Source organism: Esox lucius, chromosome 14 (assembly GCF_011004845.1).
Source record: "Esox lucius isolate fEsoLuc1 chromosome 14, fEsoLuc1.pri, whole genome shotgun sequence".
In the NCBI taxonomy this organism is placed as follows: domain Eukaryota; kingdom Metazoa; phylum Chordata; class Actinopteri; order Esociformes; family Esocidae; genus Esox; species Esox lucius.
Window position 1 is genome coordinate 5,199,245 of NC_047582.1, and position 144,179 is coordinate 5,343,423.

At 42.2% G+C, this 144,179-nt stretch overlaps 4 protein-coding genes across 8 annotated transcripts; 2 read left to right on the forward strand and 2 right to left on the reverse strand.

Annotated features, from left to right (window-relative positions):
• Positions 1 to 8,036: 8,036 nt before the first annotated feature.
• LOC105023545 (uncharacterized protein KIAA2026) lies at positions 8,037 to 22,209 on the forward strand. Of its 4 annotated transcripts, none has more exons than XM_010892840.4 (8): positions 8,037 to 8,166; positions 9,835 to 10,035; positions 10,287 to 11,881; positions 12,105 to 12,175; positions 13,561 to 13,659; positions 17,368 to 17,483; positions 17,583 to 17,755; positions 17,959 to 22,209. In XM_010892840.4, the coding sequence occupies exons 2-8, from the start codon at positions 9,983 to 9,985 to the stop codon at positions 21,432 to 21,434; spliced, it is 5,583 nt and encodes a 1,860-aa protein (XP_010891142.2). In that variant the 5' UTR covers positions 8,037 to 8,166; positions 9,835 to 9,982; the 3' UTR covers positions 21,435 to 22,209. The 4 variants fall into 4 exon arrangements, with proteins under 4 accessions (XP_010891142.2, XP_010891139.2, XP_010891141.2 ...); XM_010892837.4 differs by lacking the exon at positions 8,037 to 8,166 and adding an exon at positions 8,485 to 9,604; XM_010892839.4 differs by lacking the exon at positions 8,037 to 8,166 and adding an exon at positions 8,485 to 9,604 and having other exon boundaries at positions 13,561 to 13,650.
• A 50-nt stretch (positions 22,210 to 22,259) lies between these two features.
• mlana (melan-A) lies at positions 22,260 to 27,058 on the reverse strand. Of its 2 annotated transcripts, XM_034296951.1 has the most exons (5): positions 26,861 to 27,058; positions 26,451 to 26,540; positions 25,762 to 25,858; positions 24,043 to 24,144; positions 22,260 to 23,263 (listed from the first exon to the last, which is right to left on the reverse strand). In XM_034296951.1, the coding sequence occupies exons 2-5, from the start codon at positions 26,513 to 26,515 to the stop codon at positions 23,195 to 23,197; spliced, it is 333 nt and encodes a 110-aa protein (XP_034152842.1). In that variant the 5' UTR covers positions 26,516 to 26,540; positions 26,861 to 27,058; the 3' UTR covers positions 22,260 to 23,194. The 2 variants fall into 2 exon arrangements, with proteins under 2 accessions (XP_034152842.1, XP_010891144.2); XM_010892842.4 differs by lacking the exon at positions 26,861 to 27,058 and having other exon boundaries at positions 25,762 to 25,820.
• Positions 27,059 to 29,361: 2,303 nt separating this feature from the next.
• LOC105023547 (endoplasmic reticulum metallopeptidase 1) lies at positions 29,362 to 73,844 on the forward strand. The gene is made up of 16 exons (XM_010892843.3): positions 29,362 to 29,692; positions 34,013 to 34,317; positions 41,013 to 41,140; positions 41,313 to 41,418; positions 47,580 to 47,726; positions 48,018 to 48,110; positions 54,135 to 54,347; positions 54,734 to 54,857; positions 57,781 to 57,877; positions 59,498 to 59,672; positions 59,886 to 60,076; positions 60,400 to 60,552; positions 61,021 to 61,223; positions 61,483 to 61,598; positions 71,504 to 71,667; positions 71,902 to 73,844. The coding sequence occupies exons 1-16, from the start codon at positions 29,427 to 29,429 to the stop codon at positions 72,076 to 72,078; spliced, it is 2,658 nt and encodes an 885-aa protein (XP_010891145.2). The 5' UTR covers positions 29,362 to 29,426; the 3' UTR covers positions 72,079 to 73,844.
• A 9,482-nt stretch (positions 73,845 to 83,326) lies between these two features.
• On the reverse strand, positions 83,327 to 129,770 carry ric1 (RIC1 homolog, RAB6A GEF complex partner 1). The gene is made up of 27 exons (XM_029125089.2): positions 129,156 to 129,770; positions 121,210 to 121,317; positions 104,209 to 104,288; positions 100,359 to 100,466; positions 98,609 to 98,751; positions 98,182 to 98,318; positions 97,940 to 98,031; positions 97,325 to 97,413; positions 96,531 to 96,675; positions 95,728 to 95,962; positions 95,376 to 95,615; positions 95,232 to 95,270; positions 93,617 to 93,817; positions 93,207 to 93,367; positions 92,822 to 92,960; positions 92,625 to 92,732; positions 92,193 to 92,321; positions 91,890 to 92,054; positions 91,309 to 91,599; positions 90,977 to 91,120; positions 90,574 to 90,732; positions 89,328 to 89,464; positions 88,612 to 88,907; positions 88,274 to 88,489; positions 87,957 to 88,134; positions 87,424 to 87,612; positions 83,327 to 87,035 (listed from the first exon to the last, which is right to left on the reverse strand). The coding sequence occupies exons 1-27, from the start codon at positions 129,294 to 129,296 to the stop codon at positions 86,738 to 86,740; spliced, it is 4,368 nt and encodes a 1,455-aa protein (XP_028980922.2). The 5' UTR covers positions 129,297 to 129,770; the 3' UTR covers positions 83,327 to 86,737.
• Positions 129,771 to 144,179: the final 14,409 nt, after the last annotated feature.

A 144,179-nucleotide genomic window follows, 5' to 3' on the forward strand; every position in this document is an offset into this window, starting at 1 on the left:
CTTGCCAGACATGTCAGCCATTGAGCATATTTGGTTACCTGTGACCAATAGTAAATATCTGTACTCCCAGTAATGTGAAATCCATAATTAATTTATTTAAACTGACGGATTTGCATATATTAACTGAAATTGTTGCATGTTGTGTTTATATTATTGCTCTGTATGCTAATAAATTTGTTGATTTACATGGGCTATGATAGCTCCCATGAAGTCTTTGTAATTTTATTTTAAATTCATCACTACATACCTATTTTGCTAATAAATGAAATGTGTGTTTATTTAATTAAAATAACTTGCAGAGCCTGTGGTCTGGTGGTAACTCTGCTACATTTGACACATATAACCCTTCTTCTCATTAGATTTCAGCTGCCCATTCCAGTATCTCCCCTCTGTCATTTCTTAACTGTCTCAAAGAAATATCAATATACCCCCATATTTAATGATATTGAGGTGTTATATTATCTGACCCATGTCTGAATTGTGTGAAAGTTGACATTTTTTGGAACTGGGCTGCCTCCCATGTGTAAGCTATGCACCCCTGTTCAAAGATCTGGGCCGAAGCTAAAAACAGAAAAATAGTAGGATACTGTGTTTCCATAAGTTACTGCTTAAAAAGAAAAAGCACAATCTATTTTTACAATTAAACAATTTTTTAAATTAAATACTAGATCAATGTTTCTGGACAACATGGATAAGCTGTGCAGATATTAGCAGGGCGCCCCCTCCCTTACTAATTTTACACATTCATGTGACCGCCCATTGCCAAGTTCAAACCGGGTTTGGTTTATAGAACTTCCTCACTGTGGTATGATATGGACCAAAATGCCCATCCCACCTGAATAGATAAGAAATTGTAGACCTTTTTGTCAAACAACTTTTACACAAAATGGGAACTGTTTTATTAAAAAAAAAAAATGAAGTGTGCTTTCAACCTCATTATGTTGAAGTTAAAACAGATAAAATATAGAGTATTTACATAAATATCTGTAAGTATTAACATGTGTCTGTTTGTTCAGGTGAATTAGTGCATATGTGCCCAGTTGAGTATAGTCAATGTAGGTGGTCAGAACAAATATATGGTTCAGCAGTCTAACGGTCTGCAAATTAACAGAGCTTTGCTGGAGTGTGAGGTGTCCTTACTAACGCTGCAGCCTTTTACAGGTGTAATTTCAGATGTCCGGGATGTGTGAAACCACAGGGCCAGTTATGTGTTGGGGCATCTTTACCCCCCTGTTGGAGAGCTTTGCGGTCATGTACAGAGCAATTGCCATACTAGATCATGATAAAGCCTGTCCAAATGCTATCGATGGTGCAGAGATACTGTCTGGATAAAAGCCAGGGTGAGATACCAAATTGCTTTAGCCACCTCAGGGAGTAGAGTCAAATTTGAGCTCTATTGACAACATTTGTGGCATTGATGGTCCATGACAAAACCTTGATTGTGGGAAGACAAAGGAACTTAATTCTGTTTTTGCAGTACTGATACTGGCAATCTGCCGTTGAAGTGGGCCATGACAAGCCTCCCAAAACACTACATGATGACAGGGGTAATGCATCATGATGATATTTATTAGAACATTTTAGTTGGTTTATTCAGGCACTAGGATGCTGGTCTCTTTGAACCATGTGAAAACTACAACCTGGGACAGGGACCAGTTGAGCATGTTCTTAAAGATGGGAGAATCAGAGATGGGGCCTCAGACCTGTTAAGGGAGCCTTTAGGTGAAAGGAAAAATCACAATAAAATACATATTAGATGTATTTTTACTAAATATATAACCTACATATCAATTCAAAAACACCTGATCAGGGCCCGGTTTCCCAAAGCACTAAGGTGATCGTAAGATGCACGATATTTTATCAACGCGTTTCCCGAATGTATCGTAACATCGCTCGTTAATTAACGAGAGCTCCGGACCACTCGTTAGCTCATCTTAACAGGCACTTCACTGTTTTTGTGAAATAGCGCCTCCCTCAACATGAGAGGAGTGATTGCAAACAGTTAATATCAAGGCAATAGAACGAATAAAACTTATCAAAACAGTTTTGATTTAGACACATTTATTTTGACAAATTAGATAAGTGCGTGACTGGATTTAAATGTAACTGAATGCTATTGGTCAACTGAGGATAAAGAAAAGCGTACGTAAAACAAGCAATAGCTAGGCTTATTACGAAAAAGTGTTCAAAATGAACAGTTCCTAAGTCTGAAATCCCGCATCGTACTGCTACTATTATTTGATGAATAGGTGCTGGTGCCTTATTTCGTCAAGAAGAACACTGAAGAACATGTTCCATTTGTATTCCAAACAATTAGAATATATTTTTCTCACTATGCTTTATTCCCGGTTAACCAATCATGTGTTAATTGCTATGTGACTTATATATAGCTACTGGAGGAATTGATAATTGGATGTCACTTGATCGATTTCCGTATTTTTTTATTTTGATTGGCTGAAGTCAACCCCCATTGGTTGCAAATAACAGTTTCGTCCAACATACATTTCTCTACTTCTTCGAATTTTACATTTTCTTATATTTGCAGAAGTAGTATTTTAATACATTGTCAGTAATATTAAATTATTCTGATAAATTAGCAAGCTCTTTCTATATTGCAAAACGTATTCATGGCATAATTCCATTCCAAGCACCAAAGATGGCCTAATTCCATTCCAAACGGACGCAACATGGCACTTAGGATGCACTTTATAAAGAGCGACCTACGAGGTAGTTTGGCAAACGGGTTAAGTCTGTGGTAACAAAGTCCCACTTAAGGTTACGTGTATCATTAAACCATCGTAAGTGCTATGCTAGCGGGAAACCGGACCCATGTTCTCTCAAATTATTGAATTATAATTGGTATATTGACATTTTGTTCCATTAGATACTTAATTAAAAAAAAATAACATTGGTATTATGTTAGGATATATTCATGAGAAAAAATATAAGTTCTCAATGGGATTGAAATCAAGACATTGACTGTGCTACTGTAGCACAGTAGCACAGTCTTTTTTTGTCAGTGTCTGGTTGGTGTGATGCATCTTCCACTTCATGATTATTGATCCAATTTTGTTCACTGGGATACCCAGCACAACTTTACTAACTTATTGTATGTTAAATGCTCTTTGGTCTTCATTTTCCTTCAATCTAATTTCCAGCAAATGCATTTATAAAGCCCTTTTTACATCAGTAGTTGTCACAAAGTGCTTTTACAAAAACCCTGTCCTTAAACCCCAAGGAGCAAACAACAGTAGTGTTGAATTTAAGTGGCTAGGAAAAACTCCCTAAGAAGCCTGAAATTTAGGAAGATGCAGATCCACAGCTACCTTTGTAATACTTTTAGCAAAAAGGAATAATACAATACATGTTGATGATGTTTTGATAGAGTTGCTATTACGTTTGCTGGATTAATATCACCTGCTATGATAAAGGCTATGTCCGGTGAGAGGATTCATGCAGGTTGATATTCTTACGCAGTTCAGAGTGCCGCTGTTAGGAATATATTTTGCTTATCAATTATCACTGTTATTAATGGTTGATTTCTGGATTACTGTTCAGTCAATACTATATCTCATTTTGAATATCTTTCAATTGTTTTAGCTCCCCAATACACACACACATACCGGTAATAAAAGGGTTTTAATGATTATTTAACAAAGGGGTGGTATCACATTAAATGGGTTCAGTACTTTCTAAGCAGAGCAGTGGAATGTGGTGCTTTGATTCTGATTCCCTTTTGATAGGACACTTTGGTGCCATTATAGAGAACACACATGCGTCAATCATATCCATGAAAACAAAAAGAGGGGCATAGCAGCTGGGAGAGGCGCCTCCTGTGCTATACATACCCAGCGTGGCATATACCAGCATCCATTTATATACCAATCTTCACGTTTACGTCCGTGTATGGCCAATCTCAAGTCTGCTTTCTCCCTGGGTTTTGTTGTATTTAGAGCTATCTGAAGGCTAGCTCTGTTCGGGGGAAACTACAACCATAAATTTACTTATTAGATCAGTGCCAAGCTAAATTAGACAAAACTGACAGTTGTCACTCACACAATTTTCAAACAGCAGCTTTAATTTGATTGGATTTTTTTTATTTAAATGTAACAGTAGCCTACAATTTTCTTCCTGCATAATTTCAGCATAACTTTCCGGGTGTTAGGAAATGTACTAATTATTCCAAATCATACTAATCTGAACCATTGGTATAGCCTAAGTATGTTACAAGTGGGATGAACAGTTGTGCAAAATTGCTACTACAACTGGGATAGCAGCTATCAGGTTCCCAAAGTAGAGACATACATGTAACAACTGAAAAACCTCCTTATGCAATTCAGTGTCCGAGGAGATTATCAATGTTATTCGCTTCACCTGTGGGTGGTCAATGTTTTGGTTCATCAGTGTATACTATATTTAAATAAATAGACTGAATATCTAAAACACGCTGGCATTGGTTCTGGTTGGACCAAGGGGCTCCTGTATAGGTTGTGGAGGGACCCTGGTATTGGTAATGGAGGAGGGGTCTTAGTATATCTTGGTATCGGCCATTATTGGGGTGCCTTGTAGCCCGAGGCTCCAAATGGTCAGAGGCCTCTGGGCCCAGGCCCATAATTTGGCCCTGAGTGAAATGTATCTGTCCTGAGAGGCCGGAATGCCCATATTGGTCCATACACAACAGTCAGCTGCCTCGGTTCCAAGAGTTAACCCGGAGGGTCTTAGACCTTAGCAACCTAACACATCATCATTCCCTCCTGTCCTCCTTCCTTTCTGGCCCTCCTTTTGTGTCTGCAGACTGGCAGTATTTCCAGGGTGGACCCTCTATATTGTCTGAACCAAACCAGCTTTTTGTGTCTTGCGGTGCACGCTTGTTAGCTGGCTCTGGAATGTGGAGATTATTTCCATGGCTGATGGAAGTGAGGGTCAGGTGCCGTCTCGTGGTGTGTGCCCTCTGGCCCCCTGTGCCTCAGTGAGGTGTTGTCATAGATGCGCCTTGTCATAGATTCTACAATGTTTTGATGATGGTGGTGGAGAGCACTGCCTAACATGTATGTCCAAAATCTCACAAAGGTTTTCAAGTGGGCTGAAATCTGGTGACTGCGGAGCATATGATTCACATCGTTTTCATACTCATCAATTAGTGACCACTTAGTGACCCATCTTGCACTGCGGTCAAGCTATCAGGTCTACAAAGTTCTCTTGTTGTACACCAAACAAGCACTTGCCCACTTGTTTGTAAAGGATGACTAATCTGACCATATCCCCTTTTCACACTCTATAAACCAGTGTCTATGGTTTTTGCACCACTGAGCTCTCAAATGTGCATTTGTCTATTTACTGAGGGGTTTATGCTCTACAACCCCACTATAATATCCCTGTTTGTGTATTTCTCAGCAGACTGTTCTTGCTGACACAATCTGATCATGTCCTGGGTTGACATTCTCAGTCACCTGGGAAAGAGCTGCTCTTCTGTTTTTCCTTAAATATCACAGTAATGCACAAGCATCACAGTCATCAAATGTGTTTTTCAACAACAATTTCCAACCTTATTTACTGATGTCTTTCAAATAAACCTAATTGCATAAATAACTTCAGTCACAGTACCTATTGAAACACTTGCCAGATGAGCAGCCTTTGTGACTGAAGCTCCTGCCATCTGTGTCCAATGATGAACCCTCTTTTGAGATCATTTAGATCCTTTGCTCATGCCATCTTGATCCTAAATCAAAGTCAACTGGGCTTGCTCAGCATGTTTACACACGCCAAAGAGCATGATGTTAACTGCTTAGTGGTATAATGCCGTGCACCTGTAAGCATCTGCATTCATTATGTTCCTCCACTCATTAAATCAAGTTTTTTCCTTGTCACTCGACTGTACATATTCCAAAGGATTTAAAATCTATGGGGAAAATGAATGCTGGCACAACAATTTAAATAATTTCTGACTGCTAAGTTTCAATATGACTACTGTGACCAATTTAAGGTTTACACAGACAGCCTAAAGTATAATATTGTTTCCATAAACTGGCCAACTACATCAGATATATTTCAGAGCTAATCTGATTAGTTGGACCATACATGATGATTGTTGCATGTGCCTTGCAAATGTATGCACTGTATTTCTGGAACATAATGCCCGTTTTGACATCTCTTAGTGCACAGATTGCACCTCTTCCTTTCGTCTCTGGCGGCCGTAGATCTTGCCTATGGCCTTTGTATATCTCTCACCAATCCAGCAGAGGTTGGAAGTTCGAGGAAGGTGTTGGCGCCATTGAATGAGGGGTGCCACCATGGGTTTCCCCAATTCTTAGAACAATAGTCTTGAAGAATTCCCCCTGCTTCCAGCCTGGATTCACCTCCATCCACACCACCAATGCCTTGTAGGCCGATACATCTAGGATGTTGAAGAACACCACCATGGGCCAACGTGCCGTCATCCTCTTACAAGCGCATGTGCCAGTAACCTGCAAAAGTGCAACACTCAATAAATATAACAATGAGCACATACAAGTGATACTTCATGCCTTGCATAGTAACATGTTGAAAATTGCATCAAAGCATTGTTTTCATTCATCACATCTAAAACATATTTACATATTCAAATGAATAGAATTAACTACATATTGTTCACAAATGGAGAATTTCACCAAAAACAACTTAACTTATTTTTATGGTGCAAATAAACAATCTGGTAATAGAAAAAAGTAACCTTATGAATGTTGTCAACTCCCCCTTTTTTCCTGTTGTAATCCAGGACAGCGTTGGGCTTCTTGTCCTCCCTGGTTCTTACAGAGACATCTCTGTGCAGAGTCATCATTCTTCTTTTTCTTTGGGCAGTAGGACACTAGAGTGTGTTTTGGTGAAGGCAGGTGTGTTTCCGTGGGCGAAAGAATCAATCAGGGAAAGGTTCCTGTGAGGAATGAGGTGTGTGTGCTCTGGGAGAGGAACTGTGTCCATTTGATGAATTGGCATATGCATTTTATACACTAATTGTAGTCTCACCCATTCATTTCTAATGACCGGTCATTTTTGACCCGGAACACCATAAGTGTACAAAAGTTTAATAAAACACCCCGAATTTTATGAAAATCCTACAAATTCATTTTGTATGATCAGATGCCCTGTGTGCGCAAAGTCATAGAACTTGAAGACAATCAGATTAAATGAAAATTTGAGAGAAAACCTTCGATCGGAACACAACAGGAGGATTTAGATGCCGAAAAAGTGATTGGGCTCTACTACAAAATTGGTATCTACCGACACCTAGAGGTTGGATCAAATTGAACACCAGGGTCGCTTTCGCGGAAAGATTCATTCTTGATTTAAAAAAAATCAAGACCTTTATTTTTTAGAGTCACAGACTAGGCTTAATCTGTGTCCGCAAAATCGACCCAAAAATGTTTTAGTTCTGAAGCAGTTACTACAGAACAGTAGTAGTGGTGGCGAGTAATCTGAATTTGTCCAATTGAAACTAATTGACTAAACATTTGTAAACGAACCGTTTTGTTTGTTTATAAAAATGTTCTACATTTACATTATACATAGAGATCAATGTTATGAAACTCAGTAAAGTGACTCACTACTACGTCAGGTTGATGTAGGCCCACACACCGACACGCACTGTTGAGGTTGCGAAGGTAGAACGTTCAGGGAATATTTTGCTAGCGTAGCCTCTCGAGAGTCTAGCACCAATGTAACTGAATCACTAGCTAGTTACGTAACTTTATAGCAGGCAATTCAGTTGGCTGAGTTAGCATGTTTTCTACATTGATACAGCTACTTTCTTAGCTAATTTCATTATATATATATATAAAATGCTCAAGTTCATTTAAATGCATTTAAGCTAGCCAAATAAACTGACGTTGGCTAGCTAGATCCATTGGAGTCTTGCTGAATAGGTATAACTCCTTTCTCGTTATACTTGTTTCGTTTGCTCATGATAGCAAGGGTTCATTGCTTTGTTGCCTGTAAAATCCCAGTATTATTTTCCCTCTTAACGTTGCTGCGGAGAGTGCAGACACAGGCCTGACTGGAAACAATGAGCTTGGATAGGCTGTGTGAAGACAGCATCAGTCCATGTACACCAGCTAGCTAGCTAGCTTAGCTAACAAGTTGCATATATCAGCTTGTTGTATCGGAGGCGAGCTGAAAGATCTGATTGTTGAGGTATGAGTAGCGAATGGCATGTCCTTGTAAGTTAGCTTAGCAAGTAATATTTCTCGAAACTGTGTATTACCGGTTCCATCAGAACTTACGTGAACGGTAACTAAGAAAATGAAGACCATAAGCTCGCTAACGTTAGCTATATTTAGCACATTTTGAACTACAACTCACTGTTTAGCTAACGTTAGCTTATCTTAGGAACTAGGTTACCTAGTTTAGCTAGCGTTACCGATTAGCCACTGAACTTGGCAACTATTTACACTGTAAATTGATAACTAAGTACATTCGTTTTGGTGGATTTTCTAAGCTCCACCAAATTGCTGGACTTATAATCAAGAATAAATATAATTCTGATTTTTTTATTAACCGTAGTTATTTTAAGTAGCTACAGTATGTCTAGCAACTAACTACGGAGTCTCCAGCTGACAGTCAATTGACTAACTAGTTAACACTGTATGGTCAACTCATTTTGCACGTGCCGGTGAATGTTTTAAAGAGTCAAACACAAGGAAGGAGTAATGTTAGATCGCAGAGTTCTGTAGCTATTTGACTTTTATTAATGGGAGGTAGCACTGACAGTTGTGCGAGTTATTTTTGGTGGGTAAAAGATGGCAACAAAGCGTTTGTCCTACAGTATGTTATTGTTGCGGTCAGCTAGCAAGATTACCATATAAAAGTGGTCTGCTGGCTAGTTCAGAGATGGGTACATCCCATTGAAATACAGGGCAGCGAGCAACATGAAAGTGCAAACTGAAAGCTGTAATCCATCCAAGGTGCCACAAAACGACACAGAGGAGGAGCAAGACATGTCAGACAAAAAGGACAGCCACACCAGTAATTTATTTTTTCTCAACCAAGACTGTCAGAAGGAACTGGGTGCAGGATCTCTGCAGAACATTAGCATTGTATCATCAGACTCAAAATCGCATAACACTGATTGCAACAGCCTAGGCACTGAAGAACTCCTCAACGGAACCTCCCTGGAGAATGTTCAAATACTTACCCATGGAAGTTCTACCCATGCTCTTGCACTAACACATGGGGTGCCTGAAATCTCAAATGAACTGTCTTTGCCTGAGGTCTGCATTCCTACCACAGTTACAGTTGAAGAAGACCTTACCTATGAGATACAGCAAGCCTATAGGATATTTCACAGCTTTCTTCTGGAAAAGCACAAAGGCATTACGACTCCCTTCTTGCATCCTATTGGCCTAAAGGACCACACTGACTGGGCCGGGGGTCACCATAAGCAGTCCATGTGTTTCAGAAGGATGGAGGAGAAATTTGTTAGCAGGGCGTATGAAACCATCACAGATTTTGTGGCAGATTTCAGACTGATGCTAGAGAACTGCTACAGGCATCATGGGGTTGACCACTGGATTTCTAAACAGGCACAAAAATTGGAAATAATGCTTGAGCAGAAGCTGACACTGCTGTCGAGGTTAGCAAGCGCCAGCAGTACATGCATATGTACATTCCTACATTTTTTGCTAGTTATGCTATAATATTAAATTATATTGATTCCTTAATCACTTGCTGCTATGGTTGGAAATAACAAAAATTATTATAAAAGTCTGAAAGTCATTGCATAATCAATTTGATATCTCTTTCATCTTTTTTTAAACTGCTTGGATCTTAATCCTCTGACACTGTATCCACCTGCCCGACCAGGACGCTGAGAGAGAAGACCTCGCTGGCCCTAACCTCCAAGGGCCGTTTCGGGACAGAGGATGAAAGGGGGCCTGTGGGCACCTCCACCAGACGAAGATCCGTGCCTCGCAGCCTGGCCACTATAACAGTGGGGGGAAATGAGTCCATCATGGTCCAAGCACTGCGTCTGGAAGAACAGCAGAGAGTCAAGGAGGAGAAGAGGTAAGATGGGGGATAAAATGCACTAGTGTCTGAGGCTAAGGCCCAGCAATGCCCATGTTCGATTTTCTAAAACCATGTTCAGAGTAAACTGGTAAAAGTTCTGTTGACTACTTAATCCAGAGAACAGGGATACATTGCTTACAAGATTACAAATGTTTGATGTGCTAAAAATGTGGCTTTGATTAATATGTGACTCAGTGATGAGTAGTATCTGCTTTATAGACCCATGCTTCATTTTTGTAAAAACTTAGGCAGCGGGAGCTGGAGAAGAAGGAGGCGGAGGAGACATCAGCCAAGGAGGTGGAGGAATGGGAGCGCAGTCTTCTCTCACAGGCTTCCGAGACCCCGGTAAAGACCTTGTGGGAGCTCCCTGCAATTGGCCACTTCCTGTGCCTGGCTCAGGCTGCTCTCAACCTCCCAGAGATTGTGTTCTTTGAACTGGAGAGGTGTCTTCTCATGCCTCGCTGCAGCATCTTCCTCTCAAAGGTCATGAGTTCACTCCTTTGCCAGCCCCAGAGGCGGGGCACGCTCCACCGCCGCCCAGCCCTTTCCTACCGTTGCTGGGAATTCGAGCTTCGTAAGCGGGTGCAGGGTTGGTACTATGCTATGGGTACTGCAGAGGACCAGGGGTGGATGGCTGAGCAGCTGGGCCTCTCCCATCAGTTCTTCAGGACAGTTGGGGAGGTTAGCCCCCTGGAGAACAACCCCTTCCACCTCTTGCCCTTCATCCAGCGCGTGTGGCTCCTCAAAGGCTTGTGTGACAATGTTTATGAGACCCAAAAGGAGGTGCAGGACGCTGTGCTGGGCCAGCCTATTCACGAGTGCAGAGAGTCCATCCTAGGCTACGATGGGAATGAAAACGCCTACATCCACTTCCCACACTTCTGCGGGGCAGATCTGCGCATCTACTGCCAGAGTGCTAGCTTGCCCCCTGAATATCCCTTACCAGTGGTCTGGGTCAAGCGGGTAGAGCCCGATGAGGGAGTCTCGGAGGACTCGGACGAGCAGAAGCACTCTGGGAATCTGGTTTCCATGGGGGATGAGGAGTATGAAGAGAAACCAACTTGTGATAGTAAGTTTAAAGGGGAAAATGGGGGAACGAACAGGGATGGGCAGTGTAACACACAGGGAATAAAGGAGGAAGATGATGACTCTTCTGTTTCTGAAGAAGATGATCATGATCGTAAGAAGGACAGTAAGCATACTGACAACGGAAAGGTTGCCCCCTCTTCTCCCCGGTCAAAGTTCAAAGACTTTGTGGGTAGGGTGAGCGTGAAGAAAGAGACTCATGATGTGGAATTCAATCCCGATAGACTGCGTGCAAAACAGGAAGAGGGGTGTGACTCCTCCTCGTCAGGGTCGTCATCCAAGTCACAGGAGCCGCACCTCAGTGTAGGGGAGCCGCACCTCAGTGTAGGGGAGCACTGCTACAAAGGAAAGTCCCCTGCTCGCTCAGCTACGACAGACCGGCCCAGTGTCACCGAACCAGTGCCACAGACTGACAAACTCTGTAAGAGCCGGGGGACATGTTCAACATGTGTTTCTGTAACAGGGACAAAGTCAGAGAACAATTGGCGATGCTGTTGTGCAAAGGACAAGGCATTAACAGTTACAGTCTCAGGGGCGGGCCACCCATCCAAGGTGAACTCAACTGAGGAGAAAATGGAACGGATACGTGCAAAAAAGAAGAAAAAGAAGAAAAACAGGGAATTCGGGGAACTGCATTCAACAGGTGGACAATGCAGACCAGATAGGAGCCGACTCTGTAAAGCCAAGGCTGCTAAATCCACCCTCAGGAGAGCTGCCACCATCAAGAAAAAAGACAAGAGAAGAAAATGCAAAACGGGTGAGAAAAAGGAATGCCTGTTTTGTAAATCCTTTTTAATGAATGTATATATGAATTGTTGTCATTAATAATTATGTAGTAGAGACACACAAACCGCTAAGAGATTGATATATTGTTTTATGCACATGAGACGTTTAAAATGTAGGTTAATCTCCTGCTTTCAGGTATGAACTGACTTTGAAGTTCTGTTTACACAATACAATAATGAGATGGTCTTCCTCAGCAGGCAAAAAACTTGAGTCTGTGAAGCTGGCTTCAAAGGACCCTCAACTCCCAGTTGAACCTGCTTTTAGGGTAACTTGATGTTTTGTGTGTGTGTAAATGAAAAATACACCTAGTAGCCAGTTTATTAGGTACACCCATTATCACTGTTTCAGAACCCCCCCTGTACCTCCAGAATAGCATGGAGGTCTCAAAAACGTCCCACAGGCATGTTGGTCCATGCTGACAAGGCGTTACTGACTCAAATCAATGAAATCCTTGAAGTATTTGTTATTTTCACTGAATGAATCAAAGGTCTGAGTATGTAAAAAACAACAGGCCATTCCATCTCACCCCAACAATTTTCAGTTGGGATTGAGGTCTTAGTACTGTGCCAGTCACTGAAACTGAACTGGCTGTCATGTTCTGTGTGACGTGGCACATTTTCCTGAATGGGAGAAAGGCTACTGGTCAGTTACATGTTTTGGATGTGCTGTGGAGTTCAACCTTTGCTGAATTTCTGTAGAGACCTAATGTGTTCAAGGAAAACATTCCCAGCACCATTATACCATCAGCCCATAATGTTGACCCCAGTCAGGTGCTTCCCTGGAGTCAGTGCTGCCTAAACCTAATTCTTACTCAGCATCACGCAGCAGGAACCAGGACTGGTTGGACCAGGCAAACGTTTTCAGTCCAACTGTCCAGTGTTTGTATGCTCGCTGGAGGCACTCCTTTGTGTCTTTAGCTAATAGGAGTGAAACCCGGTATGGTGTTCTGCAATTGCCCGTCCTTGACAAGTTGTGCATTCTGAGATGCTTCACACCACTGTTGCACCACAGCATTGTTATTTTTCCAGTATTTTGCCTGGCTCTTAGCTAGCACAATTTATGCTATTCCCTTTGAACTTTCTCATTAACAAGCTGTTTTCGCCCACAGGACTGTCTCTGACTGACTCTGATGTTTCTTGTCACACCATTCTTGGTAAACCATAGGCACTTTTGTGTGTGACAAGGTTGTCCATTTCTAAGATACTGGACCCGACTCTTCTGGCACTGATACCAGGCTCAAAATCACTTAGGTAACCTGGTTTGCCCATTCTAATGTTCAATCAAAGAATAACTGAATGCCTCAATCTAATTTTAGTCAATTAGCTTATGCCTTTATCCAGAGCAACTTACAGTAGTGAGTGCATACAATTCCAAACTGGTCACCTATTGGAATTGAGCCCATAACCTCTGGTAGCACCATGCTTTAACAATTAAGCTACACAGGACCCAATGTCTGTCTGCCCGCTTCATGTAGCAAGCCAAGACCTTGTGTTTGTAGGACATTGTGGGAAAACGGGGTCGTGTACCTAATAAACTGGCCACTGAGTGCATGTTGAAATGTGAAATTGATATGCAGTTTATGTCCAAACATATGTTCTTGTATTACCCGAATAATTAGGCCTGAATATTTCTCTCCATTAATCCATCCAGTTGGTGTGCAGCAGTCTAGAAGAGCTGAGGGAACTAATCAACAAGACAGAGGATGAACTTGATGAGCTGGAGAGCACCAAGAAGAGATCTGTTAGTAAAGTAATGAATACTTTTTAGGGCTCCAGACGGCTACCCAATGGTCATCGCTTACATGTTGAATTGGTTGCATCTGTGCGACTTTCAAAAAAGTTTTATGATATCATAAAATGGTAATGTGAATCATTCTTTTCCAGATATCAAACTCCACTTGTGTCTGTTTCGAAAGTTATGTGAGGTTGCGTGTGTGAGTTAAAATCAGAGATTGTTCTACAAGTAAACTGTCTCTCAATCCAACATGTGCTTAAGACATGTGCGCTCAGTTTATTCGTATCAAAGTGGGCATTATATATTGATATATATTTATCAAGTTGCCTTGACATCCTACATACGGACACACACATCTCTCCTCAAACAAATGTTAGATGTACGGATCATAAAGTAGGGGTAACCTGAAACTGGCTTTATTAGTAAAAAAAACATGCTCTACAGTTAGCAAAAAACCCTCACAGCTGTCAAGCAGAACACTCCAATCTAATCAAAACTAGATCTTGTTTTAAAGGAATTTAGTATTTTTTTGTATAACACTTCGATAAACGTAGGTTTACCTTGTTTAAAGTGGTGATAAGTGTAAAAAACATTAGCCTCCTATTCCAATCGAGAGTCATGACTTGGCAGTGGGTCTTGTGGTGCTCTGGGTGTTACAGATTCAAATCCATGAAATTGTCAAAATATTTGTTATTTTCACTGAATGACTCAAATGTCTGAGTAATTAAAAACAGAAAAAGAGTAGAACTTTCCATCTCTGTGAAGGACATCAGTCTGAACATAAAATATAGAATTACTGAATCAATCTTTCTGTACAATTAAACTGATAAGACAAATACAGGGGGTTGACAAAATAACAGAAACACCTAACAATTTACTGTGCATTCGGAAAGTTTTCAAATCCCTTTACTTTTTCCAAATGTTGTTACGTTACAGCCTTATTCCAATTTAATAAAAACAATACCAAATAATGCAAGCAAAAACAGGTTTTTAGAAAATCTTTGCAAAGGTACAATGCTCAAAAACATGAAGGGAACAGGTAATCGTCCCAGTATAACACAGAGTCAATTAAACTTCATGGATATCAATCTGTCCAGTTAGGAAGCATAAGCAATTGTGAATCTGTTTTGTTGCAAATGAAAGTGACGACAGGTACACTGGAGAAGCAAAAGCAAGACAACTCCCAAAAATTGAATGGTTTTGCAGGTGGTGGCCACAGACAATTGCTCTCTCCTTATTCTTCGTGACTGATTCATTTCTAGTTTTGCATTTTACTAGTGTCTTTGTCACTACTGGTAGCATGCAGCCCATTCAGGTCGCACATGTAGTCCAGCTCCTCCAGGATGGCACATCCATATGTGCCGTCGCAAGAATGTTTGCTGTGTCTCCCAGTACAGTCTCAAGAGTATGAAGGAGATATCAGGAGACGTGCAGTTATATGACAAGAGCTGGACAGGGCCATAGAAGGGCATCAACCCTGGTCAACTGATATCTGCTCCTTTGTGTGAGGAGGAACAAGAGGAGCACTGCCAGAGCCCTACAAAATGACGTCCAGCGGGCTACTGGTGTGCCTGTTCCTGACCAATCTGCCAGAAAGAGAGAGTCCATGAGGGCACAACGTCGTCTAGTGGGACCTGTGCTCACAGCCCAGCACCGTGCAGCTTGATTGGCATTCGCCAGAGAACACCAGAATTGGCGGGTCTGTCATTGGCGCCCCGTTTTCTTCACATATGAGAGCACAAGTTCACACTGAGCACATGGGACAGACGTGAAAGAATCTGGAGACGCCGTGGTGAACGTTATGCTGCCTGCAACATCATCCAGCATGACTGGTTTGGTGGTGGGTCTGTGTTGGTCTGGTGGGGCATATCCTTGGAGGGACGCACAGACCTCCACATGCTAGCCAACAGTACCCTGACTGCTGTTAGGTACTGGGATGAAATCCTCAGACCCATCATCAGACCTTACGCTGGTGCAGTGGGCCCTGGTTCCTCGTAGTGCAGGACAATGCCTGTTTTCATATGGCCAGAGTGTGTAGGCAGTTCCTGGATGAGAAAGGAATTGATGCCATTGACTGGCCCTCACGTTCCCCAGACCAGAATCCAATTGTGAACCTCTGGGACGTTATGTACAGTGGGCAGATCAATTATTTGATACACTGACGATTTTGCAGGTTTTCCTACTTACAAAGCATGTAGATGTCTGTCATTTTTATCATAGGTACACTTCAACTGTGAGAGACGGAATCTAAAACCAAAATCCAGAAAATCACATTGTATGATTTTCTTAATAATTAATTTGCATTTTATTGCATGACATAAGTATTTGATCACATATCAACCAGTAAGAATTCCGGCTCTTACAGACCTGTTTGTTTTTCTTTAAGAAGCCCTCCTGTTCTCCACTCATTACCTGTATTAACTGCACCTGTTTGAACTCGTTACCTGTATAAAAGACACCTGTCCACACAATCAAACAGACTCCAACCTCTCTACAATGGCCAAGACCAGAGAGCTGTGTAAGGACATCAGGGATAAAATTGTAGACCTACAAAAGGCTGGGATGGGCTACAGGACAATAGCAGCTTGGTGAGAAGGCAACAACTGTTGGCGCAATTATTAGAAAATGGAAGAAGTTCAAGATGATGGTCAATCTCCCTCGGTCTGGGGCTCCATATGCAAGATCTCACCTCGTGGGGCATCAATGATCATGAGGAAGGTGAAGGATCAGCCCAGAACTACATGGCAGGACCTGATCAATGACCTGAAGAGAGCTGGGACCACATTCTCAAAGAACCTTTAGTAACACACTACGCCGTCATGGATTAAAATCCTGAAGCGCATCCAAGGTCCCCCTGCTCAAGCCAGCGCATGTCCAGGCCCGTCTGAAGTTTGCCAATGACCATCTGGATGATCCAGATGAGGAATGGGAGAAGGTCATGAGGTCTGATGAGACAAAAATAGAGCTTTTTGGTCTAAACTAAAGAATAAAGATGAGTACAACTGACTGGACCACTTAAGGAAATGTGCAGAGTTGTCCAAAGCCACTCCTGCGCTGTCTTGGCTGCCATAAGTGTCAGCTTTGTGAAGCTCACAATGTACATTTTTTTTCTTGAGATGAGGTCACAGAAGTACAGATTCAGTTTTGTGTTAATTTTTCAGACCTCTAATTGCTGGGCCTCTTTTATAGCTGACACATATACTGCTAATTGGCAATCAATGCAATGTGACCTCTGCAGCTGCATTTGTAATTCAAAATAACTGTCCTTTTCCGTGTGGTGTTTCGATTATTCTGCCCACCCCCTGTATATATTTCAATTTAAAGTGACTTTGAAAAGCTTCACTTCATTCACATTTGTTATAGACTTTACTTATAAATGATTAATTTACTTATTTTCCCATCAATCCACACACAATATCTCAATGACAAAGCAAAAGTACCATTACGATAATGTTTTTGGGGTGCGACTGACTCTTGACTCAGTGGTACCACTTGAAAACATTAGTCTGGAGTCTTTTATAGAGTAAAAGGTATTTAGTTCCTTTAGAATATTGTGAATCGGTAACACAGAATATTTTGCAAAATCAATATTTCCCAGCATTGTCTTTGCTGTACTGAACGTGGATAACATTAATACAGGTTCAGAATGAATTTTTGAGAGAACACGTTTATGGCTCTAATTAAGCTTATTTAGTTTTGACGTTATGTTTGATGAATTTACAGGGAAAGTGGTATGTCCGAAGAGAAGCAGTGAAGGATTTGCACATCACTCTCATAAGACTGCTCAATGAGCTCTCCCCTTGGGAACCAAAACTGGTCAAGGCTTTCCATAGGAACAGGTAAGACATTTGTCTGAAACCAGTTGGATCATTTTAAAGCTGCCCATCAAAACAAATTACTGAATAAATTGCTGTAATTTATATGATCTGTTCCTTTAGGCTACGTTTGAAAAAGGATTATGACGACTTCAGGAAGCACCCTGACTATGACAACTTTGTCAGAGAAGAATGGGTGGCAGAGGATATGGACAGACACCCAGGTGACCAACTGACTGAAGAGGAGGATTACCAGGAGCTGGACAAGACTGATCAGAGGATCCTGTGGACAGGGGGTAAAATGGAACAACAAATCAAGCCAGCATTTACATACTAAAATCAATTGTGTTTAATATCCAGGTGTAGCTGTTGTTGTAGATCTTAATATTTTAAGTAAAATAAAATGTGAAATAAATATATCAATTGAAACCTCAGAATATCCTTTAATTTAGTATTGTCAGTGCATTTAAAATATATATATATATTTTTCTCTTTGCAGAGGACACAGGGCAGCTTGGAGTGGATGCATTGAGAGGCAGCTTCGCCATGGTAACCAGACAGGAGATGTTGACCTTAAATGAGCATAGACCTTCTACTCGAGGATTGAAGCGTCTGCAGAGTGGTATAGCTGAGGAACTAAGCGTCATTAAGAGAGGCAGGATTGGGAGTGAGATTGCAGCATCTCCTGGCAGATTGGAAATGGAAAACCATCCTAGGGATGGAAATCCAGCAGCACATCAGCTTGAAGAGACTGGCGCAGCGGTTGTAACTTCTGTGACTGGTTTACAAAGGCCCTACAAGCCAATTCAGCTACACACACTGCTGGCTAAAAGTGTTGGGAATAAAGTGACCTTAATTCATCATCAGCCCGGTACAAGTGTCATCAGCCATGTCAGTCAGGCGCAAAGCAAGGCCTGTGCTTCTTCCATGCAAGCTAGCAAACCTCAATCTTCTGTACTACAAAGCTCTGAACAGCTACCCCAACCACCAACAACAACAGCCACACGTACACAAACACAGACAGTCAATACTGCTCCCATACCAAAGAGCCCCGTAAAGGTTGTGTACAAGATGCCAGAGGGCCTGGGTCAAGTCCGGAAAGATGGAAGCCCTGTAAAAATCGCAGTACAGCCAGTCCTGGACCAGAAAACTGGGGATGAGATTATGCAGCGAGTGGTCATTCTGCCCTCTAACTTGCTCATTCAGAAGTCTGAGGATAAAATTGTGTCCCAGCATGCAAGGACATCCTCTAAAGCATCCACTCCACTATCAAAGAGCTCTCGAGTCACTGTTCCTCAAAATCAGGACAGCTGTATTTCAATACAACAAGTGGCACCGCTAAAGGGAATGTCACCCTCTCCTACCGTTTCTCCAAGGTTGCAGACATCTTCAACACCAGGCTTTAATGTTGTCCGGCTTCCTGATCCTAAAGCGAGTAGCACTATCCAAAATGTTATACCGAATAGATCCCCATCCAACCCTACCAGTGCTGTGTCTAATGATCCAAGTAAACCTTTGGACCCTAATCAAGAGTTGAAGACTGTGTGCATCAGAGACTCTCAGTCCATTCTTGTCACCACTAGGGGAGGGAACACTGGAGTGGTCAAGGTGCAGACATCCAACCAGGGAACGCCTGGTTCACTACCTGCTAGCCCTGTCATTACTATTTCCCCTCAGTTTAAAGCCTTCCTGGTGTCTAAGACTTCTCCACCTGCTGCCCCTACTGTCCCTGTGTTGACCAGCTCTACATTAGCCCAGGCGCAGTCAATTTCACAGTTATGGTCTTCAACTGGAACAAGTTCAACGACTCCACGTAAGTCCCCAATCACTGCTGGCATTCCTGTGACAGCCGGCTCTAACGTTGCTATAAGCCAGGGCTTCCCTGTCTCATCTAAACTTGCGGTTAACTCACAGCTTCCTGAAAGCAGCATCACTGTTCCTGGAAAACCAGCAGGTGCCACTCAGACATCTTTGGTCCATTGTGTCCCCAAACCCGTTTTGAAAAGGGTCAATCCTGATGAGATGTGCACGTTCACAAAGTTCATCCTTGTCTCTTCCTCCTCGAACATCACAAACAAAGTCACGTCCACCACGGCTACCTCTGCTCTTCCTGGGCAAAGGGTGGTATTTATCAGCCAATCACCTTCCACCGGTTGCATTCCAAAAACAACCACATCAGTGTCTGGAGCCACCACACAGTCCGTGACCACGTCGATGCCCAATGAGGCACTAAAGATCGGAGTCAATATTGGTCAAGCTATTAGCAGCACTAACTTCGGAGCTTTGAACAAGGTTCAGAGTATCAATCTGCTTTCAGGTTCTCAGATGAGGCTACCGCTGCAGGCTAACCTTAGCAAGCCAGTTAGCGCACCTGTACGATCTACTTTAAAGAGCACATCTCCATCTGCCTCAAAGGCAGGTCTTCTTGCGACTACAACGTCTCAAGTTGTCAGTAGCACTGCACATTTGCCCTCCTCTACACTGTTGGTGGGATCTCAAGTACAAGGAAAACCAATTTCTTCTATAATCAAAGGTTTGATCCCCTGTAACTCACAACAAGCTGTGCCAGTCACTACACCGCTAAGCCCTGTCAAAACCTCCCCCCTAACACCATTGGCCCAGGTTTCTCAGTCTCAAAACTCTGTTGGTTTCACCGCACATGCTCAGTCCTTAAGCACTTCACAGTCTCCAGCTGCCCCTAGATCCTGTCAACAGTCCTCTCCAGTGCGGTCGGCTGTTAATACTAATGCTGTTTCCAGCACCACTGTGCAACAGAAGATTGTCATCAACACCAGTGCTCCGCTTGCCGGTGGCACGCAAATTCTGCTCAACAATACCCGTTTTGTTGTTCCTCCTCAAGGTCTTAGGCCTGGCCAGCACATCCTCATTATCTCCAGCCCTGCAGTGCCTGTGATAACTCCTTGTCCTGGAGGGGTGAACCCAACCACTGGTGTCCCACGAAGGTCAGCCTTACCTGGCCTAGCCCCACCTGCGCAAGGCCCCAGGATGGCAGCACCACCAGTGACACACAAAGCTCAACAAGCTGCACTTAAATCCCCAACGCTAGAGTCACTGTCCACAGCAGAAATTAGACCCTCTGTCCCCGTCTCTTTCAATGTCCCTCGTCAAATGATGGCTGTTCGAGGCCAACTCTTGGCCACCAGCACCGCCACCAACAGTTCTCTACAAGTTTCACACCAGCTCACTGGTCCGACTGTTGGCCTTGCAAATGTGGTGGCAGCGCCACCTCTAACTCTTCCTGAAAGAATGGCCACCTTTGCACCCTCTTCTGTTCAAGGAAGTCTTAGCACAGCTCAAACTGCAGTGGTCTCACAGACCGCAACAAAGCAGCTCCCTTTGCACACAGGAATTGGCGTCAATGGAACGCTGAAAACACAGCAGTTAGCCACACTCGTTCAACCTACGAGAGCGGTCTCCACCCAAATGCAGGTGCTGCCGACTGTAGCTGTCCCACCAATAGGGAGCACTGTCTCCAAGATGCAGCCTCTAGCTGTGGTGACTGTACCCCCCATCGGGAGTGCCATCAGTAGCAAACAGGCATCTCCTTTGGCAACTGTGCCTCAATCAAACTGCACTGTAATCATGACACCAGCACAGCCCATCAGGACGATAATGTCGGCTGAGACCATCCGCATGCCCATTGTTTTATCCAATCCCCTGCAGCAGCATACAGTGGGCCCGGGCAAGCCCACTTTGCAGAATTTACAGATACCTGCATTAGCAGCACAAACAACCAGCCCTACCACAAAGCTGCTAGTGAGTCCCGATGGTGCGGTTTTAAATATGGTTAGAGGCCCAATGACCCACACAGGCCTAACAGATGTGACTAAGAAGCCTTTGGCTGCATTGATTGTTACTCCTAGTTCCACTGGCATAGTGCTGCCGCCGCCTACCATAAAAACTGGCAATCCCTCGATGCCTAACCCAACCGACAGTAGTGGACCTATCAGCTGAAAGACTGATATTGAAAACAATTACAGTTGTAATAAAGCAGACATGTTCTACTAGCTCTTCTGGACAGTATCTAGAACATTCTAGACTTTTAGTAAAAAGTAGGGATTTTTGGAGAAACTGGCTGGTTCAGCTGTATTTATACTTTGCACATCTGAGTGTTTAAGCGACGCTAGATATACTCTAGTTGGCTCAAACCTTTATCACCAGAAATGTAGGTGAAAATGTATCTCAGTTTTCTATTGGCGTTGCCTTCTCACAAAGTTTAAAGGTGAATTTTGGCATTTTAGTTGTTTCAAAACACCTTTTCAAGGCCAGTAATATATTGTAAATTGCGAGGTTCCCAGGGTAAACAAAGTGAATTTAAATGTGATTGTAATAATTTTTGACACTGAATATAATTCTGAAATGATATCCTTTTTATTTCTTTGATTGGTACAACACCTTATTTTTTTAAGTTTATTTGGTTTACTAGACTCTTGTGACTTTTCTTCTGACCTGCTGCAGTATGTTTTCCAGATGTATTACCTACTTGAGGCTGGTGTGACAATTGCATTGGTTCTCTTATTTCCTCTTAGCTATTCGTAAGATGAGCATTTTACATAATTGAAGTGAAACTTCTAAATGATTTATATGTTAACTGTTGAAGCCCAGAAAAATGTTTTGAAGTTACATTTATTTATTTTTCTTACCATATAGATTTTTCAAAATATTTAGTGGGTACATTTTCATGGTATGACTATGGACATTTCTGTATGGAAATAAACCGCAACTGTCCACTCTAAGGTTTTTCTGTTCTCTTCATTTAAATAAGAGTTTCCTATGACCTAAATGTAATTTTCTCAAATGATATTTATTGACATTTTACTTCAGAATTGTTGTGGATAAATTGGGGATAACCATTCCATCATTTTCAAATCCTTTCAGAAGTATGTTAAAATAAGTCAACAATTAAGCCTGAATGCTATAATGCTTCTGTATTTAACAGAGGAATTCTCATTGCAGCTATACACATTTCAGTAATCATGGAAATTAACAATTTCTTAAGTACAGTTTTGCTATAAACAATATGCTTTTCAGGGATTGATAGAAAGTTCAGATATTTGAGCAGCCTTCAGAAATAAAAGTGTGCAGCTTAAGGTCAAACAACATTTATACATATAAAGAAAGTTATATAAACAACTGTATTACAGTACTAATGTTTTACAGCTTGATGTGAGATGGCTCTTCATGCAAAAGTAGTTTATGGGCCAAAAGGAACTAACTAATCTATGAATCTTTTTTTCATGCTTTAAATATTTTTATCCAAAAGAAATAAAAGCAGATATGGAATAATATTGTAGTTTTTTTCCTTTTTTTTAATAAATGAAACCTAACAAGAAGACAAAATGAGAATGGCTTATTTTTCTTTAAACATCCATTGCAAACATGGGCTCCCACTAGCTAAACATCAATGAACACAATCGGGTGTGAGCATGTTACTTCCACACATTTTTAGCTAGTGGCTAAAGTTAGCTGAACTTTCAGTCAAAACAACTGAAACATGAATTACAGTTAAGATTACATTAGAGTACATGGAATCCTTTCAGGTTAAGGAAAGGTCTTACACCAAACTGTACAAATTTGAGTACTAGAAAAGGCACTTTTTATGATAGTGAATAGAGAGTAACATTTTTATTATTCACAAGTTGACATGCAAAATGAAGACAAAAAGAAGGTTATGTATTCATCTTTTTGGTTATCCCACTGGCACTGTTGCTTTTTTAGGGTGAGTAGGGGGGAGGTAGGGATCCTATTGAGATCTTCTCATATGCAGGAGGGGCGTTGGGGAGCTGAAACACATCAAAACAAATACATTGGTTAAGAAACTAAACAGAAACTTAACCTTCCTATCTTACAGTTCCTAATTACAGTTTTAGCTAATATTTGTGTTTTTTACTTGGATGCATTGGCCAGCTCATTACAGCTTGGTTTGATTAAATCATGTGAGAAAGAAGTCTAAATATGTTTTTCTTTGAACAAAGAAAAGGCTGATCTTTTCACATGTAATTATTCGTCACACCTCCCAGCCCTCAACCACCCTCCTCACCGCCTCCTCACACCCCTTTTTGGTGGCTTTACAAATTCCAGATCATAATCTCCTCTTGGCGTTTGGTGATAGTATAATCTCTGACTACAAAACTGCATAATGCACTAGGCAGTACACATGCCTGTTTTTCATCAAGAAGCGTATTCAGAAAGGTAATGGAATGTTGAACTATAGGTCTGTTTCTTCTGTTGTTGCATATGGTCAGATGAATGCAGTGTCCTGGTTTGCAGTTGGTCACACCATTGCCTTCCAGCAAATTACTGCCCATGTCTGTGTCATGGGTTTGAAGCCTGATTCCACCTCTTCTCTGCCATAAACAGAAACTCTCTTTACTTCTCTTTGTTTACAGATTTAAATATGTGGGTTTGTTTACACAGTTAGCCGAATAATATTTTTGTAATTATTGGCTAACAAGCGAAACAGAATTGGGGTGTCTGTGTGCCTCAACCGTAGAATAAAATACTTTGTACAAAAGGAAATAAAGAGTCCTGGTCATAGCCCTTAAAGTACAGAGTCTTTTACCACAGGTCGGAGTTCAGCGAGGCCCATCTTGTTTTCTGTTGTAGCACCTCCCTCGCCAAACTGTCCTCCACTAAATCTTGACGGGGACTCCAATCTTGGGCTCTGAGGGAAGACAAACAGCAACATTTCTAAGGGTATTATGAGGGATGAACCCTGTTGGACAGCAACTGATTCACTATTCTTCCTTCACATCTGGGAAAGAAATGGACACCCAGTGAAAAGTTTTTGTTTTTATTACAGATGGATATTGTGGCTATTTCAACACTGTTGATGGATATAAATAACCTAATTCAAAAAAATGATATTTTTTAGGTTACAAATACAGAAAAGCAAAATTCAAAAGTCCAGTCAGAAAATTGGTTTGATTTGGTCTTAACAATACAACTGTGGAGTACCACATCATGCCAAGATCCAAAGAGCTCTCTGTGGCCCTAAAAAGAAAGATTGCTGATGCCGTTACTCTGGGAGGAGTTAAAGAACCATCTCCAAGCAATTTGATTGCAATCAATCTGGGATGTAATCAAGGTACCTATGAGTATCTCTTGTCACAATCTATGTAAGAGTGCATGGATCAACTGTCAGAAAAATACTTTGCAAACTCGGCCTGGAAAGAAGATTCCTCTTCTCTCAAAAAAGTAATATAAATATACAACCACAGTTTGACAGACAACACGAGTGAACAACAAGACTACTGGACAAATGTACTCTGGACAGACAAGTCAAAGCTGGAGTAATTTGGACACAATTCAAAAAGTCATAAATTGGTGAATACAAAACACTTGAGCAAAGGACCCCGTACTAATCATAATGCATACTGGCAAAGACATTATATTTTGGAGACTAAACAGCTTGCCATTATTTATATTTAAGATATTTATTTGTTTTTTAATTATTCATTTGGCCTGACAGTTGGAAGAACAGTCTCAGGAGACAAGTGTGTAGAGGGCGAAAGAGAAGGGCACTGACAGCAGACTGAGACAGGGCTCCAACAACTAACAATAGTGCTTTTGAATTAGGAGTTTAGACCGCTAAACCAGACTCCAGCACATGAAGTGCACTACTTTTGAACAGTGCCCATAACCCCTCGATTTAAAGTAGAACATAAAAGAATTGGGACACAAGCAATATTTTGATTCTCTACAGCATCCTGCAGCAGGTTGTCAGGATTTGGTTGCAAAAATAAAATATTTTTTTAATCCACTTCTTGATAGTCTCTCATAAAATACCAAGACAAAGTCAAGTGACGTACGTGGTTCAGAATTGGGAGCTTAGACTGCTACACCAGACAACAGCACAGACAACCATGAACTTCATATTGTACTGAGAAGAGTATAGCATTTCAACTAAAAAGTGATTCAAAATGGGCTGGCACAATTTACTTGGAGGAAAATATGTTACGAACCCTAGAGCTCATTGAGAGTTGCTGCAGCGAGAGACATAGCGGTACATACAATTGGGTAACACTAAATTGGGAAGGGAAGAAATAAGAGCACAGTCCATTTAAAAAAAAAATCTAAATCTCTGCCAAGTAAAAGAGCATATAAACTCCACAGCGATTGCACAAAAAGAGCAAACTTGCATAGAAAACATTGTATGCTTTTCTTGACTAAGTGAAGTTAAATGTACATATATCCAGGCATTCACAGTTTTTGGGTATGAAATATTTTTTCTTTGAACTATAGACATATTGTTATGCAAGGTACAAAAGGCATTTCTTACCCTAATCATTTTGTACCCACTTCTCCTCCTGAAATACCAGCATCCAAGGATGAGAAGAGCTGCGAGAATCACAATTAACAGAGCTATGCCAGCTGCCCTGTTGCACACAAAATATATGAATGACAATAAATAAATTAACAAAAGGTCACAGTGTAAAAACCTATTAACTATAAATGATAAACTAATGATAAAGCTGTTTTTAATCATGCTAATTATTGATTCGTCTATAGATATTACTAGGAAGTTTTGTGGAAATCCAGACCTAATTTTTCATGGGTTAATTGTCACATTTTATCATTGCTACTTTCAGTTGAATGTTTTATACAGTATTTACACTTTACTTAGATGTGATTTTTGATTGTATGCAAATATTTTTAATATAACACAAATTCTTGTGCCTGGTTCCTCTCTTGGTTCCTTTTAGGGAGTTATTCTTAGCCACTGTGCTTCAACACTGTTGTTGCTTGTTCCTTGGAGTTTCAGGCTGGGTGTTTTGTAAAAGCACTTTGTGAAAACTGCTGATGTAAAAAGGGCTTTAATAATAAAATGTATTACATTTGGTTATGATTATTGTTTCATAATAAACAAACGCCTAAAATTATTACTTTGTTCCCCCGTCCACCCTAATATAAATTATTAGAAAACAGTAATGTAATAATTTTTTTCATTTTTGTTTTAAATCCACTCACTCTTCGGCTCTAACATGGGGTCCCCCTCTGCTTGCAAAATAAACGTTGAAGTTCCCGCGAGGCATTCTCTTTCCATCCACAGACCTTTACCTGATGAACATGTAGGAAACTGTTATTAAATGTTTATTCCAACATTATTGGCATAACAGATAATAATATCATTTGACTGGTCAAGTAAATTGAACATAAACATAGATTGAATTTAGGCTGAAATTTCAACCAGATGACTGCAAACTTTTTAACCACTAATATGTTCTATAGGGCTAAATACAATTTTATTTCAGTAGACAGTGTAACCTCACATTACTAACATATTTGGCAATATTGTAATAAAATGGTCACAGTTCAATGTAATTGACCTATCTGGCGATGGCCTGCGTTGATACAGAAAAAAATAAACATCATCTTACCTAGATAATTAGATTGTAAAGAGACTGTTCCTTCTTAATTTCTTCCCAGCGCTGTTTCCCAAAGCTCTGAGTTTCTCTTTTCTATGCTTCAATCTCAGACTTTTAGAACTGTGAGGGGTGAAAATAAATTCTCATGACGGTCACGGGTTCTGCTGCTCATACTTAAAGCCATTGAACTGGACTAATTGGCGTGAAACCCCTAGAGTCCCAGAGACAGAACACAAACTGTTATGTACTCATGAAACTTTGTCTGCTGACTCCTTCTGACATGGGGCTCAAGCTGAGCAGGCCCCATTTTTCACTTGAATAAACACTTTTTTTATTCTAATGAGAATAAATCTGATATCATATAATTTGAAGTAGGTTACATTTATTTCCGTTAATAATAAATATAACTTCATAACATACAATTTATATTTTGAAAATGTTCTTGCACAACCAAAATAGAACAATTTCCCTTGACTGACGAGCCTCTTGCCCAAACCCAACCCACCCCCAAGCAACAATGCTAAAACCCAAAAGCGACCCCAACACCCAACTTGAATCCCTTTTAACGCCATCTTTCCAAATTCCTGAGATTTAACTTTTTGAACCATGGCCAACTTCGTTAATTTTGTGGGCCCAGTCAATGCTCAGTTTAGGGCCCCACTTTATTTTAGCATTACCACATATATGTCATTATATGTGTGTTTTAACCTTCTTTTAACTTCTTGTACTTCTTGTGTTCTGATTTTGGCCCCATTTTGCTCAGCTGACATTTATCATGGTCGGTATTGGCTTGTCTGGTCAAAGTGCTGGGCCATCCAAGAGAAAGACAATTTAACTCACCATTGAGTCATCTATGAATTGATGATAGAACGATTTAAGCAAGACCTCTTTAGCTTCTCTGTTAGACACTGTAAATTACTCAGTAGGTCTGTGCTTTAGCTTTTCTGTTAGCCACTGTAACATTATCCAGTAGGTCTGTGCATCAGCTGCTCTGTTAGCCACTGTAACATTATCCAGTAGGTCTGTGCATCAGCTGCTCTGTTAGCCACTGTAACATTATCCAGTAGGTCTGTGCTTCAGCTTCTCTGTTAGCCACTGTAACATTATCCAGTAGGTCTGTGCTTCAGCTTCTCTGTTAGCCACTATAACATTATCCAGTAGGTCTGTGCTTCAGCTTCTCTGTTAGCCACTGTAACATTATCCAGTAGGTCTGTGCTTCAGCTTCTCTGTTAGCCACTGTAACATTATCCAGTAGGTCTGTGCTAACAGCACTGCTGCAACAAGCTGATGTTGTGGCGGAATAACAAGGAGGAAAATATCCTTCTTCATCTGATTTCTTTGCAGTGGTACTCTTAAAGAAACTAGTGAGCTTCTGTAAAATTCCCTGATATCCTTTCATTTTCTTTCATTTTTAGCTCCATTTTACTTGTTTCCACTAACTGAAGCAGGCTTAAATAGGTACTTTGCTATTGTAGATCAAATGTGAAATGAGGCACGTTGAATAGATTTAAATAAAATGATAGATTTGTTCCATGTGTGGTGTAATAAATCATGTAATCATGTGTAAAACCACATGCCCATTATATCATGTGTATATTATTTATATTAGTTGCAACCAAAATTGTTTATAGTGTTTTATTGCAATTCTGCTTTTAAACCTGTGACTAGGCAGCAAGGGGCCCCCCTCCCCCAGGGCCCCAAGCAATTGCTTAGTATGTATGTTGGGAAACAACGCCATCTGATCTTTCCCAGTACACCACCACTTTGCCCCTGCAATATATCTCTCTGTGCTGCTGTGATGCTTTACTTGTTATTTGGTACCATCTCTTCTGATGTAGCCTTAAAGATGAATGCTTTACCCAAGAGAATAATCATATTTTCTATTGATTGACCAGAATATTTTACATCACCAATCAGTATTGTCTGTTTGTTCATCTCAATAGAGATACCATTACCCAACAACAAGTTAATTCCATGTCTGCCACGACTGGACAGTGACCAGAACAGATGGTCAACTGATTCTGTTTCATGGCGAAAAAAGTATTGGGCCTTTTTTCAAAATGTAAGATCCTTTACATTTGTTGGTGATCTTGGTGGCTTATATCGTGTAGTTGCAGTATCAAGGAATGGTCTGTAGAGTGCACAATATGACTATTTTGAAGTTCAAAGTCAGTTTACATGCTTCTATTTTAAAATAATACATTCAAAATAAATAAAAAATAAGATACCTACATGATTCTTCAAGTTTAGGCTAATTGAAAAACATATTTACACAACGTGCAGAAAACTCGCAACATTCACAAAAATAATAATAAATAAAATGTTTCGAATATTTATTTTGAATATTTTTTTCATCAACATACTGAAGATCCTTATTAGATTTTGAATTGCAGTATCTAGTAGATTATGATGTGATCACTGATATTTATTATTGGGAACCGTTTTTTTGTGTGTTATTTAATGTATTATTTTTTTTTTACCCCGGTCCACTTTCGAACAGTAAGAAAGAGGTTTGTCCCTCCTCGTCATCCGTCGGTGTTTGCTGGAGAAAAGCAACGCTTGGTTGTTTGAGGCAGAGATGGAGAGCGACACCGCTATTAGAAGAATAAAATCTTACTGGAAGCAAAACAATGAAATAAATAATGGTTCTAAGGATCAGTCTGGTTCAAACGGCTGCAGTGAGGTGAAAAAGAAACCCGAAGTGAACTTGAACTTGCTACACGAAGGCGTCGGAGTTGCACTGGTGACTGTATTTATTGTGGTGCTGTGGGGACTCGTTCATTTATCATTACAGCAGCTAGTAATTGGAAAATCGACTGGCGAGTTCAATGCAGTCAGGGCAAGGTAAGTGCTTATACAGCTGCTAATTTCATGTTGCGTTATTAGTTTCACCACGATACCTCTTCCAGACTGTAATAATGTTAACGACCCTGGTGCACAAACTAACCTTTTCTCCAGGTGCTAAATCACATTAGTATCACCTACCTGGGCAACGTGACCAGTATTGTTTTGAAACCAATTCAGCTGTAATTACAGTATAGATTCTAGTTAACGTCGGTTACTAATAGGAGGAGGGTATAATAGGAGGGTCCAAAAAGATACAGTTCGACAAGTTTGGTGTGCAGGAAATCGAGTGGCCTACAAAGAGCCCTGACCTCCACCCCATTGAACACCTTTGGGATGAATTAGAACTGCAATTGCGAGCCAGGCCTTCTTGTCCAACATCACTGCCTGACCTCATGAAGGCACTTTTGGCACTAATACCCACAGAGACACTCAAACATCTTGTGGAAAGCCTTCCCAGAAGAGTGCTGTTTGTTACAGCTGCAAAGGGGGGGGGGGCACTTTGCTACAATGTAAAGTGGTGAGTGTACCGCTTGTATAACAGTGCAAATTTGCTGTCCCCTCAAAATGACTCAGCACACAGCCGTTAATGTCTAAACTGCTGGTAAACAAAAGTGAGTACATCCCTAAGTGAAAATGTCCAAATTGGGCCCTAAGTGTCAATATTTTGTGTGGCCACCATTTTTTTCCAGGACTGCCTTAACACTTTTGGGCATGGAGTTCACCAGAGCTTCACAGGTTGCCACTGGAGTCCTCACGGAGCTGGTGGATTTTAGAGACCTTGCGCTCCTCCACCTTCCGTTTGAGGATGCCCCACAGATGCTCAATAGGGTTTAGGTCTGGAGACATGCTTGGCCAGTCCATCACCTTTACCCTCAGCTTCTTCAGCAAGGCAGTGGTTGCCTTGGAGGTGTGTTTTGGGTCGTTATCATGTTGGAATACTGCCCTGCGGCCCAGTCTCCGAAGGGAGGAGATCATGCTCTGCTTCAGTATGTCACAGTACATGTTGGCATTCATGGTTACCTCAAGGAACTGTGGCTCCCCAGTGCCGGCAGCACTTATGCAGCTCCAGACCATGACACTCCCACCACCATGCTTGACTGTAGGCAAGACCCAATTGTCTTTGTACTCCTCACCTGGTTGCCGCCACACAAGCTTGACACCATCTGAACCAAATACGTTTATCTTTTATGTCTCATCAGACCACTGGACATGGTTCCAATAATCCATGTCCTTAGTCTGCTTGTCTTCACCAAACTGTTTGCGGGCTTTCTTGTGCATCATCTTTAGAAGAGGCTTCCTTCTAGGACGACAGCCATGCAGACCAATTTGATCCAGTGTGCAGCGTATGGTCTGAGCACTGTCAGGCTGACCCCTCACCCCTTCAACATTGGCAGCAATGCTGGCAGCACTCATACGTCTATTTCCCAAAGACAACCTCTGGATATGACGCTGAGCACGTGCACTCAACTTCTTTGGTCGACCATGGCGAGGCCTGTTCTGAGTGTAACCTGCCCTGTTTAACCGCTGTATGGTCTTGGCCACTGTGCTGCAGCTCAGTTTCAGGGTCTTGGCAATCATCTTATAGCCTAGGCCATCTTTCTGTAGAGCAACAATTTTGATTCAGATCCTCAGAGAGTCCTTTGCCATGAGGTGCTATGTTGAACCTCCAGTGACCAGTATGAGGGAGTGTGAGAGTGATGACACCAAATTTAACACACCTGCTCCCCATTCACACCTGAGACCTTGTAACACTAACGAGTCACATGACACCAGTGAGGGAAAATGGCTAATTGGGCCTGATTTGGACATTTTCACTTAGGGGTGTACTCACTTTTGTTGCCAGCAGTTTAGACATTAATGGCTGTGTGTTGAGTTATTTTGAGGAGACTGCAAATGTACACTCATACAAGCTGTACACTCACTACTTTATATTGTAGCAAAGTGTAATTTCTTCAGTGTTGTCACATAAAGGTATAATCAAATATTTACAAAAATGTGAGGGGTGTACTCACTTTTGTGAGATACTGTATGTACAGTGGATATAAAGTCTACACACCCCTGTTAAAATGCCAGGTTCTTGTGATGTAAAAGAATGAGACAAAGATAAATCACGTCAGAACATATTTTTTCCACATTTAATGTGACCTATAACGTGAACAATTCAATTGAAAAACATCTTTGAGGGGGAAATATAAAAAACTCACAATAACCTGGTTGCATAAATGTGCTCACCTTTAAACTAATACTTTGTGGATGGCACTTGATTGAAGCCAATTTTCTCCTAAAACAAGACAATGACCTAAAGCCCAGCTCCAAACTATACAAGAACTATTTACGGAAGAAGCCGTCACCTTGTATTCTGTTTATAATGGAGTGGCCAGCACAGTCATGGATCTCAACCCTGTTGAGCTGTTGTGGGAGCAGCTTGACCGTATGGTATGTAAGAGGTGCCCATCAAGCCAAAATCCAACTTGTGGGAGGTGCCTCAGGAAGCATGGGGTGAAATCTCTTCAGATTACCTCAAGAAACTGATAACTAGAATACCAAAGGCTGTATTTCCTGCAAATGGAGGATTCTTTGACTAAAGCGAAGTTTGAAGGACACAATTATTATTTCAATAAAAAAAATCAGTATTTTTAACCTTGTCAATTACTATATTTCCTATTCATTTTACTATATTTCCTATTCAAACTCATTTCATGTCATAAACGAAAAGGAAACTTCTTAGTGACCCTAAACTTAGTGTGTGTGTGTGTGTGTCCGTGTCCCACACACAGACTGACCTGACAGAGTGTCTGAAACCATTATGTACTGAAGAACAAAACCTGTCAGTAGTGATCTCACCAGACTAGAAATAGACCAGTGTGCCTTTCCATAGGCTAAAGTGTAGGCTTGTAGCATAACACATTATCTGACTTGTTTTATTTCCACAAGCAAACGTTCATTGAGAGCTACTGTTCAGTTAATGAAAGAGCATGTACTGTAGACTAGGCTTTGATGAAATCCTGCTTTATGACACCACTACTCCTCTATGATTAATGTGCATTATCATTTGATTAATGACGTGTAAGCTGTATAACCCAAAGGAATTACAAAGGAATAAAAACCACCTGAAGTTGTTTTGGTACAGTTTACTTAGACCCAGCCCCAGCCATACTGTATTGTAGCTCAAAACGGAAAAAGCAGAAAGGAAACAGGAAAGGATTTTCCTGAGCAATGACTGAAGAGGCGCTACATAAGGAGATGTATTGTGCTGGTATTACTATTAAAGGATGACAGAAGGCCTATTGTTCTTGCCATGTTGTCTCACAATGTGTTCTGCATCTACTAAAATTACTATGCATAACATCATATGCATCAGTTGCTAATTTCATGTTGCATTCTTTATTTTACCACCATATCTGTTCCAAAGTGAGGTACTGTTAACGACTCTGGTGCGCAAACTAACCTTTCCTCCAGTTGTTAAATCAGTTTAGTATCACCTAGCTACGCAACATGTGACCAGCAGGTATTTTTATGGAACCAATTCAGGTGTAATTACAGTGTAGGAATGGGTAAACAAAAGGCTCCCCTTATAGTTTATGGCCCCACAAAAGAACAGGTGACATTTCCCATGTATGCTCAGAAGTCTTTATTTGACAAACGTTATTTAGACATTAATATAACTAACCTCTATGGGGATTCTCTGTTCACTCAGTCTATGGACTTTTCAATTTTTAGAGGTCTTCCTTTGGCCTGACTACATTGCTTAAAATGAGGTTTGTCTCTAACTCTTCCAAAACTCTTTCTTTAACTGTACCCAAACATAAACATGCGTACTCTCTCTCTCACACACACACACCCATTGTGAGTGTCTAAAAGTTATGTACTGAAGAACAAAACCTGGCAGAAGTGATATCACCAGACAGAAATGGCCCAGTAAGCGTTTTTATGGGCTAGAATTATTTTTTTTTCCACAAGCGAACACTTATAGAGAGCTGCTGTTCAGTTAATGGAAGCATGTAGCATATAGACTGCTTATTCGATGTAATCCTGCTTTATGACGCCACTACTACTTGCCATGGTGCCTCACAACGTGTTCTACATCTACTGATATTACTATGCATTACATCAAGTGCGTAAGATCCAAAAATATGATAAGCTCTAATATACAAGTCATTGAATTTGCTTGCCTCATCAAAACTGCTGAAATAGGATCTGCAGATGAAGAAGTGGCTTATACTTGTAGTCCAGTCGTGTAAGGTCTCAGTCAGCAGGTCTATCTTACATTTTCCTCCACATTTGCTGACTCCCTCCTTGCCTTGTGTCCGGCATCAGGAAGCACCTGGAGCGCATCACAAGCGTCGGCCCCCGTCCCGTGGGCAGCCGGGAGAATGAGGTCCTCACCGTTAACTTCCTACTGGAGCAGATTGAGCACATCAAGGCCGACAGTGCCTCAGGGCCGCACTCTGTCACTGTGGACGTCCAGAAACCCACAGGTTCCTTCAGCATCGACTTCCTGGGAGGCTTCACTTCTTACTATGATAAAGTGAGCAACATCGCTGTACGGCTGGAGCCCAAGGCCGGGGCTCAGCACCTCATGCTGGCCAACTGCCACTTTGACAGTGTGGCCAACAGCCCAGGTACAATTGATGTGTATTTTATCTCTGTTATTACCATATCTTGGCAATGGACAATGTACATACTCACACACGTGCTGAAAAACACACACACTAAAAGCAGTACCTGGTCATCGGGTGTTGTTGGGCGTTGTTACTCAATTTGTTGCCTGTAAACCTCAAGTGTTCTGCTGATGAGGGTCTTTTGGAGGTTGGAAAGTGGTTTACTGTGTTGCCAACTGTGATTCTTTCTCTCAGGCGGGTAGGTGGTTCACAAACCACTCCTTGATGACCTTCACTGAGGTGGATTGGTAGAAGACCAGACAGAAGTGTATGACCGACGATGACCGTCTGTATTTTAGGTCAAGACGGCAGGAAGCACTGCAGTAGTGGTGTACATTAGCCTACAGTTGAGTTGGAAGGGATCGTAGTTCATGCTGTAACACAGTCAGTGCATTTGTTTATGTCTGCTTTTCAGCACATTTGGTGCACACATGGAGTGTCCGCTTACACATTTCATGAAATGTCATTCGAGTGGAATTAAAGCCAAGTACAGTTTCAGACAAAAACTGTTTTAGCCTACATACACTTTTCATCATCTAAAGTCACTCTGAATGTTTTTATAAAACAGGAAATGAATACCATAAGAGATGGGTTAATCAATAGAAATTGGATGGGATGCAAGGAAATTAACCCATCCCACGCATACTTCATCCATCATCCAACTATTAAGAAAGAAAGAGAGCGCATTACAAAACCTTCAGACTGTGAAAAATGTGCGTTGTGGTCCCAAACGACCTAGCTAAGAGGGTGCTTGGTGATCTCTCTTCACAACGTGTGCACCCATATGCAAACACACACTGTTCCCCATTGTTGCTAAGGGAAGCAAACTTTTAATCTGTTTCAGTTGATGGCATTAGTTGGGTCACTGCACTCCAGTCTCAGGCTGGCTCTGGCTGAGCAGCCAGGTTTGTCTAGGGCTCCTTGCCTAACTAGCCTGCCTGCTACGCAGAACTGGATCACATGACTCTGGCACTCTATATTGCTTCGACACACAAGATCAGTGTCAGACAGCTGCCACTGTGCAGTGTGTGCTAAACGTGAGCTAATGTTGCTGACTAGACATCTCCGATCAGATGATCTTGATATGCATGGTTTCTCACCAGGAGACTAATCTCCATGTGTGTTACAGCCCCAGTCTTGAGTTGAGTGCCAATCCTTCACACCTGTGGCCTTACGCCAGTCAGGTGAACGGATACCATAGTGACCTATATATAGTTAGGTCCAGAAATAATTGGACACTTTTGTTATTTTGTCTGTTTACCAGAATGTATTCAAGTTACAGTTAAATAATGAGTATGGGCTTAAAGTGCAGTCTGTCAGCTTTAATTTGAGGGTATTCACATCCAAACTGGAGGAAGGGTTTAGGAATTTCTGCTCTTTAATGTGTAATATGTAGCCCCTTCTTTTTCAAGGGACCAAAAGTTATTGACTTAAACGCTGTTTCATGGAAAGATCTGGGCTATTCCTTTGTTATTTCTTAATCAATTAAGCAGGTAAAAGGTCTGGGGTTGATTCCAGGTGTTGCATTCACGTTTGGAAGCTGTTGCTGTGAATCCACAACATGCAGTCAAAGGATCTCTCAATGCAAGTCAAACAGGCTATCCTGTTTGGCACAGTGGGCTCCATCATTGTGTTCGGGGCTTGGGGCTCCAACAAATCCTAGAACTGACTATCTGACCAAACTTACTGGGCAAGAATGGTCTTGGTCAGGAAGGTGACCAAGAACCCAGTGGCCACTTTAACAGAGCATCAGAATTGTTCTGCAGAAATGTAAGAATCTGCCAGAAGGACAACAATCTCTGCAGCACACCATCAACCAGACCTTTATGGTGTAGTGGGTAGACGGGAGCCTCTTCTTAGTAAAAGTCATATGATTTGCTGGCTGAGAATGGACAGAATGAGGAAAATGATTCCACTGACACTACATTTCGTACTGTATTTATTTAATCGATGATAGCTACCACTGTTAAACAACACTTTTGTTTGGTGAGACCTTGGCCTAAATGCCAAGCGTTGTATTTGACAAAAACAAGGCAGCACTTAGCAGCAGGCTAACACCCTCCTTACGATGATGCAGGGACTGGGAGACTGGTCAGGATTGAGGGATGGATTAAAAAGAATACAGAAAAAAATACAAATTGGGCAACAGTTTAAGGCCAAGTGGGTGTTAACTGAGAATGCAACTGGATTCAGTTGAGGGTTGAATGTTTTGTTGGAGTAAATTATGATAATTTGAATTGTTAAAAGGAATGGAAAAAGGAGAGTATTTGAGACACTATTGCATTATGCAATGTCAGCCATAACATTATGACCACTGACAGGTGGAGTAAATAACACTGATAACCAAGGTTATGTGTGTGGGGGGGTATGGAGAAACAATGGAGTCATCGATGCTGAAAGTGAAAGTGACAGTTTTTGTGAGGGTGGATTTGGTTCCAATGAGTATGAGTTTTGTTTTGTCACTATTTAGTTTGAGAAGGTTTTCTTTCATGCATGCTTTTATTGCAGTAATACAAGTACTGAGCCCTGTGGGACACCTTCAGTAGTCTGAGTTTATATGTTGTATTTCATTTTAGGAAATAATTTGGAATATATTTACATGATTTTGTTTCTGAATTCCTGGTGATTACACAGTCTCTTGAAAAATGCTGAGACTTTCAGGTACCTCTGCCCTTGTCCGTTCTCAAAAATTGTCTTTGCAGAGTGCCTCCAATCCTGACTCGTGGTGGTGAAAAGAATGTCCGTGGGTGTTTGGATGGAGCAATACATTTAGTTCAAACATTCTCTGTGCAGTCTTAGGACATCAAATATCCTCCAAACATCCTCCTTCTTTATTCTCTCCAATTCCTGATTAGTTTCTGCACTTGTGGTTGTTGTAAGTTCCTTATTAAAAAAAAACATGAAACTAAATAGCAAATAAGACTGTGTTCATCAGACAACCTGATCTTGGTTGACCCTGAACTGTAGTCTTTTGTAATTGGTCAATTGTGCATTTCGGTTCCATAATGCTGCTTGTTATCTCGCTCATCTTGTTTGTATAATAACTGATCAACCGTACCACTGACTTTTGAACAATTTGTCCTCGAGAAATTAGGAAGAACCTGTTTGTCTGGAAACACCCAGGCAAGTCTACACACCCCTGTTAAAATGCCAGGTTCCTGTGATAAAAAAGAATGAGACAAAGATAAATCATTCCAGAACTTTTTCCTGCTTTAATGTGACCTATAATGTGAACAATTCAATTGAAAAACAAACTGAGATCTTTGAGGGGGGAAAAATAAAAAAGTCCCAATAACCTGGTTGCATAAGTGTGCACACCCTAAAACTAATACTTTGTTGAAGCACCTTTTGATTTTATTACAGCACTCAGTATTTTTGGGTAGGTGTCTATTAGCATGGCACATCTTGACGTAGCAATATTTGCCCACTCTTCTTTGCAAAAGCGCTCTAAATCTGTCAGATTGCAAGGACATCTCCTGTGCACAGCCCTCTTCAGATCACCCCACATTAAATTAAATTGGATTCAGGTCTGCGCTCTAGCTGGGCCATTCCAAAACTTTAATCTTCTTCTGGTGAAGCCATGCTTTTGTGGATTTGGATGTGTACTTTGGGTCGTTATCGTCTTGAAAGGTGAACTTCCTCTTCAGCTTTCTAACGGACGCTTGAAGGTTTTGTGCCAAAATGGCCTGGTATTTAGAACTGTTCATAATTCCCTTCACCCTGACTAAGGCCCTGGTTCCAGCTGAAGAAAAACAGCCCCAAAGCATTATGCTGCCACCACCATGCTTCAATGTGGGTATGGTGTTCTTTGGTTGATGTGCCGTGTTGTTTTAGTGCCAAACATACCTTATGGAAAAAGTTCAACCTTTGTTCCCCAGACCATAACACATTTTCCCACATGCTTTAGGGGGACTTGCTGGGCTTGGATGCTTTTCTTTGTAAGAAAAGGCTTGCCAGAAATTCTTGCAGTTCTTTTAATGTTGCTGTAGGCCTCTTGGAAGCCTCACTGACCAGTTTTTTCTCGTCTTTTCATAAATTTTGGAGGGATGTCCACTTCTGTCTCTGTTGTGCCATATTTTCTCCATGTGATGATGACTGTCTTCACTGTGTTCCATTGTATATCTGATGCTTGGGATTTTTTTTTTCCCCCTTCTACTGAGTGATATCTTTCAACAAAGAGATCCCTCTGATGCTTTTGAAGCTTCCTGTGGTCCATGGCCTTTGCTCTGAGATGCAACTAAGAAAATCCTACTGGAACAGCTGAACTTTATTTGTGATTAATCAGAGTCACTTTAAATGATGGCAGGTGAATGTGATTGGTAAATTCTGAACACAGCCACATCCAGTTATAAGAGGGTGTGCACACTTATGCAACCAGTTATTGTAATGTTTTTATTTTTCATTTTTCCCCCTTGAAGATTTCAGTTTGTTTTTCAAATGAATTGTTCACATTATAGGTCACATTAAAAGTGGAAAAAGTTCTAACATGATTATCTTTCTGTCCTTCCTTTACAACACAAACACCTGGCATTTTGACCGGGGTGTGTAGACTTTTTATATCCACTGTATGTACCATTTGTAAAGAAAACATGAGTGAGCAGGCAAAACACGTCTTTCATTTCTTATGGGATTCACATTCAACTGTAGGTCATAACAGAATGGCACAATCATAAAACAAAACATGGCAATAAAGAAAAAAATTAACTGACCCCTGTTCAAAAGTCTGCACCCCTTAGTTCTTAATACTGTGTATTGCCCCCTTTAGCATCAATGACAGCGTGCAGTCTTTTGTATTAGTTGTCTATGAGGCCCCAAATTCTTGCAGGTGGTGTCTTGGCAAAATGCCTCCAGGTCATGCAAAGTCTTTGGTCATCTTGCATGAACCACACGTTTGAGATCTCCCCAGACTGGCTCAATGATATTAAGGTCATGAAACTGTGATGGGCACTCAAGAACCTTCACCTTTTTCTGCTGTAATCACTGGAGGGTCAACTTGGCCTTGTGGTTAGGGTCATTGTCGTGCTGGAAAGTCCAAGAGCGTCCCATGTGCAGCTTTCGTGCAGAAGAATGCAAATTGTCTGCCAGTATTTTCTGATAACATGCTACATTCATCTTGCCATCTTGCCATTCATCTTGCCCTTTAGAGCTCACACCCACCCAAAACATCAGTGAGCCACCACCATGCTTCACAGTGGGGATGGTATTCTGTTCACTATAGGCCTTGTTGACCTGTCTCCAAACATAACGCTTATGGTTGTGATCATAAAGCTCTATTTTGGTCTTGTAACTCAAATTTACAATGTGCCAGAAGCTGTGAGGTTTGTCAAGGTGTTGTTGGGCATATTGTAAGCAGGCTTTTTTGTGTCATTGGCACAGTAAAGGCTTCTTTCTGGCAACTCGACCATGCAGCTCTTTTTTTTACAAGTGTCCTTGTATTGTGCTCCTTAACAACCACACAGTCTTTTTCCAGAGCAGCCTGTATTTCTCCTGAGGTTACCTGTGAGTGTTTCTTTGTATCCCAAACAATTCTTCTGGCAGTTTTTGCTGAAATCTTTTTTGGTCTACCTGACCGTGGCTTGGTATCATCGTAATAAGTGATTTCAACAGTACTGACTTGCATTTGCAAGGATTTGGGTATCTTTTTTCCATCTTTATATAGTTCCATTACCTTGTTACGCTGGTCTTTTGACAGTTCTTTTCTGCTCACCATGGCTCAGTATCTAGCCTGCTCAGTGCATCCATGTGAGAGCTAACAAACTCATTGACTATTTATACACAGATACAAATTGCAATTTAAAAAGCCACCGGTGTGGGAAATTCACCTTTAATTGCCATTTTCACCTGTGTGTGTCACCTTGTGTGTCTGTAACAAGGTCAAACATTCATGGATATGTAAACTTTTGATCAGGGCCATTTGGGTGATTTCTGTTATCACTATGATTTAAAAAGGAGCCAAACAACTGTGATAATAATATGAACTGTTAAATAAAAGACGGTTTCTTTGCATGATCAGTCATATTTTCAAAAAACATTGCCAAAAGTTCTGCCAAGGTATGCAAACTTATGAGCACAACTGTATATTAGTTTGTTCCTAGACCAAGGACTGCTTTTAACCTGTTACAGTTTTACTCTTGGGACTGTGAAGCCGAGGTCTGACTTATTGGGCTGAGCCTTTGTGATGTTGTTCAGAGGAAAAGTGTGTAGGGTTTCGCCCACACACAGCCTGGTTTATGAATGTGTGGCAGTGTTTAAGCCTTCTGTTGAGAAGGGAAATCAACTGGTTGTATAGGTCTTAGTGATGGGTGTGTTGCATGTACACAATGTCACCGTAGTCCAACACAATTACACCTTACACAATATCCTTCCTCGTTGAAAGGTCCCCTCAACAGCTGATATGACTCTGGCGCAAGAGGGCCAATTTACCCACAAGGCAGGCTATATTGGCTATATATTTTTTTTAATGAGCGGTTCCAATGGACTCTGATTGATTCATCTAATCACCGGGTAACTTATCTAATAGTTATTAGACATTAAGTGGTTATGCTTGCTCAAACTGTGTGGTTTGCTATTCTGCCCTCTAGGTAGAAATTCCAGTAAAGCTTTCACCGTCACACACACACTGACTTAGTGTATGACCCTGTGTGCGTCTGTGACAGGTGCAAGTGATGATGCAGTGAGCTGTGCGGTGATGTTGGAGGTGCTCCACTCGTTGGCCAACCTCTCCACTCCTCTACGACATGGGGTGGTGTTTCTCTTCAATGGAGCAGAGGAGAATGTCCTGCAGGTGAGAGAGTAGCTGGGACCACATAGTGGACACACAACACACTGCTGGGAGGTCAACCTGTTTTTTCCTTTTTTTTGTTCTGAAATTGTATTAATGGTGTTACTCAGTATGGAATCTGAAATGTCATTCCCTTTTTCTTTCACTCTCCCCATCTTTCTCTCGCTGTCTCTAGGCGAGTCATGGCTTCATCACTCAGCATCCCTGGGCCAAGCAAGTCCGAGCCTTTATCAACCTGGAGGCAGCAGGGGTGGGGGGTAAAGAGGTAGTGTTTCAGACAGGTAGGCGGAGACACATGGAGGCAGCTGGGGTGGGTGTGTATTCTACAATCCTTTCAAACCTTATCCATTAAGGAAATCCAAGCGTAACTGAGCTGTAACGAGTTGAGGGGGTTGCAGCAAAATTCTGGGAACTTTCAAAATGTTCCGAAGAGTGTTCTTGGAATGCCAGTTGGAGGATTCCCAGGATAAAGAGGAAATCGGCAGAGAATCCACAAACTGGCATTTGTAGAGAACCAGGAAGTTCCTTTAAGGTTTTTACAGCTCCAGTGAGGGACACTTCTAGCTACTCCTTTCTAGACCAGTGGTCTGAGCCAGTTGGACCACACTTATCTTGGTATCTGTGTCTCTCAGTGTCAGCAGCTGAACAGGTCTAGGGGGTTGGAATGCCGCAGTGTAACATAAAATGCTAATGAACCCCATGAGATCAGCTGGAGTGGTGTTTTAGGAAAAGCTGTTTGGCTAGCTACAGAAACTGGTCTACTATTATTGCTAATTATTGGGTTTTTATGTACATACATTGAGGGGAAGAAAATTATTTGATACCCTGCTGATTATGTGTTTGCCCACTGACAAAGAAATTATCAGTCTATAATTTTAATGGTAGGTTTATCTGAACGCCTGTCAAAAATGTTATAAATTGATTTGCATTTTAATGAGTGAAATAAATATTCGACCCCTCTGCAAAACATGCCTTAGTACTTGGTGGCAATACCCTTGTTGGCAGTCACAGAGGTCAGACATTTCTTGTAGTTGGCCACCAGGTTTGCACACATCTCAGGAGGGATTTTGTCCGAATCCTCTTTGCCGATCTTTTCATCTCATCTTCATCCACTTATCCGGTATTGGGTCGCGGGGACAGCAGCTCCAGCAGGGGACCCCAAACTTCCCTTTCCCGAGCCACATTTGCCAGCTTTGACTGGGGGATCCCAAGGCGTTCCCAGGCCAGTGTCGAAATATAATCTCTCCACCTAGTCCTGGGCCAACCCCGAGGTCTCCTCCCAGCTGGACGTGCCTGGAACACCTCCCTAGGGAGATGTCCTCGGGGCATCCTTACCAGATGCCCGAACCACCTCTACTGGCTCCTTTCGATGCAAAGGAGCAGCAGCTCTACTCCGAGTTCCTCACGGATGGCTGAGCTTCTCACCCTATCCCTAAAGGAGAAGCCAGCCACCCTTCTGAGAAAACCCATTTCAGCCGCTTGTACTCGCGATCTAGTTCTTTCGTTCATGACCCAACCTTCATGACCATAGGTGAGGGTAGGAACGAAAATTGACCGGTATATCCAGAGCTTTGCCTTCTGGCTCAGCTCTTTTCATTACATAGGTGCGGTAAATACTGCCCCCGCTGCTCCAATTCTCCGGCTAATCTCCCGCTCCATTGTGCCCTCACTCGCGCACAAGAACCCGAGATACTTGAACTCCTTTACTTGGAATAACGCCTCATTCCCTACCCGGAGGAGGCACTCCATGGTTCTCAGCAGGTTTCCTGCTGAGAACCATGGCCTCAGATTTAGAGGTGCTAATCCTCATCCCGACCGCTTCGCACTCGGCTGTGAACCGGTCCAGTGAATGCTGAAGGTCACAGACCGATGATGACATCAGGACTACATCATCTGCAAAAAGCAGCGATGAGATCCCCAGCCCACCGAACTGCAACCCCTCCCCACCCCGGCTACGCCTCGATATCCTGTCCATAAAAGTTACAAACAGGATTGGTGACAAAGCGCAGCCCTGGCGGAAGCCAACCCCCACCTGGAACGAGTCCAACTTACTACCGAGAACCCGAACACAGCTCTCACATTGGACGTACAAGGAATTGGATAGCCCTTAGAAGGGACCTCCTCACCCCATACTCCCGCAGCACCTCCCAAAGTATCTCCCGGGGGACCCGGTCATACGCCTTCTCCAGATCCACAAAACACATGTAGACTGGATGGGCATATTCCCAGGCCCCCTCCAGGATCCTTGCAAGAGTAAAGAGCTGGTCGGTTGTTCTGCGACCAGGACGAAATCCGCATTGTTCCTCTTCAATCTGAGGTTCGACTATCTGCTGAACCCTCCTTTCCAGTACCTTTGAGTAGACTTTCCCAGGGAGGCTGAGAAGTGTGATAATTGGCACACAACCTCCGGTCCCCCTTTTTGAACAGGGGAACCACCACCCCGGCCCGCCACTCCTTTGGCACTTTCCCTGACTCCCACGCAATGTTGAAGAGGCGTGTCATCCAAGACATCCTCTCCACACCCAAAGCTTTCAACATTTCTGGATGGATCTCGTCGGTCCCCAGAGCTTTGCCACTGTGGAGTTGTTTGACTACCTCAGTGACTTCTGCCATGGAGATTGACGATGCTTCCCCATCAGCCTCCAGCTCTGCCTCCACTATAGAGGGTGTGTTAGTGGGATTTAGGAGTTCCTCAAAGTGTTCCTTCCATCGCTCAATGGGCCGACTTTCGGCCTAGGGTGCTCTGGTACCACTTATGAGCATCCTTATGTTCAAACATGGTGTTCGGTATAGATAATCCGTGACTAGCACAGAACTCTAACAACAAACGACCACTCGAGTTCAGATCAGGGAGGCCGTTCCTCCCCTCCCTTTGCAAATCTTCTCCAAATCATTAAGGTTTCGATGCAGATGTTTGGCAACACAAACCTTTAGCTCCCTCCACAGATGTTCTATGGGATTAAGGTCTGGAGACTGGCCAGGCCACTCAAGGAACTTAATGTGCTTCTTCTTGGGCCACTCCTTTGTTGCCCTGGCTGTGTGTTTTGGGTCATTGTCATGCTGGAATACCCATCCACGGCCCATTTTCAATGCCCTGGCTTAGGGAAGAAGGTTCTCACCCAAGATTTGGTGGTACATGGCCCAGTCCATCGTCCCTTTAATGCGGTGAAGTTGTTCTGTCCCCTTAGCAGAAAAACACCCCCAAAGCATAATGTTTCCACCTCCAGGATTGATGGTGGGGATGGTGTTCTTGGGGTCATGGGCAGCATTCCTCCAAACACGGTGAATTGAGTTGATGCCAAAGAGCTCGATTTTGGTCTCATCTGACCGCAACACTTTCTTCTCTAAATCATTCAGATGTTCATTGGCAAACTTCAGACGGGCCTGTACATGTGCATTCTTGAGCAGGGGGACGTTGCTTCAGTCAGGTGTAGTGTTACCAATTGTTTTAACTATGGTCCTAGCTGCCTTGAGATCTTTGACAAGATCCTCCCGTGTAGTTCTGGGCTGATTCCTCACCGTTCTTATGATCATTGCAACTCCACGAGGTGAGATCTTGCATGGAGCCCCATACCAAGAGATATTGACAGTTCTTTTGTGTTTCTTCCATTTGCAAATAATGGCACCAACTGTTGTCACCTTCTCACCAAGCTGCTTGGCGATGGTCTTGTAGCCCATTCCAGCCGTGTAGGTCTACAATCTTGTCCCTGACATCCTTGGACAGCTCTTTGGTCTTGGTGGAGATTCTGATTGATTGATTGCTTCTGTGGACAGGTGTCTTTTATACAGGTAACAAGCTGAGATTAGGAGCACTCCCTTTAAGAGTGTGCTCCTAATCTCAGCTCGTTACCTGTATAAAAGACACCTGGGAGCCAGAAATCTTTGATTCAATCAATCAAATTTATTTGTAAAGCCCTTTTTACAACAGCAGTTGTCACAAAGTGCTTTTATAGAGTCACCCAGCCTTAAACCCCAAGGAGCAAACAACAGTAGTGTTGAATTTCAGTGGCTGGGAAAAACTCCTAGAGAGGACCCAGGCTCAGAGGGGTGACCAGTCCTCTTCTGGCTGTGCCGGGTGAGATATTAAGAGTCCAATTGGAATAATTAATTCATTTATCTGAGCTAAATCCAGAGTCTATTTAAAATTAGACTAGGTCAGAAGTATGACCAGATGGACAAGGACAGGGACAGCAACGGGCCCCCAAACCAGGTACTCCGCAGGTGTGGACCAGGACCTCATGTCCTCCTAAAGTTTAAAACGGGAGAAGACTGGGAAAATTCTGAAAATGCATTCATCATATCAACGACGATTTATAGTGGAGAAGGAAAACTTTGTGGGGAAGGAGAACTGACCCAATCCCCCAGCACAATAGTATAGCAGCGTAAGACCGTGGAACTGAGATGGGGGGGTCCAGCGACACTGTGGCCCTACCCGGGGGGAGGCCCCGGACAGGGCCCAACAGGCAGGAAATCAATCAACCCACATTGCCAGGCATCAACCAAAGGGACACCCAACAATTGAGATTGATTGAGAGGGGATCAAATACTTACTGTTAAAACGGCCAGTGGAAAACGCAATACACAGCCACTATTTGTGATGGAGTTAAACTTAGTAAGAAACGTTAGTCAGTTTAACTATTAAAACGGCCAGTGGCAAAAGAGGATTTGTTCAGGATAGAGACAAGAGGCTATACTGACACCCAGTAAATATTCTGCTCCGTGGTGTAGTGGTTAACGACACAGCCATTCACATGGGCGACCGGGGTTCGGATTGCGAGGTGGCAACATTTGCGGGCCGGCTGAACTAGGCTTGCCTGGTTTCTTGTTTTGTTGTTATTCTGTCTCTCACTGTTCAAATAAACATACCATTAAAATTATAGACTGATAATTTCTTTGTCAGTGGGCAAACGTACAAAATCAGCAGGGGATCAAATATTTTTTCCCCTCATCTGTACCTACTGTAACTATTATTGCACATACCTACCGTAATTCCCCGTTTATTAACCACATCCTGTATAAACCACACCATAAATTATATAGCTTTGTGTGTATGCAAACCTGAGTATTAAGCTTTTTCCGAAAGGTCAGTATTAACATTGACCTTTCGCAAAACCCCTCTCCCAAACGGTTCTTGTCCAATCCACTTATCAACCTGTCACAACTTGAAGAAAGTCCGTCAAGCTTTCATTAAGGCTCTTTAAGGCTCAAAATTGTGAAACAGTGTGCCTTCACAACGGCACCAGCTGCAAATCCAACAGCAGGTACCCGAAAAGTTTAGAGCAGGGAGTAATTTACAGTGACATCTCTTGAGTTGTGAAATGCTAACATTTATACATATTCATTCATAGGACAACAATGTTATCTAATGCTGACGTTATAGTTATTTGTGCTAATATGACAATTGATACGACTAACTTGCTGCTACATTAGCTAGATAGATAGATAGCTAGCTTTAATATTATCTTGTTACGTCGGGGCACTCGTAGGCTTAACTTTAACAGGGGACGTTCTGGTGAAGTTGATAGGATGATGTTGACTGATAAGAGTTCAATAATAGATATATAAACAGAACTTACCAGGCAGTCCAAGAGCATGACTGGTCCACAAGGCTGTGCTGGTGGCATTTGAGTTCATGGGGTTTCTCATTCTTTGATTGAGGTCTATATGCTTGTTTCAATTTTGTGCCCCATACCTTGTTCATCTGAATATTGTGAACATATCCTTCCACTGCATATTGCAATACCTCGATTGCATATTGCAATGCCTCAATCTGGGGGATATCGCGGAGGTATAACTGCAAAAAGAATCACTTACACTGACCGGAAATATGCTACTTTTCCCATCTGCTTGGCTGTTTACAGTAGTTGCCGCTTACTAAGAAGCGCAGCTTGACGTGCGTAACAACCGTAACCAAGATAGGCGGGGCTTTTGCGAAAGGTCAATTATGACTCAGAGATAATTTGTACATTAATATAAACATCCGTCGTAGGGCGCTACCAAAATTAATTTGTTGAAGAATTGAATGTTTTTGAAAACCCTGTAACACCAATTGTATCATATTTGCTACATGAGTTTGAGACCTTTACGTCGTCAAGCAATCATCTGTGAAATAGTTTCTGTGGGAAAGGTTTAAAAAATGTTTTAACTTATATATTAACCGCACCCATGTATTGAAAATGTTTTCAAAATGCTTGTATAAACCACGGTTTATAAATGGGAAATTATGGTAATGCTTGGACCATGTTGCATACTGTAGCAAGCAACAGGCTTTCTGTGGGCGAGTATTACAACCTTGTGTGACCATGGTTGAATCTAGTTGCCTACCCTTATTATAAAGGGTGACAATTGTGCACCTGCTTAATGTGATGTTTTCAAATGTACTTGTCCTTTCTCTCTTCTCTCCCCTTCATTGACAATCGCATAAACGCACAAACACATACAGGTCCTGAAAATCCCTGGTTGGTCCAGGCGTATGTCCACGCTGCCAAACATCCCTTTGCCTCGGTTGTTGGACAGGAAGTCTTCCAGAGTGGGGTGATCCCATCTGACACAGACTTCCGCATCTACAGAGACTTTGGAAACATTCCAGGTAGGATGAATCCACTTGACATACATTTCCACTCTGCTGCGTGTGTGCTGACTGACTTATTTAATGGATGACTGAGTTCATCCATTTGTCACTACCCAGATATTTTTTTATTTTATTTACATTCACCTATGCCTAGGGCAAATTTCTCAGGTGTTCCCGTCCTGGTCAATGATTTGTCACTTCTATTCATTCTGTTTCTATGCATTTCTTCCTATTTAATTAGAGATTCATTATTATTTGTAGTTTTTTCCTCTTCTGATCTGACCTGTGTGTGTGTGTGCATGTGTGTAGGCATTGATTTGGCCTTCATTGAGAATGGCTTCATCTACCACACCAAGTATGACACACCGGACCGAATCCTGACAGACTCCATCCAGAGGGCTGGTAAGTACTTCTTCTCAGATATAGAAAGATAATTTGTCTATCTCTGGGAAGAGGGCAGTTAGCCCATTGCCGATCTGAGGAAACAGGTCATGTATTTCTAATTTCATCGTTTGAGGCGACTCATAGTGTGGCGTTTAGCTGGCTCAGCTGCTTGGCTAGCTATGTTTACCTTAGCTTTTGTTGTTTCCAAGGTGAACTTGCCAGTCATATCCATGCTGCACTCTGTTCGGTTTCAAGGCAGTGTGCCAGATGGTGACCTAGGAAAACAGAGCTGTGTCCCAAACGGTCATTAAAGCAACAATCTGACCAGACTAAACTAAATCTACACTTCCCGACAACCCCTTTGCTCCACATTCTAATGCTCACTCCAGGCCAGATTAGGACTTAAAACCTACCATATCCTCTACATATTTCCTCTTTGTTCAAGAAAGATAATGACTTAAAGAGTTGTTACCTTTCCAGGGCCTGTCTCTCTTTCTGTGTATCTCTATCTCTCTTATCAGTGACAGCTCCATTGTACTGTAGACTCCAACACAGGATCCTAAATTTAAGGCAGGTAGCTGTTCTTTACTCTATTGTCTACAGTCTACAGTCTCCACTGCACCATTTAAATTCCAGGAAGTATAAATGCTCTCCGGTGTCTGTAACACACATTCTCAAACAAAGCAGGCTACAGATTCTTCTTGCTCCCCCAAGGTACGGTGCAAACACACCTCAATCTGTAGCTCGCCTATTTGTTTTCCAAACAACCCAGCTAGTCTCCATTGTATTGTGGTCTAGACACATTTATGCAACCCAAGTTTTCAGTAATGATCCACCGGCATTAGGGACAGGAAATGAAATGCATTGAAATTCCTCAATTCCAAAGTCCCCATTAAAGACATTGATAAATCTATTCTATTTATTCTATTTCTATTTAATTAATTGTTAGGGCTATACCTTCCAGTGTTTTTCTTAGGACTGGGTTAGTCCCACTCCTTGTGTAATGTAATATTTGTAATTTATACAACAGTGTTGAAAAGACTGGGAAGGTGGGGGCAATCTGAGTATCTAACTTTTGAAAAAAAACATAAATCCCTGTCTCCGCCCTTTCTACTTTCCCTCGTCTTGATTTCTCTCCCCACATTCTTGAATATATCAGTCAGAATGAAAAAAAAAACATGCCATAAAAATAGACCATTAAAAAACTACTCAGATCTAACTCCCTGCCATTTTAACTATATCCCTTTCGGTGACCTAAACATATATGTATATTATTCACCCTTAATAATTCATGATATGAACTTGTTTCCAATTGCAACAGCCTGATTTCTTCCACCATCTAGTTAGCTGGAGGAGACCAAATTCATGTAACCCAAGCTGACATTATTTGCTAGCAGGGACACCAGTGTAATTGAAAAACAAATTATCAATGTCAGTTTGTGTTGAGTAAAGCCATGGAATTTCTATATGTTTAAAGGCATTGTCATTTCATAATAGGACCATGGCACATTATACAAATTGTAATATGACAATTTTCCCAGCCCTTTTGATTTTGATTGAACTTGTTATTGAAGTGGAGCCATTTCAAGTATCTGTGCAGCATGTGGGTGTTGCAGCTTTTATGTTGTAACCCATGAAAATACTGTTGCGTGCTACAGGCACTTGGGAAGAACTCTTGTGACATATTACATCCTTCGATATGTGACCTGAAGTGTGGCCAGTGAAGAATGTTGGTTAGCCAATCACAGGTAAGATCCCAACTGTGATATTGGGACAACCTAAGACCGGTACAGTCGTACATCTGGTCACAATCCAGAATATACATACCCGAGGTAGATGTGTATGTAACCCAGAAACAGGATTTGTGCTGAACAAATAGCAAAATCACTAGACCAAGAACATGTGGTGCGTTCCATGTCTGGGGAGGTTGTCGAGTCACAGTCAGACAAATGCACTGGATTACCAACTGCACTGGAGACTGGTGCGCAACCCATGTGCTGATTGTTTTTATGGTTTTCCTGGAGTGTGGGCCCTCACATCACAGATGTAAAAGCAAGGGAGGACGCAATACTTATATATTGTGTTTGTCTGTATTTTATGTGTTTTTTTTCTGTGTTTGTGTGATTGAGTGTGAAAACGAGGGGGTGCAGAAATTATGAAAATAATTACAGTATTCATTATTGACTTGGCGTTAATGACTGAAAAGTCTCTGTGACTGCAATTTTAGGATTTGTTATTGGTTGACATAATGCAGCACAGCAAACCTCCTACTTTTTAACCAGTCACTCAACTCTAACATTGAAACCCTAGGTAGCCTTATATGTTATATACACCATATAATATTAGGTGGAAAAAGTTGAGCAGAATATAACAGCCCATCAAGACAGACCTGAGAAATTGTCTGTTAGAAACATCCAGCACCACCATGGTAAATGGAACATGCATTACTGGTAAAATGTTTTAGAACACCCCCATGTTTTCAGTTATTATTGTAATTTTTGCAATTCAACTCCAGTTAATTAACTGAAATGGTACAAGGTTAAGTGGTAAATTGCCTGAGGCAAAAAAAAAGAATGTAGGTTACCAAAAACTGAGTTCAGAGTTACAAACCAGAAAAGGAACCAGGCAAGTCTAGTTCAGCTGATTAGAACGGGTGAATGTTGTTGTCCCTGGCTGGTTTTGATCTAAGGTTTCCTATGTGTCAGACTGTGTATTTAAATATTATGCTTTTTAAACAGCAGGAATGCAACTTTTACCTCAGCCATTAGATTTTTACTGAAATAACGTGGATAACCGAACATTTATTAATGGAACTAGAGAGTACTCCTGTACAATGATTACTGTAGATGCTGCTAGCTAATAGCTATACAGAAAACAATGACTTCAATCACTCCATGGCTTTTTTGTTTCTTTAGAAAACAATAACAGTATAAAAGGGTATAACTGCCCATTTGTCTTGGCAAAATGCCTCCAGGTCATGCAAAGTCTTTGGTCGTCTTGCATGAAACGCACGTTTGACATCTCCCCAGAGTTGCTTGATGATATTAAGATCAGGAGACTGTGATGGCCACTCCAGAACCTTCACCTTTTTCTGCTGTAACCACTGGAGGGTCAACTTGGCCTGATGTTTAGGGTCATTGTCGTGCTGTCCAAGAGCGTCCCATGCACAGCTTTCGTGCAGAAGAATGCAAATTGTCTGCCAGTGTTTTCTGATAACATGCTGCATTCATCTTGCCATCAGTGAGTCTCTAACCACTACGCTATTTAACAAGGGTCACTCACTCACTCAGTAAGAGAAATGTGCTCTTCTTGGCTGGCTCTGCTTACACGGTCCGCCAAAAATGGGTTAACAACTCCTGTTCTGCTCTTCTGCAGCAATGGAAGTTAATTAAGCCTTGACAGTTGATGCTATCAATTCCTACAGAAATTATAGACTGATTCTTCGGTCATCATGCAGGGTTTTTGTATGCTGTCGAGTAGGCTTAAGTATGGTTACTCAGTGTGTGACACCTACTGTCAAACATGGAGGAGGAATTGTGACGATATTTTCTTCTTTTGCTGGATCCAGAGTCGGTGACGTACACAGTGGCTCCCTGAACAAAATGGCTACCACAGCATTTTGCAGCACCATGCAATTCATTCTGCTGTACACCTAGTTGGTCAGGGGTTCATCCTACAGCAAGATAAAACCCAAAACATACCTCCAGGCTATGTCGGAACTACCTTAGGAGAGAAGAACAAAACTATTGGCTTCAAATCATGGAGTGTCCAGCACAGTTACCAGACTTAAACCCCACTGAGCTGGTTTGGGATGAACTGGGCAGAAGGGTGAAAGCAAAGCAACCTACAAGTACAATCATTTGTTGGATCTTCTTCTTCAAGCAGTGTTGGGAAGAACAACTTTCAGAACAGTGTTTGAGTTCCATTGTAGAAAGAATGCTACAAATGCTTTCGACTCTTATTTCTGCAAATGGTGGCTACGTTGATGAGTCAAAAATGTATAAATTTTGTATAAACAATTTCATTATTACTTTTGTGTTTCTAGTTGTTCATTTGATTTATGCTTTAATTTCAGAGTACAAGACGTAACTGTGTTTCTTCTTACGCCTATCTATTGCCAGGCTACTGGCATGTTGTCAGTTGTTATTTTAATCTGATTGTAATCTTGTAATTTCAACCAGCTTTGCTTGCTGGGTAGGCTATGTTTTAATAATCCTAAAACTCCTGTAAGGCCCATAGATGCATATGCAGTGGACCCACAACTTGAGAAGGAAAGCCATTTTGTTGTTTAATAGCATGTTGTGATCTATGATGTGAAACCACTTAGCTAATCTGTGTTGTAGTTGTGAAGCACTGGATAGAGAGGATTAGTGAATGTCTTACACCAAATCAATTCAGTATGACTTAACACAGTCTATCCCATCCCCCAACCATGCGGACCAGACAAGCTAGCCTGGTAAAACCAGACTAAAAGCATTATTTCACTTCAAACATAGCAAAATCATTCTGAATTCTAGGCTCACATGCAGCCTAAAGTCCAAATGAAAGAACTGCTTTATGTACAAACTCAACAGAGATGTCAAACAGAACTTTGTCTAGAACAATGGAGCTTTTGTGCAAGGTTGCCAATTTTCACCAGGCTAGTGTTTTTTTGTTTGTTGCTTTTGTGTTTTATAAAAACAGAAAGAGGAGATGCGAAAGCAACAACCGCATATCAAGCCTGGGTCAATAACTATTCAAAATAATTTGAAATACCCTTTCTGTGATTAGATGAACATGCCTGTCATCTCACAAATGTAATAAGCCACAAACGTAATACAAATCTGCAGCTTTTAATGTAATAATCCCACCAGCATAATAGGTGTGGCCTACCACAAATGTAAGGCATCATGTATATACACCGATCAGCCATAAAATTATGACCACTGACAGGTGATGTGAATAACACTGATAATCTCGTTATTAATGCACCTGTCAGTGGGTGGGATATATTAGGTAGCAAGTGAACATTCTGTCCTCAGAGTTGATGTGTTAGAAGCAGGAAAAATGGGCAAGCCTAAGGATCAGAGCGACTCTGACAAAGGCCAAATTGTGATGGCTAGGTGACTGGGTCAGAGCATCTCCAAACCTGCAGCCCCAGTGTGCAGTGGTCAGTACCTATCAAAAGTGGTCCAAGGAAGGAAAAGCGGTGAACCGGCGACAGAGTCATGGGGTCGTAAGGCTCATTGATGCACGTGGGTGGCGAAGGCTGTGTGGTCTGATCCAACAGATGAACTACTATAGCTCAAATTGCTGAAAAAGTTAATTATTTGATACTGATAGAAAGGTGTCAGAACACACAGTGCATCACAGTTTGATGAATCACATTTCCTTTTACATCACGTGGATGGCCGGGTGCATGTGCATCGCTTGCCTGGAGAACACATGGCACCAGGATGCACTATGGGAAGGAGGCAAGCCGACGGAGGCAGTGTGATGCTTAAAGCAATGTTCTTCTGGATCCTGCCATTCATGTGGATGTTACTTTGACACGTACCACTTACCTAAGCATTGTTGCAGACCATGTGCACCCTTTCATGGCAATGCTATTCCCTGATGGCATTGGCCTCTTTCAGCAGGCCTCTTTAATGCACCCTGCCACAAAGCAAAAATGGTTCAGGAATGGTTTGAGGGACAAAGCAATGAGTTCATGGTGTTGACTTGGCCTCTAAATTCCCCAGATCTCAATCCAGTCAAGCATCTGCTTACCTAAGGGACCCTAAAACTTACGTATTACAGTTTATGGCTTGACTTTCTCTTTGCCTATAATGCAGCACATTCATGCATCTTATCAGAAAGGTCTTTGTTGTTTGTTTGTATCTTTGTGTCTCTGCATTGATTCCAGCATTATAAAGGATACAGCAGCTGTATAATTTAAACAGACCAGCCCTGTGATCCGTTGGTGTTGTCTTAAACTGCCTGGCCAAATCTCCCTCAGGCAAATCAATCACATTCATGAGACATTTCAGTCATCTTTAATCAACCTCCTTCCTGTATCCCCAGGTGACAACATCCTAGCAGTACTGAAGCACCTTGCGATGTCAGTGGAGCTGGCGGATTCGTCACAATATCGCCATGGAAACATGGTGTTCTTCGACTTGCTTGGCATGGTGGTGGTGGCATACCCGGCCCACGTTGGCACCATCATCAACTACCTGGCTGCCATGGCAACCTTCCTCTATTTGTTTAAGAAGTCCTCCCACCCGAGCAACATGGGTTGGTGGGCTCATGGGCTTCTTATATATTTATAAGTTAGAAACTGTGGAAGCCAACTGACAATTAAATATAGTATGTGCCAGATTCCATGACTCTAAATCATAACTGGCTAGCTGCACTCGCCTGGTTATACCAGAATTAAAGCATTGTTTTATTTGGTAATTTGTTGACAGTATAATTTATGTGGGCTAGCTTTGGAATACACCTAACCCATGGAATGGCTGGGGGTCCGAAGGAGAGATTTGAGAACAATTGCTTTAGGTTAAAGGTGACTATGACATGTCAGTTTAGGAAGTGAAAAGCTTAAAGAGTTGGTTAACTTCCTGAATTGAAAAGGAAATGATCCCAACCATGATTAGCTCTGTACATTCTTGTCTCTCTACCAGGGTGGCGCTACTTGAAGGAGCTAGCCAACGCCACGGCGGTGGTTATCCTCAGCTGGTTGGTCACACTGTTGACCGTGCTCATCCTGGCCGTGCTGGTGTCGCTGATGGGACGTTCCATGTTCTGGTACTACCCTTGAAATACTCATTCTTCAAGAGATGTAGCTACGTTTTTAATGGGAAAACCAGTTTCAACATGTAGACATAAAGGAAGACATCCATTTAGAGTTTAAACAAATATATTTAGATTTTTTTTATACAGTCAACTCAAGAAATATGGACACCCTTTATGAAATAAAGCAAAAGTGAATCCAAAAAGTAAACACAAACAATGAGTCGTTTTGGGCTGAAATATAAGGGGGAACTATTTAATTTAATTTCAACACAATTTTCACAATCAAAAATAATTTTATTGTGTAGTATAACATTTTTCAGCAAAACTTTGACTCAGATTTTCACAGGAATGATGTCCTTGGCCCAGGCAAATCTCTTCTTCCTATTTGTGTCCTTCAGTAGTGGTTTCTTGGAAATGTTATTTTCCTATAATTCATATAGTTTCCGGATTGACTGACCTTCAAGTCTTCAAGTAATGATGGACTGTTTCTTTTTGCTTATTCTAGCTGTTCTTGCCATTATATGGACTACTACTGTACAGACATAATGATGGTCTTCTGTATATTAACCCGACATTGTCAAATGCATTAAGAAGGAAAGAAATTCTACAAATTCACTTTTAATAAGGCACACCTCTTAATTGAAATGCATTCCTGGTGACTATGTAATTTAGCTGATTGAGAGAATACAAAGATTGTGCAAAGCTGTCATCAAGGCAAAGGGTGTATACTTTGAAAATCTACAAAATGAAATGTATTTTCATCTATTACTACACTTTTTTGATTCCATATGTTATTTCATAGTTTTAATCTTAGTCTTCTCTATTATTCTACAATAACAAAATACCCTTGAATAAGTAGGTGTGTTGTGGGTGTGATTCATAGAGAAATAACTATTACAGGCAGGCAAGACAGAGACCCGGTCTGATTACACAATATTGTTTATTGCACTTGCAAGCATAAAGATGTATTTCAGTTTCAAACTAATGCAAACTCTGAGGCACAGCCCAGCCACTTCCCATTTTGGATAACATGTTCACCCCCCACAAGAGCTGGGTCTCTGCATACAGTTGTGTTCAAAAGTTTGCTTACCCTTGGAGAATTGGTAATATATGTACCATTTGTAAAGAAAACATGAGTGAGCAGGCAAAACACATATCTTTTATTTCTTATGGGATTCACATTCAACTGTAGGTCATAACAGAATGGCACAATCATAAAACAAAAAAATTAAATGACCCCTGTTCAAAAGTCTGCATACCCTTAGTTCTTAATACTGTTTATTTCTCCATTTAGCATCCCTGACAGCGTGCAGTCTTTTGTAATTGTTGTTTATGAGGCCCCAAATTCTTGCAGGTGGTATAGCTGCCCATTTGTCTTGGCAAAATGCTTCCAGGTCATGCAAAGTCTTTGGTCATCTTCCATCAACCTCACGTTTGAGATCTCCCCAGAGTGGCTTGATGATATTAAGGTCAGGAGACTGTGATGGCCACTCCAGAACATTCACCTTTTTCTGCTGTAACTCTGCTGTGGTCATTGTCGTGCTGGAAAGTCCAAGAGCTTCCTATGCGTAGCTTTTGTGCAGAAGAATGCAAATTGTCTGCCAGTGTTTTCTGATAACATGCTGCATTCATCTTGCCATAAATTTTCACAAGATTCCCGTGCCTTTAGAGCTCACACACCCCAAAACATCAGTGAGCCACCACCATGATTCACAGTGGGGATGGTATTCTGTTCACTATAGGCTTTAATGACCCCTCTTCAAAAAGAGCACGGTTGTGACCATAAAGCTCTATTTTGGTCTCGTCACTCCAATTTAGTGTGCCCGAAGCTGTGAGGCATGTCAAGGTGTTGTTGGGCATATTGTAGCCATTTTTGTGGCTTTGGCGCAGTAAAGGCTTTTTTCTGGCAACTCAACCATGCATTAAAAAAAATTATATTTGTCATATTGTGCTGCTTGAAACACCCACATCATCTTTTTCCAGAGCACCGTGTATTTCTCCTGAGGTTACCTGTGGGTTTTTCTTTTTTTAATGCTTTTTTTTTTTTTCGTTTTTCGGTTTTGGCTGAAATCTTTCTTGGTGTACTGGACCTTGGCTTGGTATCAAGAGATCCCCGAATTTTCCACTTCTTAATAAGTGATTGAACAGTACTGACTAGCATTTGCATATCCTTTTCCAAAAGTTCCATTACCTTGTTACGCAGGCTCAGTATCTAGCCTGCTCAGTGCATCCACAAACTCACTGACTATTTAGACACTAATTGCAATTTAAAAAGCCACAAGTGTGGGAAATTCACCTTTACCTGCAATTTTCACATGTTTTTGTCACCTTGTGTGTCTGTATCAAGGCCAAACATTTAAGGGTATGTAAACTTTTGATTAGGGCTATTTGGGTGATTTCTGTTATTATTATGATTTAAAAAGGAGCCAAACAACTATGTGATAATAAATTGCTTCATATGATCACTATCCTTAAATAAATCTAAATCAATGCCAAAATGATTAAAAAAATTGCCAGGGAATGCATACTTATGAGTACCTGCAAACTTAACTGTATCAGTCTCACAGCAGGCCAGTCTCCCCAGCACATGGTCAGTCAATAAACAGATAATGAGAGGTTACAATGACATTTGCAGACATGTTGATTCCCTACTCCCTTATCTTAGTCTCGACTCGTCTGCAGATTGCACACGCTCAGTACTTGCCCACTCTGCCAGGTGTTCATCATAAACCCAACAAGCAACCTTGTATCTCCCTTTATTCAAGGCAATCCACAGAAACAGATCAACCTAGTACATTTCTATATCAGTGTACACACTTTTAACTGGTAATGTGTATATATTATATTTAACCATGTAAAATATTGTCATTGCATAAACGACTCATACCTCACATGCTTTTGCATTAGTATTGTGTTTTCCATTGGCTCTGTTTAGGTACAACGACTTCTACACATGCATCTTTCTGTATGGTTCTGCTGCTACGGGGACAATGGTCCTTATTCACACACTGGCCAAGAATCTCTACTACGGGGTGAGTATTCCATCTAGCAGTACATTTACACAATGGCTTAATGCATAGATTAGAAGGGCGTCGATCAACCTTAACCCCCCTCAGTCAGATGAAACAATAGACACCCTTATTATCGCTATCTTGTTTTGCAGGTGTTGTTTAACACAAGCGTAATGCTGGGCAGTCTATGGAATCATTTAGCATGCTGTATGAATGCATAGCGGTTGTTGGTTCAAATTCAGGGATCACATCTACATCCCGTCTTATATGATCTGTTTTGCTTACTTAAAAATGTATTCTATTGACGTTGGTGTTATGAACCTTGTCCAAAGCTGAGTTGGAAGCAAGGAAGCCAGCTAATCTGCTCCCCCCCATATGTTTGTTTTTAAATGTAACATATTTATTTGTTATATCATAAATTAATGTTCTTTGTTGGGTTTTGGGGATTAGAGTTTTTTGGGAGCTGCTGAATTCCCATTTTTGTTTTAGAGAAACCTAAATCGGGAAAGGACAAGCAGGATATCCAGAAACATCCAACCCCAGGGATCCTGCAAAAACTGAGAATAGAGTGCCATTTTGCCACCTGGTTCTGTGTATTTCACTTAACCAGCAAGTTGCTGTGAATGTGAACAATTTGGTTTCAATAAATGTCTAATGAGTGAGTTGTTGTGCAACTCTCCTGACGTCCCTCCCAGTCTGGGACAGTTTCTCTCTGACATTCAGTTAGCATTCTCTGTCCTACTTCCTACTCTGTAGAACCAGGGCTAAAGCTGAAGCCAAAAAGTGTGGATGTGTCATGTTTCGTATGTTTGTGTGTGTGTGTGTGAGCTCACTTCAATATAAATGTGCGTGTGTGCATGTGTCTTTGTTTTTCCATGGAAGTGTGTTTGAGTAACGGAGTGGTTCTGAACTCCGTGAACTGCCTGTGAATGAGGCTTCTGTTTGTGCTTACACTTCTATAGGTGAAGTATGCAGAGAGTGAGGTTGTCAAGGCAGAGAGGTCAGCAGAGAGGGAGGAAGGACAAGGAAGGGGGGAGGGGAAGAACATAGAGGGCGAGGCAAAGCAAGAGGAAGAAAGAAAGGGAGTGTCCTGGCTATTTGCCTATGGTAAGGGAGGGCTATCTGGGCAGAAGTTCAGACACCCACCACCTCTCACATGCTCACTTTCTGAGCCACAGTAGGGCTACAGAGACAACTGGCTCAATTAAACATGAGTACACTTCAGACCAGTTTAATCAGTTCCCATTGAGGAAGTAGATTATTCAGTTGGTTATCCGTCCCAAAATGAACATTCAAAAGAGTATTGTGACATAATGTGCAATCTATTACTTGACGCCTGTCTTTCTAAGGGTTCCTCCTGAAATACAGTAACTAGAAAAAAGGGGCACCATCATACTGATACTTGAAAAATGGAAATGATTTTGAACACAACAAAATGTCAAGAAAGTGAAGGGGTGTAAATACTCAACTAAAAGCCTACAGATATATATATTTAAAAAACTCATGTTCACTGAACTGGCCAGGCTGGTCATTTTATCTCTTTTGGTGCTCCAGCATCAGAGAATTAGTTTGTGACCCCATAGTTCCAACACAAGTCAATAACTATTTTTATTTACAATGACGACCTCTGTCTGTCTGCAGGGTGTGCGTCGTCTGGAGCTGGGGGAGCTCTACTTTGATGTGAGCCTGTTGCTGTGGAGCGCTGCTCTGATTTTCCTCACTGCTAACGATCTGTGCTCGGCCTATGTCCCCATGCTCATGGTGGCCTTCCCTCTAGTTACCAAGTTGCTCCTGACCAGGGAGTTCAGACTCAGAGGTGAGGAGATGATGGATTGGGGTTTGGACAGACTGATGGCACTTTGTTGCTTGTTCAAATGGATGGGGGGTTCAAAGGGTTTGAAAAATACATTTGTTTTCAGTTCAAGTGCATCAGTGAAGTACTCTTTGATCTACTAGCTGGGCCTTGGTTAGGTGTTTATATTATGTTATATTATTTAGTTTATATTATGGATTTTTCATCTGTCTTCAGGTGTGTCGATGAAGTACTCTATTCTCTATCAGCTGGGTCTTGGTCTGCCCTACGTACACTTTATGTTTCTGATCTGGGTGGTGTTTGAGATCTTCACGCCCATCCTGGGGCGCTGTGGAACAGAGATCCCCCCAGATGTGGTCTTGGCCACCCTTGTCGCCCTAACTGTCATCTTCCTCTCATCCTTTTTCGTGAGTACACTTCTTTACTATAGGATTTTTAAAAAATAGCACCTAGCTGTTTCTTAGGAGCACCTAGCTGTTTCTTAGGAGCACCTAGCTGTTTCTTAGGAGCACCTAGCTGTTTCTTAGGAGCACCTAGCTGTTTCTTAGGAGCACCTAGCTATTTCTTAGGAGCACCTAGCTGTTTCTTAGGAGCACCTAGCTGTTTCTTAGGAGCACCTAGCTGTTTCTTAGATTAGATTTTCAAGGCGGTGCAATACATGACATAGACACTATTTATTTGTTTATTTTTTGAATGACTAATTCCATCTTTTCATCTTATCTCAACTCAGCTCCACTTCATCTACCTGGCCAGGTCAACTAAGTGGCTGTTGGCAGGTCTGGGAACAGTGTTCACTGTGTTTCTGTTGCTGGTGTCTTGTGGTCTGTTCTTCCCCTACACAGCAGACCCCTCTGCTCCACGGCCTAAACGGGTCTTCATCCAGGTGAGCCCAACTGATTAATTGATTTGCAAATATTATCTGTTATCAAGCGGTGATATTGTGTACTTATGGTATAGTGAACTAACACGTCTGCTCATTTGCAGTGATTTTCTGAATGTGTTGATGGTTGACTGAAGAGGCTATGTGTTGCTCATTGAACATAGTTATACTAAGCGACAAGGAGTGTAGGTTTAATGAGTTAGTAATAAAAAGTATCAAGCAGGATAGTTAGGTAGTTAGCTAGCTATTAAAGTATGGGAACACTTGGGAACAGATTTACTCCTTTTTTTTTTTTTTTTACTGAATTTCTGATTATTTCTGACGGTCTTCCCTCGGCCTGTTGCCAATGTAGCCGGGTCTTAAGAACAAATACATAGTTATTTCCTGTGCAGAACTGAGTGACATTGTTGAAAGTTCCTCGGCCTTGTTCTGCTAAACACACATTTCTTTAAATGCACCCCCTCCTTCCAGCACACCACCCGAACGTTCCATGGTCTGGATGGTCAGGTGGAGAGCAAAGACTCTGGGCTGTGGATCAACAGCTTTGACTACACTGGCATGCAACATATCACACCTCTCATACCAGAGATCAATGACACTATCAGGACGAGTTGTCATGATGACAGGCCTTTCTGTGGCTTTCCCTGGTTCCTACCCATTAATTTCCTTGCCAAGTGAGTCACATAACATATTTGACATGATTATTTTTCAGTTATGTCTATGATATTTTTTCTCTTGTTTGAAGTGATGTTACTCATGAGCAGACAAATACTTATTGATAATATATAAGGGCTATATAAGGGGTTCATTGCTAAAATTATATTCCTGTTAATAGAAAATGCATGTTTTACTGAATAATGCACCTAACATGCATTTCTACATAAACACTATGTCTGTTCTGAGTGGTTCAAAAAACCATGTCCTTGTTTACAGGAAGAACTGGTACCTCCCCGCCCCTGAGGTCTTTCCCAAGTCTCCTGTGAAGTTTCAGCTCCTTTCTAAAGAAGAGACAAAATGGGGAACAGTTAAGATGACTTTCGAAGTCAAAGGTAAGATGTCCCTGTAGCCTCTGGTCCTCTGTACTTTGCCCTCATTTGTTACTACAGACCTACGTTTGTCCATTCATGTGCTTTGGATTAACTTATGGTCCAGTGTATGTGAGTGTGTGGGGCTTTGTCCAGGACCAAGCTTCCATAGTCTGGAATGCCAGTGGTGAAATGTAAGTTAAAGTCAAATGTATTCATAAAGCACATTTAAAAACAACTTATGTCGACCAAAGTGCTGTACAGTCAAAATATATAGCCAACTAAACATATTTATAGGACATGACAAACATAAACAGAACTTCCTACCCATTTGCAGACTCAAGAAAAACGATAGGTCTTAAGGTGGGATTTTAAAATGTTGCTACTAGTAGAGGACCTAATATATAAAGGTAGGCTGTTCCACAACTTTGGAGCAGCAACAGAAATGGCATTATCCCCTTTATACTTCAAACGTGACCGTGGAACGCACCCAAGCAGTTTGTTGGACGACCTAAGGGTCCTTGAGGAAGAGTGCTGGCTAAGGAGGTCAGAGACCTAAGGGTCCTTGAGGAAGAGTGCTGGCTAAGGAGGTCTGAAATATAGAAGGTTGCTGATCCATGTAGGGCATTAAACACAAATAAAAGTTAATCCTATATTTAACAGGTAGCCAGTGGAGAGAGGCCAGTACAGGAGTGATGCTTTCTCTCTTTTTTTTTGTACCAGCTAAAAACCTAGCAGCTGCATTTTGAACAAGTTGAAGGTGGTACAAGGTAGACTGACAGATTCCCATATACAAAGTGTTACAATAGTCCAGACGGGTTGAAATGAATGCACAAATAACTGTCTCTAAATCCTTAAAAGAAAGAATGGTTTTCAATTTGGCAATGGCCCGGAGTTGGAAAAAGCTGCCTCTGACAACAGCATTCGCTTGTTTATCGAAATTGAGATTTGAATCAAAAATGATTATGATTTTTTTGCATAGCTATGTACATTGTTGGATAGGGGCCCTAAGTTATTAACAATAACCTTGGTGGAATCTGTGGAGCCAAATACAATAACTTCTGTTTTTGTATTATTTAATTAAAGTTTTTAGCTAGCCAGTATTTAATGTCTTTAAGACAATCAGAGAGTGATTTCAGGGATTTATTTTCATACATTTTCAGGGGAAGGTACAACTGAGTGTCATCAGCATAACAATGGTAAGATATGTTATATTTCTGAAAGATGGAACCCAAGGGGAAGCATATATAAGGAGAATAAGATATATCAACATATATCAAGAAGCCTTGATGTACCCCACAGGTGATTGATGTAGAAGATATTTACAGAAAAGGTCCTGTCTCTCAAATGTGAAGTAAATTCTAGTTTAAGATGGTCTAGAAGGATGGAATGATCAATCGTGTCAAAAGCACCACTAAGATCAAGAAGCATTAAAGTAGCACAGTTTCCATTGTCCCTAAACAACAATAAATAATTTAACACTTTAAGAAGAGCTGATTCAGTGCTATGGCGTGCCCTAAAACCTGACTGGAATTTATCCGGAATGATTTTAATTTAAAAAGGAGGAAAGCTGGGGAAAAATTACTTTCTCTAGAACTTTTGATAGGAATGGCAATTTTGAAAGGTGAGGGAAATTATTAAGGACAGTTAAATCAATATTAGGTTTTTTAATTAGGGGTTGGACCACTGCATGTTTAAAACATGACGGTACAGTGCCATTGATGAGGCAGCTATTTATTATGGACAATATACTGGGACCAATAGTGTCCAGCACTTTAAAAAGGCGTGAGGGAACTGTGTCCTGGGGGCAGGTAGTAGGCTTCATGTGTGAGACTATCACATGTAAAAGAGATACAGGTTCAAACTGGTTAAAAAGAGCAGAACGTGTGGCTAAATCAGAGGGGTCGTGATCTGGAGGTAAGATGCAAGATCTTATGGCATCTATCTTGCCAGTGAAGAAAGACAGGAAGTCTCAGAAGTCACCTCAGGAAAAGCAGTAGCAACCGGATGTAAAGCCTTGTTTATCACACTAAACAAGATTTTATGATTATTAGAGTTGTTAGAGATAATAATGTAGCTGGAAATGTGTGGGAATTTGGTCTAAATTAGTGAATAATTGCAACACAGTGAAATGTTAACACATTGGGAATTGACTAATCAAGCCTTGATTCATCAAAATATCAGTGTAAGCCAACTTTCTTTATAGAGCACACTTGTCAACAACACATCTAGTTTTTCACGCATTCTTTCTACTATTTTCTGCAATGTTAATAACTACTCAGAACAAAAATATAAATGCAATATGTACAGTTTTGGTCCCATGTTTCATGTGCTGAAATGATAACACACATTGCCCAGAGTTTCCTTACGCTCAAATTTTATGCGCAAATTATTGCCAGACCGCGTAAGCAGAGCCGGCCTAGAAGAGTGAATGTCTCTTACTGTCTGACTGAGTGCCTGACTAACTGAGAGCCTGACTGACCGACTATCCCTTGTTAAATAGCGTAGTGGTTAGAGACGCGGACTACGGAACAACAGGTCCCACGTTTGACTTCTGTCACAGTCACAACATATTATGCTTTAGGATTTGTTCAGGACAGACAAAAACGTCACTGGCTACAATCTTCAGTGGCTACAGTGGGAAGAACAAGTATTTGATACACTGCCGATTTTGCAGGTTTTCCTACTTGCAAAGCATATAGAGGTCTGTAATTTTTATCATAGGTACACTTCAACTGTGATGGAATCTTAAAAATCTTCCAATGTGATTTTCGGGATTTTTGTTTTAGATTCCATCACTCACAGTTGAAGAGTACCTATAATAAAAAATTACATGCTTTGTAATTGGGAAACACTGCTGATTTTGCAGGTTATCAAATTCTTGTTCTCCCCACTGTATGTTATAGGAAGCCTAAAATAAAACAGTTCTGGTGGATATTAGGATTTGTTCAGGATAGACAAAAACTTCACTGGCTACACGATTCTCTTGTCTTTTCACTTGATGAAAAAGTCAGTTATCGTCACCTATAACTGATAGTTATTGTATCAATGTCATTAACGCATGGCAAATAAGCTGTTAAAATGGCCAGTTGCAAAAGCCATACATTTCATAGATGCTATTTGTGGTGGAGGTAATCTTAATATTAAACGTTTGTCAGTTTAACCCTATGCTTAATGGTGTCTGGCGAAATATTCAAACTTTGCCTGATGTTAATGGGTGACAGAATTATCTAATGTCAAAACACTATACCGACACTAGATAAGCGTGCAGTTCTGTGGTGTAGTGGCTGAAGACATTAATCCAGTGCGGGCAACAACATTCATCACTTTTAATAGTGGGGCCGGCTGAACTAGTCTTGCCTGGTTCCTTTTCTGGTGTTTACATTCCTGTAAGTGAGCATTACTCCTTTGCCAAAATAATAAATGTATTTAAAAGGTGTGGCATATAAAAAAGCTAATTAAACTGCATGATCATTTCACATTGTGCTGGGGACAATAAAATACCACACTAAAATGAGCACTTTTGTCACAGGACACAACTTCACAGTTGTCTCTATTGCAAGTGGCATGCTGACTACATGAATGTCCCCCAGATCTGCTGCCAGAGAATTGAATGTTATTTTCTCTGCCATAAGCCATTGGTTTATGGCAGAGAACAACCACACAACCGGCCCCACAACCACAGATCACATGTAACCATGTCAGCCCAGGACCTTCTTCATCTGTGGGATCAACCAGCTGAGGAAAGTGTGGGATTGCACAAATAAAGAGCTTCTGTCCATTAGTTCAGAAATTATCACAGGAAAGCTGTCTCTTTTTCTCACCACTGTTCAGTAGCTCCACACAGCCATTGAACAGTCCACAATCAACAGTGTGCTGAAAGCCTGATCAGATCTACATTGTCAATGCGCTGCGATACACCAGAAGTTAATACATTTCAAATGGAACGCTGCGATTGGCTTGCTGCAATTGCAATGTAGAAGCAGTTGTAGAATATTTGGTCTTGTGTATGCATTGGAATTATCCAACGTATGCCTCAAACTGTTTGCGTGGAAGTAGTAGCGAACGGTGAATTTTTTTTGCTCTTATAGCAAACATTTTCTTATAAAAATGTCAACATATATGTTTTTAATTCACTAACTACAACATTAATAGTACATATTATCGTAACTTGAGTTTTCATGAGAAATGAGACTGATAGAATGATGGAATCTATGAAGTCTAAAAACCATATGGTTATGTTAGCAAGCTACCCTGCTAGCTAGCCAATAATTGATAATTGGTCGCCTGCCGAGGTATGATTCTCTCCATTTTATAAAAAGCAGCATGCAACATCTGTGAGAATCAATGCGTTCTGAGTAATTGCGTAGCTTCACAACATTTTCTGCAAGCTTTCTACTTAGCGCCGAATCTCAAAACGCATATTAAGTACTACAAGTACGTACTTCTTAGTATATAGTTATGTAGTATGCCAGTATTGGGACCGATAGGGACTTACTACCTTGTCATAAAACGTCTCCGCATACTCCCCAAAACATCATCTTTTTAGAGTAACAAAGGGTGTAAAATCTATCAAAATAAGGTTATTTTTGGTTAAGGTTGGCAAAAGAAGGGTTGCACGGATACTGGTATCGGGCCGATACTGGGCTCATGTACTCGTACTCAGAAATATGCCGATATAATGGAAACATTAAGGGAAACTCGATGGTTGTGTCGCCTCTGGATGCATAAGTATAGAACATTGGTTTTTGGTAGAGCAGCAAGACCGAGTAGAGTGCAAGCTCTGCTAAATTGTAAAAAGAGGAAAGGAAAAAAACGAATTTAACCTTTGTGCCCTCCTCAAATTTACTACCCTCTTGACACCTTCGAGGACAAAAATGTCCCGAGGGTGGCATAAGGGTTAACCCAAGCAAGTTGATCAAACGTCATTAGACACAACACAGCGCAGAGTTCAATGAGTATGCTAATGCTAGCTGCGCAGAACCACAACAACACTGGAGAAATGAAATAAAATATCCAGAGACAGCCTGCGGGCAGAAAAAAAATGAAAGAGCAGAGCAAGAAAAGATTAAATGAATCGCGCACAGTACTATCGCACAAGCATCAGAGCAGAGCAACAAAGTCCTGCATGTTCAGAGTATCAAACTATCCAGTGAGGTCAGAGAACAGTAACTGTCTGTGTATGCGCACGTTTGTGTTGAACTGTCAGTGGCTGTCACGTAGGTAACCGTCGTCTGAGCCACAAAAATCTCGATAACCACAATGGATTAACGTCATGCAGGTAAACGTTAGAGATTCGGCTGCAGCCATTAGACCTTCGGTTTTCGTATTTTGCCTTCAAACTAAAAGTCTGCAGTGAAACGTTATATACATTCTGCTGCAACAATAAGACTTCAGATTTTCGTGTTTTACCTTCAAAATAAAAGCCTGCGATGGGTTCTGTGTATTGTTTATTTTCAAAGTAAACACTATGTGGGGTAAAATATAAATTAAACAAATTACTGATTAAATAATACATTATTTAAGGTAAATAATATTATAAGGTGGAGCACATTTGAGAAATGGTTGGCGCTTAAGTTCTACAAACCCGATTCCAAAAAAGTTGGGACACTGTACAATTGTGAATAAAAACAGAATGCAATGATGTGGAAGTTTCAAATTTCTATATTTTGTTCAGAATACAACATAGATGACATATCAAATGTTCAAACTGAGAAAATTGATCACTTTAAGGGAAAAATAAGTTGATTTAAAATTTCATGGCATCAACACATCAAGTTGGGACAAGGCCATGTTGGGACAAGGCCATGTTTACCACTGTGTGGCATCCCCTCTTCTTTTTATAACAGACTGCAAATGTCTGGGGACTGAGGAGACAAGTTGCTCATGTTTATGAATAGGAATGTTGTCCCATTCTTGTCTAATACAGGCTTCTAGTTGCTCAACTGTCTTAGGTCTTCTTTGTCGCACCTTCCTCTTTATGATGCGCCAAATGTTTTCTATGGGTGAAAGATCTGGACTGCAGGCTGGCCATTTCAGTACCTGGATCCTTCTTCTATGCAGCCATGACATTGTAATTGATGCAGTATGTGGCCTGGCATTTTCATGTTGTAAAATGCAAGGTCTTCCCTGAAAGAGACGACGTCTGGATGGGAGCATATGTTGTTCTAGAACTAGGATATAACTGTCAGCATTGATGGTGCCTTTCCAGATGTGTAGTCTGCCCATGCCACACGCACTCATGCAACCCCATACCATCAGAGATGCAGGCTTCTGAACTGAGCGCTGATAACAACTTGGGTTGTCCTTGTCCTCTTTAGTCCGGATGACATGGCGTCCCAGTTTTCCAAAATGAACTTCAAATTTTGAATCGTCTGACCACAGAACACTTTTCCACTTTGCCACAGTCCATTTTAAATAATCCTTGGCCCAGAGATAACGCCTGCGCTTCTGGATCCTGTTTAGATACGGCTTCTTTTTTGACCTATAGAGTTTTAGCCGGCAACGGCGAATGGCACGGTGGATTGTGTTCACCGACAATGTTTTCTGGAAGTATTCCTGAGCCCATGTTGTGATTTCCATTACTGTATCATTCCTGTATGTGATGCAGTGCTGTCTGAGGGCACGAAGATCACGGGCATCCAGTATGGCTTTCCGGCCTTGACCCTTACGCACAGAGATTGTTTCAGATTCTCTGAATCTTTGGATGATATTATGCACTGTAGATGATGATAACTTCAAACTCTTTGCAATTTTTCTCTGAGAAACTCCTTTCTGATATTGCTCCACAATTTTTCGCCGCAGCATTCTTGACTTCTGAGAGACACTGCCGCTCTGAGAGGCAATCATGTTGCCAATTGACATAATAAGTTGCAAATTGGTCCTCCAGCTGTTCCTTATCTGTTCATTTAACTTTTCCGGCTTCTTATTGCTACCTGTCCCAACTTTTTTGGGATGTGTAGCTCTCATGGAATCCAAAATGAGCCAATATTTGGCATGACATTACAAAATGTCTCACTTTCAACATTCGATATGTTATCTATATTCTATTGTGAATTAAATATACGTTTATGAGATTTGTAAATTATTCCATTCCTTTTTTATTCACAATTTGTACAGTGTCCCAACTTTGTAATATAAAGAAAATCAGATTTTTTATATTATTGTTGTTAATTTGCTTTTACTCATTAGGTTTGGAGAGGGACTGTGTTATAAATCTGGGAGGCGATTCATTAACAGTTTTTTAAATAATTATTAATTGAGGGGGAGGAGTTAGGTTACTAAGGAATAATGTTAAATAAGTATTGTCAAAAAAATTTAAGTTGACAAGGACGAGAGACTGATTTAAAGGGATGACATTATTGCAGTACATAAAAGACACATTTCTAGCGTCACATTTTGTGAGAATTTGAGGTTTGGAAATAAGTGTTTCAAGAGCCTGGCTACAGTATGATGCTGAGGCTGTGGTGATGAGTTATGTGTGTGGCCAGTATGCTAAAGATAAAAGCAGAAACAACTAATTTGTCATCAGAAATAAAACGTTTGTATTCACCAACTTCCACCACAAATAGCATGGCTGTATGGCTTTTGCCACTGTCCGTTTTAATAGCTTGGGACATGGTTCGTGCATACGGCGGATACGGCCTGAAGTAAGCCTACTAGTATCTTACTACTCATAGTATCTTACTAGTCATAAGAATTGAGCAATTGCTAGTGAGACTGAATACTAACTTCACACTGACAAAGCAATTTCATTTCATGGTACAACAACGTTTGTTTTTCTTTCATTTGTGAATGACATCAACATTGGTGTCGTTATCTGACTTTTTCATCAAGTGACAAGAGAAAAGAATCGTGGAAACCCATCTTTTACTGCACAAGGGGTTGTGGTCTATATTACCAAATACTTGTAAATGTTCTGCCCTCCCCTATTTGCATTCATTGCACATTTACAATTGCCATTTGTACTGTATTTGCCTTCATTGCACATCTATACATTCCACTTGTAACAAACACTACTTAATACTTGTACATTTACTGCCCTCTTCTGTTTGCATTTCTGGCTAGAGGCTAACTGCATTTAGTTGTACTGTACTTGTACTTGTTCAATGACAATAAAGTTGAATCTAATCAAAAAAAATCCTCAAAAAGCATGCATGGATGCATACTTCCTAAGTCCACCAGAAATACTCAGTGTTGCCAGGTCAAGTAAACATTTCCAGACCAACAACTGCTCATAATCAGCCCAAAATGCCTGAAAACCAGCCCAATATTGAGTATTTTACAAGTGCCCCCTCCCCCCGGAACAAAATGTAAGTGTGTATATACTGCATGTGAAGCAGTGGACCCTATGGTAGCTGACATCTGACTGTGATAACAGCCCTGAAACACACAATATAGCATATAAAGACAGAAATTGTACAAGTTTTGAAATGGCCCAAAAACCACCACACGCAACCAATTAATTTTCACCTGGGACATTGTTTGGAAAGTAGCCAAATTTGGGGTAAAAACCGTGGATACGGCAACCCTGGAAATACTAGACCATCCAGGAACCTTTGGCATAGTATTTTTAGTGTTCTATGGTTTGGGGTATATCTTCTCGCATACTAATCTGGCATACTATATAGTATGCATGTATGCGATTTGAGTTTCTGCACATTATGCAGCCTTATAAATATCACGCAAATGATAAGCCAGATCGTGAGGACACCTCCGTATCATTCAGGACCCCTGCCTGCTAAACGCTACATTGTTGTCAGAAGTGGGGATTGGCCTGGATGGCCATTGGAGTGGCATGTCTCCGTGAGGGACTTGGTGTAGTGAAGCGGGTGTCTGCCAAACACTACACTACAATTAAAGTATGTACCATAAAATCCAAGTAAACAGCATCACAAAGTTGGCTGTATTATTTTTTCCAAAAATTATTTTACCAAAGATTACGAATGTACATAGAATGTCAGTCAAGAGCATGAATATCCGAAAGGGAAATACTTTATTTTACCTTTTTCCATTTTGTCATTAACATATTTGCTAATGCTACATATACAGACAATAAAAATAAAATACACCAAGCTAACAAATCACTGTAAACAAAAAAGCAATATAAAAATATTTTACACATTGCGGTATAGCGTTGTCATTATTGAATATCAATGCCACATTGATCTACTGAGATTAGGCCAGACCCACTGCCCAGCTTTACTCATGGAAAGGTCAGGATCAACAACATGGTCAATAATTGTGGAACAAATTGAATCTAAAACAAAAGTCCTTTGTATTCCCCTTTGAGCTACTCCACCACCGAGCATCTGAACCCCGCTTCCCCTCCCCTTGCTTAATCTCTTCTTGCAAATAGCAATGAGCAGAAATGACCTTTTGGATGCATGAATAAGGACAGATTGCTAATTAATTGTCCAAAGAGGTGTTTTAAGTTCTTGACAGATTCACTTTCATGGGAGTAGTTGATCAGGGGTGACCACATTTGTTTTATCATTTTGTTTGTTATAATTTAAGTTTTGCATCTATTGCAGAGTTGTTTACTCATTTGCAAAAATGAAATACTGCTGTGCTCATTACACTGTAATGGATGTTTTATTAATAGTGCCTTAGTGAGAAAAGCATTAATTCAATTAAACAAATCTTGGGAGCAAAGTTTGTGTTTCCTATCCAGTCTGAAAATGAATGAACAGAATGTGTACCTCAAACTGTCATGTGTGGGTAGTGTACTACAAATATAATGTCCAATAAAACATAGCAGCTGAAAACCAGTGGTCAAGTCAATCAGTTTTGGCTTCTAAAACATTCTAGACCTTGAAGCAGGCGAGACAACAATGGGATTTAGATGGATTGCTCTGCAAGATTAGTGTTTTTTCTGACAGTGTAGTTGTGCCTATCTGAATATAGAACTGTATGTGTGTAACCTACAGGTCCCAGCCACATGTCCCTCTATCTCAAACCCCACCAAGACGCCACTCTGTCCAGCTGGTCATTTGGGGATGGAACCCCGAAACTTGACCTGGCTGGAGAGTACTTCATATTCTACTCCCATGGCCTGGATGCCCCTGTATGGAACTTCTGGTTCGAAATACAGGTACTGAATATTCATTTTGGGCGTTCAAGCAAACAAAGCTGTTTGGAAGAACTTCATGATAATCTCATTTTGGACCAGTTCTGCCTATTGGGTTAAACTGTTAATTCCACACATTTGTTAATTTCCCAACACCGTCTGTGCTCGTAAGAATCATGAGGAATGTCAGTTTTTGTGTACTGCATATTGTCCATGCGATTGTGTGTTTAATGTGTAAATGCATTTCCCCTTTTCCAGCCACCCAGAGAGCAGGGCCAAAAAGGCCCACTGGGGATGATCTCCGTAGCCTTCTCAGCTCACTACTTCTTTGGAGAGGATCAGAGGACTGTTCAGCTAAATAACATGCTAGACAGGTTTCCCAAGTGGGCCTTTGCCTCTTCCTGGGTCTCCACTTATCACATGTACCGATACTGACACCTAGGCCTATCACATGTAACAATACTCGGATAGGTTGTTCCACCAATTCGGTGCCTTTTGAGACGCGTAACTTGGTCAAAGTTCTTACCGTTCTGTTATAATGTGCACATGTTACATTTAAAAATGACTAGTAAGTGCCTATTAAGTGCCAAATAAAGCCACAGGGTTGAATGCCACATGGTTGATCACCACAGGTTGATTTCATCCTGAATCAGCCATAAACCCCCTGTGACAGGTAGGCTTGTTATGTTTAAATTGGAGGGACAGTTTTTTGTTTCATAAAAATTCTTTATCTTTAGGTAACAGGGTTGACCTACTATACTCAACCCACTTTGTTCACTACCACATAAAAAAACATAAATGGCCAAAAGGGAACAACTAGTTTACCTGCTTTTACTCTGGTTGAAGGTATTAGAAATGAAATACATAAAAAATAATAGTTTCACCATAAGTGTTTTATTGATGTAACAGTGTTGATGCAAAAATAAGTGACTTAAGTAACTGTATTGCTAGTTACATGAAATACATATTGATCTTCAAAAATGACTTTGTCAAAGCAACATAAGACTTTACAATCAGGTAAACGTTAAGAAATTGTGGGTTAAAATCTTTACTACTGAATTTTGGCAGTTTATTCTTAATATACGACAACACCCGTTTTAATGCATTATTGGTGCACAACTTCAATTAAAGATATCGAAGGGTACTCATTTTGTGGAACAACCCAAAAAACTCAGCCTGTGGTTGGGCTTGCTTCACCTCCATTACAACATGGAAACAAACAAACGTCAGATGATTTACACAGACACCAAACAAACAGTAGGACAAGCATATGCCCAGTTGCGTATTGAAGAGACCCCCCCCCACCACTGTGTCAGTAGGCTAGTTACTAACAGAGCCACTAAAGCCAAACAACCTTATTTATGTACAGTGTAGGATCAACTGACCAGGTTATGGTCCACTGATGCCGTGTAGAGTTCATGATTTCATTTTGTACACTGTATTTTTTTTCTTGGTTTTTTGTATGTGGCGTTGCATGTTTTCTACCTCCCTTCATCTCTGCCAACAAGCAAGAGGTCAGAAGCATCTGCAGCTAACAGTCTTAAACAACATAAGCTTTAGTTTCATTTAATAGGCTGCTGGGCCTGATGAATGATTACCTTTCTGTCATCTCTGGATATTGCCTTTCCAGGGATAAGCTTAAATGGATCACTTTTTGATTTTGTTTTCTTCACACTGCTTCAGATTTTTACACTTTAGGGAAATCAAATTATTAACTTTGAAAAAGTTAACTGAACCTCTTAAGAAGGTTAGTGTGAATGTGAAACTAACTGCTTTTGAGTTACATTTCCATAAAAAATATTAAAATCATGTAGCAAAGCAAGTAAATAGCAATGCATTGATTTACTAACTCAATGACCTTGTACTTTTGTCTCTGAATCAGTAATTAAGTTAGCTAGGTAGTTGTAAAACATTTTTTTTTACAACTCTTTCATTCTTTTTTGCAAATTTATCTCCACTCAACCAATGGTGCTTCTTTTCTTTTTTCTAAAACTCACAACCACAGTGCTTGAACATGCCGCTTTAATTCACTCCTCTTTTTTGTGTTCTATGGATCAGAAACTGCAATGTATCATGGAAACTATCCATGATAGATCAGTCAGTCTGTAATTGCTTGATGGTCTTTAAAACAGCCAATGTCTAATCTATGTTACTTCCTGTAAAGAGTTTTGATATAACAGTAAAATGGGTTTTGATATTTTTGTCCATCGTAGGCACATTTTGTCCATCGTAGGTTGGTTGGTCTGTATCAATATAACAGTGGGAGACTATCAGATAGGTAAGAGACCAATAGAAAAATATGATATTATAGTGGAAGATTTCATAAACCTGTAAAGACTGACAGTCATTTCTAGTGTAATATAATATATTTCTATGGCTGAACCTTATACTGAGTGGGTCAGACTCCATGGCACAGTGAAACACAATATTAAGTACAAGCACTGGACATGCACATTGTATTTTAAAGATTCTGCAAAGAGAATCTTTTTGGTTGCCCAACCCTGTTCCTGGAAATCTACCATCTTGTAGGTTTTTCTCTGTAACCCAGTTAGGGCTAACCCGTTTCAGAGTTTCTTCCAGCTAATTATTAGAATCAAGTGTGTTTAATTCGAGTTGAAGCGAACCGACAGGATGTTAACTCTCCAGGAACATGGTTTCCGCAGCCATGTTTTAGAATATCAAGTCGTTTGATTTTGGGACAGCTCCCTCTGCAGCTTACTGGGGGCAGCAGGATTATTTCCATGGTTGTTTTCTCTTGGTAAAGTATTTTCTGAGTTGTCTGTGGTTTTCAGCAATTGCTAAATATTTTACCTCCATGAGGTTGCTAATCGGTTGATATGCATCGTTAGTGAAGACCAGTAGGTACTTGAGATTTGATAAGGATTCATTCGGCGTTTTGGGGTTTAGATCTGGCTACTCTGGTGTGGCTGGCTACTACTACTTAACTTAACTGTTTATCTCACTGGCTTACACTCAGATATGGCTTATTTATTATCCAGAGTAATTTTTTTTGACTGTTTCATGGATAACATATGCAGCATCAGGTTAAAAAAAAACACATTAAACCCTTCACCCTTTGATGTGAGAGGGATGTTCAGATAGAATCTATGCAGAAAATTACCACTTTGTTTTCTGTTGGTTGTTTACTTTATAAAAAGTAATATAAAGCTTAAAGTGGAAAACCTGGGAGAGAAATTGAGTGTTTTGGTGCAATGGATGTCTGGTATTACGCAGCAATGCATTCTGGGATCTGAATTAAATGAGGAAAGCAGCTAGTGTTGTGTTGAACAAAGTTACTACTTTTTTTTGTGTCCCTCCTAAACTTAAGAGCAAATGAAAGGTTATCATTGAGAGAATTGTATGTTCTAGAATGTTTTGAGGTTTGTTCCCCAACGTTAAGGTTTAGCCACATTGTTGTAGACTAGAGTACCAAACGCTATTTAAAAGCATCCTGCCTTACTTCATGCGTCTTAAAGACACAAATAATTTCCTAATTTCTGGCCATATGCACATACCTAGAAATATCTTCCATCCTAGCAAACGGCGGATTGTACAGGAATGTTTTATAAATTGTAGTTTTCCAGAATCTTAAACTAATTTTGTCATATCAATGTTATGATGCATCTGTGGGGAAGCTTTCAGCAAACTCTTTTAAATATGCATGTGATGTGTTGAACAGAATGTGATTGTATGTTTTCCTTAAGAGAAATGAAGGAGAGAGGAATGAAACTAGCATTAGCACATGCTTAAGGCTTCAGATTTGCTAGTGGCACCATTTAGTAAGAATTTGTGCCTGAAATGGCACCATATTCCCTATAAATGACTTAGGTCCTAAATTATGCACTGTTATGGTATCAGGGCTGCCTCTATCTAACTTAATCAGCATTTCTGTAAAAATAGTGTAGTTTATTATAGTTTATTAGTATTTGGACAGTGGCACACTATACACTATATGGCTCTATACTCCTGTACATTTGATTTGAAATTACACAGTGACTAAGATGTTGAAGTGCACATTATTAGCTGTAATATTAGGGTGTTTGCATCAATAAACTGAAATGTGTAGGAATTACAGCTCTTTCTATACATAGACCTTTCACTTTATTTTAGGGGACTAAATCTAAATCTTGTATTTGGTTGCATTTGAGGACAGCCTAAAATATGTAACCCATATACATCACCAGATGCCGGGTGTCTTCCCTGGTGAGGCCTTTACTGCAGTCATCTTCATACCAAAATGTAAAACCCCCTCTACCTTATTTCATAGATGAGTCAGTATGTTAAATTTGTATAACTCACTGTAATTATAAGTGAGTATAGAGCCAATACAATAAAACTTGTCATTGTTCAAATACTGCAAATAGACTGCACTGTAGATTTGATCAATCAACTTGAACTTAATCAAAATATTTAACTCATTTTTATTTTATTACTTATTTTCCTCAATCAACAACTATCGGTGACTATACTTGAGGTTCACTACACTAAACTTTTATTTCATTTTCTTGGTTTGAAATACTTTTAAGTACATTGAACAGTGTTTTAACATACTGTAAGTCTAAACATTGTTAGAAATGACCTATTTTTCTTTTGTACTGATTTATAACATTTGTAGTTTATTCTCTATTGATGAATGTATAAGTGTTGTGACTGTGAGTTGATGAAAATTACATTTTGTGTTGTCAATACTGTGAAAACTACTAGTCTCTTATGCAGTTATTTATCATTAATTATTTATGATTATCTAAATATTTAAATTACGTTTAAAAGCGATTTACTGGCATATGTGGAGACCATTATATTAGACATACTGCCTCTTTGCATCTGAAAGTTCCTGTAAATGGGGCATTGCTGACAAAACACAATTGGATTGAATCCTGGCCATCAGAATTTGTATATTCAGACCCCTTCATTTTCTCCATATTTTGTTTTGTTGTTTTATAGAATTCATTTAAAATTGATTACATGTATTTATTTTTGCCATACACCTACACACTATACCTCATGATGACAAAGCGAAAAAAAAAGTTTTTACATATGTGCCATTTTAATGAAAAAAAATTACTAAAATATCTCTTGTACATTCAAGTATTTAGACCCTTTATTCAGTACTTCAGAACTGCCCTTGGCAGCAATCAAATTTTTGAGGTTTCTTGGGAATGTCTCTACCAACTTTGCCCACCTTGAGTTTTTCCATTCTTCCTTGTCAACCTTCTTAAGCTTGTCAGTGAAATGCACTTCAGGTCTAGTTAGATCTCCCTACATATGTTTGATGGGTTAAATTTTGGGCTTTTGTTGGGCCACTCAAGGAAATTCACATACTTGTCCAGAAGCAACTCCAGCATTGTCTTGGTTGTGTGCTTTGGGTTGTTATCATGCTAAATGATGGTCTGAGGTCCTGTGTGATCTGGATCAGGTGTACACGGACCTCTCTGTATTTTGTTAAATTTTTCCTTCCTTCAACACTGACCATTCTCCCAGCGCTCCTGCTGAGAAGCATCCCATAGCATGATGATGGTCTCACAAGCATGCTTCACCGTAGGGATGGTATTAGCCTAGTAATACGTGGTTCCTTGTTTTCACCACATAGCGCTCAGTATTCAGGCTTAATAGTTTGATTTTGGTCTCATCGGACCAGAGAATCTTTTTCCCATGAAGTGCTGAAGAGATGTTTGTCATTCTGGCAGTTTCTCCCATGGAAAACTCTGAAGCTCTGTCAGTGGGGCCATTGTGTTCTTGATCACCTTGAACAAGTCCCTACCAGTTACTTAGTTTCACTGACACTGACATCTCCAGGAGGATTCTTGGTGTTTGTAAAAGTCTTCCCAGGAGCCCACTATGCTCCTGGGAACTTTCAATGCTTTAGACCCCCCCCCCCCCCCCCAGATCTATGACTTGACACACTTCTATCTCAGGTCAAGGGTTCCTTGGATTCATGGCTTGGTGTCCTTAGGCACACACCTGTCCATATATCAAAACAATGTCCAATCAACTGAATTTGCCACAGGTGGACTAAAAATAAGTTCTAGAGACAATAAGAATGACCAAAGGACACAGGATCCTAAGTTCAGTTTTGAAGTGATATGGCAAAAGGGTCTGAATACTTACAGTATCAGGAAAAAGTATGGACACAACTTTATATTTTCCACATTGTACAATAAGTGACGACATCAACCAAAAAAGTGTTAAACAGATCAAAATACACTTCATATTCCAGATTCTTCAACGTAGCCATCCTTTGCCTTGACAGCTTTGCACAATCTTTGCATTCCCTCAACCAGTTTCATGAGATAGACTGGATTGCATTTCAATTAACAGGTGTGCCTTAGTTAATTTGTTGAATTTCTTTCCTTAATGCATTTGAGTCAAAAAGGTTGGGTTGGTATACGAATGAAACAGACTCTCATGAGGATTGCCACAGGAAAGGAAGACCCAGAGTAACCTCTGCGGCAGAGATTAAGTTAAGTAGAAATACCACCCTCAGATAATCGGCAAATAACTGCACCTCCGATTGCAGCCCAAATAAATGCTTCACAGTTTCAAGTAACAGACACATTTACAGTTCGGAGGAGGGTCGTGAATCTGGTCTTCATGGTGGTATTGCTGCAAAGAAACCACTACTGAAGGACACCAATTAGAAGAAGAGACTTGGGCCAAGAAACACAGTATAAATGAACATTAGACTGTGGAAATATGTCCTTTGGTCTGAGTGGTCTTAATTTTATGTTTTAGTGAGACGCAGAGTGGTTAAATGGATTATCTCTGCGTGTGTGGTTCCCACCGTGAAACATGAAGAGGTGTGATGGTGTGGGTATGCTTTGCTGGTGACACTGTGATTTATTTAGAATTCAAGGCAAACTCACCCAGCAAGGCTACTATAGCATTCTACAGCAGTCTGATCTCATTTGTGCTTACTGGGATTATCGTTTGTTTTTCAACAGGACAATGACCTAAAACACATCCAGGCTATGTCAGGGCTATTTGAAGTAATGATGGAGTGCTGCATCAGAATCCCAGAGGATTGACCTAGATCAGTGTTTCCCAACCCTGCTCCTGGGCGCTCCCCTACCCAGCATGTTTTAGATCTCTCTCTGCTCAGTTACACCTGATTCAAATGATCAGCTTATTATCAAGTCCTTCATGAGCTACATCAGGTATGTTAGTGCATGGAGAGATCGAAAACATGCTGGGCAGGGGGGTGTCCAGGAGCAGGGTTGAGAAACACTGACCTAGATGAAGTCCCACTTCACAAAAAATATTGAATCAGTATATATTAAGCCTATAACAATGTGCAAAGGGGTCCGAATACTTGCCGAAGGGACTTTAATTGACCAGTTTCTTATAACCTGTTTTAAGGGTAGATGTTACATAGTATTCAAAGATTTGGGACACATTACTTTAGGTGACTTAATAGGCTGCCAAAATGTACAGATTTTGAAAAAATGTTAAGAACACATTCCTAATGGTTAGAGGAATAGTCTGACCTAGATTGAAGGCCCATGGAAAAAAATTTCACAACAGATATTATTCATTTGTCACAGCCTGGAAGTCCAAATTCATTAATTGAAAATGTACAAAAGCTGCATTGCAAGCAGAAACCTACTCCAAAACACTAAGGCTAGTGGTGTTATTTACCTCAAAGAACATGTCAGTGTTGTATTCCTTGTAATAATGTTTTCATTTTTGCAATATAAATCTAATTTTCAACTACACTGGTACTTATGTTTACCGGTCAGTTTTGATACAAATGGAATCAATATACACTCACCTAAAGGATTATTAGGAACACCATACTAATACTGTGTTTGACCCCCTTTCGCCTTCAGAACTGCCTTAATTCTACATGGCATTGATTGAACAAGGTGCTGAAAGCATTCTTTAGAAATGTTGGCCCATATTGATAGGATAGCATCTTGCAGTTGATGGAGATTTGTGGGATGCACATCCAGGGCACGAAGCTCCCGTTCCATCATATCCCAAAGATGCTCTATTGGGTTGAGATCTGGTGACTGTGGGGGGCATTTCAGTACAGTGAACTCATTGTCATGTTCAAGAAACCAATTTGAAATGATTCGAGCTTTGTGACATGGTGCATTATCCTGCTGAAAGTAGCCATCAGAGGATGGGTACATGGTGGTCATAAAGGGATGGAAATGGTCAGAAACAATGCTCAGGTAGGCTGTGGCATTTAAACGATGTCCAATTGGCACTAAGGGGCCTAAAGTGTGCCAAGAAAACATCCCCCACACCATTACACCACCACCACCAGCCTGCACAGTGGTAACAAGGCATGATGGATCCATGTTCTTATTCTGTTTACGCCAAATTCTGACTCTACCATCTGAATGTCTCAACAGAAGACGAGACTCATCAGACCAGGCAACATTCTTCCAGTCTTCAACTGTCCAATTTTGGTGAGCTTGTGCAAATTGCAGCCACTTTTTCCTATTTGTAGTGGAGATGAGTGGTACCCGGTGGGGTCTTCTGCTGTTGTAGCCCATCCGCCTCAAGGTTGTGCGTGTTGTGGCTTCACAAATGCTTTGCTGCATACCTCGGTTGTAACGAGTGGTTATTTCAGTCAAAGTTGCTCTTCTGTCAGGTTGAATCAGTCGCCCCATTCTTCTCTGACCTCTAGCATCAACAAGGCATTTTCGCCCACAGGACTGCCGCATACTGGATGTTTTTCCCTTTTCATACCATTCTATGTAAACCCTAGAAATGGTTGTACGTGAAAATCCCAGTAACTGAGCAGATTGTGAAATATTCAGACTGGCCCGTCTGGCACCAACAACCATGCCACGCTCAAAATTGCTTAAATCACCTTTCTTTCCCATTCTGACATTCAGTTTGGAGTTCAGGAGATTATCTTGACCAGGACTACACCCCTAAATGCATTGAAGCATCTGCCATGTGATTGGTTGATTAGTTAATTGCATTAATGAGAAATTGAACAGGTGTTCCTTTGGCTGAGTGTACTTTTTCAGGAGGGGAAAGTGTTAACATGTCTTTGTTAACAACCAAACAACCTTGCCATTCCTTATGAGATCATTAACAGAGTTGAATAACAGTGTCCATAGTTTAATGGCTACACAAAATAGTTCCACAGTGTAATAGCTACAGTACATAAAATTGTTCCATACTGTAATGGCTACACAAAAGAGTTCCATAGTGCCAGATTGGTTCCATTGACTGTTTCATCAGTATGCACTCCAAATAAATCGATACTGGTTCCATAGATTACTGAATATAGCTGTTTTTTTCTGCTTGAAATGCAGCTTTTCATTGTAACCCCCTAATCTGGAACGTATTTAGACCTGGGACACCAAGTTGTTGCACTTATGAGGTAGAACAGAACAATAAGTCCCCCTATTAATGGGTCGCAAAGAAAAAATGGAGTGGAACTGATTTCGAAGGGCAGATTTGAAAGCCAGTAACCTAGAGAACGGCAGTCTAATTAAAGAAGTGCTCACTGCTGCCCCCAAAGGGTGTATAAAATAACATTATTTTACAGATTTACGGATACTATGCTGTCTAGTCTGACAACAGGTTGGCTCTTAATATTGCAGTGTTGTTTTCTTGTTTGTCAAAACACAAGTCAAGTCATATAGAAAACTATTAAAGTAGCTTTGCAAATGGCCACATATTGTTGTATCCGATTAAACAATGTTACTATAAACTGACATTTCAGTTTAGTCTTTCATGTTTTGTCTTTAATAAATGTGTTAACTTAATCTGGGCCAACAATAAATAATCCTATCCTAAAATCATGTAAAGTTGAAATGGGAACTGAAATGCACATGGTAATGGCTAATGTATGTTTGGTAGGAGACTGAGTCTGCTGAATTTGTTTTATTTCTCTTGAATAAAACTCACCTATGACATAGTTTCATTACATTGTAGTGTACTTCCAAGACACTGAATAAATGAAGTTTTCCATAGCATATGGGTCTAAAATAATAAATTTTAAAGCAATCATCCTTTTAATTTAAGTATTTTTAGTGAGTTATTTTCAACTGAGGTGTTACCCCTGTAACATGCGCTGAAATACAGTGGGGCAAAAAAGTATTTAGTCAGCCACCAATTGTGCAAGTTCTCCCACTTAAAAAGATGAGGCCTGTAATTTTCATCATAGGTACACTTCAACTATGAGAGACTATATGAGGAAAAATATCCAGAAAATCACGTTGTAGGATTTTTTCTGAATTCATTGGTAAATTCCTCTGTAAAATAAGTATTTGGTCACCTACAAACAAGCAAGATTACTGGCTCTCACAGACCTGTAACTTCTTCTTTAAGAGGCTCTTCTGTCCTCCACTCGTTACCTGTATTAATGGCACCTGTTTGAACTTATCAGTATAAAAGACACCTGTCCACAACCTCAAACAGTCACATTCCAAACTCCACTATGACCAAGACCAAAGAGCTGTCAAAGGACACCAGAAACAAAATTGTAGACCTGCACCAGGCTGGGAAGACTGAATCTGCAATAAGTAAGCAGCTTGGTGTGAAGAAATCAACTGTGGGAGCAATTATAAGAAAATGGGAGACATATAAGACCACTGAATCTCCCTCGATCCGGGGCTCTACGCAAGATCTTACCCCGTGGGGTCAAAATGATGGTGAGCAAAAATCCCAGAACCACACGGGGGGACCTAGTGAATGACTTGCAGAGAGCTGGGTCCAAAGTAACAAAGGCTACCATCAGTAACACAATACGCCGCCAGGGACTCAAACCTGCAGTGCCAGACGTGTCCCTCTGCTTAAGCCAGTACATGTCCAGGCCCGTCTGAGGTTTGCTAGAGAGCATTTGGATGGTCCAGAAGAAGATTGGGAGAATGTCATATGGTCAGATGAAACCAAAATATAACTTTTTGGTAAAAACTCAACTCGTCGTGTTTGGAGGAAAAAGAATGCTGAGTTGCATCCAAAGAACACCATACCTACTGTGAAGCATGTGGGTGGAAACATCATGCTTTGGGGCTGTTTTTCTGCAAAGGGACCAGGACGACTGATCCGTGTAAAGGAAAGAATGAATGGGGCCATGTATCTTGAGATTTTGAGTGAAAACCTTCCATCAGCAAGGGCATTGAAGATGAAACGTGGCTGGGTCTTTCATCATGACAATGATCCCAAACACACCGCCCGGGCAATGAAGGAGTGGCTTCGTAAGAAGCATTTCAAGGTCCTGGAGTGGCCTAGCCAGTCACCAGATCGCAACCCCATAGAAAATCTTTGGAGGGAGTTGACAGTCTGTGTTGCCCAGCGACAGCACCAAAACATCACTGCTCTAGAGATCTGCGTGGAGGAATGGGCCAAAATACCAGCAACAGTGTGTGAAAACCTTGTGAAGACTTACAGAAAACGTTTGACCTCTGTCATTGCCAAAAAAGGGTATATAACAAAGTATTGAGATTAAGTTTTGTTATTGACTAAAAACTTATTTTCCACCATAATTTACCAATAAATTCATTACAAATCCTACAATGTGATTTTCAGGATTTTTTTTTCTCATTTTGTCTCTCATAGTTGAAGTGTACCTATGATGAAAATTACAGACCTCTCTCATCTTCTTAAGTGGGAGAACTTGCACAATTGGTGGCTGACTAAATACTTTTTTGCCCCAATGTAAGTAATTACATGTAAAACAGTCTCAAACATGATGAAATATCAATTCCCAAAGAAATTTGTTTTAAAATAATTTATTGTTCTTTATGTACAGGAAAAAAGAAATTAGTAGAAAAGGCAAAACAGTATCTACACTGTACACTGCATTGAAGACCTGTGTGCATGGCCCAGGTAATGTTTCTGCATCAGATAGGCAATACTTCACAGTACAATATGAAGAGTCCTGTTCCTCTCAGATAGTATGTCTAACAGCAATACTGTGACCCAGATATGTTCCTATAACAGCCTTGACACAGGCTTTGCATGAACCGAGTACCAATGATGGCAAAACATCCTCTTGTCTGACTTAGTTCCAGGGAAAAGCACGGACCAACCTCAAAAGATTTGTCCTTCATGAAAAAAAGAAAGAAAATTGACTGGAAATGAACGTGAAAAGGTGGATCCTTCTCAGAAGAGGCGAGGGGATTCGTTGTACCTCTTTGCATATACAAGATCTTGCGTCGACTTGCACGGACCACATCAATCCAAGGCCTCTGAGCATTGTCTTTGGTTCGCTTGGGTTTGCTGTAGGTTTGAGCAGTAACTCACTGCATATACTGAACTGAATGCAGTGGAGATAGTGTATCGCAAAGCACGTCAAAGCTGCGTATAGACAAGACCAGAGATTTTCTCAAAAACTCCAGACCAATAATAATTAGAATCCGAATAGAGCCAAAATGGGACACATACTACAATTAATCTTTCTTGTACACTCGGACAACAGTCAGCTGCGACAAAACAAAAATGTTAAAAATACATTTTGGTCTGTATGAGTGATTGCAAAAAAGGAACAGAGAATGGAACAGAGAATGCAAATAAGTGAAAAGAAAAGTGAAAAGGATGCATATAAAAAACAAAGTTGAAACAAAGTAACATTTCAGAATTGCACAATTGAATACTGACATATTGTTAATCAGTGGACACCACTGTTTACTTTCTATAACTGCAGGGACCTAATTTTATCGAGGAACTGAGCCTAGGTTCACAGTTAGGTAAAACAAACCGTGAAGTTGTGGAAGAGGAACTGCAATCTTACTGATCTCATAGGAGAAATCTAAAGTGGTCCTAGATCTAATTATTACAGAGTAGGGGACCAGAGTTAGACTGCCTGTGAGCTCTTTAAAGGTCAGGCGGGAGGGTGTAGTCCTGGTCGCTGGGATTAATTACGACTCAGACGACTACAGTTTGAGTTGAGGGAAAAACAATTAAATAATTCTAATACAGCCAAGACAAAGCTGAACATTATTCAGAATAGAAATAACACAACCAATAAATAATAACACTATCCATCATAAAAGCTTGATTCCATGTCAGGACACTTTGGAATTATAGAGTTAACAGTCTTGGGGTTCTATTCAATCTATTGCAGACAATGCAGCATTAGAGCGAGATTCAATTTGAAAAGCAACATCCCCATGTCAGTGTATCCTGTATTCACACTAGATGCTGCATATGTCAACTCAATCAGAAAGAACCTTCCACAAGTCTATAGCATGCACCACTGGTGCGTTACCGAATAGAGCTCCAAGTCATCGTTGTTATCATCTATGATCAAGATTTAGGTTCCAGCCATGTAACCCGGATGAGGGTAACCAATACACGATACAACTTAATGGACACAATCTAAATGCATTACATCGGTACCTCAAGCTCCACGGAAATTAAGCTCAATGATAGGAGACTCACAATCCTAACTTAAAAAGAAAACTCCACTGAAATGTGACATTGATTTAACACCATAGTGCACGTCAGTTGATTGTTTTCATCTTCTCCTAAAAAAAATACAAAACAAGCTAATGAAATGGAACTCTGGCATATGGTGCTATCGATACGAATCAAAAGTATAGTTTTGTTTCTCAGATTTGTTCCATGAGAAAGACCCCATTGAACAGTATTGGCTAAATTGTAGTGCCAAGCACGTGTGGTCAAGACCACCATAATCATTTGGTTTCTCCCCAGACATCATACATCAGACATATCTCTTCAGTGAGAAGTGATGGTTTGGTTGAGGCCTTTTCCAGCCTTGACTGACAACATGGACTGCCAATCCAGACCCCCAAACATGCCAGCACACCCCGTTTCAGCTTTGCTCTTGACCAACAGCATTCTCACACCATAGTCTTTCATATTGTAATAAGGGGACATCATTTGTCAAAGTTAACAATATATATAGATAGAAGAATATCATCACATTATAAACAAAGGTATAATAAAATATCTTAAAATACACTGTACAGAATGAGGTATGAAAATATGAGACCCCTCCCTTTTACACATCAACAAGCACTTGTTACAGTGCATTACATAAAACGTTCAGGCCTTGTCCCGCACACATAATTTAGCATGGTTTTCATGTTTCTTACCAAAAGTACCAACATTAAATGTCATCTTGCCCGACAACAAAGTACAATAAACCTTTGTACAAACTGTGAAAAAATATAAAGGTTTACTTTTCCATTTTGCGTAATGGCCGCCAATAAAGGTTTATATGTGACATGTCTGTGAGAATAACAGATGTTTTTTGTTGTTCACGGCTCGGCTGCTAAAGCATTGTCACAGGGATATGTCCTAGGAGACCCCTCAAACCACACCAACTGAGCAGTACACATTTCTATCTAGACAGACAAAGTAGTGCTGGTGAGACCAGAATGCAACACAAACAGTTAAAAGCACATTTTGGTATAAAGCTAAATTGCAACACAATCAGGAAAAAAAATAACATGTTTCGTGCTTAAACACAATCCTGGAATAAAGCATGATTAGCCCAATATTGATAATCTGTTAAACCCTGATCTGTGAAAGAATTCCTTTAAAAGAGAAAGTGAATATATGTAGAAGTTGAAAGCACCTCAACCATCGGTGCCACACATCATCTAAATCTTAGGTAAGTGTTTGATTTGTTTGGGCGTTAGGGATTTGTTGGTGTCCCTTCAAGCACTGTCTGCAGTGACTCGAGTCCATAAACGAGTGAATAATACTGACACATTTAACCACAGGAGTGGTTACTCCATTCCACTCTGCTCCAGCACTAAAATGGATAAGGATCTGGACAGGAGTGAAACTAATGGAGAATTACCCCTTGAGTTTCAGGCTTTTAAACATTTTACACCCCAAAGGATAAAGATACAGACAAACTATCACACGCACTCATTGTCAGTTCATAACATCTATGTTTGAATCAGCCAACCAACCGTTTCTAGACCCACAATGCAGTATTTTCTTTTAGTCTTTAGCTGCCCTGTGTCTCCACTGCCTCCTCTCACTTGTCTCGCGTCCCATCACACACCCCTTCACCCCGTCCGGTAAGGTCAGAGGACGGACAGCCTGGATTCATCAGTTTGCAACGGAAGAGGAGTGTTTGTTTCCTCCATTTATTTACTCCCCTTCAGACCATTTCCTCCCAGGTGATGTCAGGTGACCATGACGCAGGTCAGGACAGGGTGCAATCATAGGCCCCCTCTTCCACCGCCTGCTCCTCCTGCTCCGCTGGCGCTCCTCCGTCCTCCAACCCCAACGCCCCAGAGGGCTCCAGGGGCAGGGCCAGGCCCAGGGGAGCTGGCCCTCGAATGTCTTCCGCCCGGGGGCCTCCTGGCTGGGGCTCAGCCAGCTTAGAGTTGGGGTTGGGGGCTCCCGTCTGGAAGGCTTCTGGTTGGACCTGCTCCACAGCTGTCTCCATGAGCTTCTGCAGCTGGGGCCGGATCAGGTTGAGGAACGGCCTGTAGCCCAGGCTACAGGAGAAAGGAGAGGAAGACAGGACATATGATGGACGATTGAGAGGATTTGGTTTCCAATAAAGGCTGGTAAAAAATAAAGATTAAAGCGAAGCCCCAACAAAAAGACGCAAACATCTTCCTCAGTGTTATGAAAACCTAATGACATTGACAACTTTTTATAAATGGTCAATGTCTGTTATTTGAGAAATCAATGATTCTCAAAAAAGATACAGGCAGGCACACAGGCAGGCAGGCACACAGGCAGGCAGGCACACAGGCAGGCAGGCACACAGGCAGGCACACAGGCAGGCACACAGGCAGGCACACAGGCAGGCAGGCACACAGGCAGGCAGGCACACAGGCAGGCAGGCACACAGGCAGGCAGGCAGGCAGAGACACTGACCAGTCGGAGGAGGCCCACGCGTCAACTCCCAGCAGGCCAGAGCGGATGCTCTGGACGGTGTCAGGAGGAACCTCCGGGCTGTCCAGGAAGTTGACCACCTGTTTGATGACCGTGGCCTCTCTCAGAATCAGACCAATCACAACGCACCACTCCAGACAGCCCGCCTCCATGAACACATGCAACAGGTATCTGAGGACAGAAAGAGATCCAGCATGAGGCAGAAGGACCTTCTTTCCAGGATACAGGTTCCACCCTGTCCTATACCAAAAAACATATTCAATAAGGATTATCCATCGGAGGCATTTTTTGCCCAGGATTGACTTAATCTTTACCCCAGAAACTAAACAACAGACTAATAAAGGCTTACAAATCCAAGGAGAATCAATATCCATAAACAGGGCTGGGATAAGAAAGCACAAAAAACACCACCAGTAGAGAGAACTACTTCTGCCTCCACAGTGCACTATTTTAGACCAAGGCCAACAGATTGAAGTGTACCATTTAGGGAATGGGGTGTCATTGGGGAGTCGTACCGTAGCTGGACCTGCGACTTGTGCGGCCCCTTATTGGCCAGCTCCATGGAGATGTGTTCCAGCTCAGACTGGGTCAGACTCAGGCTGGAGAAGTTCTCATCCACCATGGTCCATTCCCCATCCACCATGCTGCTGGTCTCGGTCAGGTCTGTGGCTGAACCAATACTGCATTCTTCCACTGGGAACAGGGAGGGAGAGAGGACAGGGAACAATGAGGAGAGAGGGATAAGGAAGCAAATAAAGATTAGAAATTAATTGAGAGAGGGCAGGCGAGCCAGAGAGGCTGATATAAGACATAAATGTGCAGGGCTGCTTACTTTTGTTGGTGAGTGGTGAGAGGAAGGCCTCCTGTGTGCGTGGCCCTCCGTGGGAGGAGGCCGTGTCCGTCTCTTTAGGTTCGGGCCCCAGGGCCCCCAGCCCGTCCAGCCAGGTGTGGTTGCTGTTGCGCTCAGAGTCCTGTGGGGGCGCTGTGTCCATGTCACTGTTCAACAGGCTGTCTGCTGACTGGGACTTCAGCAGCCGCTGGCTAAGAACTGGAGGACGGAACGTAGCCGAGCACACACACACGCAAACACACACACGCAAACACACAGTTACTAATCGTCACACTGATTACAATAAGGTCCATGGGGGACATACGTACAGACACACTCACCCGTCCGACGGTGTCCGTTTTTAAACGGCGAGCTGATCGAGCACGCCGGGATGACAGGAAACGGCCAGAGGAAGTCTTTGTGCAGACGCTTCAGCGCCGCGACAAAGTCGTCGACCCGCGCCACCCGCGTTCGCTCGCGGCACAACCAACCGATCAGCTCGAAGCCCAGCTGGGCGGAGAAGCAGCCCAGGTCTTTGAGGCGCACCTGCTCCAGGAGGTGGCGGGCATGACGCCACAGCATCATATCGATGTACATGTTCTCCGCGCAGTCACCGTCCCTGGACCAGCGCTCTGACCTAGCCGGAGGCGGAGAAAGGGAGTGAGGTATGAACGGAAATGTCAGCAGCACGACCAGTGCAAATACCACAGGATCAATTCCATACAACGCACTTCAAGAGCTGCACTGAATGAAGCGCTTGTCCGCCAGTAATGACAGATTAAGGAGGATTTGGGATGAATGTCATGTTGAGGCAGTTTTCAAAGACAAGAAGTGTTCAAAGTTAGATTAGCTGAATGTCGTAATAGTGTGTGCAAAAACAACATCTACGTTTTCCTTTTATTTAGTTCAAATAAGGAAAGAGAAATGTTCTCTAAGAGATGTTGAATGCACAAAATCAGACAGAAAAACTATTTTCAGCTCATTGAAACCAGCATTTCACAAGTTGTTATGTTCAGTATTTATTGACAATAGTCCTCTTGTGTTGGCCCATACGAACCCCTTGGATGAAGGCCCTGAAGGCATGCTGAAGGTTTTCTGCAGGTTGAACTTCCCAGCTGTGATGCTGTCAGCTGACAGTGAGAGACTGATGCTGCGGTTCCTGAAGAACTCAAAGCCTCCTGTGGAACTGGGTTCCTGTGGAGGGAACACAACGAACCAACCCGTCACTGCATGGGAAGCATGAGAGGCCGGTTTAGGGGAGGATGGCTCACAACAGACGACCGGAATGGAGGGAATGTAATGGTTTTTAACATGTGGAAACAATAGGTTGGGTACCGTCCCAACAATTCAATTTCAGTTGTTACTTTTAGCCTGACGGAAAACATAAGGTTTCAAAGTAAGCCCCGGGAAAAGCAGGCTTATTCTTGAGAAATAGTATAGCCAGTTGAGCATTTATAATCTAGAAATGCATAAATGTGAGCCTTAATGCTGCCAGCACTGTTGCACCAGGCATACCACCATCGGCTTAACTCTAAAGCTAACTGTGGTCGGCCCCTGGATGGGTGTGGTACTAAAGGGCCAGTAGAGAGCACTCTGGTCTAAATACAAAATCCCAATGCCACCAGGGCAATGAATGGGAATTGCCCAGTGTACAGTGTAGTCTTTCAGATGGGGCATTAAATTGGTGTCCTGAATCCCATAGCCCTTTGTCTGAATGTCTAATTGGCTTACGATTTCCAACCCTGTAACCATATGAAATGTTACAGTAGGTACTTGACTACAACCATTTATTCCTGAGGACAACAGCGTTAGGTTAATTATGAAAATGTCACATGTGCAAATTTGTCCTTCACCATTAGACAGTTGCCAGAAACGTCCAGTATGTGGCAGCTACATTAAGTCTCCATGTCCATTATCAGGTTAGATAAGACTGCTTTCTCCTATTGTGCACCAGAGGCATGGAATAGGCTCCAATCTATGCTCCAGGCCGCTACACATAGATTTAAGAGCTTCCTGTCAATGAGCCTTTCCTGGTAAAAGCAAAAAGCTTCACTTAAATGTGATAGTGAGTTTAAAAGCCTGACCGTTCAGAAGGAGAGTAAATGTTTCCAGTCATCCGAATTGAGTTGCTGAGTTGGTTGTACTCCATGTTCTAATGTTCTGATGCGTTTTGTTAAATGATCCCGGTAAAGCCTAGCTGCTTTGACATTCAGTCACAATTCCAAAGGAACTGTGTAAATTATTTTTCAGAAGTCACAAAATAAGTGTAGCAAGAGAACCTTTTTAAAATGTGTTTCTTATACCTGAGTCGTCGGTGTTGGGGGCGGGGTCTCCATCTCCCCAGAGCCAATGGCCTTTAGGAATCGGATCATGTGACGACAGAGGTCCCACTTGCCCTGCTCCAGAGCTGTGTTGAAGAGCAATGTAGCGTGTTGCCTGCTCACCGCTGGAACCTCCATGTTCTAGACACACATACATTATCAATACAAGGCCTTCGCAACTTTACTTTACCTCCAACCCTAGCCCCAAACCAAAATCCTAAAGCCAGCCCTATTCCCAAACAACCCCAAACTCCACCCAAGCCCCAACTCTGACCCTAGCGCAAACCCTCGCTTACACCCTAGACCACAGCATAACCCCAGCCCTGACATCAGGCCCCTTGGCTCACGGGATCTGAATCTTCCAATGCCAGGAGAGTCCATGTACCTGTAGAATGATGAGATAAGACGCTGCCGTGTCCAGGTCCTGAGCCATCAGACACTCCTCAAACAGATCTTTTGGGTTTCCCACGGCAGCAAACAGGTAGTTCCACAGGGCGTACTCAGTTTTCCGGGCACAGTGGACGATAGTCTGGAGGTAGAACACATGAACAAATGTACATATTTAATGGGACATTTGAAAATGCATTGGGCGCAGCAGTGCACATGTTAAAAACCCTCGAGGACTTTAAAAGCAGATGCAGAGTTGGATGTGGGAAAAACACAAAGAATGAGTCGCCGTTTCGCCCAAGGTCGAACGGAGGTCCCTTCGTCTCTCACCTGGAGGAACAGGGGGAACTCTGTGATGAACTTGGCCACGGTGGGGAGCAGCGGGTCGGGAATGGGCTCCCGGGAGGTGGCTTCCTCCTCCAGCACCACGTGGACCATGAGCTCCATGACGTGGGGGAAGTAGGGGAGCGCTGCGCAGGACTGGGCCAGGAGAAGGGCCTGCTCACCCAGGTTCCGAACCAGCAGCTGACGCAGAATGTGGTGGAGGTAGATTTGGGAGGTCCTCTCCACCGTGCAGTAAGGGAAGGCCACCTCTAGTGGCTCGCGACCCTCTCTGGGACTCTGTCAGAAAGACAAAATAAACATTGCATTTCTTTTTCAACTGACTTGCTTTCAATGTAATACATACAAAGAAACGATTGTATATATAAATACAAAGAAACTAAAATTTGACAGAAAATCGGCAAGCACAAACACCTTTTCCACTACTCTCGTCAACAGGGTCGAAATTTGATTTGGGGCCCAGTATGCCTAGAACCGACTCTGATCCTAAAACACCCAGCGAACCGATCCAAGCTTGAGGAAGTACATGGATTTATCCCTACAAGACTGAAATATTCCGTCTACAGTACCTGGAGGCCGTCGTAGAGCACGGTCTCGTTGGACGCCCCCAGCACCAGAGCGTCCTCAAACAGCACGGCCAGGGGGTAGATGTTGATGTGGAAGGGGAGCATGATGCGCCGGGACAGGAACGAGTGGGGCTTGCGGTGGTCACGCGGGAACAGAGGCAGCCACACCTTAAGATAAACGCGACGTAAACCGAATAATTAACTTTTGAAGCGATGCAGCCATTAAGACCAAGTGAAGTTCTGCTTATCAGAAAAAAAACCTAAGGTCAAAATCAAACATTAATCAGCAACAGTCAATGATCTGACCTTCATCCCGGCCTCGCCGCAGGATAACCACAAAGCCTCCAGCAGGTGGCGCTTCTTCCTGTTGCTGCGGCACGTCGTCCACACGTTCTCCACACACTGAGCTAAAACAATTGGCGGGCTGAACGGCAGCTGCAGAGTGGAGAGAAGGCACAACGTCACGTGTAGACAAACTTGGCCCCACACACGCTGAAAAACACTGGCACCACCGTGAACACAATGGCCGGCTTCGATACATTTCAGTACAGTGCAATACAATTTAGGCAATATTACGCAAATTATAAAGGATTATTAAAAACTGTCGTTTTGCTACATCAAATTTGCATTTACAGCCTTCTGTTATTGGCACAACTTTTTGCATGGAAAATAAACCCTCGGAGGAAAGCTTTATCTCTAGCTAGCAGGTTCCCTCCCTCCAGTAGGTCCGGGACTCACCAGTTTCTTCTGGTCCTCCTTCTCTCGTACCTGGGGTCCGGAACGGTCTCTTTGCAGCATGATGAGCTGGCCAGCCAGGTTCAGCATAATGCTCTCTGCCATACAGGCCTAACGTGGGGACAGGGAGACGACAGTTACATTTCAGTCATTGGCTGTGGCTAGAGGTCAGGGGGTGTGTGCTGTGTAGTGATGCCTACCTGCTGTGGGGCTTTGAGCGTAATGCCGGTCTCAGTGCGTACAGACGTGAGGGTGACTGACACCACCAGGGCCGGGTGAGGGATGTAGCGGGACATGGAAACCTCCTGAAGCAGCGTCACACTGGCTGAAGGGTTGGGCCTGAGGGGGACACATGCAAACGCTTCCTATTTTACCCACGTCGGGATCACTTGCCTACTCCCTAACCTCAACCATCTATAGGTTTCATGCCTAAACTTAACCTCACTCCAACGTCAGCCAATGTCACGGGGTGAGCATTCAGGGATTTTGGACTTTCTTTTTACGACTCCACACATCTCTGTTAGGAGATTTCTCGCACGCGTCCCGGCTGGTGAAAAGGTTGTGCGTGTGTGGCTCCGTTCTTACCCGTCGTGTCTCCTCTCGATGCTGTACAGGCAGATGGAGCAGTCGGCCCTGAACAGGATGATGGTGTCTCGGAACACGTTGAGCAGCAGTGTGTTGGACTGCAGCTTGGTTATGGAGGCGAAGGCATTGTCCAGGTTGGACGACCGAAGGTACAGACGCAGCTGCAAAGGGTCAAGGGGGCGAGACAAAACACGGCGTGGAAAGTCAATACGGGTCCTTGCCTTGTCGATCACTCAATCGACCTACTAGCTAATCAGTTGACCAATCAAAAGTATATGTCAGTTACAGAGCTAATAATCAGGCATGCTTTATAGATTTTTGGAAGCAAAATTACCCAAATGTAATATTAACAATAGGGTGGTGCCCTCAAAATCGTTAAGTTCTGTAATGTTCCTTCACGGTCTCCTCACCTCTTCCAGCTGGTCGATAAAATTGTAACAGGCGACGACGACAAAGTCCTTCCACCACGCCAGACCCCCAGTGACTGTCATGTTCTGTTCCTGAGTGATGTTCCCGAACAGTTTCCATTTCCTGGTGGCCATGGAGTAATGGGCAAACCCCCGTCTCCCTGCCACCGCTATACACTGACCTGCTGTGTCTATGGCTGCAAACTAAAGGCACACACAGAGACATCACTGAACCAGCTCACCAGGCAGGGGAAGTTACACACAGAGACAGACAGACACGGAAAAGACAGACACGGAACGAGAGACAGACAGACACGGAACGAGAGACAGACAGACAGACAGACACGGAACGAGAGACAGACAGACAGACAGACACGGAACGAGAGACAGACAGACAGACAGGGAACGAGAGACAGACAGACAGACAGACACGGAACGAGAGACAGACAGACAGACAGACACGGAACGAGAGACAGACAGACAGACAGGGAACGAGAGACAGACAGACAGACAGACAGGGAACGAGAGACAGACAGACAGACAGGGAACGAGAGACAGACAGACAGACAGACAGGGAACGAGAGACAGACAGACAGACAGACAGACACGGAACGAGAGACAGACAGACAGACAGACACGGAACGAGAGACAGACAGACAGACAGGGAACGAGAGACAGACAGACAGGGAACGAGAGACAGACAGGGAACGAGAGACAGACAGACACGGAACGAGAGACAGACAGACAGACAGGGAACGAGAGACAGACAGACAGACACGGAACGAGAGACAGACAGACAGACACGGAACGAGAGACAGACAGACAGACACGGAACGAGAGACAGACAGACAGACAGACAGACAGACACGGAACGAGAGACAGACAGACAGACACGGAACGAGAGACAGACAGACAGACAGGGAACGAGAGACAGACAGACAGACAGACAGGGAACGAGAGACAGACAGACAGACAGACAGGGAACGAGAGACAGACAGACAGACACGGAACGAGAGACAGACAGACAGACAGACACGGAACGAGAGACAGACAGACAGACAGGGAACGAGAGACAGACAGACAGGGAACGAGAGACAGACAGGGAACGAGAGACAGACAGGGAACGAGAGACAGACAGACACGGAACGAGAGACAGACAGACAGACAGGGAACGAGAGACAGACAGACAGACACGGAACGAGAGACAGACAGACAGACACGGAACGAGAGACAGACAGACAGACACGGAACGAGAGACAGACAGACAGACAGACAGACAGACACGGAACGAGAGACAGACAGACAGACACGGAACGAGAGACAGACAGACAGACAGGGAACGAGAGACAGACAGACAGACACGGAACGAGAGACAGACAGACAGACAGACAGACACGGAACGAGAGACAGACAGAAACGGAACGAGAGACAGACAGACAGACACGGAAAAAGAAAGACAGACTCTAATTGGCGGCAAAGCGCAGATGAGGATTTTGTATGGGGTGTTTTGCATTGATCCAACTACTTAGGCTAATGTAATGTAACCACACAGTGAAACCCACACAGACAGACACGACAGTCACCACCACATAGTTGGACAGGTGCCTGACTCACTCACCCGTATAGGCCAGTTGCTCTCTAGATACGTGCTGTGAATCTACAACAGAGGAAAACGCTGCTTCATTTCACCATTAAGACACTAAACATCATCAAACGAGATGCGATTTGAATGATTCGGGACGGACTGTTTCTGAGCTCATACCTGGACCACGTGCCAATGCTTGTGTCCCAATAAAGTGCTGAGTCCCTGAGAGGTGGAGCCGGGGGAGGGGCCTGGGGGGTGGCGGAGGGGGCTGCCCTCCCGGCAATGAGGGAGGTTGTGGGGGTGTGGGGTGTGGGGCGGGCGGGCGCCCTCTGGACTGCCGGACGGGACCTGGGCGGGGTCGCCGCAGGTCAGGTAGAGGCGGTCCTCACCATGTAATAGCACTTGCTCCTGGTTGCTCTGTGGTGTGCAGACAAGAGGGGGGTTGTCAAACAATAGTCCATACATCCGGGTAGTGTCTGTATTCTTGGGACACAAACAAACATGTGTCATGGGGGGTCGATAAGCTCACCGTGCAGGGGTTGACGGTGAGGGCGCTCTTGATGAAGTGGAACTGAAGTATGCCCGCCTGCTGGGTTTTGGCCGGGGGCGGAGCATCCATGTTCTCTACGAGCTCCGCCTCCCCCATGGTCTCTACGAGTCCCACCTCCTCTTTGCTGGTGATGACCCAGAGGTGGTAGCCCTCCGCCCCCCAGCACATAGACGTGACCTTTATAGGCTCCTTCTTGGTGCCGTCTGACCGATATCTGGGGTAGAAAGTTCTCTGTTAAATCTTATTATCTAATTGCAGAAGAATCCATCTGACATGCTTTTCTGGCAAATCAGCAAAAATAATGTTGAACTTCTCCTGATTTTAAGATGTCGCATATATATAAAAACACAAGCACATATGAAGTACATAGGAAATACAGCCTGAGGAGGTTGAAAGTCAGTACATCACGGTAACCACTGTTCGTATGCATAACATGTTTGCAGTACTCTATATAGCGCAGACCTTTAAAGGTGCCCTACTGCTATTACAAATGGTCAGTAAAAAGGATGTCATGTTGCATGGCTTTTAGCCAATCAGCATTTAATGTTTGAACCATGCAGTTTAATCAATTCTATTTTCACTTATTTCTCTCTTTTAAGAGTTCCTCAAAGAGCTTGTAAAAGGCTGCCCTAGAGTATCAATTTGAAGAACCCCTAAAGGATTCCACAGGAACTTTCATATTGAGAGGGTAGGTGAATTAGAGCACTGCCAGAATAAAATGTAGGAAAAAGAAACAGAAGAAGAAAAAAAAAGAAAAAAAGTAAAAGAAAGACATCACTCACGCGAAGTCCTCCCCTAGTGTACAGATGAGGTGTGCACCAAACACACTCCACAAAGACAGACCACCGCACTCCCAAGTCACCATGGCAACACTGTAGTCGGGGGACCAGCGGATCAACTTCACTGCGCCGGTCTTGTTCCATACGTCTGAGGGCGAAGATGAGATGCAGATTTGATTACTGAAACCTTTCCAGGAGTTCATTTGGAAGGCAACACCAGTTAAATGCAGTCAATATCCAATTCAATTAAGCCACTTAAATATGGTTCACCACAGGACTAGAAAAAGGAAATTACTATGTTTTTACACTACTATGGTTGCTTTGCTTTAATAGTGATTCAGCTCTTGTTGATAAGAAGCAAGTCAGAAGAGCTGACACTAAACTAAACCCTGTGATGTAATTTAGCTGGAAGTAATCAAGAGGTTTACACCTTGCGGCAATACCAGACACTTCCAGTAGGGGGTGTGCGCCACAAACAAACCAGTAGGATCTGCTGCATCTCGACATGCACAGAAGCTCTTTTCCACACTTTTCCAAGTCAACAATAATGAAACAATACTAAGCAATAAAACCAGATATCAACGAGACCAGAGTAGTAGAAAAGGTCCAGAAAAGACTAGGGTAGAAAAACTGCACTCATGTAGCTCCAGTCAGCAGAGCGTGGTGCTTACATCGCCCAGGGTTGTGGGTTCAATTCCCACACAGGGCCGATAAGAAAAAGAAAGTATTGATGCCCTCACCACTGTTAGTTGCTCCGGATAAGAGGGACTTCTGAATGACTCACTGTGAAGACGTACCTGGGTAGTGTTTCGGGGTGAGTTCCAGTTTATGGGAGAGCTGCATGGATCCTGTAGTGGTGTCAATTGTGTATACCAGCACTGAGCCACTGGAATGGAGAGAGAAACACAACTGGAGTCATAAACAGGAGAGACACAACAGCCACTTTTACAGCCAGGTCAGAGGCATTCTTGTTTATTACTGAGTACCGGCAATAAACGTTTCCCAAATGAAAAACACCCCGCTGAAATAAGGTGACACGAGCCGGTGTTTAATGAACAGAAAGATTTAACGGTTGGCGAATTCGGAGACAGCGACCGGCTCTTCATTATCTAACGGCACCCGGGTTCTTGCTCATCTGCTGACCTCATCACTACCAGCCTGTGTGTCGTGCAGGCCTCTTCTAATCTGCTGCTTTAGAGGAATACTAATTACACAATCAAGAGAGCCGGGGTTCGGTCTTAGGCGAGTGTCTGGGTGAGAGAGAGAGAACGCTAGAGATGAAGAGATACAGAAAGCGAAAACACCTCTGACTGAATGTTGCCCTGTTGGCAGATTGTACAATCTGTGAGAACTCCTTATCAAGGAGCACGCCAATCTCACAAACACACGTACACACGCGCGCATGCACGTACCTGGCACAGCCAAATGCCATCAGCCTGTACTTATTGTTGACGGCCACACACGTGCCGTCTGTAACATCTGCTGCCCAGACGCCCTGCAGCTGCTGAAAAGGACAACAAAAGACGTCTAGGTCGTTGCCCGTTAAACACACACAAACACATTATCATCCACCCGGTCAGCCGTCGTGCATGGTCGTTTACCATGAATAAAACACAGTTGCAAACACACACACACACACGTCTCCATCTCTCACATCTGCAGTGAAGCCGCTAGCCACAGGCGTGATGAAGCCCAGTCTGCCGTCATCGAGCACGGCAGCGAAGCCGTCCAGGGTCAGGCAGTACTCCAGGTCCCTGATGTGGACCCCCTCCAGGTCCAGAGATGGGCCGCCTGCAGGGGAAGAGACAGACCAACATCAGGTCCGACGTCGGGCTGGGAGGAAACCCTTCAGCAAGTATTCACTCGGGATGCAGAACGTTTGTCTAGTTGTACACCGCTTAACAGAAACGGACTGCAGCTTTAGTTCTTGATGGTTATCTCGTTTTCCTGTATCTCTAGTATAGCTAGTCTGAAAGGTGATTAAGTCTTCCCGAAAGACTGAGGGAACTGAATCGTAATGGCATCGTTGGAACTGACCCCCGACCCGGGGAAAGGGGGGGGTTGACGCTGAGACGACTGACCTCGTGCTGACTGGAGGTCCAGGGAGAACGGGACGGTGCAGAGACTGACGGCCTTCCTGCCGTTAGCGACCCCGTCCCAGTGGAGGATGTGGAGGTAGCCATCGGCCGTGGACACCAGGAGGTCTTCCTGGAGGGACTGAATACTACCGAGACAGAACACAGCGGAAATGGAAATAAATACCACACCTAAACACGGCAACGGTGACTAGAGGCCAGGAACTAGTGCCATGTGACTAGGCCAGCCATCATGTTGAGACATGAAAATGAATACATGCATTTAAATGTGTTTACATTCAGAGGACTTTTATTTTCAGTCAGGGTGAACGTGTTGTCTAGAGGCCAATGCACAAGATGACGTGTTAGTAACTGGAAACTTTACTGCGGAGAGATGGTGAGACAGAGAAAGAGATAAAGAAAGAGCTAAGAAACGAGGGACTATTTTATGCCTCGCTACTGTTGTCTTTCTGTCCGGCTGTGCGTCCCATTAGCACCAGGCTTTAAAGCCTCAAAATGTGTGAGAGCAAAAACAGCTGTGTGTGTGTGTGTGTGTGTGTGTGCAGCACGATAAAGGCAAAGCAGGCCATTGTCAGAAGACTTGGGGGGAAGCTCGCGGAGAAACATTTATCAACAGCCCATCTACCAGGTTCCGAGTGGCTCCAATAGTACAGGACGGTGGTGCGTGTAACAGGCTGTGCCATTCCCTTCCCATGGGGATCCGGCTCACAAAAGTACAGAGACGCAAGCACACGCTGCTGTCGCTTAGGAGAGGAGCTTCCACTAAACAACTAAACCAATGAATGTACATGGGCAGAAGAGGACCCCATCTCCCACACACCAGGGCTCTACTGGTACCATTCAAATAACTTCCCCGCTCACTGTAGTGGTTGTACAGTAAGAGAGACGGAGAGGGTAAGAGGGCGCAAAATGAAATGGGCGGGGGAGTGAAATTAGAGAGAGGGGGAAAAATGACAGACGGAGGGAGAGAAGCTATTGGTTAGAGGAAAAAGGAGCAGGAGGCTCGATTGAGCGCAACGATTGATAAAGGACTCAGTCCTCTGACTGTCGTGTGGCCACAACTGAGCCCTTCATCTCTCCACTGGGGAATAAGGCTGAAGGAAACTGGTGTTTCCAGGCCCCAGGAAAGAAAAGGGTTGAGTTAAGACATTTTGGGAAATATTTTCTATTGGAAACATTCAGTTGGGTGGCTGTCCATATTGCTGTGTAATGTCCTGCAGCTGAAATATTATGTTTGATGAAAAACATAAAAAACATGTTTCCTTTACTGCAGCTTAACCTCAATAAACTACCATTATGCTAAACTTAATCCAGCACTAATACCTAACCAATAATGTCAAAACCTTAAACCAAACTAAGACTTGAGTTTTACCCTAAGTTTAACCAGTAATTTACTCTTCCTTAAAAGGCACCAGCAAAAAGTCCTAACACATACACGTCTTTTAGGTTTCACTACCGTGGCCTTTTCAACAGAATGTAGTCGGTGAAATAAAAAAACCCAGGTATAAACCAAAACGCAATAGATCTGTACTAGTCCATCTGGCGGACGTGAGAAGCATCATGAAGGAATTGAAGTCGCAGCAGCATCATATTGGTTTGGAATGAGGAAATGTATTCAGCCAAAAAAAGAGCACAATAGCTGAGGTAAGTAGCATGCAGTGACCAATGGAAAACACTAGATAACGAGGGAAAGAGACACCAGTATTTATGAGGGGTGTGTGTGGTTTGTGTGTACCTGGTGATTGGAGCCTCCAGGTCTATAGGCCTCTTCATCTCCAAGCTGAGAGCAGGGGCACATTGTTCCTCTTTATAACCTGGGGTGACCTTGACACGCGGACTCCCTCTGTAGCGCGCGCGCGCGCGCGCACACACACACACACACACACACACACACACACACACACACACACACACACACACACACACACACACACACACACACACACACACACACACACACACACACACACACACACACACACACACACACACACACACACACACACACACACACACACACACACACACACACACACACACACACACACACACACACACACACACACACACACACACACACACACACACACACACAGTGAGGGGACGTAAGACAAATAGCGTATGTCATTCAAGGGTGAGTTTAACCTAATGTCCTGTACCTTACGAAGACAAAATCAAAAGGCAAAACAAAAGATTAGCCAAACGACTGGCGCTCCAGTATAATAATTATGCCTATCATGAACGTTCAGAGAAAAGGATGTGTCTAGTGAAACCTCCCTCAACAAGTCCAGACTTGGTCCAAATTCCTGACTGCTTTGATATGGAACCTGGTAAGACACATTGTAGCAGAGACTTTGAATAGTGTGGTGTTGCTGAGGTGTACCTGTTTGCAACAGGGAGTGTCAGCATAGTCACTATCTTTGCCAACAATAGCAATACACAATATCTCTACACATGCAGACAGGAAGGATGCTTCTTTGAAACATGTATACAGACTAGTCCTTCAACTCTGTGTTTTCCCATTGATTCACTGTCAGCTGAATAGGTTTGGGTGTTTAGTCAGGTATCTGAAGGTAGAAATGGTGGAGAACATTTCAGGCATTTGTGTGCATGTACAACAATGATCATCCCTGAGATAGCTACAGTCAGCAACTGGTATACCGCGGTGCCGTGTCTTCCAAATTATATTTTACAAGGCAGCGGTTTCGTACAGCCACCATCCACACTGGGCAGCAAAGATCTCTCCGACAGTTACACAGCTGTACTGAGCGGGTATGTTAATGCTACAGTAAAATACGCTAGCTAGCGAGGACACAGGAACTACAACCAACAGCTTAAAATGCTTACAGATTTTCTTAACACTTGATTAACCTCCAGCATGCCCAGGCAGTGATGCCGACAGGGGCACAACAACGTGAACGTTGTCCCGGGCCTGGGGGGCCCATTTGGTTGGCTTGTTAATTAGTCAGTCAATGTTCGTATTCAGTACTATCAAGAAAGTTACACAGTTATTAAATAGAATAATTGCACTGATAAAGGCATTCATGTTTTTTCTCGTTGCTGTTTTTTTATTCCGAGTTTTGATTAAAACGTTTTCTGTAAAAATGGTTTGTTCTACCAACTGCCAATCAACGATACCCATACACCAACAGCCAATCAGAGTGATACCCTAACACCAGCGTCAACACAACTTTGTTTAAGTTGCACTAGGTAGGATTTTTTCAGTAAAAAAAAAAATTCAGTGGAATGTCAATTTATAATATTTGGAGCATGCCGCTACTTCCCAGACAATTCTGTTCCAGCAATCGCATTCCAGCCAATCCCCTTCTGCAAGGCAAGCTTTCTTCCTTGGCTTATTTTGTGAACACGCATTTTACCTGGATGATATTATATACAGCATAAGTATGTCATAGGGAGCGAAGTTTGCGTATTATAAAAAAATATAATGGCAGCTAGAGACCCAGACGACAGTCAATTCCTCCCATGTCTAGTACACTACAAAAACAGCAGCAAAAGAAGACTTAAACCAACTCTATATAGTTACCAGGAACTCTAAGCTAACGTTAGCAAGGCTAAGAAGAACGTGGAACTCTGAGATTTATGGTTTTGTTTTAGTTTTTAACCTTGGAATCGAATTGGGCATCGACAATTGTGGAATTTCACTGGTATTGGTATCGACTAATACATTTCTGGTATCGTGACATCCCTAGTTTAACATTAACATTTTACAAATTTGGCAATAAACATTAGGTAAGCAGTGTTAGTTATCATCATGGGCATTTTTATTAGAGGTTCTCTGAAGGCGAATCCCGATTGTTATTATTATTCTCCTCCCCTTCTCTGCAAAAATGTCATGGTAAAACATTCTATAAATTGGCATGCAGACGGTCCATATGTGTCACAACTCAGATTAGAGGACTCAGCCAGATCCAACTATAGGTCGAAATATAATAAGCTGTTAAAGCCTGTGTCAAATGTATGTACGACAATTTCAACTGTTAGTTTCTCTATACAGCAAACAACCTATGGAATTGACATTGATTGGACATGAAGAGGACCCCACCCTACCTAATCTGTCAATGCCCAAGTTTGTAGGTCAAAAGATAATGTATGACAGCTAGTTGAAATTTGACCATTGTCACACAAGCTAACTGCTAAAGCTAATTTAAGCTTCAAAAATAATCTGGTCTTGAAATGTATATCGGATTAACCCACCCAATGATACATAGACTCTAGGAACTATTCCCTATGAATGGTGATTATCACTAGTGGTTACGTAAAAATATGACCGATCCACAACCTTCCAAAAAAAATGTATGCCAAAAATAATATTTTAACAAGAAAAGGAACCAGGAGGCCAAAGCAGAAGGTAAAAAAATAATATTTCAGGCCTATCTTTAAAGTTCGCTAACTCTCCTGTGCGCAACTCCAGTCCAAATATCATCCACTAAATCTAGGCAACAATCACAATAAAATAATTCTAAAATTACTATCTGAATTTTGACAATTATAAACGTTCAATAACAGGATTAGTCCAGACAGCTTTAAGTATTAATATGAAGGAGGAAAATTGCATCCAACAGGAACAAGAGAACCATGTCCTGTTGAATGGTATCATTCTAGAAGCAAGGTGGCCGTAGAATCCTGAGTGCCGGTTCTTCTTTTGCATCTCCATTTGGCATGTCAGTGTCAGCAGTCACAATTACATATATCTAAGTGGCAGCCTCTCTCCTTAATTAGGATCTTTACAAGACCTACACCAGAGAGTTTGTGTTCTATGCCCTCCTTATCCATTATTTTCCAGTGCCTGTGGCTAGCATCCAGAGCGGAGCTGACAAAGTACACACACACACACACACACACACACTTAAAATTGCATAAGCCACTTCACTTGATTTAATGTGCAGCCGAAAAGGTCGAATAATTTTGCAGCTGACTCTCTTTCCCAGAATCCTCTGCCCAAATGTGCTGTACAATAACATAGGAACTAGGCTAACGGCAAAGCAGTTTATGGGAAAACAAATCAGCGGGATATGAATTCTATCAGGAGGGACAATGCCAGGTTTTGCCTCCCCTGGGGCCAGGCCTCTTGACGCCCCAATTTCAATCTACTGCGACCCACCCACGGGTCGGGAACCGACACTGAAAAACACTGCAGTACAGCATTCACAGTTCACCTAATTAGGCTTGACGTCTGCCGTGGCTTTCAGCATGCAATTATGTCCTGAACCACAGCCAATTCCTCAGGCCTACTGGCTTATACACTAATTATCATACTGTATAGACCATTTAAATTCAAACATGGACTTCAAAGCCAGTTCCACTGCTTTAACTTTTCTTTCATTATTATTGCCCTCTAATCAAGGATGCAGTTAAACCTGGGACACCAGGTGTGTGTAATTAATTATCAGGTATATATAAAAACAAAAAACAGTAGGGAGCAGACCTCGTTGTGTTATCTTTTTGACAATGTCACAATATCATCTTTGGGCTAGTTGAGTGTCCCTCGAAACCAAAAACCCAATTTTTATTTTCTTTCTTTTTAGCTAGTTCCCTGTCCTCCTTTTAAGAAGTTGAGTACTCACTTTGGATAGACCGGCTCGTAAAGATACTTGTCCTCTCCTCCTCCCACCACGTCAAACAGGAGGATGTAGCCTTTGGCAGCCTGCAGGGGTGGAGGGGAGAAAGAGAAGCGGGGTGGGGGGGGGGCAGAGAGAAGAGAAAGAAGAGATCCACATTATTCATGAGTACGGTCTGGCCTGGGTCATGCCTGAGATAAAACTCTGAGTCACCAATGAGGGAATGTGAGTTGGTGTGTTATTGCATCCAGTCTGCAGTATACCCCCTCTCCCAATCTCCTGTCACTACTGCTCAGGCCTCATTACTGCTCAGGCCTCATTACTGCTCAGACCTCATTATTGCTCAGACCTCATCAGTTAGGATAAAGAGCTTCTTCATAGCTTTGGCCTTGCTCTTCTGACAACTGCAGTCGAGAAAGGAAAATACTTCCACCTAATGAGAGTTGTTTTTCTGAAATGTGGGGAGTTTTTTAACAAGATTCAGGCAAAAGCGTAAAGTTGCTGAACTTCCTTTTGAAGAGCACAACATAATTTCCACAACAGAAGTTCACAAATAAGTATGCAGTAAAATATGGCCTTGTGTTGGAGAGAGTGGGCCAGTGAATGACATCTGCATGGTCTCACATCGCCTGTGCTGTTCAAAGCAATGAACTGGGCAAATGTTTTAGCCTAACAACCAGCAACCCAAAGAGGTCAAGGCTACCTGGAATACCCTTTGACATTTATACAGAGCGGCAGTCAAAGGAGTGCCGGGGGACTTATGAAATACAATGAGGAGAGACGCTCATTCACACGGGTTGGAACAACAAGTACTCTGGCAATAATACCAGAGAGGAAACGGCTTCTGGAGCCAAACTTGGTTCTGCTAAAGACATTAAGGTCGAAGAAGCTGAAGCAGCCACCAGGCTCAGCCAATACATTGGTTCTTAACTATTTCAGAAGCACCAGTCATGCTAGACCTGTGGTTCTCACTGCGTTCACTTGGTGTCCTAGGTTTGAATGTGCTAGAATGAAAACCAGCAGCACAGGTCCCGATGAGAATCATGGTCTTCGATCCGGATGGACATTCTCTTTTAACGTGTATGATAGAAACCCACAAGCAAACTAAAACAGTTCAAACTGTTGACAGCTCTCATTCACAGCCCTCATTGGGCTGAAAAGGACTGCATAAAAAACATGACTGACTGATATTGATTGATATATTGATTGAATGTCAGGCATCCAAGGAAGAATAACCCAAAGAGAGACAAGACTAAATAGAATTACATGGCAGTTTCTATGGAGACATGATACAGAGCTCAGGAAGATTAGCTAGTCCCATAATTAAACATGGCATTTCCATCAATTCCTGGTTGGATTTAGTGATGCTAAAAATGCTAGAACAGGAAGCCCTTATGAAACAAAAACTAGAATACTTATGTATATATGCATAAATAGCTATAAAATATCACTGTCAAAAACAACAATAAATGAGTCCATGCTGCTTTGAACCAAAGTCGTTGTGTGGCAGAGCCAAAGCCAGAGAAATAGGAGAGATATTGAACAGAGTGGTGTGACCAATACTGGCAGGAAAGTGTGGCAAAAGGCATGAAAGAAAGATTGCAAAACCCGGGGGGGCGCGGGTATTTTGGAAGCACACAGCCTGAACTTTCTCAGAGTTCACGCTCCGACCTCATTCCAATGACAGACAAACACATGCTGCCTCAGTGACTGGGAGCTGGCTGGGAGAGAGTCAAGCTACAGGGGGATTTGTGCCCTTTTTACACTATAGTGACAGCCTTAACCATACTGTGCTGGCATGGAGCTTTTCATATTGACAGTTCCAGCAAGTATGGAGTGCACATGACTGACCCAAACAGTGCAGTTTAAACCTGGTTTGACTCTGGATCATTCTATTGACAGTAGCTTTATCATAGATGGGGTCAATTCTATTCCAATTCCATTCAATATACACTGAAGTGCCAGAAAAACTGGTACACCAGTCTAACACTTTCATTGTCCACAATGATGTTGTATTCCAAGGTGTAGGATATCAGTGTGTTCTACAGCATGTTGCATGGCATCCCAGAAGTATTAGATAACGTTGAGATCCGGGGACTTAGGTGGGAATGGCAAGACTCCATACTCAGATGTGTGTTCCTCTACCCATAATTTGCAGTGTCTAGAGTTGGTGGAGCATTGCCTTGTTGGAAGAGGCCAAACCCATCAGAATGAACATAGGACATGAATGGGTGTAACGTCAGAAAGGATGCACACAGAGTTCACCTGTCAGAGTTGTTTGTAGATGTACCAGGGGTCCCATTGAATGCCAGCTAAACAAACCCCATACAATTTAGGAGCCACCACCAGCCCGTACAATGCCCTTGTGACATGCGGGTTCCATGGCTTAATGGGGTTCTCTCTACACACGGATCCTTCCATCGGCCCGAAACAGTTGAAAATGCGACTCGTCAGACCAGGCTACTCGATTCCAGTCATCAAGTGTCCAGTGGCGGTGTTCCCGAGCCCAGGCGAGGCGCATCGCTGTGTGTCCAGTGGCGGTGTTCCCGAGCCCAGGCGAGGCGCATCGGTGTGTGTCCAGTGGCGGTGTTCCCGAGCCCAGGCGAGGCGCATCGGTGTGTGTCCAGTGGCGGTGTTCCCGAGCCCAGGCGAGGCGCATCGGTGTGTGTCCAGTGGCGGTGTTCCCGAGCCCAGGCGAGGCGCATCGCTGTGTGTCCAGTATTCATCAGGGGTACTGGAGTTGGGCGTCGGCTCCTAAAGCCCCCATCCCGGAGGGAACGCTGCACAGTCCTCACGCTGATGTTAGTGGAGGGCCCAGTATTGAATTCAGATGCCATGTGAGGCAGTGTTACACGCCTACCGTGTGAAACCATTCTTGCCAGCTGATGCTGGCCACGTTCTCCCAATGTCTTTTTACGGACACACTGCTGTCGTAAGTTAGATGTTTTGCTAGAATTTTTTATTCACAGTACACCCTTGTATGTGAAAATCCAAACTTCTCCTCTACCTATGAAATGCTATGACCCATCTCATGAGCTCTAACTATTAAACTGTGTAGAAAAATCACTTAAATCGTGATAACTTGACATTCACAGGGCGGAAACAGCTCTAGATGCTTCTACAAATGTCTATTGCTTTATATATGCACTGGCAGATGCAACCAATGACATGCATAGGTGGTGTTGCTGTGTATTTTGTATGGGCTCGTCTGCACCCATTTTTCTGGCACTTCAGTGTAGATGTACACTGAAATTATATCCTTTCAAATTGGAAAACATGCAAATGGCTTTCATTTTGGAATAGGGTGGAACTGTATCGGAATCGACAGTCAACTGCTGCAGGCCAAACAGCCTGAAAAGTCTAACTAAACCAAGGCGGGAACATTTAATTTTCGAGGAATGGTTTTGCAGTTCAAAAAAATTATGCAAGTGGGACCGAGCCAGACCTCTCCTTGCATAGTTAATCTGCCTGACTCCACAAGATGTTCACCTCTAAGGCAGACCTCTGTTGGCAGCTGTAGCTTAATATATAACGGAGATTATGTCAGATCAGGGAGGGCGGAAGGACTGTGTTGGATATGGAGCAGTGGGTGAACTAAATCTATACACTGCTAGGATTCTGAGGAAAGACTGCCAGAACTCCCTCATGACTCCTTCACAATGAGGAGTTTCTTTACAACAGGGATGGACTCTGTTGCCTGGGTGACAGGAGAGCCGACAAAAGATCTGACAGACTATCAGACTCTGTTCTATTAAGCCTATTTCCTATCACATATTTGAATGCATTGACACATGCTGAACACAGAGTTCTGAACAGTTCCTTTTAAGTCCCCTGACTGAACAAGTATCAGACAGGAGAGGAGAAGGGAAAACATTTATTAAACATGTGCGGTCATACACACGACAGGCAAACTCAGGCTAACTGTGTCTCTTGTCACATGCATATTCTGCGTACTTCCATTTACTACTGAAGAAAAGCACTGAATGGCATTCAGAGGGGAACTGGGCTACATACAGCTCTCACAGCAGGCTCCTCCATTGGAGATGCCCTAGTTATTATAATGCAACAATTTCCTCATGCAGTGAATTCCAGGCACATCTGAGCACACCAGTGAACATTGCAGCTGAGCTAAGGAAGACTCTCTGCATGAACTAAGCCAACTCGGGTTCATTCAAAAAAAAAAAAAAATCCATGTGGGAAGTTTTAAATCTACTCACTTCTTCATTCCAAAACACGCAGCAATGTTTTGGATACTTGAAAACTTAAGATAAGTCACTTCATCTGACTGTCAGTGTTATTAGAATTAACACACCTAAATAAACAAAAAACCCAACTCCTACTGAAGACCTTAAAAAAAAGGAGAGATACTACTGCAGGGATTTTCCATGGTTACAATGGACAGCAGAACCTATGATGAACCTTATCTTGAAAACCACAAGGTTGTACTTAAACTCTCCACTTCTTACAGTAGCAGCCAGCCACTGAACCACTACCATGGACATGACAGTAACTCAAACAAAACAATGGTATTTCTTTGTAAGCAACTTATTTCATTGGCGCACTGGGGGAAAAAAATAGAACTGACACTCAGCCTTGCATTCCGTTCTGTTCTTTTATCACCGTGACAAGATGCACAGAATACATTGTTCAGACAGGCGGAACTGAAATGCCAAGCAGCATCTGCCCATCCAGTTGTTGTCACTTAAAGGGCATTTTGCAATTGCAAGCCTACATCCATATTTTATATTCTGTATTAACAAAAGCCTATTCTGTTATATACATTTTCAGCATTTTTTCTTATCTGTTACTGGACAGGAAAGGTGAAAATGTTAAAGAGCAGGAGGCCATATTCAAACCCACACTCCAGCAGTACATGCTGAGCAGGGAGTGGCCAAAACCGGTGTACCAACCCATGCCACAAGATAACGTCATTCCCAAATAGCTCAACATTTTCAAATTATATTACACTATGCATATCTGATCAATTACTAGCCGTTAAAAGGTATATCTGTAGTAGTGTTTCATTGTTAGAACTGAAACTGGGTAAGATTTTCAATTAACGCAATGTATTTACATGGTAAATTAGCGCCAACATCTCCACAACTGCAATATTTGTAGTCACAACAGTAGACACGTCTCACATTCCAAAGCTACCCCCCCCCCCACCACCATCCCCAGCAGCACCTTCTGCCAGCTGTATGCCAATAGTTAAACACTGTTACTGTATCACATTATTGCCTGTGGGGAAGTTGAGAATTTGAACATCATGAAACTACCCAGTGAAGTTTCCTTCTTGACATTTCTCACGCATACTGACGCCTTTCATACTGAGGAAATACCCTGCTGTGACTCCCTTTTGCCAACTTCTACTACAATAGGTTCATGCTAATAACATTTTTGCACAATCTGCGTTGGCCATAAAACAAATCTAATGTAAACAAATCTAGGTGAACATCTAAATTGTCCATAGGACACTTTCCTCAGATACCTACCCTGGTTCACTGGTGTGTGAATACAATGTGTCACTCAATCTGTATTGTTGACACATGAGCAGTAACGCTTCCTGTTATTTACATATTTAGCTATCAAGCTAACTTCTAAGATATTTCATAAATAACATCCTAAACATCTTTGCTAACTCCCCCTGACCAATGGTGTGCTTAATAAACCTACTGCCCCAAAAGTATCAAATATTAGTCTGCCAGAATATTTTCTTGTAAACAACTCATTTGATAAGATGTGCACATTGAAGCAACTGCTAATTTGTAAAAACCCATGACAGCAAGCCTAGCTGACATGAAAACACTGTGGCTATGGATTTAAGTGTCAAAATTGAGATACCCAATGATACAATTTAGCACATCAAATATGCTTTGGATTCAGTTGCCTGGGTGACAGGATAGCCGACAATCTATCAGACTCACAAGTGTGCAGGTGTGCACATATTCACAAACAACAGAGACACAGACTAAGTCTCCTCGTCAGCTGAATATTCTGCAAACTTCCATTTACTACCTAAGAAAAGCACTGTATGGCATTTAGATGGGCATTGGGCTACACACAAACAAATGGCTTAATCAACTAATAAACATACAGTCCGAAGTACCAAAAACAGATCCAAAGTACCAAATATCAGTCTGCCTGTCTATAAGCATGTTTTCTTATTAACAACTCATTTCTGAAGATGTGTACAGTGCAGAAGGCAACTGCTAATTTGTAAAAACCCATGCCAGCTAGCTAAGGTAGTTACTAACTATGCAACAGCACCTAGTCAGCTATTAATGTAACATCAATACCATTGTGGGTTGCACTGGTTGGTGACATCCCTAACCCTTTTCCCTTTTGTTTAAGATAAGATTTAACTGCCTGGCTCAGCTATATCAATAGCTAGCATGCTACCTGTCATAACGCTCATCAAACAAAATAAATGCAGCTCATTGTAGGTCCAGAAAATACTGTATTGATCTCAGTTAGGGTCTTTGTATGTCAAAATTGAGATTCCTAATAACACCATTTCACTATTTCTCAAATACCTGAAGCCGATTATAGAATTGGGAATAGTATGATTAAGCTTGGTACCAGCTTAAAAAAGGTTGATTTATTAATCAGTGCTTATATTAATGTTTTATTTTATTAAAATCAAACTTCAGTCCATCAAAATAAATATGAAATACAACAAGAAAGTTAGCCAACTGTCTAGCCCAGTTTCCTAAAGCAACCGCTAATATTTTAACAGCTAAGGCAAGGCGCACGTTTTCCACTCATCGCAAACTTTGTTGGTGCGATACATTCATTCAGGTCATTGCAACATTTTGTTAAATTGTCATTTTCTAGATAGAGGCACTATCCGACTAATTTGTGAATCATATTAAGAAAGGACTGGAAATTGTGGATATGGAAAGGTTTGGCAGTGGTATTAACGTCCAAAAGGCGAATTATGCCTCACAATCTCAGATTCCCCTAAAAGCTGGAAATTACGCTTGTGGGGGACCCCACTCAAAGTGTCTGAACTCTGATGCTTTACTGCTGAGTGTTACAGGGGAAAGCAGAAAAATGTGTGACATTTGACAGGGACTACCTTCAAAGGGTTTTATCTTCATCTGAGGTGGGAAGAGGAGCCTTCTGAAAGCATACAAATACAAAGCATTGTGGTCTCCTCCCTCTGGGTAGATAGTAGTGTGTGTGTGTAAAAAGAGGTGGGCCTTTTATTCATATCCAGGACACACTCACAGCAGCCAGATACCTTCACCTACCAGTCTTTGTTCTTTAAACATTCAATTCAAAGACATAAAAAAAAACCTTCATCAACATTAAATAACTTGCAGACATCTTCTGGAAAGGTGAGGAGGGGGGCATCAAAGAACTAGGTGTTGCTATTGGAAACAAAAAGAAAAGTAAACCGAATAAATGCTCTGCAGCACACCTCACACTTGGGCAAGTCTGAAGGACAGCGATGTTTAGTATGGAAAAGAAAACCACAAATGTGATACGTTCTCAAATTGTACAGGCACTTACAGTGGACGCCAGGACTAACATAGCCTTGGCTCCATCCTAACTACACCCAAGCACGAGAACCAACTGAAGTACAATGTTTCCGGGGAGATTTTTTGTGAGCCAAACACTTGCTCTAATGGACAAACAGGGCAATTCTGAAACCAGGATAGGGGGGTTCAATTTCCAAGACCACCCATTCAAAAAAAACAATGCACCCTTTCTGCTAAATGGCATCTGACCAGTAACCAAAAAGGTGCTGAATTGAGTGCCTGAGCCAGCAAGGTTTGATACCAGATTTGTGTCTAAGATTAAAAAAAATATATAAAGCAAACAAATGAAATATAGATATACATGGAGCAGGACAAGCCATCATAGGTCACCAGTAATTCTACACTGAGAATACAGTGCGAGTATTTAGGGCTAGTCCATATGTACATGGGGATTTAAAAAAAAAAAAAGTATTTTGGCAAGACTAAAGCAGCACTATTTTGGCTACGTCTGCCATTGTACAAAATTGACTCATGTAAATAAAGATAACTCTGACATCAAACAAAGAAGATAACGGTGCACAGTCTGACGTTACAAGCCAACATCTCAGTTTTCCCTGTCTTCTTGGTGACTATGGTCCCAGCTGCCTTGAGATCATTGACAAGATCCTCCCGTGTAGTTCTGGGCTGATTCCTCCCTGTTCTCATGATCATTGCAATTCCACGAGGTGAGATCTTGCATGGAGCCCCAGACCGAGAGATTGACAGTTCTTTTGTGTTTCTTCCATTTGCAAATAATCCCACAAACTGTTGTCACCTACTCAACCAAGCTGCTTGGTGATGGTCTTGTGTAGGTCTACAATCTTGTCCCTGACAAACTTGGACAGCTCTTTGGTCTTGGCCATGGTGGAAAGTTTGGAATCGGATTGATTGATTGCTTCTGTGGACAGGTGTCTTTTATACAGGTAACAAGCTGTGAATAGGAGCACTCCCTTTAAGACTGTGCTCCTAATCTCAGCTTGTTACTTGTATAAAAGACACCAGAAATCTCTCTCATTGAGAGTGGATCAAATACTTATTTCACACATTAAAATGCAAATACATTTCTAACATTTTTGACAAGTTTTCTGGATTTTTTTATTGTTATTCGGTCTCTCATTGTTCAAATAAACCTACCATTAAAATGATGGACTGATCATTTCTGTCGGTGGGCAAACATACAAAATCAGCAAGGGATTGAATAATTCTTTCCTTCACTGTACCTGCCTGCCTCCCTCCCTCACTCTCTCTCTCTCTCCCCCTCCCCAAAACTTAAAGGAGAGTTCTAGATCTCCAATTACAGATAGAGCTAGCTTGTCTGAGTCTAAGGTAGGTTTACGTTCACAAGTCGTACATCTGGAACACAGCTGTGCCTCCTGGGAGCTGCGGTCCGCTCTCCTCCAATTTGGGTTTTCCAGCAGGACTGTGTGTCCCTGCAACGAAACACTATATAGCTGAGGGGAGTTCCCTTGGGTTTTTATTTCCAGATTCTCTGAGAAAAACATCAGTATGAAAAGCCACAGGCTGAAGTAAAAAAGGCTTGATAGTCTGCAGTGAGACACTACATTAGCATGCTTATCTTGTATATTTGTTGCGGTTGGATTATAAAAACCTGATATTGAAAGAGAAAGCAGATATTTATCAATTTAGACACAGGGTCCCAACAAGATCTGGCATCCGCATTTAACACCACCCATCTAAACTGCAGCTCCTTGATGAGAGCCTGGGGGCCAATTAGGGATAACGGCCTTGCTCAGGAACATAATGACAGAATTTTCATCTGTCCGGCTCTGGATTTCAAACTAAACCACTGGTTGGATCAATGTTTCCTCTGGGAAATTTTCATAGCGTGGGGGGGGGGCGTACTTAATATTCCTAGTTGAGGGGCATTAAGGGAGGGGCACATGCAAGTAGCTAGATGCCCTTCTCCGTTTGCCCCATCTGTTCTTTCCTTTATTCCTCACATTTCTTTCTATTCCCTCCTCCATCCATTCTCTCCGTTTCCTATTCCTTCCTCTCCATCTCTTCTTTACTTTGTTCTTCTCTCCTTTATTCCTCTTCCATTATCTCCACATCTTTTTCCCTCTCCTCTCTGCCATGGTAGGCTACTAATCTGTTTCTCCTAATTAATAGAGCTATTTAGGTTCAGAGAAACAGACATTAGTTCAGACTTTCATCAGAATAGCTGAAGTTACATAACACTATTGTCCCTGCTCCCTGTTTCTCTATGGCTGCAACAGATAAAATATCTCAACAAACTCACATTAAAAACGGATCCATTTATGTCACAAATAAATATTGGATGAATAACTAGCTAGCATGGCAAAATAGTACTGTTTGCTAGCAAAACCTGTTTTGCCTTACATCATTGTTTCTTAATATAACCGGGGATAAAATTATGGCAGGAATATTGATCGCTACATCAAAACGAAGTGAGAATAACTTGTTTTAACTCAAGTTAGCTAATGTGTGTTCCTATGGTGGTCTTCCTTCTACAGAGACGGATACTCTGAAATAATGTTTTGCCCACCGGGAGAACATAGCGCGGTGCTCACAGGCAGAAAGACGTGGTGGTCAGGACATCTATTCTTCTCCTTTGAGACTAACTCTCATTACGGCTATGGATCTGGGTGAGGTTGGGAATGTCTGAGGGGGGAGATGGTGGTAGACTACGACTGATGGGGGAGGCGTGGGAGAGAAGGGTCAATCCTGTAACAGCACAGCAGTTTCTCGCACTGTGCTTCTGGAATGAAGGTGGCGCAGCGTTCCCAGACAAAACATTTTAAGTTGGTCCTTTTTTATCTCTCACGTTATAGACTGAAGGAAAACCCAAACAAAGCTTGACTGCACAGCAGTCTGAACAAAAAGAACTATGAGGTCTGCAGATATTGACTACACAAGGTTTTGGAGTCAGCTTTCCTCAGTCTGCCAGTCCAATACAAGACTGTCTAAAGACAAATGAATGAATCATTATCTACACGTCCGGATTTTCTTACCTTGGCTGGACAGAGACAGAGCAAACAAATTATTTCAACATTGGCATGCATGTTTTCCGAAAGAGCATTATCTCTGAAAAATCTCTTATGGGTGTTATCATAATATAAAAATACTTAGAATGAGGCCATGAACCTTACGGTTGAGAATATAACAAATGAAAGACTAATCACAAGAGAGAAAAATAAATAAGCTGCTTGGAAGAGCAGAATTGCTCCATGGCAATTTTAACATAGTTAACTAACTTAGCTGTATCATTGGGAGTAATTGAAAGAGACTAAAGAAATAAAGGTAGCATTAAACATCAGTGTAGCAGATATTTTTTCTCAGGAAGCATAGGCCGAACCTTTCCACTGATTCTGAGTTGTAAGTGACATTTCAGATAGACAACGGCTGTGCTCAGATTGATTTTATGAAGTATAGGGATCGGCGTCATCATGCCTCACTAGGCTAACAAAGCTTCAGTCATTACCTCTTAATCCGATCATAAAAAGGTTCAGCGACGGCTTTCTTGTCCCAAAACATTGTCTAATCTTGAAGATTATGAATGCATCCACAACAGAATGAGTGATCACAGAGTCACACAGACAAGAAATTCAGGCGAAACAAACCCAAGAAATGTTGATCTCATCCAAAACTGAAACTCAATGCTCCGACAGTGATTTGTGGTCATAGAAACAGTACTTAGAGACAGGAAGGAGAGTCGGTTGACACCAACAACAAGCTAATACGAGGAAACACTATCTGAACTGCAACTGAATGTTCAGACTGAGCTTATAAATATTTTCACTACGAGGATGATGCAGGCTTGGATCCTTGCTCTTGCCAGGGCTTCCAACCCCCACTTCTCCAATGTTCTCCTTGTCCGTTTGAAACTTTCAGAAAAGCTTATGCACACGTTGATGAATGCATCTGAATGAGCCTGCAAAAATCGTCAGGCCCAACGAGCCAAGCACAACAGGAAATGACTACAGGAGGTAAAAATCCTGCTTTGAATTGAAATCTTAGCCTGGCAACACTAACCATGCCAGTTACCTTCCACTTAAAAAGAACAGCCAAGAGCCATAAGAGGCCAAACATTTAATTCCAGACGACTTTTAACCACATCGGCTACTTTCATTTCTGTCTGGAGGGAAGACATCCATCAGAGGCAACAGCGTCGTAGTGGAAGTCAGTTCTGGAAAGGCAGACTAAGCTGCAGGCAATAATGCCATGAAATTTGGTTTTCATGCAGGGGACTAAGATGATTAGGGGCAATTAGGACTAAGATTCCATTAGAACTAATATTCCATCATGCTGTCTGCCTGTCTGATGCTGCGAAAAAAATTCTATAATTCACCCTGTGATTTTTCTCTCTGCATCACGTCTCAGAGCAGGGGTTCGTAAACAAAAAGGGAATTTTGGCAAACAGACAGGTTGCATCCTAAGCAGCATTCTACTGGGAACCTGGACGAAAGTAGCGCAGTATGGACGGTACGGGGTGCCATTCAGGACCGCACTGACAGACCGTTCTTGGCCTTGCCTCTGAAACCTCGTCCCTGACTGCTTTGTTGCCATTACGTGAGTGACATATAGCAAGACAGGGTTCCCGCATCAACCTGAAATCTACCCTTCGCCCCTGCGAAACGCCTGTCTTCCGTTGCCGGGACGACGTCCAGCCAATAGAATGGAAACACAGGGCTCAGGTTTCTTTCTGAGCAGCCGTGCCGACAGAGAGGCAAGGGTCACTGGCTGGTGCCATGGGCTGGAATGGAAAACAAGGACTGTGGCGTGTCCTGGACTAAGTAGGGCAACGCTGAGGTTCACATTGGTCTAAATATTGAGTCATTCGTACAAATCTCTATTAATGTCTCATAGGCAACAGGACTGCATCAGCCCATTTTGTCATGGCCATTTATTAATCAATGTGGAAAATAATTCAGCTGTGAAAGAACTAGAAACTGAACCACAATGAAAATAAGGAACCCAACCAACACAGTGAGTCAAAGCATGTAACATTGTGTGTGTCGGCCAACAACACAGACAGACGCTTTTAGCAGAACTGAAACATCAGCTGACCTCTGACAGACAAACATCAGCTGACCTCTGACAGACAAACCACTAAACCTCTTGAAAACGGCATGTAGATTTAACATTAGCAGCAGTTATATAAGCGCACCGCAGCAGAGAAATTTAGGTGAAGAAAGTAAAAAGAGATTTTCCTATTAAACCTTAATATGATTTTTAAACCATATTTGGCTGATTATTTCTAATTATTCACAGTAATCCATCTGAAAAATCAAACAAATGTGCAAACATGCCTAAGGGGGAATACAGAAAAATAAAATCTCTTGATTTTACTCACATAAATGTAGCTCCTATCCTGGCAGCATTGAGCGGGACAAGATTAGACTTCTGACCAAATTAAATAGATTTGAGGAAAGGCCCAGCGACCCATTATTCCAATGCATTCCTCTTTGTCTGCCAGTCTGTTCCAGGCACCCACGGACACCCACGGACACCCACGGACACCCACGGACACCCACGGACACCCACGGACACCCACGGACACCCACGGACATCCACGGACACCCACGGACACCCACGGACACCCACATCAGTATTTATTTATACATTTATGGCATTGGCGGCCATCCGTTTGTCATTGCAATTGCAATTCAAGACCGCGTTATGATTATTATTTTCAACATATTTTTTTGCTGTAGTAGGAAGTCCTTCCTCTCCTATTGGCTCTGGAAGTCCAAAGCCAATAGGAAGGTCAGCTTGATAGGCCAGAGCCATTAGGAAGACTAGAATGACCTCACCTGAGCTCCCATTTGCCCAGGAACAGTCAATGTTCCCAATGAGTTTCTGTTAGAACTAACAGAGCTTCACAGTCTTCGTAACAATGATGTAAAACACACGGGACAGAGCCAGAGAAACAATGCTTGCATAAACAAATTGAATGAAACCCTACACGTGTGTGTGTGTGTGTGTGTGTGTGTGTGTGTGAATAGCTGAGGTTTCTGCATCCTTTATTACTCATCAAATCCCAACTATAGTTAGCAACTACTGTGGGACACAGTCTGTTAGTTGTGCCTGCAGGCAGAAGATCAGGACCTGTAGCAAGACGACAACAGCACTGCCTGACTCTGCCCCTCCTCCCAATGAGTGGCAGACAGCAGTTGTTGCGTGAGGGCAGATCCGTTCAGAGGTATTTGGTAGAAAGTCGGCTACTTACTTAAAAAAGCTCAGTTTTTCCCCCGGCGCTGCAAAAAACAGCTTTTACAGAGGCATGTTGTTGCCATGGCAGCCAAATTAACTCAAGGCCAGATCGGCAGCGGCGGCGGAGCGGAACACTGTTGCTTCTCGCTTCCTACAGAACGGCTGTCGGTCTCAAGAATGGAAGAGATGCAACACTTCTTAATATCGGCACGTTTCAGTTGGAGCAACCCGGGGATGTTGCCGGGACAGCCGGCATTCGTCTCCAGGGCTCACAGAAGAACGGGCCATTGTCAGTGTTTCCATAGCCCGGAACCATAACCAACATGCATCGTTGTCGCTGCATAGAATCCATGATAAGAGTATGTCCATTTGAAGTGAATTCGTGGCTAGCAACTCGAGGAGGTGCTTTCCTCGAGATGACACATGGGGACTGACTGTAGGTCTGTGTCTCGCACTCGCAGTTTGACTACTTTCACGCTCCCGTGCTAAACCAAAGCCAACTGTGCGGTGCTGGCTGGGCTATTTTCACATTACTCGCAGTGCGGCTCACTCTTGGCGGTGGACTTGGAGCAGCAGAGGAATTCCACTGCAGGGGAAATTAGAGGGTGGCTGGGCTGAAGGGATCCAACCACACGCTAATGACCTAGCTGAACCAAATTAACCCCACTGTCGCTGGGGGCCCCTTCAAACACACAAAGGATTGCATAGAGATGTACATACTGTAAAGCACAGGATAACAGAGGGAGAACTACAGAGACAGACAGCGAGAAACAGTGAGACAGCGAGAGAGAGACAGACAGCAAGAGAGATTCAGGGATAGGGACATGCTAAAGATGTGGTTCTATCACGAACCCCAGAGGGCCTCCACCTGCACCTGAATATTCTGGAACAATATTACAAGAATTGTGCCCTTCCAGTAAATCTCAACAAAACAAAGATCATGATCTGACAGAAACCAGAAAAGGAACCAGGCAAGCTAAGGGCCCATAAACGTTGTTCCCCATAGCTATATTCAAACCGTGGTCTCCCACATGAGAGGCAGTGTTTTTAACCAATACACCATGGTGCTATACATTAGCCCAATCGCTAGAAACCATTAAGCATTGTGTTAAACTGACTAACGTTTCTTATTAAGTTTACCTCCAACACAAATAGCATCTATGAACTGTATGGCTTTTACCACTGGCCGTTTTAACAGCTTATTAGCCAGTAATAGGCTTACTAGTATCTAGGGCTTACTAGTATCTACTAACTTACTACTTGGAATAGCCATAAGAATTGAGCAATTGCTAGTAAGACTGAAGATGAACTTTACACTGCCAAAACCATTTCATTTCATGGCACAACAACGTTTGTTTTTCTTTCATTCGTGAATGACATTGATACAATAACTACCAATATACAGTGGGGAGAACAAGTATTTGATAACCTGCAAAATCGGCAGTGTTTCCTACTTACAAAGCATGTAGAAGTCTGTAATTTTTATCATAGGTACTCAACTGTGAAGAGTACCTATAATAAAAATCCAGAAGATCACGTTGTATGATTTTTAAGTAATTAATTTGCATTTTATTGCATGACATAAGTATTTGATATATCAGAAAAGCAGAACTTAATATTTGGTACAGAAACCTTTGTTTGCAATTACAGAGATCATACGTTTCCTGTAGTTCTTGACCAGGTTTACACACACACACTGCTGCAGGGATTTTGGCCCACTCCTCCATACAGACCTTCTCCAGATCCTTCAGGTTTCGGACTGTCGCTGGGCAATACGGTCTTTCAGCTCCCTCCAAAGATTTTCTATTGGGTTCAGGTCTGGAGACTGGCTAGGCCACTCCAGGACCTTGAGATGCTTCTTATGGAGCCACTCCTTAGTTGCCCTGCCTGTGTGTTTCGGGTCGTTGTCATGCTGGACCCAGCCACAACCCATCCTCAATACTCTTACTCAGGGAAAGAGGTTGTTGGACAAGATCTCGTGATACATGGCCCCATCCATCTTCCCCTCAATACGGTGCAGTCGTCCTGTCACCTTTGCAGAAAAGCTTCCCCAAAGAATGTTTCCACCTCCATGCTTCACGGTTGGGATGGTGTTCTTGGGGTTGTACTCATCCTTCTTCTTCCTCCAAACACAGAGCGGCGTTTAGACCAAAAAGCTCTATTTTTTCTCATCAGACCACATGACCTTCTCCCATTCCTCCTCTGGATCATCCAGATGGTCATTGGCAAACTTCAGACAGGCCTGGACATGCTCTGGCTTGAGCAGGGGGACCTTGTGTGCGCTGCAGGATTTTAATCCATGACGGCTTAGTGTGTTACTAATGGTTTTCTTTGAGACTGTGGTCCCAGCTCTCTTCAGGTCATTGATCAGGTCCTGCTGTGTAATTCTGGGCTGATCCCTCACCTTCCTCATCATCATTGATGCCCCACGAGGTGAGATCTTGCATGGAGCCCCAGATAGAGGGAGACTGACCGTCATCTTGAACTACCTTTTTACGACATGTTTTGTACATGTTGGATAGCACAGCTTATGAAAGATATGGTCGCGATGGATAAGTGCATCTTCTGTCAAGAGTTTTAACGCTCCACTGTAGCTATGGGAGCCGCGATGTAGTAACAAATGGCATCCATTATTTCTTACCATCTTCTTGAATTATTTTCATAATGTTTAGCATTGGGAAATGCTTGTGTTATCGACACCTGCTTTGTGGAGGCACTTGTTGCTGGGCGCTTGTCAGTCTCATTTTTTGAGTCATGCACGGTTCATATTTGGTAACGTGGTTGTGCTCCAAGGGTTGAAACAGATTGGTGGTATTAACTTTTATCGCAGAAACCGTTTTTCTGCTGGGTTTACATGGGACTTAATTTTGTTAGGTGTCATCTTTACTGAAGCCAAAATGTGTCCATCCTGATCCAAAATAGCATGCACCGATGCGTACTTCGAACATCCACCAGAAATAGTCGCAATATATCCGTAAACAGTTTTATTTTGGACTACAACGTAGCTACTCAGGGCTGTAGCCTGTAAAATGTTTTTCTACCCGAAACAAATCCTCACGCTTTAACAAGGGGAAAATCACTCAGTAAGAGACATTCGCTCTTCTAGGCAGGCTCCGCTTATGTGGTCGGGCAAACACATAGATGCCAGAAATAGACATATATTCATATCCTCGAACAACACCATGGTTGAACAGAGTGACAGACAGCAAGAGAGAGACACAGACAGCGAGAGAGGAAAGGAGAGACGAGAAACGACTACAAACAAAAGAGAAGGCATCGCTTTACTCACCGCCACTGCTATCATGGAATCATCCGGCTTCCATTCGGCCTGCTGATAGAAGCCAAACTGGGATGCTGCCTTGGCTGACTCTATGTAGCTCACTATCAGAACACTGGGCTGAAAGAGAGAGATATTAGAGTTAGTGAGATCCTCCAAGGACAATACAGAACTTGTCCTATATACATTTCTACAGCTGAACTGTTAATAGAGTAATAGAGTTGCCAGCCAATGCAAGTCAAGATGGCTGCCTGTCAGGGCTGTTCATTTGGCCCAAACAGCATGCAAACGACCTACGAAATAGTATGCGGGGTGGCGCAGGCCACATCAACGGGCAGAGAAATAGCACGATGGCCTGGTTAGTGGTCAACATTCGCCACGGATTGGTCATAAATGGTGCCATATTACCTTTGTAGGCCCCAACTATTGGCTATGGAACATGGAGTCAAAGTACAGCACTATAGGAAAGAGGGCGTAGATTAGGACAAATGCCATGTCTCTCAAGGCAGATTTGAATTAGATCTGACACTAGCTCAGGGTGTGCAGTAATTGTTCTACATTATTACCGTCAGGGCCTGTGGTGAGACGGGGATGCAGTTCGAGCCGCACTCTTTTCAGAAGAAGCTAGAACAGTCAGCACGGTCTGTATACCACAGAAGACGCCAGAACAGTCAGCACTGTCGGTATAGCACAGAAGACGCCAGAACAGTCAGCACGGTCTGAATAGCACAGAAGACGCTGGGCTGCTGAGGTTGGAACTGTTGGCTCTGTGCCAGAGGGAGGAGAACCAGAACATTTAAAACAGAAACACTGCTGTTGGCCTACGCAGCATTACTTTTTTCAAATTAGCTTTGCACTCTGGGGGCCAGACAGAGCTTTGAATCCAATCTTTCCAGTGTCCTTCCTCCACAGGGGAATTCAATATGATTTAGCCTTAGCTACAGTCTAGTCTTCCAGTCTAATCACAACCAGAGTGAATCGAACAGTTACACTTCTGGACAGGGCACATTGCCCCGCCGCCGAAAACACAATTAATCCAACTGAATCGCATCAGAGTTTCAAAAAGTCTACATTACACAATACTTCATCCATCAGATCAACGTCACAGGCTGTTGCAAACGAGGTATAAGACTGATAACAATCTGGGGCAAACTGCTTTTCACTGAACAGTGGGCTGACCTGATTCATATCACTGTTGTTGTTGTTACGTGTTGTTTGAAAACATCTGAAGCCTAAAACAAAACATCAAACATTAGCTGTGAATCGCCAGGGACCTCAAGATACAGTAAAGATACAGGACATAGGCGCTGATAGAATATGTATAACAGCTTGTTTATTCTATATGTATTGCATAATTTCTAAAAGGTTGTCTCATCACTTGCCTGCTGAAGACAAGTAAAAACCAATGGAAATTGATCACTCATGAAACAGAAGGATTGAAAACAAACAGGCCCTTCTAGTGTGGGTACAGCCATCTAGTGCAAAAATAACATTGGGATAGTCAAAAGGATACAATAAGAAAAATATCCTGATATGGAACTGCATGGCTCTTTCATCACTACAAAGCACACAGGCAGTGATGCAGTGAACAGCAGAGAGTTCTGCTGTGTTGACTATATGATGCATGAACACAGGACTTATCAGCTCCATTCTGGAGAACATCTGATCTGATCAGCTTTACTCTCCATCACACACACAGCTGTATCAATTAGGTAATCGGTCATTTCAATTCATTTCAAATCCTGAAAAGGACATTTAACTAAATCCAGATTTAAATGACTGTCATTAAGTTTGCATTCCCCTGCAACAAAAACATAACTTTCCATCTATAACACTAAACGCAGAACATCTCTGCAGTAAAATGTGAGATCAATCAGTTTCACGTTAAACAGACAGTCACCTGTACTTGGTTAGTTTAAGTATAACTGCCATTTAGGACTCGCAGAAACGGTGAAGACCAGGAAGAGCAGGAGGACCAAAAGCAATCTATTGTCACGCTGGCCGTATTCAGCTACGGTCGACAGCAGGAAAAGGGCACATCATATGGCACCTTTCTCATTAAGGCTATGAAATGCCAACCAATACACTTTCACAACAACACAACATACAATGTAAGAAATAAAAGATGAGGCCAGAGCCAGGCTCATGTTGAGGAGCCCAGGCCGCAGACCAGTAGTTAGAGAGGCCCAACTGACAGTCAACAAGGTCAGACAACCTGAGGCACAACATACGGTAACAACAACGACTCATGTACACACACACTGTAAACAGGGAGGGGGTGGATGTAGAAACTAAATTTGGGTTAGCGTTTTTTGCAAATGAGACTCTTACATGTGGGGTATGTCTAACAAGAAATCCGGTATCTAAACCTTGACCGGATTAATTCAACGCAAACCTGGTTGGTTCTGGCAACAAATGCTGTAGAGCTAGATAAACGCCAAATTGGCAACTTTAAGCAGTCATTTTCACTCATAACAGAATGGTGAAAAAGGACCTGGTTGGACAAGGGATTCTTTTTAATGAGGAGCACTGCCAGATCTGAAGCTCAGAGACACAGCGACTTGAATATAATATAACAGAAGTGGATATTCAACTCATAGCTGGATCGAAGGCAGTAGGTGCAGACATCGGAAGAGAGGGAATGAATTTAGGGAGCTGGTGCTAGAATGCCTCCTTGAGACAAATAATAATACTGTATTGAGTCAAACGTTGACAGGAATGGCTTAGCCTGATAAATGGCGCTCTTCCACTGCATGGTGGTGGCTCAACGCTACTCGCCCCGACTTGTTTGGGAGCTTTTCCACCGCTCAGTACCAGCTTTACTTGGCCCGGTGTGTTTTCCATTAAATATAGTACCCTGTACCCACCCATAGTGACATCACAGTGACTCCACCTCCAACGTGACACACACAGGAACAACTATGGAGGATATCGTACAAGTACACCTGATACCAACGAAAAGCCGGCATTTGCCAACTAATATAAACCCTGCAGTGAACAGAAAAATCGATTGAATGAACGCCATCAATTTTATTTTAAACTGACAAGCTTTGAACATTAAGTGGCAAATCAAAAGTAAACTAAATCTGGTTAACATGGTCACAGGCTCTGTTTGAATAACAGTGAAAAAGTATAAGAATCGAATTATCGCCCTGCAGTAGAAAAATGACATAACTGCGATGTTCGGTTAGATTTAAGAATATACACTTAACACCAACACATTTAAACCAACCTACACAACCCCTCCATCCCCATTAAAAGGTATAAATAATTGCCTTATTAATTGCAGGCTATAATACCACACCGAATTACTCAAGAGTAGCATACTGTACACGATACTAGCATACTGTACTACTGATAGTAGCCAGGAAGAACGAGTAACATTTGTCTTAATACATTGCAGACTGCAAAGATCGCAGGCATTACTTGATATTACTACTTTGACCAGTGCAATTAATGCCAGTTAGCCTATGGAAAAACCAGAGTCTGGTCCTATGCACTGGCACTGATATTAACCCATTTCAATGCAAGGCCTCCTGGGACAGACCCGCAAAGACACGCCGTTCTAGTCTCATGAAACCATTCTCTGACACTGGAAGGCTAACAGCAGAACAGCCTGTTTTGCTTTGCTGCACTCTTTGAGTCACTCTTGTCCAATCAGATGTCTTCCGTGTTTCCACGTAACCTTTTGGTATTGCCTCAGCTCATTTGCAACCTCGACGGAGAAGCTCTCAAAGCAAGTTGAGGTGAGCCGGTACCATGCAGTGGAAAAGCTCTCAAAGCAAATAGAGTTGAGCCGGTACCATGCAGTGGAAAAGCTCTCAAAGCAAGTAGAGGTGAGCCGGTACCATGCAGTGGAAAAGCTCTCAAAGCAAGTAGAGTTGAGCTGGTACCATGCAGTGGAAAAGCTCTCAAAGCAAGTAGAGTTGAGCCGGTACCATGCAGTGGAAAAGCTCTCAAAGCAAGTAGAGTTGAGCTGGTACCATGCAGTGGAAAAGCTCTCAAAGCAAGTAGAGTTGAGCTGGTACCATGCAGTGGAAAAGCTCTCAAAGCAAGTAGAGTTGAGCTGGTACCATGCAGTGGAAAAGCTCTCAAAGCAAGTACAGTTGAGCTGGTACCATGCAGTGGAAAAGCGCCATAAGGAGCACTCAATGGATCTTATTCTCCTTGGGAAGGTGGGTCTTCGGCTCTGGGGACTTTTCACACACTTGCCACCCTCTTCGCTAAGGGAATGAAGTATAAACTCAATCAATCCCAAGGGAGCTGCCATCATCTGCTAAGCCAATAAACAACCCTCACCCTGTTGCGCCTCAAATTCCCTGATGAACCTTACCCTAACATGTCATTTCATTGTGATTGAGCTCATATGGAGAGCTGTCCTCCAAAATAGTAAAAAAATTGGGCTTGAGCAATTGGACAAGGACCTCCCACTTAGTGACCTCGCCACATAAACAACCCATTATATTCAGTCAGTATCAACTGAAGAGGGCCCAGGGGGTACATCATGAATTCTACAATAGCATTCAGAAGTCGGCAATCCAATGTGTGTTTTCCTAGAGTTCTGTGGTTGGTTCCCACACTTCGTGGCCCGTGCGAAGCAGAGGCACGGGGCAGAGTGACAGCAGGACCACAAGACTAAGCGCCCCCCTTAAAAGATTACTGTTCACCCATGGGCAGAGCCTGGCCGGGTTGGAGAGACGTGGGATTAAAGCCAGAGACTCGTAGGAGCCCGGGGGTGGGGGGTGACAGACGACTGATAAACGGAAGACAGGAGAGGTAAATGAACAAACAGGGAGAGCAGGAGGGTTCTCACGAGGGAAACATCTTTCATGAAGGTGAATGCAAACAGACTACTCCCAGAGTAGTGTTGGACACAAGGGACACGAGTCCATATGGCAATAAACCGCCGGCACTGCTGCAAAATTTAATATGATATGCTTATAACACTCCACCAACATCTTTAATAGGCTTCTAGTTTGATGGCTGTAGCCATCAACTGCCCCATTAACAGACACCCAGAACATCACATTTTAGTTCCAACTTCACATTTCTTTGTAGGCTATTTATAGTAATGAACAACATCAGCAAAATTCAAAAAATGGTTGGTATGGTCTATTTATTTTCAGTTTATCATCCCAGCTCTACCCAGAAATGAGCAAGAGGTGTTCTACTGAACGATTTCAGGTTAAAGGAGGGGCCCAATTCCTAGAGTATGCTAGGTTCAATCCAACCCCAATGTAGCACACAAGTCATTCTAATTATTAGCACACTGAATTGAGTTAAATATAACAGGCACTGACGATCAGGAACAGGCCTTTTTTAAAGTACACATACGGATCCCACTCCTCCAAACGCCAGGCCTCTTCCTGACACCACTGCAGTTGAAGGGGTGGGGGTCACAAAAGGCCACTGAGATGCAGCCAATGAGCAGTAGGACGACGAGCAGTGGGACGACGAGCAGTGGGACGACGAGCAGTGGGACGACGAGCAGTATGAACACAGCTTAACGAGAACTGAAAACCGAGTTGTCAACATTGTGAGGAAAAACCTGCTTGGTGGGCCACTTTATTTTTCAACCATATCTCAGTCCATCATTGACTGGCCAATATTGGACATGGATTTCCCAATACAGCTATAAGAGGTTTTTAACACACAGCAGATGGTAATCCACTCAGGCAAAGACAAGACTACTGATCTGCAGGATATAGCCAAATACAGCCATCATACACAATATCATGCTAATCACATAGACATTAGGCTATGTGTTAAAAAGGGAAACTCAACACCAACATACACTTGTAGTAGGCATGCGTCAGAGATGGATAACATTTTAAAACAGTTCATGTCAAGATAATCCACTAAATAATGAAAAGCTAGCAAACGGAGGAGGATAATTTAGATGCTTTTCCTGCCCCCTTCCTTTAGCTTCTGCATGATGCATTTCTTAAGCACAGTTATATTCAAGACTGTTATGTGGACTGGAATTAATTACATGGACATCCCCCTAACATTTTAAAACCAGCCCTCTGGAGAGCAGTAGCTGACTACAACATATCAACAGCGACATACATGAACAGGTGTCATTGTAGGCTAGAGAAAACAGGGCTAATAAACTATACAGTACCAAGCTTGTGATTTGGAAGGGGAGGTCATGTTTGAGCTAGACGCCACCCTGTGTATACACTCATTACATACTATCCGTTAAGTTTTAGGCCCAGCTTCTGAAGTTGACGTGATCAGATAGGCCTAAGTCTGTTAGTGCCTACTTCCCTTAAGGCTGGCATTTAATGAAGGCATGAAGAGTCTGGACACGCCTGGCTGCTTTAAAAGCAAAGATGCTACAGTAAAAGGCCTGCAACATAGCAGACCGTGGTCCTGGGCACGGAGTTAAGGTTAGCAGAGTGACCGCCTTCCTGTCCGGTGGGAACCTTTCCAGGATATCCTGCCAACTCTACCGTCTCCGGGGTTTACATTCTCAGACAAGTGAAACAAATAAAAGAGAACCACAGTATACTTTCTGTGAGACAAACATAGAATTACACTATTTATTCATTGCATAATGCAGATCTATCAAATCAAATTATAATCCTGATCCATGTGTGCAGGATAATTCTACAGATTGAGATAATTGTATTTGTTATGTACACACCAAGACATGGTAAACAAAATGTAGGTCTATTCCTCACACAAAACCAATAGTCTATAACAGAAACTAAAATGAATCCATGTGCACTGATGTAGTCACTAGAGATAGACATTCACTCTTAGGTCAGCTTATTAATTACTTTACGAAAATGGGTAGATTCAGCAGTGAGTGACGTGGCCGTGGTTTACTAGATAATGCAGGTAGAAAGGAAATGGTTTGATTCGGTTCGATTGAATGTTAGAATGGGTAAAACAAGTGGCCTATGTGACTATGAGCGTGTCATGACTGTCGGTGTCAGGCCAGTATCTCTGAAACCGCCATTCTGAGCTCGTCACGCAAAACTGCATCTACAGTTTACAGAAAATCATACGACAAACTAAAAATCCAGTTAGCGACGGTCCTGTGTGCGAAAACCGGTGATGAAAGGACAACTGATAATGGCAGGAATTCTACATGATAGGAAGCGGGTCACAAACAACAGAGCAGTACATTGGCGTGCGAAGCTGTCGATTAAAGTCTGCTCCTGGGGACACTAAATCCCCAGAAAGATAGTCATGGGGCAAATTAAATGGTTGGCCTCTGAAGTAACAGTGAGGTGCGAACTACCCTCGCACTAACTTTATCACCCAACGCAGAGTGATTCAACAGGTAACTGTGTGAGAGGCCCTCATTGCTATTACGGTGAGAAGAATGACGCACATAAAGGAATTCAAGTCCACGGAAACTCGTAATTTACACGTTATAAATAGTACACAACAATGGATCCTCTCCTTAGCCCGGCTCCATGCGACTGTGAAGGAATGTGTACAGTACCCGATCTATTTAAGAACGTTCTACGATAATATGATTACTTTAACACTTTAAACATATTAATCCCTCACATCAAATACCTTTCAAAACAAGAGTGAGCAATAACTGCAGATTTATTTTTGCCAAGTATTTACAGTAGCTATCCAGAGTGCCAGCCAAAGCATATTGTAACTACTGTACCTGTTTGTACAGCAGTTTCCCGGTAACGCAACGATACTGCACAGTTCGAATACAAATGGGCTAGTTTGCCACAGACCACATTGTTTATTTTTATATGAGCATTTAGCACATTAGCAAGTCCCTATGTGTATTGACAGCCATGACAGGTAAATATGCCGTGACAAAATCAAACTTAAAAGTAGATGACGCGGCAGCCAGATTGCACCACGGACAGGACTTAGCTAGTTTTGCTAGCTAATTGTGTTAGCTAACTGTATGTACAACTCCTAGCAAGATAGCGGCTAGTGCGGTAGCTAGGTCAGCTCATTGCTTTTTTGCTTACCCGACTAAACCAGACGCTTAGTTGAGTCTCGGACAACACAGCAAAATAAAACCTCTGTGAGCTGGGTTGAATATGAAACGGGTGTTCTTCACTTTTCAGTGGACACAGTAGCCTCCGGGGCCAGCCAGTTAAAAAATACATGACGGTCAGTCACTCCGACTCGACAACAATCCGTGCGTCAGGGTCAGTTGAATGGCTATATTCCCAACGTAAAAGAGACGACGTTATCGAATCTGTTCATGTAGTTTGTAGCCAAATCAACCCTTCATAAGATCAATTTGCAGTCCAGCGACCTTTGTTTTGATCCTAGAAATCCATTTGCGATTGAGATCCAACCAGACTAGCTTAGCTAGTACTGTACTATGCAACAACACTGCTAACTTGACATGGAACTGTGCGAAGCGCCTCTGAAAACAAATCGCTCGCGCACAAGGGACAGTAACTTAAAACATAAAGGGCAACAGCATTGACCAATCGCTTTCGTTGTTACAAAAGTCTCCTTTCTACACCTATCTCAAAAAACGATGACTGTTTTTATTTGTGAAAATACACCTAATGTTCTCTTCGGTGTCTCTCGCCGTCGCCATCTTTAGCGATTATACTTATCCTCGATATGATTCGCTAACCCAGAAGAGGCCTCCTTCGCCGGTAAAAAAAATAATCAAAGACAGTGCAGTAAGCGAGACAGACATTAATTGTTTTAATCCAGGCAGTACCACTCTGTCAGCCCAATAGCTAGACTTCAAAGGGCAAGCAGTAGAGCACAAAAACCATTGTAAACGTAACTATTAAAGTAATTTATTTTTGCTTTGTCATTGAGAAGCCTTATTATTGGCAAATTGTTTAAACCCTGTACATTGCTAATATTATTACATTGTGCATGTCTTTATGCTTTACATTTTTTTGTGGGTAACCTTTCCATTTATGATATTCATTATATATTGCATATTTTCCAGTTGATTTGGCATGTATACCATGTTTCCCATGCCCATGAAGCCTTTAAGTTTGACTAACCCTAACTAACTGACTTCACGAAGGGGGTAACGCAACAGACCAGATTCTCTTACTTGACCTACTTGACTCGCCTTGAGTGAATACATATTTCGCCAGTGAAATGTGTAACTCGTAATAATGTGCAGTTCGCGAACAATTCGTTGTTTATGAACGATTATTTTTTACTGACTGGAGAGTAACGAGTCTTCGCTGAATCGTTCATTTATGGTTACGACTTGGTTTACACGCGTCTCGCCCTCCTGCTTCTCGCGGCTATACATTAACGATTGAGTGATTTGTTAAATGTAATCACAAATGAACTGAACAACTCGAGAAGAACTGAATCAGTAGAAATAGGGCCACTCCCTCTGCGGGGCGGGGGTTACTACCAATCAGACTAGAGTCTTGGTCTCTGTCCGAGTCGGGTGTCTTTTTCTTAACGATCTCTGGTTTATTTTTTGTCTAACGAGATGTTGACATCTAACGTCATATTCTTGTGAACCTATTTCGAATGGGTCGTTACTACACTCTAGTGGTGATACCGGAGGTTGCGCTTAAAAGACGACACCTCATACATATTTGTTACGTTGAGTATTCTGATTTACAATGTATAGTTGGCTAATATTTGTCTTTTTTCATACAAACACAAGGTTTATAATGAACCGGGTGGTTCAAATTCTTAATGTTGATTGGCACCAGTGGCGGTAACCGTTTTATTTTAGCAGTAAGTCATGTTAGACCTGCAAACTATTACATCCCATAAACACAAGCCACAGACGTAATACAATTCTGCAGCTTTTAATGTATTAATCCCACTAACGTAATACGTTTCACACAAACGTAATAGTAGTTGCTACCACAAATGTAATACGCCATATCTACTTGGCGTTTGCAGAAATGTGTTACGTTTGTGGGAAGGTGAAAATCTTTAGCTTTCAAAATGGTAATAACATTGTTTATTACAATAACTTTGGATTTGCATAAGAACGGCTGTGAAATAAACTGGTAACATGAAGGTTGGTGTTGGGTATCTAGCAAGGGCCAGTTTACCCGAGTGTACAGCCAACTCAGAAAGTATTTGCACCCTACACGAAATTGAGCAAAAGTTAATGCAGAAAATAACTAAAAGCAATGTCAGGGCTGAAACATAACTATAGTCCCTGGACCACTTGTACTAAAAAAACGTCGCAAAGCATAAATGATTCACTACCGTATTTGACTGTGGGTATCCAGATTTCTGAAACTTTTTGATTATTGTCCTTAGTGGTATTGACTGTTTATATATATTTTATATTCTTTGTCTAATCTGTGTTGGTCAACAACCACCCGTCTCAGGCTTGATTTCAAAGGATGGTCATTTTAAACTTATCTCCAATCTGGATGACTCATGTCTTGAACAGAATTGTAATGATGAGTAATGACCCCTAAGGGGCGCTCTACAATTTACCTTAAGATAACTCTGTGGGACAACGTCATCCTTTACAACTTGTCAAGCCTCCCAAAACACACAGTAATTTAAAAAATGACCTCAGCCAGACATGTCAACACCAATCCCCATCCCAATCAAAATGAGGTTCAGGTGTGCATCTGGTCGTTTGGGGAGGGAATGTACTGTTTTTATAGGCCAGAATCGTTCAGATTTGGGATGGGACTGAAGTACACCATTAACACCCAGTAGAAAAGAAGCTACATTAGGGACAACAGAAGTAAGACGATCCTCACAATCAAGTCAGTTTTAATGCACAACTTTACCAGGCTTGTAGTCCAGGAGTCACAGGAAACCCCAGGCTATTGAGTACACCTGTATATATTCAACCCTAATTCCAAAAAGTTGGGATGCTGTGTAAAATCTAGAGAAAAAACGATGATGTGCAAATCATTAAAACCCTAAATTCAATAGAAAATAGTACCAAGACCACATACCAAATGTTGAAACTGAGAAAAGTAATTGTTTCTTGGAAAATACATGCTCACTTTGAATTTTATGCCAGCAACACGTTTCAGAAAAGCTGGGACAGACACACCAAAATGTTGTGTATTGCTAAAAAACTAAACCTGGTGGAATATCACACAACTAATTAGATCATTTAGCAACAGGCCAGTAACATGATTGGGTATTAAAAGATTATTGCAGAGAGAATGGGTATGTCAGGATGGGGAGGGCTCCACAACTCTGTGAAGGCAGTTCGCCTTAAGAACTGCCTTAATTCTAGGTGGCATTGATTCAACAAGGTGCTGAAAGCATTCTTTAGAAATGTTGGTCCATATTGATAGGATAGCATCTTGCAGTTGATGGAGATTTGTGGGATGAACATCCAGGGCACGAAGCTCCCGTTCCACCACATCCCAAAGATGCTCTATTGGGTTGAGATCTGGTGACTGTGGGGGCCATTTCAGTACAGTGAACTCATTGTCATGTTCAAGAAACCAATTTGAAATGATTCGAGCTTTGTGACATGGTGCATTATCCTGCTGGAAGTAGAGAGAATGGGTACATGGTGGTCATAAAGGGATAGACATGGTCAGAAAAAATGCTCAGGTAGGCCGTGGCATTTAAACCATGCCCAATTGGCACTAAGGGGCCTAAAGCGTGCCAAGAAAACATCCCCCACACCATTATACCACCACCACAGTGGTAACAAGGCATGATGGATCCATGTTCTCATTCTGTTTACGCCAAATTCTGACTCTACCATCTGAATGTCTCAACAGAAATCGAGACTCATCAGACCAGGCAACATTCTTCCAGTCTTCAACTGTCCAATTTTGGTGAGCTCGTGCAAATTGTAGCCCCTTTTTCCTATTTGTAGTGTGGATGAGTGGTACCCGGTGGGGTCTTCTGCTGTTGTAGCCCATCCGCCTCAAGGTTGTGCGTGTTGTGGCTTCACAAATGCTTTGCTGCATACCTCAGTTGTAACAAGTGGTTATTTCAGTCAAAGTTGCTCTTCAATCAGCTTGAATCAGTCGGCCCATTCTCCTCTGAACTCTAGCATCAACAAGGCATTTTCGCCCACAGGACTGCCGCATACTGGATGTTTTTCCCTTTTCACACCATTCTTTGTAAACCCTAGAAATGGTTGTGTGTGAAAATCCCAGTAACTGAGCAGATTGTGAAATACTCAGACCAGCCCATCTGGCACCAACAACCATGCCACGCTCAAAATTGCTTAAATCACCTTTCTTTCCCCTTCTGACATTCAGTTTGGAGTTCAGGAGATTGTCTTCACCAGGACCACACCCCTAAATGCATTGAAGCAACTGCCATGTGATTGGTTGATTAGATAATTGCATTAATGAGAAATTGAACAGGTGTTCCTAATAATCCTTTAGGTGAGTGTATATATATATATATAATATTAGATGGCCATGATTTTCTGGCAAAACCAACACGATTCTGTTGTGGACATCACTGCATGGGTTTAGGAACACTTCCAAAAACCATTGTATGTGAACACAGTGCATTTCTCCATCCACAAATGTAAAACTCTACCATGCAAAGAAGAAACCATGCACAAACAACATCCAGAAATGCCAACGCCTTCTCTGGGCCCAAGCTCATTTTAGATGCTGAGGTGAAGTGGAAAACTGTCATGTAATCTGACCAATCAAAATGTGAGATTATTTTCAGGGGATCATGGACACTGTGTCCTCTGGGCTAAAGATGAGAGGGACCATCTGGCTTGTTATCAGCGCACAGTGCAGAAGCCAACATCTGTGATGGTATGGGGGTGCATTTGGCATGGGTGACGTCTGTGAAGGCACCATAAATGCTGAACAATATTTACAGGATTTGTAGCAACATATGCTGCCATCCAGATGACATTTTTTCAGGGAAGGCCTTGCTTATTTCAGCAGTACAATGCCAAACCATATTCTGTTTGTTTAACAATAGGATGGCTCTGTAATAAAATAATCCAGGTTCTATTCTGGCTTGCCTACCATCCAGGCATGTCCCATATTAAAAACATTTTGCACATTATGAAATGACAAATACAGCAAAGTAGATCCCGAACTGTTGAGAAGCTGCAATCCTATATCAAGCAAGAATGGGAATACATTTCACTTTCAAAACTACAGCAATTGACCTCCTCAGTTCCCAAACATTTACAGAGTATTGTTAAAAGTAGAGATGATGCAACACAGTGGTAAACATGCCCCTGTCCCAACTTTTTTGACACATGCTGCTGACATCAAATTCATAATGAATTTCTTTCCAAAATCAATAACATTTCCGAGTTTCAACATTTGATATGTTGTCTTTGTACTATTTTCAATTAAATATTGAGATAAATTATTTGCACATCATTGCATGCTGTTTTTTTTATTTGAATTTTACAGAGTACCAAGTTTTTGGAAGCAGGGTTATATGTTATACGTAATATTTTCTGCAATAATTTATACATAAAAAATGAAGAAAAATAGAATTTCATAGTACAAAACAAATAAGACTCCAACTGTGTCATGTTGAAGGGCCTTGACTCAGCCATTCCATAACACCTCTTTTGAGCCATTCTGTTGTTGCTTTGCTTGTGTCTTTGGGATTATTGTCCTGTTGCAAGATCCATGTCTGGTTCAGATTCAGTTTTGTGATAGGTGGCTTCTCATTCTGCTCAAGAATGAGCTTGTGAATATTAAATTCATGGCTGACTCAATGAAGGCAAGTTGGCCGGACCCTGAGGCAGCAAAACAGCCCTAAACCTCCTGTGGCAGTTGTTATAGTATAAGGATTAGCCAGCCTATTATGAAAAGAAAGAAGAGCTGAGGTGATTATTTGCATTTTCCTTTTGTAGTGTGAAACATCAGTAGTATTTCCAGTTAGTGTGTCCTTTCTTTAACTTGTTCTAACAACAACAGTAGGACTGTAATAAGAGTGCAGTTGAACTGACACTTATCTGGAATTACTATGTCCAAAATGTCCCTGTTGACATACGTTACTACCATTTTACTGCAGTTTTAAAAAGGCTATGCATTTTTAGTAAGGATAGAAACTCTTTCATGATGAGTATCTAAAAGTATAAAATCCCTGAGATACAGTTAAGTAGTGTCAGGTCCTGGCTAAGGGCCTCTAGGCATCTCTGCACTACTGTTTTCTGTTCTCCCCAATTGCACCTTGTTGTCTCTACTTGGGGACCCTAAGTAGAACAAAATTATAAACGCAACACTTTTTGCCCCCATTTATCATGAGCTGAACTCAAAGATCTAAGACTTTCTCTATGTACACAAAAGGCCTATTTCTCTCAAATATTGTTCACAAATCTAAATCTGTGTGTTCCAGGTCCTGCCAATATCCAGCAACTTCGCACAGCCATTGAAGAGGAGTGGACCAACATTCCACAGGCAACAATCAACAACCTGATCAACTCTATGCAAAGGAGATGTGTTGCACTGCGTGAGGAAAATGGTGGTCACATCAGATACTGACTGGTTTTCGGACCCCCCCCAATACAGTGAAACTGCACATTTTAGAGTGGCCTTTTATTGTGGCCAGCCTAAGGCACACCTGTGCAATAATAATGCTGTCTAATCAGCATCTTGATATGCCACAGCTGTGAGGTGGATGGATTAACTCAACAAAGGAAAAGTGCTCACTAATACAGATTTAGACAGATTTGTGAACAATATTTGAGAGAAATAGGCCTTTTGTGTACATAGAGAAAGTCTTAGATCTTTGAGTTTAGCTCATGATAAATGGGGGCAAAAACAAAAGTGTTGCGTTTATAATTTTGTCCAGTGTAAGTTTAGTATTTTCCACACCTGGTGTGGATCATTGTTTGTGCTTGTGCTACAGGTCTTGGTTTTTCGCTTTCCTTTTGTTTTTTTCGGCAAATAAAAAGAAAGGAACGTGTCCGGCCTACCTACAACCGTGACAGAATGATCCATCCAACCAGGACATAGCTAAGCTGGACCATGGGGGAGCTCCTCAACGGTAAGGAGCTGGTCTCTGATGAGGAGTACCTCCATGGTCTACTCCAGGACCAAGCCAGGGGTCCAGGGAGGTGGCACCGCCGGTGGACACCATGTCGGGATCCAGAGGCAGGCCCAGCGACAAGCCCAGAAGACCCCACAATTTCTTGTGGGGACTATAGGGGCCTTTGGGGGGGTGGGAGTAGAGCCTCTGCCGCCATTCTTGTGGGGGCTCAGGAAGGAGCCCCTGCAGCCTTGGGAGCCGGAGTACCCGGAGTCATCGGAGGAGGAGGAGGAAGATGAGATAATACTGCCACCACACTCTTGTGGGCTCTGGAAAGAGCCCCAGCAGCCTTGGGAGGAGAAAGGAGAGACGCTTTTGCCTCCTACATCTGGGGACCGGGTGCCACCAGTACCAGCTCCACGCACCAGGGCTCCTGTACCAGTCCCCAGCCCGGAGCCCCCTGCACCGTTCCCCTGTCTGGTACCCTCAGTGCCAGTTCCCCGCACCAGGGCTCCAGTGCCACCCCTCAGCGTGCTGACGAGCCCCTGCCATCTCTGCCTCCTCCCTCTGCTTCTTTCCTGTCCTGCCTTGGGGGCGAAGCCTCCCTCTGCTTCTTTCCTGTCCTGCCTTGGGGGCGAAGCCTCCCTCTGCTTCTTTCCTGTCCTGCCTTGGGGGCGAAGCCTCCCTCTGCTTCTTTCCTGTCCTGCCTTGGGGGCGAAGCCTCCCTCTGCTTCTTTCCTGTCCTGCCTTGGGGGCGAAGCCTCCCTCTGCTTCGGCGCCCCGTCATGCCTCGTTCAGTGTTAGGCGAAGTGACAAGTAGTGATATCACTGATATGAGCAAAAGTGGAATGGAATTAAACAATTTTTTTTACACATCCCAAAGAAGTTCACAATAATCTGTATTTAAAGATATTTGGGCCATTTTATGTGCTAGGAAGTAGTGTCTTAGCCCATATTGATAAGGTTCAATAGACTATACAGATATAAACATAACAAATATAGCACAATGTTATGTAGAACCAAGTTCTGTTCACACGGGAGACAACCATCTGTTATACCATTATGTCTATTTCAGGTTTCACCTGATGTTATAGTTGTGACCCTGAGGCTACTGTTCTGTCTTTTAGTTCTGTGTCATTGTTCTAGTCTGCAATACAGACTAGAACAACAATTACAGTGCCTTTTATGTATTGGGACAGTAAAGTAAAAATTGCTTCTTTTTTTTTTTTCACACACCCAAGGCATATGAAAATGTGAGGCACAAGTATAGAATGTCACTTTTTGTTTCTATCCATTTCAACACTTATGTTTTACCAACTAAGAATAACAGCACTGTCATTATTCCCATTATTGTTATACATTTTGTATAAATGTTTTTTGGGGGTTAAACACAAGTAGATGTGTTAAACAATGAAATAAAATAATTGAAAAAAATGTAGATATCAAGAAAAGAAGAACAAACATAAATAGATGAGAACAATGGCTAATAGGTAATCTCTGTAGAATCAGGAGTATCCATAACAAGATTGAACAAAACCTGAAAGCAGAACAACCTTACATGACACTCTAACACATTGTCCAAGGACTAAATGCTAGGGGCCTAGATAACCAATTTGTGTTATTTCATTTAATATTTAAACTAAAAGTGACCAACTTCCAAAGAATGTGTTAAAACCATGGTATTGATAAAATTTAAGCTAAATTGTGTAAGGAAGGGACCAATATATGAGGAAATACCCTAATGAGGAAACAGTGTGGTAATGTTGGGAAATATTTTTCCTTAGTGTAGCAACAAGGAACAATAATGATTATGAGTGCACAGAAGGAGTGGAGTCAACAATAAGAAATTGGCATTGCCTCAAGCTCATAAATATCCCTACAGTGGGCTCCTAACCTGGCCAAACATTTCTGTCCAATATAGCGTAAAATATCTGAATAAATACTTTATTTACAGCCAACTCGAAGTATTGGCACCCTTCATGAAATTAAGCAAAAGTAAGTGAAAAAAAAAACACAAATAATGTGTCATATTTTAGACTCAAACATAAGGGGGAGCCCTATATTTTAATTCTATAAATGTTTTTTAAACAAAATCAAACAAAGAGGCCTAAGAGGTCTCAGGCTCCAGAAATTGTATTGATGACTTTCATTTAAAATCCATTTGTCATCCATCACTATGGGTCAAACCAAAGTACACTCAACTGAAAGGAGATGGTTGTTGACATGCACAGATCAGGTAATGAATATACAAAATACATAAACATTTGAAAAAAACATTAAGCAATGTGGGTCAATAATAAAATGTTTTAGTAGTCTGGAGAAAATTTGCGGAGAGAAAGATGATGTGGTAGGCAAAAATGAATCCAAGGATCAAAGTTGCATGGTCTTGTGGAATCTTGGGGTTAGATGCCACCTCCACATCAACAAGCTCTTTAGAAGGGTTGCACAAAAGAAGCTCTAACTTAGCCTTCCTTACATACTGCAGCATCTGAACGTTGCCAAGCGTGCAACCCTACAATTGGAACTGTGCGTTGTGGTCAGATGAGACAAAAATGTAACTTTTACACCATGCACACCATCAGCACGTTTGACAAAAAAAAAGAGACTACATACTAGAAAAAGTAGTTACTATCGATGGCATAATAAATTCCACTAAGTACCAGGATATTTATATATTTAGCACCTGATTGCCACTGCCAGTAGATATGGCCATAGATGGACCTTTCAACAAGACAATGACCCCAAACAAACATCAAAATTAACAAAGGAATGATTGCGGGACCACTCGGTCTCCTGTCTTGGATCCAATTGAAAGCTGTTGTCTGATTTAAAGAGGGTTCTCCACAAGCACTAACCTAAGACTGTAAAGTATCTCAAAATGTGTGGCATGGAGGAGCGGTCCAAGACCACTCCACAACAGACCTGGGCCAGATAAGGTCCCCAGACCGGATCCGGCCCGTTGAGTCATTCTATACGGACCGTGATACATCTAAAACTTTAGAAATAATACAAAATAAAAACACTTGATGAAGACTACATTACTTTATTTAAGACTGCGTATTTATTTTATTTCAAATTAAAAGTCCAATGGCACTCCCAGCAGTAAGTACAGAAGTATCCTACTGTCTGTTTTAAAATACTTTTAAGTTGAAACAAGCTATTTGCGTTGCTATGATTTGTAGGGACCAGCACCACCATCCACATGTGTAAGTTATCATTTGTTCATACTATACACAATTGATGGCTAGCAATCTCTGGAATTGAGCCTGTCTAAGAAAAGTTGATAATGAAACCAGGGTATTTAAAAAAACAATGGACAGGAAAATGTTTATTTGCAGATGTCGTAGAAACTTGCTTAATATGTAAAGCTAACATCACATTTTTTAAAGGAGTACAATTTGCAGATGCATTTCCAGAGCAAGCATGGGGCCAAATACAAAAAACTGGCCCCCGATGCAAAAATTCAACAAGCCCAAGCACAGATGTAGCCTCACTGATGAACATCTTGCAGGAGTACCCCACACTGCTTCAACAGAAATGACTCCTGACTTCACCTCATTTGTCAAAGCCCATATGAGGCTCTCCTGTTCATATTGAGTGAGTGGCCCTAAAAGTTGATTTCTTGGGTCTAGGCTGCTAGTGCTGGAATTGCTGTCGTTAAAACCATGTAGTACAAAAGATATACTGTAGGAAGTTAGATAACGGCAATTGCATTAAGTGAAAATCTTCAAGTGATTACATAGACTTATTGCTGCCCTAATAACTGTTGTTAATAATATAACTCACGTAATATAGCCTACTCTGTTAAGTTGAAAGTTTTAAGGCAAATATGTGTTGCAACATATTCCGTTGAGTAATAACCGTGAAAAGGGATTTCTAAGGCCTTTGCCTGCCATAATATGACTGTTAACATAGTATAATACAAAACATTGTTGAAGTAAATTAAGTTAGATTATAAAAATGGTGTTGCATGGAACAGGAATATGCATAAATATAATATGCAAGTTAACAGTTAGCTATGTTGTGTGTCTTTTAGGCATGTTGATTAAAAAAGTTATCTGACTCGGGATGCTCCCTGGCATTTTTTATGTGGCCCCCAGTGAAGAATGTTGCCCAACCCTGCTCCAGATGTATGCAATAACCTTGTCAGAGGCTCAGAGCTGTTATCCTAACCATGGGACCATTCACAAAATATTGATTGTGAGAGTGCTATAGCTAAATATTTGTAGAGCACTCACGTGTGGTCGTTGCAATTCATAACAATGCTGCTCAAGAAGATTCATCCCAATTGGAGTAAAAATCCCCAAAACACACTACCAGTCAAAAGGTTTAGAACATACCCATTTGTCCAGTCTTTATTGAAATTGAAGCAGCCCAGTAACAGGATACCAAACAGGAAAAATGGTGGTGTTTGACTGGCAATGTAGCTCTAATAGTTAGGGTTAGGGTTACAATTAGCCACTGTTTAATGGGAAGCAAGAAGAGCTGAGTTGGTGATTGAAAAAAACATCATCAGCATTTCCTATCAACACCACCTTCTTTCCTGACTGTTTTCTGGCAATTGTGCAATGGATTGACTTACTGACACCGACTCACAGAAGAGCAGCCATATGAGTCAGACCGAAAGTGAAACTTTGGGCTCGCAGTGTTAGAGACTGCAGTCATAAGGAGTATCAAACAGTATAAAATGACTGATATACAGTAAAACGAAAGTAACAGTATGCAAAATACAATGAGTAAATGTATAAGCACATTATGAACACATTATGAATGGTTTCTGTTATAAAAACTTGTGAAATGTGTTGTGCATTTAAAATAAAATCAATGTCAAGGTATTGATTCAACTGAAGCTAGGTTGGGAAAAACATAAGGATGGCAACGATATGAGGAAAGGCCGTGGGGAAAGGTGTGGGGAAACCTTTGTCTGTTCCTTTTTAAAGTAACATGGAACAGAAAAGCTGGTTTCTAACCAAGTGTTTCTAACAAACCTTTGGTCTACACGTACACTGCCACATGGAATCAAATCTGACTCACTGTTCTCTCAACAAGAAACCTTTCCACACGTTTCTGTTAAATAATAACGGAAATATCTTCAGTAGTTGTTTCAGTGGAACAATGAGTTATTGGAAAAAGACCACGTTAGCAACACTGTCTTTCCTGTCTTGAGATACTGTCAGGCAATTTTGCAATGGACCAACACACTGAGTTCACTCCAAAGAGATGCCATGTGTGTCAGACAGAAAGTGAAACTTATTAGAGATCAGAAAATGGTTTAACTCATAAGGAGTATGAAACAGAATACAATTCGGCCTAACCCGATCGCAGCATCTTACAGTGGGAATGGGAATATTGAGAATAGAGATATGCCATACACCAAGCCATTCTGAATCTTGTCATACTGCTCTCTCAACCAGGAATTACTGCATGCCGAATAGGTGGTCTGGCCCCCCGACTATACAGTAGGATACATCTAAATGCTTTCTCTTTCAGTCACTTTGTTGACAACTTCCTCCAGTTGGCGGTTTGGCAGTGGTTGCCAGTCACTGCCCATCTTCTCCTGGCTTCCAGCTCAACTCATCCTGCCTATTTCAAAGCCAACAAGAGGTTTATTCCGCGTCCTCCCCCAACCTGCGAGCAGCTGCCTTCCTCTCCCTTCCTGCTATTCCCAGGGCTTCGCCCTTCCTCATCCAGGTATCACAGCTCGGTTTGGATCATGTCTCACCTCAGCCTATGGTCTGCTTTCCCCCACTGCTGGAAGTGGGTGGCTCAGAGACCTTACCTCCCCATGCACGGGTTCCTGATGAAGTCCTTCAGCTTCAGAATGCTTTCTGCCTGTGCCACTGATGTAGCAGCTACCCACTTGGGTCCTGATCTTGTGGTGATGCCTGCACCTCTGATCTTTTCATTGCTGGAATCTCTGTACATCATTACAGCACTGCACTTTGACACCTTCAACTCCTCGACCACAGATGATAGGGGTAGCTGAAAGACCAGATGTATAGTCCTACTGAGGTGACGCGTGGTGGAATTCCGAGCCACCTGTGGAAGTGCTTATTCACTTGCCTCTAGAAACCTTCCACTGATGTCATAAGCACCTCATACACAGTCAGTGGCCACATAAGTCTTGGTAGCAGACCATGCTGATACAGCCACACCTTGAACTTTCCTGGTAAGCCACATCCCTCTATCTTCCTCAGCCATTCATCTGCCTGTTCCTCTGTCCTGAATACACTGCTTTTGAATATGAGAGAGGCATCACACTACTTCCCATGGCATTTTATTGGGTTTTCCTCAATTGATGATATATCTTCCCCTGGACATGGCGCTGGAACTTGCTGGTCAGTTTCCCATTTCGGGTCACCATGCTTCTTGACTTCCTTGGTTTGAACTTCATTCTTGCCCATGTTGCCATGTCACCAAGTGCCTTCAAGATCCACCGTGCTTGTACATGGGATGAAGTTGTTATAGTCAGGTCATCCATAAAGCCTCTTATTGAGGTACTCCATTATCTGCCCTCTGGATTCCTTCCCTGCAGCTGTTATGAGCAGATTCATTCCCATGATGAACAAGATGGGTAGATGGTGCAGCCCATTACGATTCCATTCTCCAGGTCCTGCCACTGGGTTGTAAAATGGGCAGACCAAAACTCGAATCCTCCAAAGTAGCTGATAAACATCCCTTTGATGTGGTTGGGGATATGGTGGTGTTCCATAGCTGTGCCGATGAGGTTGTGAGGGATTGATCCATACGCGTTGGCCAAGTTGAGCCTGACTACTGTTAAATTGCCTTTGCTCTCCTAGGTCTCCCGGATCAGTTGGTTGAGAGCACCTGTTTGTTCCAAACACCAAGAGAAGCCCGGGATACCACACTTCTGGATTGATGTGTCTACGTACTTGTTATTCACTATGTAGGTTGTCATCATTTTGGCCAGGACAGAGAAGAATATCTTGCCTTTGACATTCAGTAGAGAAATCATTAAGAATTGGCTAATCTCAGAGGAGTCTGCCTCCTTTCGGTACAAAACAGCCCTCTGCTCATTTCCAGGATGATGGAAAGATGCCTTTTCTCCATTGCCTCCGCAAAAGATTTTATAGCCTGCGGAGTAGCATCGGGCATGTCTTGTATACCTTAAGGTATACCGCTTGATAGCACAGATGCTGATCAGGCTTTCTGTATAACTTCTTGGTTTGCTGGTGTCAATCTTTTCCTCAGGAGTTTCAGTTCTGCTGACCTTCAGGTGTGCATTTGGAGCCTGGTTCCTAAAAGTGTCACAGTCACGTCAATGGAATACACACAAATAACGAGATGGCTCACCAAAACGACACTTACAGGGGACGTGTTAGAAGTCAAGTGCCATTGTGGGAAGGCTTACAAGAACGCAAGGGGACTTGAGATGAATCAATCTAGGTCCAAATGTGGAAGAGGGGAGATACAGATGCAGAGCGGAGTGGAGACAGTGAGACCATAGGTGGATCTCCCGAGGGGGACATAGGGGACACAACCCCCCAATCCTGGGGAGAACTATGATTTGCCCCCTCCCCGGATATATCACTGTATGTATAGCCCCCTCTGTTTGAAGGGACCAAAAGTAATTGGACAATTGACTCAAAAGCTGGACAGGTGTGGGCTATTCATTCATTATTTCTTCATCAGTTAAGCAGGTAGAATGTAGCAGGAACATTGAGAGTGGCCAAATCAACAGTTTGGTACATTCTGAGAAAAGAATAATGCACTGGTGAGCTCTGCAACACAAAAAGGCCAGGATTTCCACGGAAGACCGTAGGTTCCTTTTCATGGTAAAGAAAAACCCCTTCACAACACCCAGCCAAGTGAAGAACACTCTCCAGGAGGTAGGCATATCATTACCCAAGTCTACCATAGAGAAGACTTCATGAGAGCAAATACAGAGGGTTCACCACAAGGTACAAACCATTCATAAGCCTCCAGAATAGAAAGGCCAGATTAGACCTTGCCAAAAACATTTAAAAAAGCCAACCCAGTTCTGGAACAGCATTCTTTGGACAGCTAAAACTAAAACCAACCTGTACCAGAATGATGGGAATAAAAAATTATGGAGAAAGCATGGAAAAGCTCATGATCCAAAGCATACCACATAATCTGTA

Excerpts from the sequence above, each read along its gene's own strand:
- LOC105023547 (XM_010892843.3), top strand. The coding sequence starts at position 29,427 with ATGGAGAGCGACACCGCTATTAGAAGAATAAAATCTTACTGGAAGCAA. Across the intron at positions 29,693-34,012 it reads TTCAATGCAGTCAGGGCAAG|GAAGCACCTGGAGCGCATCA; the intron begins GTAAGTGCTTAT and ends GTCCGGCATCAG. Across the intron at positions 61,599-71,503 it reads GATGACTTTCGAAGTCAAAG|GTCCCAGCCACATGTCCCTC; the intron begins GTAAGATGTCCC and ends TGTAACCTACAG.
- LOC105023545 (XM_010892837.4), top strand. The coding sequence starts at position 8,901 with ATGAAAGTGCAAACTGAAAGCTGTAATCCATCCAAGGTGCCACAAAAC. Across the intron at positions 17,484-17,582 it reads AAGGCTTTCCATAGGAACAG|GCTACGTTTGAAAAAGGATT; the intron begins GTAAGACATTTG and ends CTGTTCCTTTAG. Across the intron at positions 17,756-17,958 it reads GAGGATCCTGTGGACAGGGG|AGGACACAGGGCAGCTTGGA; the intron begins GTAAAATGGAAC and ends TTCTCTTTGCAG.
- mlana (XM_034296951.1), bottom strand. The coding sequence starts at position 26,515 with ATGCCTCGCGGGAACTTCAACGTTTATTTTGCAAGCAGAGGGGGACCC. Across the intron at positions 25,859-26,450 it reads CCCCATGTTAGAGCCGAAGA|GGCAGCTGGCATAGCTCTGT; the intron begins GTGAGTGGATTT and ends TGTGTGCAACAG. Across the intron at positions 23,264-24,042 it reads TCGCTGAACTCCGACCTGTG|CTCCCCAACGCCCCTCCTGC; the intron begins GTAAAAGACTCT and ends GATGTGTTTCAG.
- ric1 (XM_029125089.2), bottom strand. The coding sequence starts at position 129,296 with ATGTATTTTTTAACTGGCTGGCCCCGGAGGCTACTGTGTCCACTGAAA. Across the intron at positions 93,818-95,231 it reads AGAGCAACTGGCCTATACGG|TTTGCAGCCATAGACACAGC; the intron begins GTGAGTGAGTCA and ends GTGTGCCTTTAG. Across the intron at positions 93,368-93,616 it reads TTATCGACCAGCTGGAAGAG|CTGCGTCTGTACCTTCGGTC; the intron begins GTGAGGAGACCG and ends GACCCTTTGCAG.